The sequence below is a fragment of the Myotis yumanensis genome, unplaced genomic scaffold (assembly GCF_028538775.1).
Source record: "Myotis yumanensis isolate MYYU_CA2020_CCGP unplaced genomic scaffold, mMyoYum1.0.hap1 SCAF_16, whole genome shotgun sequence".
Lineage (NCBI taxonomy): Eukaryota > Metazoa > Chordata > Mammalia > Chiroptera > Vespertilionidae > Myotis > Myotis yumanensis.
In genome coordinates, this window is record NW_027223767.1 from 2824566 (window position 1) to 2946461 (window position 121896).

The 121896-nt window shown below is 45.4% G+C and overlaps 1 protein-coding gene, 1 long non-coding RNA gene and 1 pseudogene across 5 annotated transcripts in view; 1 reads left to right on the forward strand and 2 right to left on the reverse strand.

The window, feature by feature from the left end:
* Positions 1 to 2477, forward strand: part of LOC138994323 (uncharacterized) — a 2929-nt gene extending 452 nt beyond the window's left edge. The window contains exons 2-4 of the long non-coding RNA XR_011468418.1: positions 1145 to 1230; positions 1904 to 2028; positions 2220 to 2477. This is a non-coding gene — a long non-coding RNA (uncharacterized lncRNA). The remainder of the gene's footprint in view (positions 1 to 1144; positions 1231 to 1903; positions 2029 to 2219) is intronic.
* Positions 2478 to 16303: 13826 nt separating this feature from the next.
* Positions 16304 to 121521, reverse strand: ULK2 (unc-51 like autophagy activating kinase 2). 4 transcript variants are annotated; one of them, XM_070393758.1, is made up of 27 exons: positions 120934 to 121518; positions 119715 to 119807; positions 117653 to 117694; positions 96903 to 96935; positions 96573 to 96609; positions 90883 to 91056; positions 89985 to 90058; positions 87830 to 87931; positions 86727 to 86785; positions 84636 to 84718; positions 81808 to 81855; positions 81383 to 81471; positions 74771 to 74942; positions 59918 to 59978; positions 47488 to 47625; positions 37143 to 37288; positions 35064 to 35144; positions 32707 to 32993; positions 31722 to 31909; positions 31061 to 31164; positions 27223 to 27363; positions 25746 to 25954; positions 23582 to 23760; positions 23024 to 23142; positions 22562 to 22719; positions 19249 to 19384; positions 16304 to 18441 (listed from the first exon to the last, which is right to left on the reverse strand). In XM_070393758.1, exons 1-27 carry the CDS (start codon positions 121021 to 121023, stop codon positions 18383 to 18385), a joined length of 3102 nt encoding a protein of 1033 aa, XP_070249859.1. In that variant the 5' UTR covers positions 121024 to 121518; the 3' UTR covers positions 16304 to 18382. The 4 variants fall into 4 exon arrangements, with proteins under 4 accessions (XP_070249859.1, XP_070249862.1, XP_070249860.1 ...); XM_070393761.1 differs by lacking the exon at positions 74771 to 74942 and having other exon boundaries at positions 59902 to 59978; positions 120934 to 121521; XM_070393759.1 differs by lacking the exon at positions 35064 to 35144.
* LOC138995272 (U1 spliceosomal RNA) lies at positions 49893 to 50040 on the reverse strand (annotated as a pseudogene).
* Positions 121522 to 121896: the final 375 nt, after the last annotated feature.

Consider the following 121896-nt stretch of genomic DNA (forward strand, 5'->3'; position numbering starts at 1 on the left):
AATGAATTCCATCGGCTCTCCTGGCTCTTTAACATGAATATTAATGATGTTTACATGCACGTGGCCATAGTGCTCCCCATTTATGGGACGTCTCTTTGCTTCCACTTTTAGACCACTGCTCCATAAGCTTCCTTGACCTTCCAGGTGACTTTATTTCTATGGAATAGAGTCCTGGGAAGATTTGCAGTTTCCGTTTCATAGGTGTTGCCAGATGGCTTTCCACAGGCCCTTGGGGTCTGGGGTCTGCACCCCAGGCTCTGGGGGTCCTCGGGTCTGCACCCCAGGCTCTGGGGGTCCTCGGGTCTGCACCCCAGGCTCTCAGGGCTGTCGGGTCTGCACCCCAGGCCCTCGGGGCTGGAGCGCTTTTCCCAATCCTGAGTTTGCACTCCTGTCTGGGAAGGCGCAGCGCCTGGTGCTGCCTCCCTCCTGTTTGTGTTTCCGAGTCCGAGTTTCTGTGAGACTCTGAGCTACAGCATCTAGTTATCGGGGTTTCCCTCCATCTTCCGCTTGTGCATGGAGTTTATTCATGGTGTCTCTTGCATACAGGGGATTATCAGGCTGAATAGGACGCCTCTGTTTTAGTTCGATGCGGAGTCCTCTCTGATCCTGGGGTCATTTAATTCCCTGGATGTTCTTGTAAGATTTTTATTGTTTTTTGTTCACTCTGAGTACGTAAAGAAATTATTTTACATATGAGGTAAGAGGGAAGCCCATGTTTACTGTCTTTTTGATGGACAGCCTGTTGTGCCAACACCATTTAATAAAATACCAACAACAGTAACGCCAGCCCTGACTGAGTATCCACTGTGTACACGTTCCTGTATTAACTCAGCGAATCCTCACGACGCCCCAGAGGAAGGAACCCCCTTCTCTCCATTTGACCGGAGCACAGAGAGGCTCGCAACGGCCTATGGTCAGCCAGCTGGGGCAGGACCGCCAGGTTTCGCCCAGGCTCCCGACTCCGCATTCTGCTTCTGGAATTAGCCGCCTGCCGCACCCCTTTCTTTCCGGTTTCAAACTTATTGTCCTAACATTGAATATAATTTCCTAAAGATGCTCTTAATCGCTCCTGAACCTGAAGTGACGGCTCCTTTCTCATTCCTGGTCTTGTCTATTTCTGCTCTCTCATTTGTCCTGCTCCAAGGAAAGTGCAAGTCATGATGAGTCGGGCTTTCCTGTTCACTGGTGTCTGCAAAGACCAGTTCACCGCCCTTGCTCACAGGAATGAGGGTGAGTGTAGGCTCGGTTCTCCATCATTCATGTCTGCTATCGATTCCTTCTTCCTACTTCCTTTTGGTACTCAAACTGAGTGTGTAGGTCTTTTTGTCTTTCTATTTCAGTAATGGAGACATTTAATTTTCCACTGAATTCAGTTTTGCTATATCCCAGAGGTTTGGGAATGAGCACTCTTATTTCCACTGCTCTCCCAATAGAATTTAATTTCCCTCTTGGTATCCTCTTTAATCTAAGTGTTGTCTAGGTTGTGTTGGTCACACCTTTATTATTTACTACCAATTTTATCAGATTATGATACAAATATGAACTTTTCTCTACTTTTCTGTATTGGATCAGGTTTCGTTTTTTGTGGTCAAATATATTATTAATTTTTGTAGCATTTCCAGAGACACATGAATAAGGAATGTATGTTTCAATGTCACCCCCAATAAAGTCAATAAAAACTTTTTAAAAAGAGAAAACAATTGAGGAAAGAAAAGATGTGCTTTCTGTTCATGGATTTAAGAATCTCCCCCTACTAAATCAAATTTACTGATGATTCCTCCATATCATTCTTTTTTATTTGGTCTGTCTAATCCTGAGAGATGTGTCTTGAAATCTCTCCTTACAATCCTAGTACTTTTGCCTTGTGAATTTAACCATCATTTTGCTTTGTTCATACGTACAGGTTTATGACTGATCTTCTTTACAATTTTTGCTTTTCTTCTTCACATCATTTTGAGAGAGCGAGAAACATTGATCTGTTGCCTCCCATGTGCGCCCTGTCAGGAGGAGTTCAAACCCACAACCTAGGTAAGTGCCCTGACCGGGAAGCGAACCGGCAACCTTTTGTGGACAGAACAACCTCCCATCCGCTGAGCCGCCAGTCAGGGCTCAGGCCACGCGTTCTAACGTTAAAGTCCGCCCCACCGGTGTCCACACTGCGGTCCTGCTTGTTTACGTCTGACGGGTACCCACTCGGCGTTGTACTTATCGCCTGACAGTCTCTTGCGCAGGTTAGTGACGGAAATACTTGATCTCCTGCGGTCCATCCTTGATGTTACTGTTCGCCTGTCTTCCGCTCAGATGGGCCTGATTCTGCTCCCCGCCCTCAGCGCCCCAGGCCGTGGTGTGACAGCAGGTGGATCACTCCCCACCCCCCCCCACCCCCGAGCATCTGTACCCGGTGGTTTCCTCTCCCCATGGAGAGGTTTGTACTTTTAATTCTAGACTAGTGTTTGGACCAAGTAAACATGAATACAAACGGGCTTTTCACATTTGTTTTCAATCACTGCTTCCAGCTGCGCCTCATCACCTCTTCCCCGCCCCTCCCTTCGGGAGTTCCCGGAGGCGCCCACGCTCCCCGTTCAGTTTCCCGCTCAGCCGCTCAGTCCGGGAGCATTTAACACTTTGAGTCCAGTGTGGGGTACAAGCCCGAGGAAGGGATAGGGTCTCGCTCCCCCCTCCCCTGGCTGGAGTCCTCCCCTGGTTAGGGACCCTCCCCTGGTTAGGGACCCTCCCCTGGTTAGGGACCCTCCCCTGGCTGGAACCCCTCCCCTGGCTGGAGCCCCTCCCCTGGTTAGGGTCCCTCCCCTGGTTAGGGTCCCTCCCCTGGCCGGAGCCCCTCCCCTGGCCGGAGCCCCTCCCCTGGCTGGAGCCCCTCCCCTGGCCGGAGCCCCACTCCTGGCTGGAACCCCTCCCCTGGCCGGAGCCCCTCCCCTGGCCGGAGCCCCTCCCCTGGCCGGAGCCCCACTCCTGGCTGGAACCCCTCCCCTGGCCGGAGCGGCGTGCGGGGGGAGCGGCGTGCGGTGAGCGGTGTGCGGTGAGCGGTGTTCGGTGAGCAGTGAGCGGCGTGCGGGGGGAGCGGCGTGCGGTGAGCGGCGTGCGGTGAGCGGTGTGCGGTGAGCTGTGTGCGGGGTGAGCGGCGTGCGGTGAGCGGTGTGCGGTGAGCTGTGTGCGGGGTGAGCGGCGTGCGGTGAGCGGTGTGCGGTGAGCGGTGAGCGGCGTGCGGGGGGAGCGGCGTGCGGTGAGCGGTGTGCGGTGAGCGGTGTGCGGTGAGCCGTGTGCGGGGTGAGCGGTGTGTGGTGAGCCGTGTGCGGGGTGAGCGGTGTGCGGGGTGAGCGGTGAGCGGCGTGCGGTGAGCAGCCGCGGGGCCTGCGGTGGCCTGTGCGTTGTTGACGGTCACCTGGTCAGCGCACAGGTAAAGTTGCAGTAACACACGTAGAGACTTTCCTGTGAAATCCAGCTTTTCATACGCACCTAATTTACAGACATGTCCACATACGTAAAAGCAGGTAACCTGATTTTCCCACTTTTTAACCTACGCATTGAGAAAGCCGACTTCATTATATAACGGACTTTGGGCTGTAACCGGCACCCGGCCGAACTGGTCCCTTAGGCGGCGTCTCACTGGCGGCAGCGGCTCCGGCCCCCGAGGCACCTGCCCGCCTGGCCGCACCTGGAGGGAGGCGTCCGGCTAAGGGGGCGGATTCTGAGCAGCCTCCGGGCATGAGCCTCGAGGACACGCTGCCGCGGGAAATGCCGCATCACAGAAGGACAAACACTGCGATTCGCTTGCTGAGGCCTGGAATGGTCGGAGTCGTGGAGACAGAGCAGAGTGGCGGCTGCCTGCGGGGGGCCGGGGGCCGGGGGAGACGGGGAGCTGGTGTGTAGGGGCTGCGTTTCAGTTTGGGAAGAGGAAGCGTTCTGTGGGCGGCGGAGGTGACGGAGCACAGCCGTGTCCGTGTTCAGTGCCTTTGGGTTGTACACGTTTAAGTGGTTAATTTAAGGTGGTAAATTGCATGTTTTGTGTATTTTACCACAATAAATTTTTTCCCTTTAAATCCCATCCATGTGGACCCAGGAATGCAGCAAATCCATCAATGCATTTACCAACAAGCTCCCCCGAGCGCCAGGGGCTGAGCTTTCGGGGTTAGGGGAGCTGGCAGAGGTGGCCGGAGTCCCACCAGCAGGAGAGCAGTGCAGAGGCCCCGGAGCTGGAGGAGCAGGAGCCGCAGGCAGTTCCTCGGGTTTGTGTAGAACCCAGGCCTGGAGAGATGCTGCAGGGTCCGACGAAGCAGCCCCAGCGCACCCGGGGCAGCCCCCCACCCCCACCCCCACCCCCACAGCCGGCCCCAGCGCGCCCGGGGCAGCCCTCCACCCCCACCCCTACCCCCCACCCCCACCCCCACCCCCACAGCCGGCCCCGGCGCGCCCGGGGCCGCCCCCCCACCCCCATCCCCACCCCCCACCCCCGCAGCCGGCCCCAGCGCCCCGGCAGCCGGCTCCGCTGGAAGTGCGCAAGGGGGCGCTTTGCTGGAGGACAGGCAGCGAGAGCACAGGGGCGGGTGCACGGAGGGCTCCCAGCGGTTCAGTTTCTAAAGTGGGTGGCAGGAACTCAGGGGGTTGTTAAATATTTTTTGTACATTTCTATATGCCCGAAACATTTAATTTTTAAAAAATGAAGCCTATTTTTAGAGCAGTTTTAGGCCCAGTGACATGGAGGGGAAGGCCTTGAGATGTCCTGCGCGCCCCGGCCCCACGTGTGCACAGCCTGCCCCTCACCAGCACCCCCAGGGATGGGGAGCGCGGACACGGCCTCAGCGCCCCAAGTCCGTGTCCACATGAGGGCTCCCTCCCGGTGCTGTACATTCTGGGGTTGGGCCAGTGTATGATGCCATGTGTCCAGTGTAGAATGTTGCCTGGAATAGGTTAACCCCTAAAGCAGAGAGCTGTGGATTCCGAGGGTCTGCGGACACCCAGGTCTAAATGTTCGAGGTGGTTGGTCATCAGAATGTGTGCTTGGCCGGAGTCCTGCTGAGGTGGAGACCGTCCACGCTGCAGCCTGGAGCTGCGGCCCGGCGGCCCGGCCTGGGAGCCAGAGGGGAAACAGAACCGACCACGGGGGCCACCAGAGAAGGTCATCTGGGGCGGAGGGACCAACAGGCTGCTGGAGCGTGAAGCCAAGGCCGAGAGCAGTGCGATGGGCGTGGGGCGATGGGGTGGGCGTGTGGTGTGGCGGTGGGTGTGCAGCGGTGGGTGGGGGCGTGGCAGTGGGTGGGGCATGGGGTGGGGAGCTGCGGTGGGTGGGGCGTGGTGGTGGGTGGGGAGCTGCGGTGGGTGGGGCGTGGTGGTGGGTGGGGAGCTGCGGTGGGTGGGCATGGCGGTGGGTGGGGCAATGGGGTGGGGAGCTGCGGTGGGTGGGCGTGGTGGCTGTAGGCAGAGCAGCATGGGCAGGGCAGTGATCAGAGGAAACCAGAGAGGTGAGCGCAGACCTACTAGGTACCAGCTAGAACGGCAGAGCCCTCAGGGCTGGCGGAGCCGGGTGGTAAGCACTTGGAGGTGCAGCATTCAAAGCAAAGCATCAGGTCCTCAAACAGGGCAGATGCCCATAATATACGGATGCATTAGAAAAGCAGTTTTTAAAGAGTGTGTGTTCTATGATCCCATTTTGTAAACGGTTTTGTATGCACAGGAAAAATAATCTGGGCAAGATGAACTAAAATGTTAATATGATCGCTCTGGCTGGTTGCTCAGTGGTTAGAGCAGGGGGTCCTCAAACTATGGCCCGCGGGTCACATGCAAACACAAATATTGTATTTGTTTCTGTTTTGTTTTTTTACTTCAAAATAAGATGTGCAGTGTGCATAGGAATTTGTTCATAGTTTTTTTTTTAAACTATAGTCCGGCCCTCCAATGGTCTGAGGGACAGTGAACTGGCCCCCTGCTTAAAAAGTTTGAGGACCCCTGGGTTAGAGTGTCAGCCCTCGGTCTGTCCTCTAGGGGCACATGCAGGAGGCAACCAATCAATGTGCCTCTCACACATCAATGTTTCTCTCTCTCTCCCCCTGCCTCCCTCCCTCCCATCTCTCCCCCCTCCTCCCTCCCTTTCACTCTTTCTAGAAATCAATGGAAAAAATAGCCCAGCTGATGTGGCTCAGTGTTTGAGCATCGGTCCATGAACCAGGAGATCACAGTTTGATTCCCAGTCAGGGCACAAGCCTGGGTTTGGGGTTCAATCCCCAGTGGGGGGCATGCAGGAGGCAGCCTCTCCATGTTTCTCATTGATGTTTCTATTTCTCTATCCCTCTCCCTTTCTCTCTAAAATCAATAAAAATATATTTTGGGAAAAAAAATATTCTTGGGTGAGGATTAAAAAAAGGTTAATATGATCACTGGGATCATGGGAGGTTTGCTCTCTTTTTGCTTATTTGTCCCTTGAAGAGTTTCTGCAGGGAACACAAAGCACTTCTATCTGTCCTATATAATAATAGACAAACATGGTAATTGACCTTACCTTCGCTATGCCTCCCATTAGCTAATAGCACGATATGCAAATTAACTGCCAACAAAGATGGCGGCTAATCTGCATACTGCAGGCAGGGCGGGACAGCGCCATCCTGCCTGCCCTGCTGCCATCGGGGCCTGCTATCTGCGACCCGGGGCGGCGAGCATCCGTGTGTGACCCGACCCGGAGCGGCCAGGCGGGGCAGCAGTGATCAGCCAGCCCGCCCAGCCTCCATCTGGGCGTCCCATGTGCAACCCGACCCTGGGCGGCTGGGCAGGGCAGCAGCGATCGGCCGGCCCGCCCAGGCGTCCCGTGTGCGACCCAACCCGGGGCAGCGCCCCAACCCCCGGATCGGCCCTACCGTGTGTGCGACCCGGGGAGGCGGGGCAGGCACCCAGGGATCGGGCCTGCCATCTGCCACCCGGGGAGCGGGCCTAAGCCAGCAGGTGGTTATCTCCCGAGGGGTCCCAGACTGTGAGAGGGCACAAGTGGGGTTGAGGGACACCCCCACCCCCCTCCCCCGCCAGTGCACAAATTTTTGTGCACCAGGCCTCTAGTATATATATAAAAGCCTGAGCGACCGTCCGACCATTCAACCATTCTCCCAGTAGCTATGACGCGCAATGACCACCAGGGAGCAGACGCTCCAACCAGTAGAGGAGGGAGCCCGATTCCTTGCAGAATCGGCTGTGGGTTAGGTACTGCTGGAGCACTGTCAGCCCCGAATCTGCTTCACCCACACCTTGGACCCCTAGGAGATGTCAGAGAGCCAGTTTCGGCCCTATCCCCACAGGCCAGGCTGAGGGACCCCACCAGTGCACGAATCCGTTCACTGGGCCTCTAGTTCTATATAATAAAAGGGTAATATGCAAATTGTCCGAACAGTGGAAGGACTCGTCGCTATGATGCGCACTGACCACTAGGGGGCAGACACTCAACGCAGGAGCTGCCCCCTGGTGGTCAGTGCACTCCCACAGGGGGAGTGCTGCTCAGCCACAAGCCGGGCTGATGGCGAGCGTAGTGGCGGTGGCGGGAGCCTCTCCCACGTCCACAGCAATGCTAAGGATGTCTGACGACTTAGGCCCACTCCCCACAGGCCTAAGCCATCAGTCAGACATCCCCTGAGGGCTCCTGGACTGCTAAAGGGCACAGGCTGGGCTGAGACCCCCCCCCCCCCACCCCCGTGCACGAATGTTGTGCACCGAGCCTCTAGTCCTATATAAAGATGTAATATGCAAATGGTTGTTACACAGTGAAGCATAATGACCTACCGCATAACGACCAGATCACGGATCAGCAAGAGGGTGGGGCAGCGAGCTACAAGCGGGCAGTGGAGAGCTACAGGAGGGGGTAGGGCAGCAAACAAGTGGGAGGTGGAGAGCTACAAGAGCGGGCAGGGCAGCAAGTTGGGGGGGGGGGCGCCGCGGAGGGAACTACAGGAGGGCGGCAGCGAGCTACGGGCGCAGGGATTCATGCGCAGGGCTATTAGTATAAGTATAAAAAGGGGAGGAAGGGGTGGGGGAAGGAGGGTCTGCCATGGAGAAGCAAGCTCCTTTGGGTTCCCTGTCAGTTCTTGGTGCCCTGAGAGAAAAGTGGTCCCGGCAGTAGAAGGACACTGTGTCCCCCCACAAGGCAGGGGACTGTGTCCCACATGCCGGGAGATCAATCCAGAGTCAGATCTCAACGCCGTCCCAGCCGCGTGCGGGGCCCCTGGGGGAGTACTGGTCCTGCTCTGGGCAAGAGAGCCTGGCTCCCGGGGCGGAGGAGCGGGGGCTGAAGGGGCTCGGCAAGCTGGGTAGCCGGGAAGTCAGCTTGGATAAGTCAAATCAAAAACATCCTTCTCATTGTTTCCCTAATTTGTTGAATGTTGTTTTCTATCAACTGAGAATTGTCAGAAAGATTAGAGAGCACATTCCTCTAAATTCCTCACAGCTGCGTTTTGCCGCAACAGCAGAGCACTGCTGCCCGATGTCTAGAACGGCCTCCCTGGCCTGGCTCAGCTCCTGACTTGTCCCGTGTGCGGCCCTGCAGGTGGCACTCAGGGCTTTTACCCTCCACCTGCCAGCCGGGCCACTTCTGCATTCAGGGGCCTGCCATTGCCACCACAGCAAAATGGCTAAAGCAAGACACTGGGCAGGGCTCCCAGGGGAGATGGGCGTTGCAGGCCGGTGCTGGGCCGGGAGAAGGTCTCTTCTCGTTGGGACCCTATAGTGTCTCTGGGGGATGAAGACGGTCAGCGTCCTAAGGAACACGCCCCCGGTGCTGTTGGCAGCAATATGAGTAAACAGTCACCCCACATGCCGGCAGCGCGGTGTGTCCATTGCTATAAGGGCGGGCAACATCAGAAGAGTCTATATTGTAGTCACTGATACTGAAAGGCAATACTCGGACAGGGAGCCAGGGCAGCCACCTTCAGAGAAACATCCTGCATCCTCTCCCGGACAGTGGGCCCCAGAGACTTTCTTCCCAAAACCAATAGAATGAGAACAACTCTGTATCGGCAATAGGTGCCCACTCCCGCTCGGCCAGACGCAGAGTCCGCCCCGCGCTCCTGAAAGGCGAGAGTCAGAGGTATTAAGAGCAAGTTTGCTAAATGTTCCCAAATATTTCATCTCGATTTTTTTGAGAAATCGCCAGACTGCTTTCCATCACTGCTGTACCATCTACATTCCCATCAGCAAGGGATAAGGGGCCCCTTTCCCCACAGCCTCTCTCTCCGACACTTGTTATTGCCTGTCTTGTTGATAATAAGGTATGCGATTTGGAACCACAGGATATCTGGGAATAACCAGCTTGTTTATAGCTCTGAGATTTTGTATAAATCTCCATTTTTTCCCATTTGGCGTCTTTCCTGGAATGATAGGAGAATTACAGGGGCTCATACATGAAATTACAAGCCACCTTTTTTTATGGTAATTTTAATTTCTCCTAAACTTTTCATAAGAAGGGGAAATGCCTTCTTGTGTAGTCCTCGGAGCAGCCTGATGCTTATTTCTAGTTTTTTTTTTTTTTTACTAAATCCTACTTCAGTTTCCTGTAATCCTTAAAGTGGACAGATGTCTCTCTAGGAGTTATCCTGCCAACATTTTTTAGTAATTCTGTTGCTTTTGCTCCCAGGAACCAGTAGGCATATTGGAATAGGTTAGAACAGCCAGGATTACATTGTTAACTTTCTTTGTGAACCGATCAGGGTCCCGGAGAAAAATCGGGAACAGCTCCTGGTTCCTCTCTGGCTGAGACCAGCTTTTCTCCAAAGGGGGCTGTTAGAATTCCTATCCTCATTTTCCTTGAAGTCAATAGGGAGCAGTAGCGGAGGAGCTAAAAGGGGAAGGAAGAAGGGAGGGCAGTCTGGATAAGGGAGCTCAGATAGCAAAGGATATAGTGGAGGAGCTATGGTGAAGGGGCGGGAATGGGATGTGACGTTTCTTTGTCTCTGCATTTTGGCTGCTTCCCTGTGTTTGTTTCTATGTATTAGGTAGAGCTGCTGTGTCTCCTGGAATTGGCAGAGTGGCCTTGTGTAGTAGGTACCCTGCAGGCCCAGTGGCTCAGCCTCCCCAGTCACCTGAGCTGGGCACTCTAGGTGTGCCCCTGTGTGGGCTGTGTGCACAGTCTTGTTGTAGTTGAGCCTTGATTGCTGTTGGCCTCACTGCGAGGAATTGACCTCCAGGCAAATTGGCTGTGAGAACCAGTTGTGACTACAGTGGGAGAGCTGCTACGCAGGAGACACGCTTATGGGGCAGGACTTGCTTCAGTGGGGCTTTGGTGCTCACTGAGTCTGCTTCTTGAGAGTGTCCTTCATGGATTTGTAGAGTTGTATGGTACGGTCTGAAGCTGTCCAGATGCAAGAGGTGCAAAGTCAGCCACTGCCTGGGGCCACCCAGCAGGAGCTACAGAGAAAACTGCAGATGGCTGCTACTTGTTTTGGGCTTGGAAGTGCCCAGGAGAGGCCAAGCTGTGAAGCAAGGCAGGCTGGTGCTAGTGCCAGGATTGGGCTTCTTAGTGATGGATATGGCACACTGATGCCAGCTGCTGCTTGTTTGAGAGATTTTAGGAAAGTTTGAAGCCTGAGCCAGGACAGGCCATTCATATGGAAAAGCTGCTGCAAAAAGCTTGGGTGAGACTGCAAATTGAGTGGAGTGGGGTTGGGTGGGGTCTCAGGGAATCACCAAGGCAGAGTGAACAGTGTAAGCCAGGTTGGTGGAGCCTCAGATATGATGCCTGTAAGTCAGCTCTGTGACAGAGGAGGTCTTAGCATAAAAACAATGAACCCTGTGAACACACCTGTCTGGATTCCACCAAGCCGCTGCCCCAGCGCTGGAGCTCAGATGGAGTGAGTCTGAGTAAGTTTGTGTGCTGGCCCTTTAAGAGAAACTGTCTGGGTCTCCAGCAGCCTGCGTGTGCCACTCCATCCCTGCTGGTTTTTACAGCCCAAGGTTATGGGGACTTCTCTTCCCAGCTCTGGGACCCTGGGCTGACAGGTTCCTTGCTCCTTGTGGGCGCCCTCCACCCAGAGTTGTCCCTCCTGATTAAAAGAACAGCACACATGGGTGTCGGACCAGCCCATTCTGGGCCTCCGCCCCTCCTACAGTCTCAGTGTGCCTTCTTCTTTGCTTCTCTAGTTGTGGGACTTCCATCCAGGCAGCTTTCAGGCAGTTCTGAATGATGGTTGCTCTGTATTTTAGTTGTAATTTTGATGTGGTTGTAGGAGGTGGCAAGTACCAGCGTTTACCTACACCGCCATCTTAGTTCTCGCACCTCCACTTTTCTTTTTTTTTTTTTCTTTTTAGTATATCTTTTTATTGATATCAGAGAGGAAGGGAAAGGGAGAGAGAAACATCATAATGAGAGAGAATCATTGACCCAGCCTCCTGCACGCCCCCTACTGGGGATGGAGCCAGGAACCTGGGCATGTGCCCTGACCAGGAATAGAACCCTGACCTTTGATTCATTGGTCGATGTGCAAGCACTGAGCCATGCCAGCTGCGCCCTCCATTTTGCTTTTTATCCAACACTAGAGATTTCCCCACTGTGTTTTCCCCCATCCCCTTAATGGGTTGCATGTGACCCTCCTACACCTTCTCTCTTGATTCTAATGTATAAAATGAGCTTCAAAACTGCCATTCTCCAGAGCATTTTCTCAATCTGTTGATATTTTGCTTCCAGCATGTTCTCAAAGTTTTTGCTCAAATAAACTCTTATCAAACTTTTCTATAGGCTGGACATTCTTTCGTGGACAAAACCATTCATCTCTCTCATTTGAATAGGTTTCAGCTGGTGTCCCTGTATCACTCTTTTCTCCAACCTCCAGTTCAGTCAGGCCACAGCCTTTGCTAAAAGCCTGTAATGGCTGCCAGGTGACCTGCCTCATCGGCCACCCCCTCTCACTTTGCACCCAGACCCTCCAACGTGCAGGCCCAGTGCTGGGAGCCCATGTTCCATCCCGGCACAGCGGGTCCTCGCTCACACAGGCACAGGCATGCTTACAACAGTGTATGGACATAAGCAGATTCACTAGCTTCCTGTGAATTTTGGGATGGTGTGTAAGGCCAGAGTCTCCAGAGCAGTGGTTCTCAACCTTCCTAATGCCATGAACTTTAATACAGTTCCTCATATTGTGGTGACCTCCAACCATAAAATTATTTTCGTTGCTACTTCATAACTGTAATGTTGCTACTGTTATGAATCGTCATGTAAATATCTGATATGCAGGATGTATTTAGGCGACCCCTGTGAAAAGGTCATTCAAACCCCAAAGGGGTCAAGACCCACAGGTTGAGAACCGCTGTTCTAGAGGAAGCTGCCTGAGGCCAACTCAGGGCTGAGCCCGTGTAGATAAGATTCTTAGAAGCGTGGCTGGCACAGAGAATGCATACATTGTATGTCAGCCACCGTCGTCCACAGATGTTCACTGGGCCCTAGTGTAAGCCTGAGTGTAGGTTCTTTCTTTCTCTTTTGTGATGCCAGTGCCTGATTTAGGCTTTGCTCGCAGAGGCAACCACTTCAATACACACTGTGGCCACGACAGGAGCCAGGCCACCTCCCCGCACTGAGGCTCCTTTGTTCTCGAAATTTAGGTTGATTTCAATAACTGACCATTTGGGCCAATTATCTCTTTCACTTCCCGTGCTTTTTTTTTTTTTTTTTTTTTAAATCCTCAACCGAGGATACTCTTTCCATTGATTTCTAGAGAGAGTGGAAGGGAGGTAGGAGGGGGAGAGAGAAACATCAATGTGAGCCTACTGGGGCTGAGGAATCTACAACAGACGTACATGACCTTGACCAGGAATCGAACCGGAAACTCTTTGGTCCAAGGGCTGATGCTGTAATTACTGAGCCAAACCAGCCAGAGCACTTCCTGTGCTTTAAATTCCTGTTCTTATGTTTAAACTAGAGGCCCAGTGCACGAATTCATGTACCAGTGGGGTCCCTTGGCCTGTCCTGCGGGATCGGGCCGAAACCAGCTCTCCGACATCCCCTGAGGGGTTCTGGATTGGGAGAGGGTGCAGGCCAGGCCGAGGGACCCCACCTGTGCACGATCAGGGTGGGGAGGGACTGTGGGAGGGCTCCAGGGCATGACTGGCCTGTCTCACTCAGTCCTGATTGGCTGGAACCCAGCAGCAAGCTAAACTGCTGGTCAGAGTATCTGCCCCCTGGTGGTCAGTGCACATCATACCAAGCAGCTGAGTGACCTTAGCATATCATTAGCATATTATGCTTTCATTGGTTGAATGGATGACCGAATGACCAGACACTTAGCATATTAGGCTTTTATTATATAGGATACACCAATAAAGAGTGAGACCTAAACCCTACCCCCTGCAACCCCCATAAGTCCAGAACCCCAGGCGTTGGTGCTCGTGCTGCCCCCCACCACCTTGCCGTGGGCTCCAGTTGTGGATTTCCAGGTTCTGTAGGTAACAAACCTTTGTCTTCGCTAAGTTCCTGATGATTATTGCTGAAGAGCATCTTGCAAACATAGTAAGAACCAAAAAGAGGTCCAACCACAACACTGGTTGTTGGCAGGGAGACCAGCACAAAACAAGCACCTACTATTTGCCTGGCACTGTTCTCCGTGTTAGGGACACAAGTAACAAGACAGTGAGGTTCCCGGCTACAGAAAGCTGACCATTTAGTGAGGTGAGTAGATAATAAACAAGTACAAATATAAGCCAGATCATTTTAGACACTGATCACTGCACTGCAGAAATCAAAACTGCTGGGATAGACTGGCTCTGTATATCTTTATCACCTTAATTGCTGCATGTCCCCCACCACAGGCCTTGGCACATGCTAGTCCCTCTCTTGGAACACTCTCCTCTCCTTTCTTAACCTGGTTAATGACCGCTTCTCCTTTCCTGACTTTCTTGACTGGTCCCATTCCCCCACCACAGTTCCCGAAACAATAACGTCACCCATCTCTCTTTGGCATTAATCCAACCGCCATGTTGTGGTTACCCAGGTCTTCTCTAAAGCCATGTCCCAGGAGGTCAGGGCCATGCCTCCTGCTCACGGCGGTCCCCCGGGGGTTAGCGGAGTTGGTGCTGAACAGTTTGAATGTATGAGTGAAGCAGACTTAAGGCCGACATCACAGTACCTTGAGATTTCCCATCAGCCTCTGGCGTAGGAAGCGTCTCCAGGGGAGGGTGTGCTGCCCTAGACCTTGCCTCACACCAACCCCCTTCCCTCAATTCCAGGCCTTCACTCCCAAATCCAATTATGTTGCAACCCGGGATTGTTTCTTCTATAGCCTTTCTCATCGCCCAGGGCTGTCCTCCACACAAACGCATCCCCTGCGGGCTGAGGACGAGGGCCCCTGGGAGGCAGAGTGGGAGGCGCTGTAGGGCACCCTGGGGACCGGCCTCCTGCTCCTTTGAGCTAGTCCCCCTCCCTCCCCCTCAGGGAGCGGCTGATCGGCCCAGCCCAGGGGGCGCCGTTTCCGAGGGGAAGAGGCACTGAGGACCCAGCTCACTGCCCTCAGGAAGGGCGAGGCTTCTGGGGCCAGGTGGGCACTAAGGGAGCTGGGATCTGTGGCAGGCTGCGTGCCTTCCCTGGGGTTTTTTGTTTTGTTTTATTTTGTTTTAATATATTTTTATTGATTTCAGAGATGAAGGGAGAAGGGGAGAGAGAATCATCAATTGGTTGCCTCTTGCACCCCCGCCCACTGGGGACCAAGCCCGAAACCCAGACATGTGCCCTTGACCAGAATCGAACCTGGGACCCTTCAGTTCACAGGTTGACACTCTATCCACTGAGCAACTGGCCAGGGCTTCCCTGAGGTTTTAAGGTCATTCCTGGGGGGTGGGCGCCCTCTGTCGGCGGGTGGCGGGACTTGCCCGGTGGGACCTGGGTGCCGCTCTCATTGGGCCAGGGTGACCTGATCCAGCTCGGGGGGCCTTCTCCCCGGCCCTGCGGAGCGGCCTGCTGCTGACACGGTGGCTGTGGGGATCCAGAGACTTACAACCTCAGGAAATGATTGGTCTCAATTGACACACACACAGGGTTAAAATACCCATTAATTTCCTACTTCAAATAGAAAAAAGAGAGAACTAAAATGTTTATGGAGAATCAGCCCAGCAAGGCACTGGGACTTGGTGCTACAAAGTCCACAAGCGTCAGTGCCGGGAGATGGCGAGGGCGCGGGCAAGGCAGACGGAGGAGCGTCCGGGAAGGGTCTGAGTCTCCCGCCAGCGCCAGCGGGGAGAGCTGGTCAGGCAGCAGGGCCTGGGAGTCCCCGCGCACTGGTCCGGGCTCCCCGCCTGGGGTTGGACCCACCCCCTGCTATTCAACTTCCCTGGAACCGGGAAGTGGGCCAATCAAATCCTCGAGTTTATTACCAGCCCCAGAGGCCCGTGCAGGGTGCAGCGTGGTTTCTGACTTCACCTGCGTCTCTGAATGCCTGCTTCTGCGAGGCGGAGGGCGGAGGCTCCAGCAGGGCATGGACCAAACGGGTGACCGCCTTCCCCGCCACTCCCCGCCTGGTGCGCCTCAGGGAGGGGTCGGGGCGCGGGGGTGGACCTGGGCGCTGTGCAGAGCCTGCCATCACCTGGTCATGGGAAAACTACTCCCCAAGGCCGTTTTCCCTTTTGTAAAGGGAACTAAGGGTTAGTATGAGAATCCAGTAAAGTAATAAACATTAGATACAAACATTTCTTTAAAACTGCCGGGTTGACCTAAGGGTCATTAAAGGACACCTTAAAAGCAGGGTGCCCGGTGGGATCGCTGGGGAAGATGCTGTGTCCTGTTTCTTTCAAATCCTCACCTAAGGAGGTGTTTATTGATATGAGAGAGAAGGGCTAGGAGGGAGGGAGAAACATCGTTCCATTGCCTTGTTTGCACCCCAACCCATTGACCAATCGGGGGTCAAACCTACAACCAAGGTATGCTCCCTGATCGGGAATCGAACTGGCAACCTTTTGGTGCAGGGACAACGGCCTGAGTAACTGAGCCACCTGCCAGGGCAAAAAGCTGAGTCCTTTCAGAAACTGTGTAGAGTACTGTGTTCCAGGAGCCCCAACCCAGGCCTGGCCTCACCCACACAAAAAACAGATCGTTCTCCGACTGGCTGCTCTGCTGATCCCTCTTGGTGGGGAGAAGGGAGCATGTGACTGTGGGAACCATCGGGTCCAGCCCAGGGCATAAAGGCAAGTTCTCACAGAAGGAAGAGCCCATTAGCAACTCTCTGATTTACACGTGTGTGGTCAATAGCTTTCCAGTTAATGGCCCGAATATACGTGTCGACCATGAATGTACGCGCTGTCAATTTCTACGTCATGAAATAGATGATATGAAATTAAAGAATACTCATGGAAACAAAGTCTTTGTTTATTATTGCTATAATCAAGGCAAAAATCTCTTAAAACAATTAGCCTTGATAATGGAAATATAATCAGAACCGTTATTCATGAATTTACAGTTTGATCTTCTCTGCTGCTCAGACTTCAGTTTCACAAATACTACCTCCCATAAACCTTCATTACACAAGACGATGAGAGAACATGGAAGCCCCTTCTTAGTGATCCAACCTAAGACCAACCATTTGCTCGCTGTGAACCTGTTTCATCCTGTGTTCAAAAAACGCTGGAGAGGAAGGCGGAGAGTGACCCGCTCCTCGGAGGGTCCGCTGGGACAGCGCGGTGAGACCACCCTGTAACTTCCAAACCCCACAAAAGGAACATTGCTCACACTGGTGCCTCGAGCCCTGGGAGGGGCAGCGTCCTTCTCCAGTCTGTGTTCGTTGGAGCCATGTGACAGACCCCGAGCTTGAAATCCTGGGGCAGGGCACAGGGTACCCATGACCGAGCCTCCGCGCTCACTGAGCGAGGACCTGGCTTGAACAGCCACGTAAAATGGACCCAGCTTTACTCTAGAAAGACTTTGTCCGGTTTATTTTACCTTAATTTACATCTGTACAGGCAATAATAAAAAGGCTATTTATTATACAACAATTCAGTGATTTTTACCTAGTTTCAAGAATAATGCATGCAATTACAAATGAGAGGTAGAAACACTGTATTAAAGACCTAAGAATACAAACATCATATAAATAAGTGTTCAAATTAACTGCTGGAATTTCATACAGATAAATAAGGTAAATTACATTACTTTGTCAAAGTAAAGGGAAGCCTTGTTTATGTTTTTATCATGTCACTGAATTAGATTAATGCCAAAGAGCTTCTGTGCAATTTGTCAGTTCAAATTTATTATCTAAAAGGATTAAAATAAAAGGATTAAAACTGGAGAGTGGTTTATTCAAGTATTCAAGCAGGTAAATAAAAGAAACCAAATAATGTACAAGGTAGGAACCATTTCTGGAGTGATGTTAACTGCCCACCTTCCCCATAACCAGCTATTTGGTAACCTGTCAGGATTCACATGAAAAACACGTATTAGGCTACAGAGCTGCCGCTTTCCTAGAGAAAACAAACCTCACTTCTCACTAATTTCATGTAGGCACTCCCCATCATTAAGAAGCCTTTAGATCCCAACATAACTTGGCCCTATTAGAATTCTAGCGGGTATCCCTTGATTGACATTTTTTTCTAATACTGCCCAAATAAACCAGCTGTTAAGAAGCCAAGAAGTCCCAGCCATCAATGCACATCCACATGCACAATAAAGAATGCAACCAAGGCCAACAGTTGCAGCTCAAAAACATCGCTGAGAAAACCTGGGGGTGCAGATGAAGAGGTTAGACAAACGCAAAGGGTCACCTGAACACAGGCTCTTACCACTGAAAAGCCTACTAGCGACTACATGTGATTCTGGAAAGGGTGTGTGTATACAATCAAGTAAAGTATTTTCAAACAAGTCCATTGTGCCTCAGTTAGTTTTAAATTGCAAAATCCAATACAGAGTTGTTTTAATAAATTAGTGCAATATATGAAAGATTTGGGAAGATTAACAATAACAAGAGTCCATATTAGATCAAATTGAAGATTTCACAATTCCTTTTAACTGCCATCTTTCCCGTCTCCTTAAGCTGTTTCTTCCTGAGCTGTTTAAGGGTCATGCTCAGACTTAGACAACATACCCCCAGGACCAAGCTGCCTGGACGAGATGTCGCTGTTTACTTTACACTCAGCAGACACGTGGAATTCCACACACTGCTCTGGTGAGCTAGCGAAGAGCGACTCATTTTGTTTCCTTAATTGTCCTTAACACTAAATGAACTAGTGATTCTAGCTCAAAGGTACATTTATTTACCAAGTTCATACAGAGCCAAGCGACACACTCTTGCTTCTGCTTCTACAAAGAAAAAGGAAAGGGGTGACTTTCCAATAAGGCAGGTTTCCTACAAACATGTAGTTTTTGTTTTGAAATCACTGCTCGTTCTTTGGTAGTGACCAGGCAGCAGACCAGGCCCGGGGCACCTGCTGCTCCTCAGGGCGTGGGAGAGCTGCCGCAGAGCGCGGACAACCTTCTTTCAATACTAGATTTATCTAGAAACAAAACAAAGGAAGTCACAATGAAGATCATTTATATTTTCAAAACCAAGGAAAGAAAAACTAATAAAAAATCACTAACACTCTACCCACATCCTCATCTCTGTTCTGTTTTAGCGCAAGGTTAGCAATTCTGAATACTTTTTCTTCTTTCTGCCGGCTAACTGTTCGGATATGATTTGTAGTTTAGTACTGCATATTGGTAAAGTTTAGATTAGCATGTTAAATAAAGAACATTTAGATTTTAACAGTGGGCTTGCTCCCAACTGCAAATAATTTTTAGAACTTCCATCCCTTGTAGCTCCTCAAAATGTGGTTTGACCACATGCACCCCCAGTGGGCCCACCTCCGCTGCTTCAGAACCCAGGTCACTGCGCTGGTATTTGACAAGTGACACATGCTGGCATCCTGGCATCCTACCAGCCTCCACTCTGCTATCTACACCAAATATGCAGTACATAGGGTCTTAGGATTCTTCAGTCACTAAGCCCACGAGGCTTGAAATAATTGCATGTGTTATTATTTAATAATGAAAACAGTGTTCTGCACACACAGACACACGCCCACCAGCTCAGCAATACGGAGGGGAGACCCAGGGTAACGGCAGAGGCATCAGCTCTTCACAAGCATCGTCTCTGAGTCTCACAACTCTGCTCCTTTATCTTCCAGGAGGAACTGAGGCCACAGAAAGGCAGTGATTTGCCCACGAGTGGAAAACCGCCACTCAAACCCAGGCAGCATGACTCCAAACTCTAAGCCCTTCCTAATGGGCCCGGGAGGCACACCCCTGCCTAAGGCACTTACACTTCTGCACATTTTCCACGTCCGCAGGGTCCTGGAGAATCTTGGTCAGGCCTTCGAGGAGGAGGGCCGCCTTGTGGTAGCGGTACGCAATGTCCTCCGTCTGCTGGAACATCTCGTCCAGGGCCGCAGACTGCACCTGCGCAGCAACAAGACTGGGAGAGTCAGCTTTCCCCAGACAATGTACCCCCGTCTGGGCATGTGGCTCCAAGGGGCTATCTAAAATTAGTACCATCTACCGAACCACAGAAAGCTTCAAAGACTCATCAGATGAGCAATATCAAAAAGGAGCTTCCTGCTCGAGCTGGTTTGGCTCAGTGGACAGAGCATCGGCCTACGGACTGAAGGGCCCGGGTCTGACTCCAGTCAAGGGCATGCACCTTGGTCGCAGGCTCCTCCTTGGCCCGGGCCCTGGTTGGGGCTGGTGTAGGAGACAACCGATGGACGTGTTTCTCTCACATCGATGCTTCTCCCTGACTTTCCCTCTCTCTTCCACTCTCTAAAAACAAAAGGAGCTTCCTGACGAGTTATTCTGCAAACACAGCCTCCTTGTCCTCAGACATTCGTGACTCACAGGAATTTGCACTTCCAAACTGGTCCTTCTTCGACGTCACTGCAGAGTTTATTTTAAATATACACGTTCACACTAGGACAACCTGGCATTTCATTAAAGTAGATTGTTATAATAAAATAAATCATGTTGAAAGTCATTTCTCAGCCTTCTCTTTTAGTTAAACGATTATCTGGTAGAGTCACTCATTTCTTCAGAGAGACTATTTGAGCACCCATGCTGAGGCTAAGTCCAGCGGGTCATAATAAAGGCAGAAGTCCTCAAAAGGTTGAATGGACTCTCTCAGCAGGGCTGAAAATCTGCCTGTTATTACCTGCTGCTGGAGCAGCCGAAGGCAGTCCCCCAACCTGATGGTCCTTTATTGTTTACTAGGCCTTAACTGTGATATGTATATCTGCTTTGTTAGACTGCAAAATGTGTGAATAAAAAGCCCTGGGTCTGGAGTTTCAGGGAGCCCACGTCACTAGAAAGTGGAGCCTCCCCTAGCTCCCCCATGCCTTCCAAATTTATATTTTGTGTCTAGTTTCTATTCATTTATATCGCAGCCCCTTCCAGATCCCTGAACCCTCACGGCTGCGAAAGGACCCTAGCACACCCACTAAGTGCCAGGCACTAGGCACGCGGGGAGGACAGGCTCCTGCTCTGGGACAGAGGCCTGCAGGACATGCCATTCCGGTTCCCAGGACACGTGGTGTTCTCGGAGGAAGCCCCAGGTGGCACAGGACACGTATGAAGTGCACCCCACATGACTACAGGAGGAAGAGGTCAGGGCAAGCTGCCATGATGTGATGCTCAGGCCAAGTCACAGCGAAGCAGGAGTCAGCCAGGTGACGGGGACGGGGAGTAGGGCCTTGCCATAAATAGGGGACAGCAGAATTATTCACCGGGTTGTGCGTTTTCTCTCTCATTATTAAACGCCTGGACTGTCAGTAACCCAGTACCCTCATTTACTTGTCAATATGCACTGTCCCCATCAAAACAACTGAAAGCCACTCACAGTAAGATAAATACAACGCATACAGAAAATCAGAGCCCGGAAAAGGGAGAAGAAATACATGGTAATAGCTCTAAGCTTGCTAAGCAGCCAGGGCAAAGGGAGGGGCTTGTTGAAGTCACATGGCTCTTATTATCAGAAGAGAAGGAGCACAATTCCCTCTGAGAGGGCCCTTCCCTGGAACAACTTCTATAAGAAACCATCATGTGAACCTTAATTCAGCAGAGAGTGATGCAATGCATGTTATTCGTGTCAACAGTTTATATTCAAAAGTTATTTTCGTAGGACTTTTTATTATAATGGCTTTCAAAATTAAGTCCAAGGGTGTACTATAACAGTGCAATGCAAAGTAAACAAATTTGAGGGGAAGAATGGAGGTCTATTATGTTAATGTGGTAAAAATAAGCTCAGTCAACAATCAATTTTTCCCCACTGAAACTATATTTTTATTGATTTCGGAGAGGAAGGGAGAGAAAGAGAGAGAGAGAGAAACATCAATGATGAGAGAATCATTGACTGGCTTCCTCCTGCACACCCGCTATTGAGGATGGAGCCTGCAACCCAGGCATATGCCCTAATCAGGAATCGAACCGTCACCTCCTGGTTCATAGGTCAATGCTCAACCACTGAGCCACAGCAGCCAGGTTTACCACTATCCTTTCACAGTCCCTAATTTCATCTGCACTTTAGAGCAATTTGCCCCATGAGTCTGAAGACAAATTCTTCCCAACTGCAAAGCAGATTTTACTTTGTGTCTACACTTAAGGAATCTGAGCACATGAATTTCTGTGGATTAACAGCAGTATTTTTTCTAATCTTTATCAAGCCACAGTTTCTTATACTGAGGAAAATGCAGACACAGATCCACTAAAGCCTCAGGATGCAAACTGTGGGTGACCAGATCCTGCTATTAGCAATTTTAAAGAGGAATCGTGGAATGTCACCAAATGTGGTAACCAACGTGACTGAATGTGTTACTCCAACGGTAAGCCCCAGGTTACTGAGAGGTGAACACAGTACTTGGGACTTGGCAGTGTGGGGCAGCAACCCTTTTTAAAGGGCTAGGCCAGTGGTCGTCAAACTCATTAGTCAACAGAGCCAAATACAACAGTACAACGACTGAAATTTCTTCTGAGAGCCAAATTTTTTAAACTTAAACTATACAGAGAGGTACATTGTCATTAACTTAATTAGGGTACTCCTAAGCTGGCCTTTGCTAAAAACGTCCTCAATCTGATTGAGGTACGTTCGCGGAGTCGACCCCTTCCAACTCTCCCATCCACACTTGTCTTGTGTACTTGTTTCGTCTATCTCCTTTCCGAAAACCGGCTTCTGCACATGGGCCACGAAGTTTCAATCGAACTGTACAGTGCATGCCCGCATGTGGTATTTTGTGCAAGAGCCACACTCAAGGGGCCAAAGAGCTGCATGTGGCTCCAGAGCCGCGGTTTGCCGACCACTGGGCAATGTCAAGCAGGTATTTGATTCAGAAGATCCTTTTCCAGCCCTGGCCTATTTGGCTCAGTGGATAGAGTGTTGGCCTGCGGACTCAAGGGTCCCGGGTCCGATTCCGATCAAGGGCACATGCCCGGATTGCAAGGCTCAGTGCAGGAGGCAGCCAATCAATGATTCCCTCTCATCACTGATGTTTCTCTCTCGCTCTTCCTTTCCCTTCCTCTCTGAAATCAATAAAAATATATTTAAAACAAAAGAGATCCTCTTCCAGACGAGAGCGAGCGTGCGAGGCTTACCATCTCTACAGCGCAGCTATAGATGAGCTTCTCTGCAGTGACACTGTTCACTTCATCGATAAACCTCTGTTTGTCGGAGAAGAAGCGATTCAGCTTCTCTGTAAGTTTCTTGCACATGGTGATGCACAATTTGTATCGTTCATTCATATTTTTGACAACTGAAAAAGAGAATGAATTTTAATTTTCCTCCAGAGATAAAATCGCAGTGACATGCACCTGTCCTGCTGATTTGAGGAAAGTAACACTAAACAATCATTTAAAAAATGACTGAAAGGTTTATATGCTCTTTCTGTGAGAGGACTGAGATAAAGTGCTTCTAACTGCTCTCCGTATCAGTTAAGTGGCAAAAACAAAACAGAAAAGCTGGCACCTTCTGCCATGTAAGAATATTTAATAACTGGTTCCTCACCCAAAACCTGGCTGGAGTCATGGGGAGGGGCAGCCCCGGCACGCCACCCATACCTTGTTTCACTGCCGAGGACGGACTCAACTTCCCGGCCTTGATCTGGGCTTTAGCAAGATGCAGTGACGCCGCCAGCAGCTGGGCCGCTTTCATGTACAACACCAGCTGCTCCACCCGCCTGCACAGAAGGCAGCAAGTGAGCGTTAGCCTGCGAGCCACCGCCAGACGCGGCTCTGCACGTCCCAGCACCATGACAACAGCCCTCCACGGGAAGGGCACGCGCCGGGATATTTTTAATGCACAAATGACTCGGAAGGGCCAAGTTTCGGCATGGAGAAAGATGTGTGTACTTTGAACACAACGATGCACTCGGATAAAAATCAGTGCGATCGCTGTATCATCAGTACCTTCACCGATGTAATCTACAGGGAGAAGGGACACGAAGGGTGCAGAGCCTCCAGCCTGGGCTCATGCAGTGGAATCCAGCAGGAGGAAGTAACTCAGGGCCTTCCTGAAGCCTGAGCAGCGAGACGGGACCTTCAGCGACGACAGGCCTCCCTCTCAGACAGGACTACAGAAGCATCAAGAACATGGAAATGAATGCAAAGGGCACCTACCCCCAGTCCTTGCTCAGCTGGCTGATCTGGTCCACAAGCACGCTCTCCTGGACCTGGTACAAGGAGACGGCGGACGAGCACAGCTCCGGGAGGCCGCCGCGCGCCGCTGTCAGGTCCAGCACACACTCCGTGAACATCAGCATCATGTTCAGGTGGCGCAGGGTGTCTGTGTGTTCCCGCTGCAGCAAAGCCAGCTTGTCTTAGAAACTCTCAGGTTAAGGAGAGGTGATGCTCACCTCTGTGCATAGACCACAGCACTGCTGACACTGTCTACATTTATCAATATCAGAGTGAGCAAAGGAGATGGACATTTTTAAATTCCAGGAAACCAGTGAGAATATAAGCACAAATAAAAACAAATGTGGATGTGAGCACGTTTGTGTGTATATATGAGCACCCACAGAATTTAGCTTCAAAGATACGAAGTCACCATGCTTTTACCAGAAAAAAATGAAACACCAAATGATTCTATCACTATACACGAGATAAAACCATGACAAAATAGATACCAAGATTGCAAGGATATTCTGCACAGTAAACCATTCTTCTTGATGGTTTAGTGCAGGGGTCCTCAAACTTTTTAAACAGGGGGCCAGTTCACTGTCCCTCAGACCGTTGGAGGGCCGGACTATAGTTTAAAAAAAAAACTATGAACAAATTCCTATGCACACTGCACATATCTTATTTTGAAGTAAAAAAACAAAACGAGAACAAATACAATATCTGTATTTGCATGTGGCCCGCGGGCCGTAGTTTAAGGACCCTGGTTTAGTGAATGCTACTGACTTATAACTTAACTTCAGGTGGTTCTTCAGTTAACAGCGATTCCTAACACCAAAGCTCTAAACTTCTGTGATCTTTTCAGTTAGAGAGGGAAGCATAGACAGACACAATAGCATGCAGTGAAAATGTATTTTAAAGTTAATGTTGTTTGGAGATCATTTTTTACCTATATTTTCATATCTGAAATAAGAGACTAAGTTTCTTCCTCTCCCAGAGAATCATTTTCCTAGAGACAAGAGCATGAACCAATCAACTCCTGAAAGTCCGCTCCAGGCCAGCACCTGGGCCGTGTGCTCCAACACAGACACTCCCATGACGTCCCACACACAGTGGACACAATTTACATCAAAGTTGATGGAGATGGAAAAACCTCTGAAGATTGCTTTCCCAGTCTCAGATTGTATTACACATTTTCAAAACCACCACTAACCCTGCCACAAGATCACTACTAAAGCTTTGTATGCAGTCTGTTATGTGAAATATGTAACTCTCATTCACACAAGATATAAATGTTAGAGGCCCAGCATGGAGAGAAAGTTTCTTTTTCAGTTGGTCCAGAGAAGTAACCATTTTAGATTGGAATGCAGACTACATTGGCATTGAACTCAGGGACAGGACCAGCACAGCCCACGGAATGCTGCCCGAGGCCAGTGGAGGAGGTAGTCTTTGGAGCAGCCGTGGGCAAACTACGGCCCGCGGGCCGGATCTGGCCCATTTGAAATGAATAAAACTAAAAAAAAAAAAAAAGACCGTACCCTTTTATGTAATGATGTTTACTGTGAATTTATATTAGTTCACACAAACACTCCATCCATGCTTTTGTTCCGGCCCTCCGGTCCAGTTTAAGAACCCATTGTGGCCCTCGAGTCAAAAAGTTTGCCCACCCCTGCTTTGGAATGACAAAACACACCTCTCTTTTCTGGACTGCTGCTCAGCAAGCTTGCGATCATGACGTACTTTTCCCTGCAGAGCTGGGTCCATGGAGACACGCTGCTGCTCTACAAACCTAAGTGAGCGCCCGTCCGCCTGGCAGGTTTACTTTCCAATGTTAGTAACTAACCTGGCATCATGGTTTATTTTTTTAAAACCCAACTTTAAGTGTATTACTTCTATCTTAGGAAGAATAAGCAGCTTTAAGAATAAGAAGTTATGGTTTCAGGAGAAAGATTATACTTCAGAAGTCCTATAAGTAGTAAATAAACTTCAGATTAAAAAACTAAGAACACAAAATCTATGTGTGTCACTTCCCATCAACCAAAGCTTGCCATGCATGAGTGCCACGGTTAACATTATTCTGAAAATACGCCAGCAATGTTTTTCAAACAGAAAAGGTCAGTTAAAGAGAAGAAAAAAACTTCAGCGTTCTGATTCTCTTCCCTACCTCCATCAGCGTCTCCTCCGGCAGCTCAGGCGCTTCAAAGGTGATGAGCCCCTCCAGGCTGGGGGGCGAAGCCCCATAAGGCGTGTATCTCAGGCTGGGGGCCGCCTCTGCTCCCGGAGGGGATGGCCCCCAGCATGGACCGGGTGGGGAGCCCACACACACGCGGCTGCTTGCGGAGCACAGGGAGCCCCCCGAGCTGCTGGAGCCCACTGCAAGGAGATAGGACACGGCGGCTCAGTGCCAGCAAGGTGCACAGTCCCTCATGCTGCTCCCACTACCAGAGAAACACAGGAAACACGCAACGAGAAGCACCGATCCTACTGGAACATACGAATAGCTTTTATTTTGCCTGTCAAGCTTTACACCTTGTCATTACGTATATCTTATAGAGGTCATCGTAGCTACTTTTTAAATATTGCTTTAAACCAATTTATAGCTTATACATTTCTTCCTGTTTCTCCACATTTTCATAATTATAAAACTCAGTGGATGCAATAGTCGTTAATTAAATTTATATACATAATGTTCATCTGAAAGCATTTATACTATTTCTGATCTTTTAATATCACAAATAACACTAATAAAATCTAAATTTCCCCTTCTTTGCAGTAATTCACTTGAGATTAATGCTCCAAAGAGGTATGATAAACAGGAATGGGATTACCACAGAGCAAGTATCATAAACTTTTAACAGCTTTGTAAGAACCGCCACCACTCTCTGCAGCAGCTATGAGCCAGCACGAGCCCGCTAACCACACAGCCTGGGAACCTCTGCTCTAAACGCTGGCTTAGTTAACAGGCGTCAAATGTTCCTTTCTTAGAATGAAAGCTTCTTCTTAATACTTTTTCAACCTTAAAAACAAGATTATTAGCTCTATTTGCTCTCTTGTGGTCTATTTATATTCTTTGCTTACTAATCTATTGAATCTTGATTAGTAACTTATTTAGCATTAGAGAACTTAAAGGACACAATGTGTAATCTATAAAGTAATGTAAATGATAGCTCATTTCAAGTCCAATCTAAATATTCTCTCAAGTTTTGGTATTAATAACCTATTTATAGAGTATAAATGATAAAACCAATCTACTATCCTGTCTAAATGTAAGATTAAGTACCAAGATTGGGACCCAAAGTACAAAGAAAAAAAAAGGTAAATTAGGTTTTAAAATACACAAAACAAAGATAAACCACCTGTCATTTTCAAAACCTTTCCTGGATGCACTAAAACCAGCCTTCAGTATAACACAAGTATATAAGTATATAACATAGTACTTTTACTTCATAAAGGTTTTTTTTAAAATAAATATTGCCTCACTTATTTCTTATAACCCTTTAAGAAAATAGTTATTTCCGTGTCATTGGAAAAAGAAACCGAACTCCAGAGCGGCTCAGTGACTCAGCCATCTGAGCCACACCACGCCATTCTCAGAACACCGCCCTCCACGCGTGAGACAGACTACAGAGGCGAGTCTTCACCTGAGGTTGTCCTTGGTCGAAGGACCGTGTGGGTCCGAGTGGGGGCCGTGGCGCTGTGTGGAGGGGACCCCACAGTGAACAGGACGGCCCTGGAGCTGGCTGCTGCTCCCCCAGGAGGCACCAGGGCCACACCACAGGCTCCTGCAGGGGCGGCCACAGAAAGGCACATTACTTTATAGTGTTTATATTGGGGGTGGGATTATAGGGAGACCTTCACTTTTATATTGTTTGTGTTGTTGTTTTTTTACAATAAGCATTAAATACAGATATCCATTAAAACTATTTTATAGTAATCTTTTCATGGCTATGAATCTTTTTCACACCCAAGCCCAGTATTCAGTTACTTCTGTGTACTTTTAAAATACACGAACTGGCCCTGGCTGGGTGGCTCAGTTGATTGGAGCATTGTCCCATACATTAAAAGGTTGCAGGTTCGATCCCCAATTGGGGCATGTGCAGGAGGCAACCGATTAATGTTTCTCTCTCACATCAATGTTTCTCTCTTTCTCTCAAAAAAAAAAAAATCAATAAAAACATACTTTCAGGTGAAGATAAAAAACAAAACACATCAACTGCAGTCAATTATCCTGTTGAGGATAATTTGAAAAAGTGGAAACAAAGAATAGGGGATAAAAATTTGAGGTAAAGCTGAAGGTAGATCAGGAGTCTCCATAGCAACAGAGCTACAGAAGGATGTTGAAAATTGGGTGAAAGTATATTTATGCCTTAGAATCGCACCCTTACAACTGCAGGAAGACAGGGAGCCGCAACAGGTGTCGAAGGGGCTTAATGGGCTGAACGAAGAGAAGGTGAAAAATCTCCCATCCACCAAACTAAGCAGAATCAAGAAAAGTTGTCCAAAGCGTTTCCACACTCAAGCATCTGAAACACATTACATTTCTGAGACCACAGAATGGAGACAGGAGTTAACTACATACATCATGAATTTAAAGGAGAGACTGAACCAGATACAGAAAAAAATTGCCTCTCAATGTCCATCTTCCCTGCAACAGAGCATAGCACATTGAAAGCATTGACTTAACAGCAAAAATGTGGGTTCATAAAACCTTCCAGGGAGCAAGGAATAAGTGGGAAGTAATTAACAGTACCTACTGTTTCACAAAATGTACAAAATGACATAGGTACTCTTGTCACTTAATGTAATATCTTTATGATTTTATTCTATTAAGTATAAAAGTATTTAAAGATGGTCATGGGTATATTTTCAGAGCCAATGACCCTATTTTTTTTCACTAAGGCTTAAGTTTTTCCTGTTTCCTACTATCAATAATTTTTATTTCCAGAAACTGAAATTTCATGATTAGAAAAAAATTATTATTTCAAATGATAATAAAGTTCATGTGGAAGAGAGAAAAAAGAATAAAAGTTATCAAAAATGCATTTTATGGCTAAAAAATTTTTAAGTATGTTTTTATTATTGATTTTAGAGAGAGTGGGAGAACAAGAGGGAGAGAGAGAGAGAGAGAGAAATATCAATCGCCTTCTGCATTGCACTCTGATTCAGGATTAAACCCACAACCTGGGCATGTGCCTTGACTGGGAATCAAACCGGCGACCTTTTGGTGCAATGATTCTCTCTCATCTCTGCTCAACCAACTGAGCCACACTGGCCAGGGCATGCCTAAAAATTAAGAAAAAAAGATCTGGTTTCACATGCACAAACTTGGACTTAACACCTATTCATGTAGAACTCAAAAGCTCTATGAAATTTAAATTTCTTTCTAAAAGAGAATTAGAAAAAGTCATTCTACATAATATAATCATTCAGGCAAGCTGTTTTCAAAAAATTGTCCCAGTTTCTAGAGACTTTTGGTAAAAAGCACATAGAACGGAGAATTCTGAGACTCTTCCAAGGAAACTGAATTTATTTGAAACAGAACATGGGGAAGTTCATGCCTAAGGGCACTGTCCCCCCCAAAATGAAGACTGTGATGGTAAGGAAATTGAGCTAAGGGCTCTATTGGAGAAAGTAAACAACATGTAAGAACGGATGGGTAACCTAAGTAGAGAGAGGGACACTTGAGAAAAGGAAATGTTACAAGTAAAAATCACTGAAACACCGATGAATAACACATTTGATGAGCTCATCGAAGCCTGGACATGGCTGAGGGGAGAATCAGCTTGGAGATATGTCAATAGGAACTTCCAAAACTGAAAAGCAAAGAGGAAGAAGAAAGAAAGGAAAGAAACAAAAACCACAGAATACCCAAGAACTGTGGACGACTATAACGGAGTACCATATGCACAATGAGAATATCAGAAGGCAAAGAAAGAGAAAAGGAACAGCAGAAATATCTGAAGTATTAATGACCGAGAATTTTTCAAAATTAATGACAAAACCCAACCACAGCTCCAGGAAGCTTAGAACACCAAGCATGATGAATACCAAAAAGTCCACACCTAGGCATATTCCCTTTGGATTAGAGATCATGTTCAATCAGTTATCTGCTAGTCCAGACATTCCCTCCTTTGGATGCTCATGGGAAAATCAATTAAGAAATTATAGTGTGTCACAAGAGACCTCTGCCTGTAGGTCCCCAAGTCACAGCTCCTAGGTCACACAACACCTTGGCCCCAGAGGAAACCAATTCTCAGAAATTCTTTGTGGTTTCTTCAAATTCCTACACTAGCTCTATGCATTTGGCATGCATAAAGGTGTGTAAAATAGTAAAAACTCTGAGATATTAAAGAGACTATATATTTACCCATTTCTTACTCCTGTGCAAACATCTTGACAAATATGACTTTTAAAAAATTATAGCCCTAGCCAGTTTGCCTCAGTGTCAGCCTGTGGCAACAAAGGGTGCCAGGTTCAATTCCGGTCAAGGGCATGTACCTCGGTTGCAGGTTCCTCCCCAGCCTGGGCCCTGGTCGGGGCTCATGCAGGAGGCAACCAATCCATGTGTTTCTCTCACATTGGTGTTTCTCTCTTCCACTCTCTCTAAAAGATCAATGGAAAAATATCCTCAGGTGAAGATTAAAAAAAAAATAATAGAGAAAACAAGACTAAAGAGGCTACAATAGTGATTCTGAAATTTAGGTACAGATTCCTAAAATCCAAGTCTGGGTTAGGTCTGGAATCTAAATGTGGGTCTACAGACGTAACAGCCCTTGGAAGAGCTATGCAAGGGCCAGGGATCTCAGTGACCTGTGGGTCTTTACAGGAACTCCTTCCTGTATAAGAAATAGTTAAGAATACATGAGTGTTTAGCCTAACTTTAGCCAGTATTATCCTATTGATAAAAAATGATCTTGGTCAGAATTCCTTCTAACTCATAGGCCATTGGTCATCAAGATATGGAACAAGTCCCTGTCTTGATAGGCTAGTGAGAAAGACAAAAGGACAAGGACAGGATAAAGAAATCTGGGCCAGTAAGCGCATGCTCAATCAGTAGAAGCAGGTACATAGAATAATTACCCCCAGCCCAGCCTAAGAGGCCATGTCCTAAGCCCTGGAACCTTTGCATAGACTATCTTACATGCCAAAAGGAAATTAAAGTTGCAGGTGGAACTAGAATTGCTAATCAACTGACCTGAACATAAAGAGATAACCCAGTGGGTCCCATGTAATCACAAGGGTCCTTTCAGTGCAGAATAGGGAGGCAGGTCAGAATCTAGGCTGGCCACTGCTGACTTCCAGACGGAAGGGGCTGAGCAGGAATGAGAGCAGTGTCCAGAAGCTGGAGAAGGCAAGGAAGCACGCCCTTCCCAGAGCCCGCAGGAGCCTGCTGGCACCTGGACTTTGCCCAGAAAGACCGATTTCACACTTCTAATTACCTGCTCCCATCCCCCTCAAAAACAAATAGTTTTCTCTTACCTATATCCATTGGTCGTTCTGTATTTAAACTGTCTGTGCTGCCCTGATGTCCACCTAAAAGTGTCTTGACTTGTTGATCGGACAGTTTCCCAGTACTGACAGATCTAAAAAGAAGAGTGATTTTAATAATGAAAAATCCACACGTAAATAATAAGGATTTCAGCCAAGCCATAAAAGGGTTAATGCGAAGCCAAAGAACAAGGAGACAAAAATAGATAACAATTCAAGGTAGAGATAAACTTCATTAACCAATATAAACAAGAGGCAGAAATAGGCTATTCAGGAAATTCAGCAAGAGCTCTGTATTTCCAGCTACAGGAAGCATCTACAGTTTTCGGACTCTAAATGTATACAGTTCATATCCAGCTAATTTGGTCTGGTTGTTTTGTAACAGAAATATATGTACTATGGTAGTTTTCATGTTTATTTTTTAATTTGTAAATACATTTTTATTGATTTTAGAGAGAGGAAGGAAGAGGGATAGAGATAGATAGAAACATCGATTGACTCCTTCACGCCCCCTACTAGCATCAAGCCAGGCATGTGCCCTGACCGGGAATTGAACCGTGACCTCCTGGTTAATGGGCCAATGCTCAACCACTGAGCCACACCAGCAGGGCAGTTTTCGTGTTTAAAGCTGGAAGGAAACGGTGTTTTTTACCTGCCAAACACTGCCTTGCTTTGCTGCTCAGACGTCTGCCTCTCCCTTCCTGGTAGTAAGAGACAATGAGAGCATTCTCGTGGGTCATCCCCATCTTTAGATTGCCCTTCAGAAGGCCCATGGCGAGGAACCAACGCTAGCAGGTTGGAAGACGCTTGTGTTTTGGGGATTTTGAAAGGAGCTGTGGTCTAAAGAAACATGTAAGCTGGTTATTACGATGTGCAAAGCATTCAGTACTGGCAGGCTGCATAGCCCAGCAGCCAGGAGCACTGACTCTGGAGTCGGTCAGAACTGGATTAAAATACTGGCCCTTCCACTTACAGCGTCTAACTGTGGGCACCTCAGTGGGATAATGTACATAAAGCATTCAAGTCAAGGGCCTACACTGCACCTGGCACATAGCAAGTGCTCATTAAATTGTAGCTCTTCTCATCATAAGGCCTTTCCATACCAGTTCATGACCTATCGTAGAGAGCTCAGTTCAGCTATTCCATGGTATCGCTGCCTCTGCATCCATTCTGTTTGGCCAAGTGGACTGCAGGGACCTTAAACTGACACTTGCCTGTAAGTGCACGACCCAGCTAGCAGCCAGCACGTCACGAGCAAATGTCAGCTCCTGAGGTGACGCCCCACCTCCCAGGATCTTCCTCATGTACCCCTTAGGTAAGACCCCATATGGAGCTTACCAGAACTCTGCTTTTTGGTTTGAATTGAGCAATCTAGCCTTAGCCAGGAACCCGAAACACTCTACCCATGAACCCCAATAAAGGCATGCACCCAGATCCTGCCTCTCCCTAGCTGCACGCCGTCTGGGCACCCCCCCGGTTACCCCCCCATCCCCAGGATGTCTCTTTCAGGAGCTGTGAGTAAAAGACCTCCATTTCAATTTCTCTTGTGGTCTGTTGTTGAACTGGCTCTCCATCCGTCCACTTCACAATGTTAACCTAACAAAGCCGTAACCCCTACAAAGGTTTAATAAACACACCTTGGTAGGAGAGCCAATTATTGTTGGTAAAGGGGTTTTAAAGAACCAGTCAGAACTCCGTGGAGAGGACCCCAGGTGTTTGGTGGGAGAAGTCCCCAGGCTGCCCGGCCGACTGGGCTGAGGGGAGTGACTGCACCCAGCCCCCATGTGGGACGGGCACACGGGGTCGGAGTGCTGCTTTCTGAGCTTCTGCTTGTGCTGATAGATGTCAGTGAGGCTGGGGGCGCTCTGCAGTCTAGCACCCAAGAAGAAAGACTGTGGTGACTGAGCCTGTGGCACTGAAGAACCTACCAAGAAAACAGATGCAGTGTTAACCCAGTGGGAAGAAGCACATGGCACAAACATAAGGATTAAGAGAACAGTTCTTTCTTTCTTTATTTGATTTCAAAGAGGGAGAGAGAGAGAAACATCAATGATGAGAGAGAATCACGAGCAAATGTCAGCTCCTGCATGCCCCCTACTGGGGATCGAGCCCACAACCCAGGCATGTGCCCTTGACCGGAATCGAACCTGGGACCCTTTGGTCTGCAGGCCGACGCTCTATCCACTGAGCCAAACCGGCCAGGGCAAGAAGACAATTCTTAAAATGAGAATTTCAATAAAAGCCTTTACTTGGCGGGAGACTATTTTTTTGGCATCCTTTACAAACCAGTGACAAGAACATTGTCACTGATATTCTCAGAAGACAGAAGTGGATAACGGGTATATTAGCTGCTTTATCAGCAGCTAGCAAATAACTCAGATTAATGCGAGGTCTAATTAGGACCAAAACAACAAACACTTAGAATGAACAAGATCATTTCCACCCTTTACATAAACACATACTTGGGTTTAACAATGTGATTATTCCCTTTTCTCACACCTCAACTAAAATAAACTTTTCAAACGAACCCAGAATAACCCTTTTTTCCTTTCTTTAAAAAAAAAGATATGTAAAGAGAATTAGGTAATACACTGTTCCTGAATTTGATTTTATTTGTTTAAAATTAACAAGCTTATGGCACTGGCCGATGTGCCTCAATTGGTTGGACATCCCATGCACCAAAAGGTTGCTAATTCGATTCCCGGTCAGGGCACACACCCAGGTTATATGCCCAATCCCCAGGAGGGGGTGTGCAGGAGGTAGCCACGCGATGTGTCATTCTCACATCAATGTTTGTCTTGCTCTCTCCCTTCCTCTCTTTTTAAGAATCAATAAAAAATCTTCAGATATTCTTGACTCTAAGGGGATACCTACCAGGGGCCTGGGAGATAGTCTTGATATGCTGAGCAGTTGGCAACAATAAGGGACTTCACCCACACAAACGTGGCTGCTGCCAACTTAAGGTCCACTAAGCCTTGAGCTCCACTTACAAATTCTTTGGCACTTCTAAGCCAAACTACCACCGATAACATTAAGAACATACAAATCTTCTCAGTGATCAATAACCATCATCTTTCTAAAAACGGACATCAATAGGAGCTTTTGCTACTGACCACTCCTGGCTAACTTCATACTGAATTTGATATTTAACTTTTCATAACAGGGTTCTGCCAAACACACACAGGCACAGGTATATATACGCATGTGTGTACATGCGCATATGCACAAAAGTAAAATTAGTGGCAAAATGTTATGGTCTGGAAAGCTAATTTGTATACTTTCCCAAGGATCAGAGTTCCTTTAACTGGCCAACTCGTCAAATGCACGTACAGTAAGATTTGACTTTAAAAAGCACGATTTACACACATCTTTGGAGGCATATATGGTACATAATAAAGCAAATAAACATCTATATTTGTTTTTTATTTGATGCTAACTAGTAGTTCTTATCAAGAATAGTATTACTTGGGGACGGGGTGAGCTAAAAGGGGTCAGCTACATCTGCATCTATGTAATACTTTCAACAATAAGGATTAAAAAAAGAATAGTATTAAAGCAACAAAATTTCATTACCTAGGTTTTCATTATCTGTGTGACAATGACCAAAATTTAGCTAAGTTACTTAATTCCTAAGACTTATTTTCATAAAAGAATCATATACCCAAAAAGAGAGGGCCACACCAACTGGGCACCGATTCTGTTTTTTTGATAAGACTAGAAAAACATAACTCAAATCCATCCTATATAATAAAAGGCTAATATGCAAATTGTCCCCTCAACTGGGAGTTCGACCAGGGGGCTGGGCCGGCCAACCGCCCCCACCCCCGCCCTCGATTGCCCCCCCAATTGGGGGCGGGGCCAGCCCATCGACTACCCGTGACCCGTCCACCCTCCCACACCCTGCAGCCAGACCCCACCTGTGCACTAATTCGTGCACCGGACCTCTAGTTCATAACAGGATTACAGTTATTAATATGCCAACTCCATCTCCTACCTGAAGAATTCCTCCTCCCGGATTCCTGGCCCTGTGGGCGCCCACAGCAGCACTGACTCCATGGCTCTGGAATGGCACCAACTGCAAAGAGGGAACAGGGGCAGGGCAGAGGAATGCTTCAAAACCGGCTAAGAATGGAGACAAGGCAATACATGCAGATTGCACAGTACATTGTAGTTTACAAAATTTACTCAGCAAACATTTAGCTCAGCTAAACAACCAACGTGCTGGGTACTGGGCATACTAGGATCAAAAGTACCTATACTCTTTTTTTAAAAAATATATTTTATTGATTTTTTTACAGAGAGGAAGGGAGAGGGATACAGAGTTAGAAACATCAATGAGAGAGAAACATCGATTCAGCTGCCTCTTGCATGCCCCCTACTGGGGATGTGCCCGCAACCCAGGTACATGCCCTTGACCAGAATCGAACCTGGGAACCTTCAGTCCACAGGCCGACGCTCTATCCGCTGAGCCAAACCGGTTAGGGCAAAAGTACCTATACTTTTAAAACAAGATCAATAGGAAAGAAAGCCATGTACAATCAATCAGTGTCTGCAACAAGTATGTCCTTAAAACAGCGAAGTACAAAGAGTTTGTCCACAGAGTTGGGGGCTTGTGGAGCTGAATGACAGCCCAGCTACTGTCCCTCTGAATCCACCCTATTCCTGCTCCCCAGGGCTCCCAGCCACTGACTGCGTATGTTCGAGGCATTCATTCAGGCCTGTTCAAGCAGGTCAGGAAATGTGGACAACTCAGTGCATGGGGACACTCTTTCAGCTGGGCTAACTTCTCTGAGCCCTCACTACAGCCAGGACTCCTCCTTCCTTCCTTTCCCTCAGATGGTCGCATCTGCATGGCAGTCTCAGGGGGCTCCCTGTGAACTCCTGCTTCCTCCCCTTTATCTAGCACAGGTGTCCCCCAATCTCTCTTGCACATCTCTGCATCTACCTTCTTTGCATGTACCTCTCAGGACCCAAACCAATAAAAAGGAGAGCTGGTGAAGACTTCAGGCGATTTAAGTAGGCAAGAGACCCACGTCTACAAAAAGTAAGAGGCACCGACCAAGGGGTTAGGTCGGCAGGCAAAGGGTTAGCAAACCCCGAGGAAGAGCCTTTTCCTTGAGTTCAAGGATAAATTTTGGAACATTTCTCTGGAAACCTTGGAGTCCCTTAGGAGCTGCTGAAGGATGAGGCAGAGCCAAGATTTTGTTTGGAAAAAAAAAATCAGCTAAAAACAGCTTCAAAACCATTGCAACAGGTGGGGTGGCGATACACGTTTTTGTGGGTTTTAAGCATTATCACTGTGGTTCTGGAATCAGGGCTTCTGGGCACCGTCCTTGCTCTGCCTCCTCCCAGCCTTCCCACTCCCTCTGAATCCTACTCCGGCAGCCTTGGCTGAGGGCGGCGCCCTCTCCCTTTAGAAATGTGTGCGTGTGTATAAAAAAGTTTTGGGTTGTTTTTTTGTTTTTTCAATTTTGAGATCTGCCCCTACTGGGCCCTCTCTGTACCACCTTTTCTTCCCCACCACACAGATGCTGTTTTACATAAATTCTGCAATCCCAGTTGCTCCGGTCTCTCTCTCTTACTTTCACTAAACGTATGCTTTAAGGCTTGTTTTTATGTTTGGTTGGGTTTTGTTGTTGCTGTTGTGTTTCTGCTCTGTTTTAGCTGTTCCTCTGCTGTACATAGTTCCCAGGAGGTGGCAGACTGTAACGAGGCTACGGCCACATCCCTCCCTGTTATGTACACGACTGTCTTTTAATCCTCAGAAATCTGAGTGGTATGTAGGGAAGGGGTTTTATGTACTTTAACCTAGATTTTCTGACTTTGTGTTTAGAGCCCAAGCCCAAAGGAGATACTTTTTATGCAAAAGATCCATTTGTATTATATTTCCAATGGACGTCCTAACAGATTTACCCAGAGGTTCTCGAGCGGGACTAAGGGGCAGGGCGTACCCAGGGGGTGGGATATGGTCCCAGCTGAGACTCTTTGCCACCGTGAGCCAATGGTCCCATAGAGAGTGCCAGGTCAGATCTGGCAGTAAAAAAGGTTGAAGACAACTGCTTTAAACTCGTACCCAAAGGGGAAGGTGAGTAAGGCCTGGAAGACCCAGTGGAGAGTCTTCGTCCGACTGTCTGTGCTGTGTCTGCGGGCGCTGGGGAGCCGGCTCCCACCCGGAGGAAGCCCATAGGGCTGGTGTTGGACCTTCGCACCACTGCAGACCTGGGAAGAAAAAGAAAATGACTCCCTCTGACAGGTTCTAGGACTCTCTTTATTGTCTTTTTTTCCTAAAACTTCCTAGAAATATGCCATGGAGTAGATTCTTAAAAAATATGTAACAGTCACATGGCACAAATATAAAGTGCATAACATTATACAGTGAACTCTCCCTCTCCCCCTACCCCTTCTCCTAATTCCCAGCACTCCTTCCACCTTATGCACAAGGCTCCCCGTTTTAGCCTCTGATCCTTCCAGAGCTCCTAATGCACTGCAGGCACACCCGGCACTGCACACACTGCTGGCCCCTGGACAACACAGGTTTGAACTGCACGGGTCCACCTATATACATTTTTTTCAACAAATACTGTAAATGTATTTTCTCTTATGATTTTAATATTTTCTTCTCTCTAGCTTACTTTATTATAAGAATACAGCATATAATATATATATAACACACAATGTTAATAAACTATTTATGTTAACATATATTAATTGACTATTTATATGGTAAGGCTTCTGGTCAACAGTAGGCTATTAGTAGTTAAGTTTTGGGGGAGTCGAATTTTCAATCGCACAGGGAATTGGTGCCCTAACCTCTGTGTTGTTCAAAAGCCCACTGTATAATCATACTTTCATCTTTAGAAAAGATAATGTTATATATACCAGCCATTTTCTCTCTCATTTTTAAAATGAACTAGCAGTCAATAGTTCTTTTCTTTAATGCTCAAACTGGTTTCTAGTGGATTTTTTAAATGTTTTTATTGATTTTAGAGTGAGAGGAAGGGAGAGGGAGAGATAGAAACACTGATGTATAGAGAAGCATCAACATCAATCGATCACCTCCTGCATGCCTCCTCCTGGGGATTGAGCCCACAACCCGGGCTTGTGCCAAACCAAACCAAACCAAACCAAACCAAACCAAACCAAACCAAACCAGTGACCTCCTGGTTCATGGGTTGATGCTCAACCACCGAGTAGCTGGGCTGTACCAACCATTTTCAAATTTGGAGGTGTTAGTACCCCATTATACTCTTAAAATTACTGACGATCCCAGAGAGATTTTGTTCATGCAACATACAAGCTGATACTTACTGTAGTAGAAGTTAAACAGAAATTTTTGCAATTATCAATTCATTAAAAATAACTTATACAGGTAACATAATTATGAAAAATAATTATATCTTCCAAAACAAAGTAAGTTAGCGAGAAGTGTGACATTATTTTACATTTTTGCGAATCTTAATATCTGATTGAATAGATGACAAGTGGATTCTCATAACTATTTCTACATTCAACCTGTATAACATTGGGTGTAGTATATGAAGGAAACCCAGACTTACACAGATATGTAACTGGAAAGGGGAGAAATATTTTGGTAGCCTTTTCAGATACTTCTCTTTGAAGCTGCATAAAAACTCAGCAAGTCATCATTTCTGAAAGACTATTCACAGCATGGAATTAGAAACCACATCAGTGAGATTATGAATTCTGTTACATTTGATCACTTGGAAAATATTGGTTGAGCCTGGCTGGTGTCGCTCAGTGGTTGAACATCGAACCTCTGAACCAGAAGGTCACGGTTCAATTTCCAGTTAGAGCACATGCCTGGATTTCGGGCTCAATCCCCAGCAGAGTCATGCAGGAGGCAGCTGATCAATGATTCTCTCTCATCATTGATGTCTCTCTCTTCTCCCACTCCCTTCCTCCCTGAAATCAATAAAAATATATTTTAAAAAAAAATTGGTTGACTGAGTTATGCAGATATTCCAAATGTTGACACATTATACAATATTAAAAAATCACATTCACATCAAAAGACCACCATCAATCTTAGAAATGGCTGTCAAGATGTAACAGGAGCTGTCAAGATCACAATGATGAATACAAATTTTCCAAAATACTAATTTTTGTTCAGGAGCTCAAATCTTATGTCATTTGTTTTCTATAAAGTTACAGACTTAGTTCATTTTTACAAAATGGCTGCCAAATATCCATAATCATAGTTTTGTTCTTTAAGAATGGTGTTCATGAAAAAGTGGCTAGTTCAGCTTGCAACTAAAACAATCATACAAGTGCTTTTCCTTAAGACAACTACTCCAATGTGCAGCAAAAGTACTTTATGCCTACATTCCACTCAAGGCTAAGATTTTCAAAGAAAAATAATAATTTTTACTGCTTTATTAAAGACATTCTTTGGTACTGCAAGTGTGTGATAGCAAAGAACACAAAGACTAACAGTATAGATGGGGGCCACTAGTTTGAGGCGTTTTAAGGCACCAGCAATTTTTCCATCATTGGTTTTGCACTATCAGTATATGTACCAATGCAGTGAAAAAGCAAACAATATCCTAGTATTATTATGAAAATAGTTTTTTCCTCATGGACCCTATAAAAAGGGAGCCACAAACTACACCTGAGAACCACTGCTAATAACACTCTTCATCACTCTTTTCACTTTATAATAAACTAAACAATCTTCTACCTCAGGACATAGAGAGCTGCCTTACTCTTTTTTGGAAGATGCTCCATTGTCAGAGATAATCTATAATAAATCAGTCCCTTACTGGTGGGCATTTGGCTTATTTCTCATCCTCTGCTATTATAACAATAACTTTGTATACAATTTCATACACAGGCAAGGACTGATTATCTATACAATAAATTACCAGAAGTTGAAGTGCTGCTTTAAAGATATATGCATTAATAATTTTCATACGTATTGCAAAATGCCCTTTGTAAAAGTTTTTTCAATGGTGAGGATCATTTTCCATTCATTGAGCTATGTATTTGGTGGGCGCTTTTAACCTAAAATCTTGTATCCACCAATGCTGAAAAAATTTTTTTTGATTTCCCAGAAATTTTCTTCCTCATCATTTTCTTTTTCTTTCTGGAATACCTATACTAACTAACCCTTGAAGAGTATTTTTCATTTATATTTTCCAACTTTATCTGGTTCACCTATTCCAGATACTTCGTTGCTCAACTCTGTCTCCCAGCATTTATTTTAATTATTATAATTTGTAATGTCCAAGAAGAGGGCTTTTTAATTTTGATTTTTTCAATAGTATTTCGTCCTTATTTATGGATGCAGTTTCTAACCTTTCTCTAAAGGTACTAATTTTTAAAATAAGTTTATTTTCTTTGCATTCTTGCTATTTCTTTCAGATTCAGTTTTCCTACTTTTAGCCATATGCCTCACTTTCACCTCTCCACTGAGTGCTCTGAGATTTCTGTTTCTGAGGGCACTGTGGGGCACAGCTGTTCTCACTGCCAGCAGGCATTCATCATCCATTCTCTTTGCTTCCCAGAAATTTATTGAAATCTTCCACCCACTGAATATTTTTTCTTATTTTCCTTTTCTTTGTGGACTTATACCATTATCAGTCCTTTGCTACCTCAGTGGGGTTTTAGAATGTAGAAAAAATAAGTAATATGTAAATAATCTGCTACTACTGGTGGGATTCCATTTTATAACACACTTTTCCTCAATTCTTAAAAATAATTATATTTGTGGACAAATATATACATACCATATCAACCTGCCAAGCTTAAATATTATCTAAATAGATCCATTACAAAAAATTTTTTAGTCAATTTTTTTGTACCATTTTGTACACCTCCATTTTACAGGGTGGGGAAAAGTAAGTTTACAGCTGTGAGTACATGAAACATAGAGCTTATTCTTTTTTTTTTTTTTTAATTAAATCTTTATTGTTCAGATTATTACATTAGTTACTCTTTTTTCCCACCATAACTCCCCTCCACCCAGTTCCAACCCCACCCTCTGCCCTCACTCCCCACCCACTGTCCTCATCCCATAGAGCTTATTCTTGTATTATTTTTATTAATCACTGTCCATATGAACAGCTTTTGACCCACCCTATACACATACATAAGGGACAAAGTTGGCTATGGAAAGTAACAGATCTTTCAACAAAAACAAAACTCTTTTTTTAATTAAAAATTTTTTTTTCAATTACAGTTTAATATTCAATATTATTTTGTATTAGTATGGGGATATAGCATAATGGTTAGACAATCATCTACTTTACAAAGTGTTCCTCCTGACATTTGCAGTACTCAAGTGACACCATACATAGTTATCAAACTACTAGAGGCCCGGTGCACAAATTTGTGCATGGGTGATGCCCAGCTGGCCCGCCCCAACCGGGGCCAATCTGGCTGGGCCAGCTGGGGGGAGGTGACGCAGGAGGTTGGCTGGCTGGCCCCACCCCCTAATCAAAGTCCCTGTAGAGGGGACAATTTGCATATTAGCCTTTTATTATATACTAGAGGCCCGGTGCACAAAAATTTGTGCACTCGGGGGGAAAGGAGGTTCCTCAGCCCATCCTGTGCCCTCTCCCCGTCTGGGACCCCTCGGGAGATAATGACCTGCTGGCTTAGGCCTGCTCCCAGGTGGCAGAGGGCAGGCCCAATCCCTGGATGCAGCCCTGGTCGGGCTCAGAGCAGGGCCGATTGGGGAGTTGGGGCGCCTCCCCCTGACACACACAGAGCAGGGCCCATCAGGGGGGTTGGGGCTCCATACCTTGTCACACACAGGGCAGGGCCCAACAGGGGGTTGAGGAGGTCCCCCCTCTCACTCACAGAGTAGGGCCAATAGGGGAGTTGGGGCACCGCCACCTGTCACACACAGAGCAGGGCTGATCAGAGGGTTGGGGCGCTGCCCCCTGTCATGCACAGAGCAGGGCCCATCAGGGGGTTTGGGGCTCCGTACCCTATCACCCACAGAGCAGGGCCCATAAGGGGGTTGGGGCGCTTTCCCATGTCACCCACAGAGCAGGGCCCATCAGTGGGTTGGGGAGCTCCCCCGTCACACACAGAGCAGGGACCATCAGGGGCTTGAGGAGCTCCCCTCTGTCACTCACAGAGTAGGGCTGATAGGGGAGTTGGGGCACCGCCCCCTGTCACACACAGAGCAGGGCGGATCAGGGGGTTGGGACGCCGCCCTCTATCACCCACAGAGCAGGGCCGATCAGGGGGTTGGGGCACAGCCACTGTCACACTCAGGGCAGGGCCAATGGGGAGGTTATGGCTCTACCCTGTCACACACAGAGCAGGGCCCGTGGCGGGGGAGGGGGTTGGGGCGCCGCCCCCTGTCACACACAGAGCAGGGCCAATGGGGAGGTTATGGCTCTACCCTGTCACACACAGAGCAGGGCCGATCAGGGGGTTTGGGCGCTGCCCCGTCACGCTGATCCGGTGCCAGGAGGCCTCTCGGCTCCGCTGATCCTGGTGCTGGGAGGCATATTACCCTTTTACTATATAGGATAGAGGCCTGGGGGCCGGCTGGTTTGCCCTGAAGGGTGTCCTGGATCAGGGTGGGGGTCCCCACTGGGGTGCCTGGCCAGCCTGGGTGAGGGGATGATGGCTGTTTGCAGCTGGTCACACACCCTTCAGGGTGGGGGTCCCCACTGGGGTGCCTGGCCAGTCTGGGTGAGGGGCTGAGGGCTGCTTTCAGGCTGGCGGTTGTTGATTGAAGCTCCCAACGGCTCCTTTTTTTTTTTTATTCTGGGCCAGCTTTAGCTCTGGCTCTAGCTCTGAGAGCAGGTATCTGGTTTGTTTCGATTCTATAATCGAAACAATGTATAACTTCAGCTCTGAGATCCGGTCTATATTTGTTAGAATGTTTCAAACTGCCAGCTCAGAGGCCGGCAGCAGCAGGCGGGGAACATTGGAGTCTGCAGTCACGGGAGCAAGCAAGCCTCATGTTCCCTTCCAGCTTCCTGGCTGCCGGCCTCCATCTTGGCTGACAGTTAATTTGCATAAGGATATGCTGATTAGCCAATGGGAAGGGTAGCGGTCGTACGCCAATTACCATGTTTCTCTTTTATTAGTGTAGACTAGAGGCCCGGTGCACAAAAATTTGTGCACTTGGGGGGGCGGTCCCTCAGCCCGGCCTGTGCCCTCTCACAGTCTGGGACCCCTCAGGGGATGACCACCTGCTGGCTTAGGCCTGCTCCCCAGGGGATCGGGCCCAAGCTGGCAATCAGACATCCCTCTGGCAGCCCGGCAGCCCTCAGGGAATGTCCACTTGCCAGCGGGGAGCAGACCTAAGCTGCAGACAGACATCCTTAGTGCTGCTGAGGAAGGAGAGGCTCCCACCACCACCATCAGCCTGGCTTGTGGCTGAGCAGAGCTCCCCCATGTGGGAGCGACTGACCACCAGAGGCAGCTCCTGCATTGAGCACCTACCCCCTGGTGGTCAGTGTGTATCATAGTGACCAGTCATTCCCAGTCTTTCTGCTGTTAAGGGTCAGTTTGCATATTACCCTTTTACTATATAGGATAGAGGCCTGGTGCACAGGTGGGGGCCGGCTGGTTTGCCTTGAAGGGTGTCCCGGATCAGGGTGGGGGTCCCGCTGGGGTGCCTGGCCAGCCTGGATGAAGGGCTGATGGCTGTTTGCAGCTGGTCACACCCCCTTCAGGGTAGGGTCCCCACTGGGGTGCCTGGCCAGCCTGGATGAGGGGCTGATGGCTGTTTTCAGGCAGCCTGCACCCCCTTTAGGGTGGGGGTCCCCGGCCAGCCTGGATGAGGGATTGATGGCTGTTTTCAGGCTGCCCGCACCCCCTTTAGGGTGGGGGTCCCTACTGGGGTGCCTGGCCGGTCTGGGTGAGGGGCTGAGGGCAGTTTTCAGGCTGGCCGGGACTGAAGCGCCCAGCCTCTCCTTTTTTTCTTTTCTTTTTTTTTCTGGGATTTATTTACCTTCTATAATTGAAACATTGTTGCTGTCACTGGCGCTCCCAGCTCTGAGGCCACGGCCGGCTGAAAGCAGGTATCTGGGGTTTGTTTAGCTTCTATAATTGAAACATTGTTGCTTTCGGGCTCAGAGCCGGGCCGCGGCAAGCAGGGAACCTTGGCTTTCTCCATCACTGGAGCAAGCAAGCCTCCTGCTCGCTTCAGCTGCGTGGCTGCCGGTCGCCATCTTGGTTGGCAGTTAATTTGCATATCGCCCTGATTAGCCAATGGGAAGCGTAGAGGAGGCACGGTTAATTATCCTTTTTGTCTTTTATTAGATAGGAAGATTATTGGCTATATTTCCTATGCTGTACTTTACACCCAGATGACTATATTGTAATTACTAACCTGTACTTCTCAATCCCTTTACCATTTTCACCCACACCCCCAACTCCCTTCTACCAACCATCAGTCTGTTCTCTATATCTATGAGTCTGTTTCTGTTTTGTTTATATTGTTCTTTAGATTCTACATATGAATGAACTCATATGGTATTTGTCTTTCTTCGACTGATTTATTTCACTTAGCATATACCCTCTGGGTCCATTCACAGTCACAAATGGTAAGATTTCATAATTTTTTAAGGCTGCTTATTATCTGTATTTTTTTTATCCTTTTCTTCTTTTTAAAAATTGACTTCAGAGAGGAAGGGAGAGGGAGAAGGATATAGAAACATCAATGATGAGAGAGAATCACTGATTAGCTGCCTCCTGCATGCCCCCTACTGGGGATCAAGCCTGCAACCTAGGTATGTGCCCTGAGAGACCCTTTAACATTTCTTGTAATCCTGGTTTGATGGTGATGAACCTTAACTTCTTGTCTGGGAAGTTCTTTATTTGTCCTTTGATTCTAAATGATAGCTTTGCTGGATAAAGTAATCTTGGTTGTAGGTCCTAGCTTTTCATCACTTTGAGTATTTCTTGCCAATCCCTTCTGTCCTGCAAGGTTTCTGTTGAGAAATCAGCTGCGAGTCTTATGGGAGCTCCCTTGAAGATAACTGCTTTTCTCTTGCTTCTTTTTTTTTTATATATATATATATTTTATTGATTTTTTACAGAGAGGAAGGGAGAGAGAGAGTTAGAAATATCGATGAGAGAGAAACATCGATTAGCTGCCTCCTACACATCTACTGGGGATGTGCCCACAACTCAGGTACATGCCCTTGACCGGAATCGAACCCGGGACCTTTCAGGCCGCAGGCCGACGCTCTAACCACTGAGCCAAACCGGTTTCGGCTCTCTTGCTTCTTTTAAGATTCTCTTTCTGTCTTTAACCTCTGCCACTTTAATTAGGATGTGTCTTGGTGTGAGCCTCCTTAGGTTCACCTTGTTTGGGACTCTGTGCTTCCAGGACTTGTATGTTTATTTCCTTCACCAGGTTAGGGAAGTTTTCCGTCATTTTTTCAAACAGGTTTTCAATTTCTTGTTTTTACTCTTCTCCTTCTGGCACCCAATGATGTGAATGTTTTTATGCTTAAAGTTGCCCCAGGGGCTCCTTACACTATCCTTTTTTAACATTCTTTTTGCTGTTCTAATTGTGTATTTTTTGCTTCCCTGTATTCCAAATTGCTGATTTGAATCTACTACTGATTCCTGTAATTTATTCTTCATTTCAGTTAGTGTATCTGTCATTTCTAATTGGTGCTTTTTTATGGTTTCCATGTCCTTTTTTATGCTGTGAAGTTCTCACTAAGTTCCTTGAGCATCCTTATAACCATTGCTTTGAACACTGTATCTGGTAGTCTGCTTGCCTCCATTTAATTATTTTTTTCTGGAGATTCCTCCTGTTCTTTCATTTGGTACTTGTTTCTTTGTCTCTGCATTTTGGCGACTTCCCTAGTTTGTTCCCATGTATTAAGTAGAGTTGTTACATCTGCTGGACTTGGTAGAGTGGCCTTGTGTAGTAGGTGTCCTGCAGGGCCCTGTGTACAGCCTCTCCAGTGACCCAAGCTGAGCACTGCAGGTATACTTCTGTGTGGGCTGTGTGCACTGTCCAGTTGTTGTTGAGCCTTGATTGCTGTTGGCGTCACTGGAAGGAATTGACCCTCAGGCTGATCAGCTGCGAGGACTGGCTGTGACTACAGTGAAGGAGATGCTGTACAGGGGCCAACCCTACAGAACAGGACTTGCTTCAGTGGGTCTTGGGTGCTTGTCAAGTCTGCCTCTTGGGTGTGTTGCTTGTGGAGGTGGTAGGGTCATAATCTGGCATGGTCTGAAACTGTCCATTGAATGCACTGGCTCTGGGGCCTCCTGAGAGGTACAAGGTTAGCCTGGGACAGTATGGCACAAGCTACAAAGCAATCTGCAGATGGCTACCACTTGTGCTAGGCTTGGAGGTGCCCAGGAGAGGCCAAGCTGCACACCAAGATCAGCTGCCATTAGTGCTGGGCCTGGGGCCACTTAGTGAGAGGTATGAGGCATGCAGAGTCCAGATGCTGCTTGTTTGAGAGATCTTAGGAAAGTCCAAAGCATGAGGCAAGAGATACCATTTGTATAGAAAAGCCACTGAAAATGGCTTGGGTGTGCCCACTAGTTAGGTAAGGCAAGTCTCCGGGAATCACCAGGGTGGGGCAAACAGTATGAGCCAGGTTGATGGAGACTTAGATATGCATCCACTTGCCAGCTCTGTGTGGGAAGGGCTCAGAAAAGAAACAATGGCCTCTGCCATCACTTTTGTCTGGGAGCTGCCCCTCCAGCTCTCACTCTGATGCCAGTCAACTCAGTTCCTCCCCATATGTCCCTGCTGCCTTCAACCTTCTTCCCCAGCCCTGGAGCTTAGAGCAAGCGCATCTGAGTAAGTCTGTGCACAGGCTCCTTAAGATGAACTGCATAGAACTCCAGCCGCCTCTGTCTCATTCAGCCACAATCCCCTTAGTTTTTATAGCCAGAAGTTATGGGCACTCTTCTTCCTGGCATTGGAACCCTTGGCTATGAGGCCTGGTGTGGAGGCTGGGATCCCTGAACAGCCAAGATATCCCTCCTGATCTTTACCTGCCACACATGTTATGGGACCAGACATTCCATGTCTCTGCCCCTCCTACTAGTCTCGATGTGGTTTCTTCTTTATATCCTTAGTTATAGGACTTCTGTACAGCTTGATTTCAGGTGGTTCTAAAGTACAGTTGTTCTGTAGTTTAGTAGTAATTTTGATGAGGTTATGAGTACCACATTTACCTATGCTGCTGTCTTGTCTGGAACCCCCAATATGTTTAAAAGAAAAGCCTGTGGACAAAAGGGTCCCAGGTTCAATTCCAGTCAAGGGCATGTACCTTGGTTGGCAGGCTCCTTCCCAGCCCAGGTGCATGCAAGAGGCAACCAACTTGATGTGTTTCTCTCACATTGATGTTTCTCTGTCTTTCCTTCTCTCTTCCACTCTCTCTAAAAGATCAATGGAAAAATATCCTTGGGTGAAAATTAACAAAAAAAGATTAAGAATCCCAGCTTACCTTGGAGAACCATGTAGATTTGTGCCAGAGCTGGCAGTAGATGTAAGATTCTGCTCCATGCGCTGATAATTCCTTATCTGAGTAGGAACTGGAATTGGTGCTGTTTCACTGTGAGGTGACACAGTAGGCGGACACTGTCTGTAACCATAAGTTATTAAAAAAGAAAGAAATCCAAGTAAGACCCATTGGTAATATTTAGAGAAAAATTCTAGAAGAAGCAAAATGATCAGTTCTGCATGTAAATAAGAAATGATGATCTTATAAAAATATATAAAGCAAAAAAAATTTCATTTGTCATTTAAAGAACTCTCCTGGCATTCATATGCATATTTAAGACTAAGATTTATAACAAGAACTGGAAAAACATTCCTCTACAATAAGAAAATTAGGTTGGCAAAACTTAGTTTCATCTGCTCACATTCTGCTATTCATTACTTATGAGAGAAAAATATAATTCAAGGAAAATACGTTGGGAAACGAACAGGAAGTTCAAGATCAAAGATGACTGGAATGTTTACAAAAGTTATGAATGCAGTAAGCATTCCCAAGGAACTCTAACTTTTATGAAGACTAAAAATACACTGTGCAATTCTCAAAGCATAGAACTGATCTGAAGTCCATTTTAAATGTTAGAATTTGATTTCTTAATAGCCTCTTTCATTGATTTTCATAAATTCAGAAATAGTATGTCCTTAGATGACTTTCAATTCAATTTACAACATAATATAGGGCCTTAAGATAGATGACTTACTTCATTCTTTGCCCTTCTATAATTCTAAAAAATACACAAAAATCTCCCACTTTTCCCCAATTATAACATTACAGATGTAAGAGATTGTATAGTTATCTAAGCAAAACAAAGACTATCGTCTAGCTTCATGTTAGAACTTTTTAAACCATTAAGAGTATTTCCTATTTAAATCAAAAGAAAATCTCATCAGTAGAAGAGATGTTAGTTGCTTTCCCAATATCCATTTACCTACTGTTTCTTACTATCAGAACTCAAATATTATGGAAGGTATGATGTGCCCAGTTAAATTATGACATATCCCAGACTTCTTTGCAGCCATGAGTAGTCAATATGTCTTCCTTGGCGGAAGTCTTTTATCTATTCTTCCTCCTACCTGGAATGTGGGTAGGCTTACTGAAGTTTCAGCAGCTAGCCTGGAACCATGAAGGAAAGGCCAGAAGAACTGCAGAAAATGTCCTTGAGCCACAGAAACGAAGGCAACAACTATTTACTTTGACTTCTCTTCATGCAAGAAAACAAAACCTTTAGTGTTCAACTACACTACAGTCAGGACCCTGTTGTTTACAATCAAGTGGAATTCCTTATTGATACACCATCCAGTGTGTTTCTATAAGCTCTCCCTATTTTTCACTTACCTAATTCTATTAAGTATCTTTCAAATACAATTACTTAGTCGTCAGGTATGAGAATGTGATGTGAATGAACAAATGCCATCTTTCTACGGTCCCAATTTAATAAGAACCAGTACTCAAAGAGTTGGTGAAGCAAGTACATCTAGGTTTTTTTTTTTTTAATATTGTTTGTTGATGTTACAGTGGTTCATAAATTACAGTTTCAGGTGGACAATTCTATAATACATTATCTGTATATTGTATTGTGCTTACCACCTCAAGTCAAGTCTCTGTCCATCATCATTTATTCCCTCTCTCCTACCCGTCCCTACACCCCTTCTCCCTCTGGTAATCACCATAACTGTTGTCTCCATCTATGAGGTGTGGGGTTTTTTTTTCTTGCTTAATCCCTTCGCTATTTTCACCAATCGTCCAACCCCCTTCCCTCTGACAGCTGCCATCTACGGATTTCTGTATCTATGAGTCTGTTTCTATTTTGTTTATTGTGTTCATTAGATTCCACATGTAAGTGAAATCACATGGTATTTTGTCTTTCCCTGACTGATTTATTTCACTGAGCATAATACTCTCCAGGTCCATCCATGCTGTCACAGATGGTAGTACTTCCTTATCCCCCCCCCCCCTTTTTTTTAGACCCAAGTAGTATTCCATTTCATACATGCACCACAGGTTCTTAATCCAATCATCTATTGATCGGCACTTAGGTTGCTTTCAAATCTTGGCAACTGTAAACAGTGCTGCAAAAAGTATAGGGGTGCATATACTCTTTCAAATCAGTGTTTCAGGTTTCTTCTGATATATTTTCAGAAGTGGAACTGCTGGATCATAAAGAAGTTCCATTTTTGATTTTCTGAGATAACTCCATACTATTTCCACAGTGACTGCACCAGTCTGTGTTCTCACTAACAGGGTTCCATTTTTCTGCATCCTTGCCAACATTTGTTATTTGTTGACTCGATGACAGCCATTCTGACAGGTATGAGTTGACACCTCACTGTGGTTTTAATTTGCATTTCTCTGATGATGAGTGATACAGGCATCTTTTCATTGGATATTTTTTTTTGGGGGGGGGGGGGTCGCAGGGGTCAGCACATCCGGAGTGCAATGGATAAGCCTCGCCCTGGGAAAACCACCTTCATGATCATGGTATCTCTCCTGCCAGGTAAGTATCATTGGATATTTTTTAACCTATACATTGTCAGGTTCTAATATCTTCCTGCTAATCACCAAAGGGTAATTAAAAACACGGATAAAGATGCCCTAAGAAGTAAACTTAGCAACCTTATAATTCAAGGCACTCCTCTCGGGGAATCACAAGCAACCAGCTAGCTGCTCTTATACCTCTGGTGCCTCCCCTGCCCAGAACATCAGGAGATGAACAGCCACAGCAGGTGTTCTGTAAATGGTGTCCCAGTTACTGAACAGGAGCTTCAAGCAGGCTACCCAAGGATCTTCATGAGAGGGTCAAGGGACTTAGTGAGACTTTCAAGGATCTCAGTGAGAATGTCAAAGACATGAAAAAGGACCAGTCAGAAATTAAGCATACACTGACTGAAAGAATAATTTACAGGGATTCAACAGTAGAGTAGAGGATTCCTGGAATCAAATCAATGATTTGGAATATGAGGAAGCAAAAAACACCCAATCAGAAGAGCAAAAAGAAAAAAGAATATAAAAATATGAGGATAGTGTAAGGAGCCTCTGGGACAATTTCAAGCATACCAACATTAGCATTATGGGGGTGCCAGAAGAAGAGAGAGAGCAAGATATTGAAACCTATTTAAAGAAATAATGATAGCCCTGGCCGGTTTTGCTCAGTATATAGAGCATTGGCAAGCAGACAGAAGGGTCCCAGGTTCGATTCCAGTCAAGGGCACATGCCTGGGTTGCAGGCTCAAACCCCAGTGGGGGGGGGGGGGCATGCAGGAGGCAGCCGATCAATGATTCTCTCTCATCATTTATGTTTCTATCTTTCTCTCCCTCTCCCTTCCTCTCTGAAATCAATAAAAATATATTTAAAAAAGGAAAAGAAATTTTCTTCCCCTACCTGGAGAGAGAAATACACTTACAAGTCCAGGAAACACAGAGTCCCAAACAAGAGGAACACACAGAGGCCCACACCAAGACACATCATATTTAAAATGCCAACGGTGAAAGGCCAAGAGAGAATGTTAAAAGCAGCAAGAGAAAAAGCAGTTAGTTACCTATAAGGGAGCGCCCATACGGCTGTCAGAAACTTTGCAGGCCAGAAAGGAGTGGCAAGAAATATTCAAAGTGATGAAAAGCAAGAACCTACAACCAGTATTACTCTACCCAGTAAAGCTATCATTTAGAATTGAAGGTCAGTTACAGAGCTTCCCGGACAAGGAAAAGTTAAAGAAGTTCATCACCACCAAACCAGTATTACATGAAATGTTGAAGGGTCTTCTTTAAGAGGAAGAAAAGGAAGAAGAAAAAGATAAAAAATATGAATAAAATGGCAATAAATATGTATCTATCAACAAATAAATCTAAAAATCTATAAAATAAACGAACAAGGAATCAAATGAACAAAATAAACTGATGAATAAAACAGAATCAGAGGCAAGGAAGGGTGGGGGGAGAGATTAACCAAAGAACTTATATGCATACTAGCAGCCCACCCGCCGCTTCCGCCGGAGCTGGCCGGAACCGCACTGCTTCCACGGGAGGCGGTAGCGAGCCGCCAGCGCTCACAGGAGCCTGGAGGGAGCCGAACCGCTTCCGTGGGAGCCATGAGGGACCCACGCCGATTCCCTGGGAGGCAGGAGGGACCCGCACCAATTCCCTGGGAGGCAGGAGGGAGCCACGCGCTGCTTCCGTGGGAGGCGGGCCGCCGTCTCCTCTCCAGGCCTGCGCTCGGCTGGCCGCGGAGGCTGCGGGCTGGCCCCCTGTCCCTGTCCCTGTCCGCTCCGGCTACAGGGGACAAGCCCAAGCCAGGGCACGGTGGCTCGCTGGCCCCGGTGGCTCGCTGGCCCCGTCTCTGTTCCGGTCTCCGCTCCAGGCCTCGCCTGTGCGCGCAACCTCCTCCTGTCTGGTCCTGACCCGGCATCCTGGCCTAATTTGCAAATTATATATATACTAGAGGCCCAGTGCACAAAAATTTGTGCACTCGGGGGGGGGAACGGGGGGCCCTCAGCCCGGCCTGTGCCCTCTCGCAGTCTGGGACCCCTCAGGAGATAATGACCTACTGGCTTAGGCCTGCTCCCGGGTGGCAGAGGGCAGGCCCAATCCCTAGGTGCAGCCCCTGGTTGGGCTCAGAGCAGGGCGGATTGGGAGGTTGCGATGCCACCCTCAGTCATGCTCAGGGTATGGCTGATTGGGGGGTTGGGGCACCGCCCCCTATCACACTCAAGGCAGGGTCGATGGGGAGGTTGCGGCGCCACCCCGTGTGACGCACAGAGCAGGGCTGATCAGGGGGTTGGGGCGCGACCCCCTGTCACGCACAGAGCAGGGCCAATCAGGGGGTTGGGGAGCTCCCCCCTGTCACGCACAGAGCAGGGCCTATGGGGAGGTTATGGCTCTACCCCGTCACACACAGAGCAGGGCCCGTAGGGGAGGGGGGGTTGGGGCGCCACCCTCTATCACCCACAGAGCCACAGGGCAATCAGGGGGTTTGGGCGCTGCCCCCGTCACGCTGATCTGGTGCCAGGAGGCCTCGCAGCTCCGCTGATCCCAGTGCTGGGAGGCATATTACCCTTTTACTATATAGGATAGAGGCCTGGGGGCCGGCTGGTTTGCCCTGAAGGGTGTCCTGGATCAGGGTGGGGGTCCCCACTGGGGTGCCTGGCCAGTCTGGGTGAGGGGCTGAGGGCTGCTTTCAGGCTGGCGGTCGTTGATTGAAGCTCCCAACCGCTCCTTTTTTTATTTTATTCTGGGCCAGCTTTAGCTCTGGCTCTAGCTCTGAGAGCAGGTATCTGGTTTGTTTCGGTTCTATAATCGAAACAATGTATAACTCCAGCTCTGAGATCCCGGCCTATATTTGTTAGAATGTTTCCAACTGCCAGCTCAGAGGCCGGCAAGTGAGGCGGGGAACATTGGAGTCTGCAGTCACGGGAGCAAGCAAGCCTCATGTTCGCTTCCAGCTGCCTGGCTGCCGGCCTCCATCTTGGCTGACAGTTAATTTGCATAAGGATATGCTGATTAGCCAATGGGAAGGGTAGCGGTCGTACGCTAATTACCATGTTTCTCTTTTATTAGTGTAGATATATATACACACATACATATACATATACATATATTTATATTTATATATATATATATATATTTATTTATTTATATATAGAATAGATATGCATTACCAATTGACACAGAGAGTAGGATGGGAACCATGTGGAGGGGGGAAAAGAAGGACATCTGTAATACTCTCAATAAAAAAGACTTAAAATAAATTTAAAAAACATTAACTCAAAATGGATTAAAAATCAAAACATAAGATCCAAAAGTATTAATACCTAGAAGAAAACAGGGAAAAATTTTCAAGCCTAATCATTGTATTAGGCAATGATTCTTGGATATGGATAACAAAAAATAAACGAATGGGACTACATTAAATTTTAAAACTTCTGTGCTCAAAGGACACATCAATGGTATGAAAAGTCAACCTATGGAATGCGATAAAATATTTGTACATTGAATATCTGATAAAGAGTTAATATCTAAAATATATAAAGAATTCCTACAGAGAACCAAGATGGCGGCGTAGGGAGCGGACCTGTGTGTGCTGCTCTCTCACAGCATCATTGAAACTATCAACTATGAAGTAAACAACCGCCACTCAGAACCATGGGGAAGTTGGCCCAGTGGGAGATCTACAACTGGAGGAAAAGAAAGAAGCGCAGTGAGACTGAGTGGGAGCTACGGAGGCACCAAAACCAGAGGTACGCAGTCACACGCCACGCGGGCTGCAAATGGATTCTCGGTTTTTTACGAACCCTCGAATCCTCTGGGCTTGCTCGGGGCGGGTCTCTGAGGCCCCAGATCCCACAGGGAGAGGCGGCCACGGCCTTGCAGTGGTCGGAGAGCGAGGGAAGCTCTGATACGCGGCTGCTCGCCGGCACCGAGGGACAAGAAGTCCTGGTGTCCCGGAGAGGCGAGGGGCGCGGAGACGCCGCCATCGCTATTTCCTCCACGCTGGTGACTCCCTGTGACCCCGCCCTACCCTCAGGGCTGTGCCAGAGGCACAAGAGGGAATGACTGTGCTTTTACAAACTCTCAAATCCACTGAGCTGGTTCGGGCGGGTCTCTGAGGCCCCAGGCTCCAAGGCGAGAGACGGCACGGCCTTCCAGCGGTCAGGAAGCGAGGGAGGCTCTGGCGCTCGGCTGCTCGCCGGCACTGGGGGACGCAAAGCCCTGGTGTCCTGGATAGGCAAGGGGCCGCTGAGTCTCCGCCCCGGCGACTCCCTGTGACCCCGCCCTACGCAATTTACATTCCCATCTGGGGTGTGCCAGACCCACAAGTAGAAGCGCCTTCTTCTGCAAACTTTCAAATCCACTGAGCTGGTTCAGGCGGGATCATGAAGCACCAGACCCTACGGGGAGAGGCAGCACGGCCTTGCAGCCATCAGAAAGCGAGGGAGACTCTGTTGCACAGCTGCTCACCGGCACTGGGGGACACAAAGCCCTGGCAGAGAGTCAAGGGGCCGCGGAGACTCAGCCAGTGCTATTTGCTCCGCCATGGCGACTCCCTGAGACTCAGCCCTAATCAATTTACATCCCCATCCAAGCTGTGCCAGGTGCACAAAAAGACCCACCTGCGCTTTTGCAGCCTATCCCAACAAATTGCAGACTTCAACTGCTCGCAGCCATGAGAGACACACTCAAGAAGCAGACCCAGGAGAACCAGGATGGCGGCATAAGGAAGAGACCTGTGCGTGCTACCTCACACAACAACATCGAAACTACCAAATATCAGACAAACACCTATCATACAGAACCATGGGAAACTTGGCCCAGTGGAAGCTCTACAACTGGAAGGAGAGAAAGAACATTGAGACTGAGTAGGATGTGACACCAAGTACAGAGCCCAACCCAACAAACTGCAGATTTCAACTCCTCGCATAGAAAGAAGCGCATAGAGACTGAGTAGGATGTGCTGAAGCACCAAGTACAGAGCCCATCCCAGCAGGCTGCAGATTTCAGCTCCTTGCATCTGGGAGGGACGCAATCGGGGGGCAGAGTCGGGTCCGGGGCCGGCCAGGGCTGGGCTTGACTCGGCCGGCACTGTGGAACTGCTGTACCAGCAAGCGCACAAACATGCCCACTGGTCCCAGTCTCTGGTGGGGCGCTGCGGGACAGCAGACAAGCAGTCTGTGCACTTGGTGGAGGGCAGGAGCGCTGGATGTGCAACCACCAGGAACGCCTGGAGATTTTGTCTAGTGGGGAGCCGCCGGCAGGGGACAGAAGGCCAAACTTCCTGTTTCCCCGGTAAGGCTGGGATGGCCCCGGTGAGGTTGAAACAGCCCCCGTGAGGTAGGGACGACCCCAGTCAGGTCGAAACAGCCCCGGTGTGGTAGGGACAACCCCGGTGAGGTTGAAACGGCCCCCGTGAGGTAGGGACGACCCCAGTCAGGTCGAAACGGCCCCGGCGTGGTAGGGACAACCCCAGTCAGGTTGAAACGGCCCCCGTGAGGTAGGGACGACCCCGGTGAGGTTGAAACAGCCCCCGTGAGGTAGGGACGACCCCAGTCAGGTCGAAACGGCCCCGGCGTGGTAGGGACAACCCCGGTGAGGTTGAAACGGCCCCGGTGTGGTAGGGACAACCCCGGTGAGGTTGAAACAGCCCCCGTGAGGTAGGGACGACCCCAGTCAGGTCGAAACGGCCCCGGTGTGGTAGGGACGACCCCGGTGAGGTTGAAACAGCCCCCGTGAGGTAGGGACGACCCCAGTCAGGTTGAAACGGCCCCCGTGAGGTAGGGACGACCCCAGTCAGGTCGAAACGGCCCCGGCGTGGTAGGGACAACCCCAGTCAGGTTGAAACGGCCCCCGTGAGGTAGGGACGACCCCGGTGAGGTTGAAACAGCCCCCGTGAGGTAGGGACGACCCCAGTCAGGTCGGAACGGCCCCGGCGTGGTAGGGACAACCCCGGTCAGGTTGAAACGGCCCCGGTGTGGTAGGGAAAACCCCGGTGAGGTTGAAACAGCCCCCGTGAGGTAGGGACGACCCCAGTCAGGTCGAAACGGCCCCGGTGTGGTAGGGACGACCCCGGTGAGGTTGAAACAGCCCCCGTGAGGTAGGGACGACCCCAGTCAGGTCGAAACGGCCCCGGTGTGGTAGGGACGACCCCGGTGAGGTTGAAACAGCCCCCGTGAGGTAGGGACGACCCCAGTCAGGTCGAAACGGCCCCGGTGTGGTAGGGACGACCCCGGTGAGGTTGAAACAGCCCCCGTGAGGTAGGGACGACCCCAGTCAGGTCGAAACGGCCCCGGTGTGGTAGGGACAACCCCAGTCAGGTTGAAACGGCCCCCGTGAGGTAGGGACGACCCCGGTGAGGTTGAAACAGCCCCCGTGAGGTAGGGACGACCCCAGTCAGGTCGAAACGGCCCCGGCGTGGTAGGGACAACCCCGGTCAGGTTGAAACAGCCCCGGTGTGGTAGGGACAACCCCGGTGAGGTTGAAACAGCCCCCGTGAGGTAGGGACGACCCCAGTCAGGTCGAAACGGCCCCGGCGTGGTAGGGACAACCCCAGTCAGGTTGAAACGGCCCCCGTGAGGTAGGGACGACCCCGGTGAGGTTGAAACAGCCCCCGTGAGGTAGGGACGACCCCAGTCAGGTCGAAACGGCCCCGGCGTGGTAGGGACAACCCCGGTCAGGTTGAAACAGCCCCGGTGTGGTAGGGACAACCCCGGTGAGGTTGAAACAGCCCCCGTGAGGTAGGGACGACCCCAGTCAGGTCGAAACGGCCCCGGTGTGGTAGGGACGACCCCGGTGAGGTTGAAACAGCCCCCGTGAGGTAGGGACGACCCCAGTCAGGTCGAAACGGCCCCGGTGTGGTAGGGACGACCCCGGTGAGGTTGAAACAGCCCCCGTGAGGTAGGGACGACCCCAGTCAGGTCGAAACGGCCCCGGTGTGGTAGGGACGACCCCGGTGAGGTTGAAACAGCCCCCGTGAGGTAGGGACGACCCCAGTCAGGTCGAAACGGCCCCGGCGTGGTAGGGACAACCCCGGTGAGGTTGAAACGGCCCCCGTGAGGTAGGGACGACCCCAGTCAGGTCGAAACGGCCCCGGTGTGGTAGGGACGACCCCGGTGAGGTTGAAACAGCCCCCGTGAGGTAGGGACGACCCCAGTCAGGTCGAAACGGCCCCGGCGTGGTAGGGACAACCCCAGTCAGGTTGAAACGGCCCCCGTGAGGTAGGGACAACCCCAGTCAGGTTGAAATGGCCCCGGTGTGGTAGGGACAACTCCGGTCAGGTTGAAACAGCCCCGGTGTGGTAGGGACAACCCCGGTGAGGTTGAAACGGCCCCCGTGAGGTAGGGACGACCCCAGTCAGGTCGAAACGGCCCCGGCGTGGTAGGGACAACCCCGGTCAGGATGAAACGGCCCCCGTGAGGTAGGGACGACCCCAGTCAGGTCGAAACGGCCCCGGTGTGGTAGGGACGACCCCGGTGAGGTTGAAACAGCCCCCGTGAGGTAGGGACGACCCCAGTCAGGTCGAAACGGCCCCGGCGTGGTAGGGACAACCCCAGTCAGGTTGAAACGGCCCCCGTGAGGTAGGGACGACCCCGGTGAGGTTGAAACAGCCCCCGTGAGGTAGGGACGACCCCAGTCAGGTCGAAACGGCCCCGGCGTGGTAGGGACAACCCCGGTCAGGTTGAAACGGCCCCGGTGTGGTAGGGACAACCCCGGTGAGGTTGAAACAGCCCCCGTGAGGTAGGGACGACCCCAGTCAGGTCGAAACGGCCCCGGCGTGGTAGGGACGACCCCGGTGAGGTTGAAACAGCCCCCGTGAGGTAGGGACGACCCCAGTCAGGTCGAAACGGCCCCGGCGTGGTAGGGACGACCCCGGTGAGGTTGAAACGGCCCCCGTGAGGTAGGGACGACCCCAGTCAGGTCGAAACGGCCCCGGTGTGGTAGGGACGACCCCGGTGAGGTTGAAACGGCCCCCGTGAGGTAGGGACGACCCCAGTCAGGTCGAAACGGCCCCGGCGTGGTAGGGACAACCCCAGTCAGGTTGAAACGGCCCCCGTGAGGTAGGGACGACCCCGGTCAGGTTGAAACGGCCCCGGTGTGGTAGGGACAACTCCAGTCAGGTTGTAACAGCCCCGGTGTGGTAGGGACAACCCCGGTGAGGTTGAAACGGCCCCCGTGAGGTAGGGACGACCCCAGTCAGGTCGAAACGGCCCCGGCGTGGTAGGGACAACCCCGGTCAGGTTGAAACGGCCCCCGTGAGGTAGGGACGACCCCGGTGAGGTTGAAACGGCCCTGGTGAGGCTCAGACGGCCCTGGTGAGGTTGAGACTGCTCCAGTGAGGCTGGGACAAATAAAGGGGACCAGTATGGACTGATGAACAGGTGTAGATACAGAAGCAGAGCAACATTGAACAGAATGTTAAACTACAATGGGGAGCCTGGGGAGGGTTGGGGGGGGATTAAGAGACCAACTGAAGGACCTATATGCATGCATATAAGATTAACCAATGGACACAAGACACGGGACGGGGGGGGGCGGGGGGTAGGGGCCGAGGGAATGTCATGGGGGGGAAAAAGGAGACATATGTAACACTCTTTGTAATACTTTAAGAAATAAAAATTATTATAAAAAAAAAAAAAAAAAAAAAAAAAAAAAAAAAAAAGAATTCCTACAACCTGACAACAAAAAACAACCTAATTATAAAATGGGCAAAGGACGTGAACAGACAATTTCACCAAAGATGACTTACAAATAGCAAACAATGAAAAGATGCTCAAAACCACAGTGAGGTATCAGTGCACACCCATTAAGGAGATGACTAGGAAAAAAAAGGTGGCTATTATCAAGGGGAAAAAACAACAAATGTTTGCAAGGATATAAAGAAATCAGAACCCTTGTACACTGTTGTAGGAATGTAAAATGGTGCATCCATTATAGAAAACAGTATGGCGTATCCTAAAAAATTAAAAATAGAATTATCATATGATCCAACAACCCCACTTTTCGGTATATATCCAAAAGAATTAAAGCAGGGTCTTTTGCCCGGCCGGCATGGCTCAGTGGTTGAATGCTAACTTATGTACCAGGAGATCATGGTATGATTCCCTGTCAGGGCACATGTCTGGGTTGTGGGCTTGATCCCCAGTGGGAGCATGCAGGAGGCAGATGATCAGTGATTCTCTCTCATCATTGAGGTTTCTGTTTCTTTCTTTCTCTCTCTCTCTCTCTCTCTCTCTCTCTCCCTCTCCCTCTCCCCCTTCATCTCTAAAATCAATAAAAATGTGTTTTTTAAAAAGCAATGTCTTTTAATTAACAGAAATTTGCATATTCACATTCATAACAGCATTATTCACAAGAGCCAAGAGGCAGAAGCACTCCAAGTGTCCACAGACAGATGAACTTTAAGCAAATGTGCTACAGACCCACAATGGAATATTACTCAGCATTAAAAAAGGAATTCTGAGACATGCTACAACATGGATGACCCTGAGGACACTGTACTGACTGAACTAAACCAGTCACATAAAGACGTATTGTAGTATTCTACTTATATGAGGTTATAGAAAGTAGTCAGAGTAACAGAAACAGACATCGAATGGTCGTTACCAGTGCAGGGTAGGGGAGATGGGGAGTGCTGATACACACTGAGTTCTGGGTTTCAGTTCTGCAGGATGAAAGAGTTCTGCACAACACTAAATATCCTTTACTGAACTGTAAACTTTAAAATGCTTAAGATGGCAGATTTTGTGTGTTTTATTCCACAATTATATATATTTTTAAAATGATAAATTGAAAAACAAAATAAATTTTAGACTCAAGAACACACAAAGTTCTGTAACTGTACTTATAAGAAAACCAAAATATAAAAAATATTTTAATTACTTATGTGTAAGCATACCCTCCAAACACCAAGAACTCATTTGAAGCTCGTCTGCCGGCAGTTCCCATTGGCATATCATCTAAAGGAGAAAGAGAAGAAAAATGTAGTCAGTTCTGCTGTACTGGCTACTTAAACGTAAACTGTTCTACGTGATTATTAGCATGGACGAAAAGGGGCCACATCTAAACCTGACAAGCTCAGGGGAGGCCTGCATGGCAGGACTTGCAAACTCAGATCTAAAGGAACCACACAGAATGGTCTGAAATCAAAACTTCCTGACTACCAGTGAGTCATGGCCGGTAGCCCTGTAGTCAGCCGGCATCCTCCCTGACAAAGGTCAAGCTTTACCTTACCTGAGCCTGTCTACTGCCTTTTTGCATCTAGGATAACATCCCTTTGGAATGTCAGGGTAACCCATTTTCCAGGGCACAACCTCCCACCAGAGCAGGAGCCCACAGAGCCCTCACTGTTACCCTGCTCCCCACACACCATCTCCATGTGTGTAAATGTTACTTTCCTATGCCCACCAACGGAAGGAAGCATGTGTCTCTAGGGCTTACTAGTACTTTTTATCCAATCCCAGAGATCTCCCCATTTTGCTTTCTCCCGCCTCCCTAACCCATCCCCAGTGGATCTCATATAATTCCCTGACACCTTCTATTTGGTTCTAATGTGTAAAATAAGGAGCAAAGCTGCCGTTCTCTGGAGCATTTTCTCAATCCACTGAGGTTTTGCTTCCTCGGTGGATTTGACAACAGTTTGGCTCAAATAAACTCATAAAAATTCTCTACAGGTTTGGATGTTTCTTATGTCGACATTAGGAAACAATTTGAGCACAATCATTTGCCTACATGCAATTTCGTCCATGAGTAACAACAGGTGAACACACAACATTGTACGCAACTGAATTCACAGGTTGCAAGCCTTTCAATTCCCACTTCTAAAAGCAAATATCAGGTCTTATTAAGGTAAAGTGTCACATTTATTGCAGTATTTATGTATTTCTTCACCATTTAACATGTGAAAAAAGTGTGCTTTTTTTTTTAAACTGTGCTGTTTTATTGTGCTTTTTATGTCACTGACAAAAGTTTTGAGTATTGTATCCCCTAATCTCAATTTGCCCATAAACTCTGCTGTTTTTACTGAACTCTGCAGGTTATGGTGATTTTTAGGAACATACATCACATTCTAGCACAACTGATGGTAAACAAAGTCTAGTTCACTCTAACACTGGAGCACCTCCGTCCTCCTGCATAATAAATACTCTCTTGGGTCTTGCATGGGTTGTTGAACAAGCTGTCATGGAAACTGGGGCCTCTCAGAGTCAGAAGCCTAGCCTCGAGGCTTGGCTTCTCCACTGTGGCCGGACCAAAGGCCTGGGTCCCAGGTGCCAGAGGAAAACCAGGGCCGGCAGCCAGGGGAAGGAAGGCCTATTGCGCGAATCTTTGTGCAACGGGCCTCTAGTCTATATAATAAAAGCCTAAGTGACCATTACGGCGGAAAGACCAGAACAACTGGTCACTATGATGCACACTGACCACCAGGGGACAGACGCTCAATGTAGGAGCTGCCCCCTAGTGGTCAGTGTGCTCCCACAGTGGGAGCGCTGCTCAGCCAGAAGCCAGGCTCACAACTGGCGAGTGCAGCAACTGAGCGCTAAGGAGTCAGCGGGCAGGCGGTAAGGAGCGAGGGGTCCCAGACTGTGAGAAGGATGTCCGAGTGGTCATGGACTGTGAGAGGGCGCAGGCCAGGCTGAGGGGCCTCCTTCTTCACCCCCGCCCCCCCCCCCCCCAGTGCATGAATTTCGTGCACCAGGCCTCTAGTAGTTAATATGTATTCATGTGAAATCAATGTTGACCAAATAATATACATTTTTAAGAAAGTAAACTTTTCTGCTAACTGGTACTCAAAAAGGTGGAGGGGTCACAAAAACCCCTTTGACTCGTCCTGAAGGGGAACTGAGAAATGCATTTATTTGGTACATCTCAGGTCCCTGCTCTAAGGAAGATTCTATTCTAGTAGTAAAAGAGGGTGATCATGTCAGAAGTGGTAAGAGTTTAAGGAAAATAAATTAGAATAAGAGAATAAAGACCAGTGGGCAAGGAAGCAGTTCTATTTTAAAGACAACAGTTGCCTATAGGGTAACAGAGGAAAAGGGTAGATGGGGCAGGGATAGAAGCTAGATTTCACTAAGTGTCCTTCATTTTGTAGCTTTGAGTTTGAAACCATACATAATTATGAAACAAAATTAAATTTAAAAAAAAGAACAATCCCTAGAAATCAAAAGTAGAATGTAGCAAAGGAACCTAACCATATATTAATTTGATAGCATAATCACCAAAATAGAGACAGGCTAACAAGCCAGGACAAGCAGAATAGGGAAACTGAGACAAATAATTAAATAGCAGTTTTCAGTCACCTAGAAAATCTAGATGCCAAGCAGTTGGCCGCCATCTAGTAAATCCTATCTTCCCTAAACCAAGGACACTTGAGAGGCATAAATGGCTCACACTTCTCCTCCCCAACCAGAGGGTAATAGCTTAAATCACCCTACTCAGGGAGACACAGCAGAAATCCACTGAGTGCCATTTTCCAGCCACACCCAAGGACAAATGAAGAGACTAAATCTCATTTTGATACATCAGCATAAAGCTGATGACTATTCTATCAATCCTCCCCTAAAACCTCCCAGTCTTTAAAACCCTCAAAACACAGGCCCTAGTATGCACTCTCCTTCCCAGGAGCACTCCTGCTCCCCTCTTGTTCCCCCACCAGCATGCACTTCCTAAACTCTAAGGGACCCCATGAGGCTTGCGGCCAGGGCAGCAATGGGCAGTGGCAGTTGGTCTCAGGCTACCCCCTCCGAACCTGTCCCCAAAGCCCCCTTTTCTCTTACTTCTTAGTGAGCCAAAGCAGCCCCGCCGAGGCTCCTTCCCTGCCCTTCCTTGTGTGAGGTTCCCAGCGCTAGCAAACGTCCTCTAACAGTCACTGGACCCATGATGTGACATCTTCCCTGCACCGAGCCAAGAACACACTCACGGGCAGCCGGCTCTAGGCAGACCCCTCAGGGTCAGGTCCCCTTTCCAGTAACAAAATGAATTTTTGTTAAACTTGGTGATTTAATTAGACATTCCTAATGGTATTATCCTAAGGACAAAAATACCCACAAAAAGTTTTTTAAATGTTTTTTAGTAATCAGATTATTTTGATACCATGTTGTTATTTTGAAACTATAGGGGGGAAAGGGAAGGAGAGATTAGAGCCTAAACTTACAAGGGCAAAAGAACAGAAAAGTCAACAGCCACAAAAATTTGGAAGCTAAAAGTTGATGTAAGCAGTGTTTGACCTAGCAAGCCGAAAAAGCCCACAAGTACCATCTTATCAGATTCACAACAGGCTGGTCAGTAGTAGTGCCGGATCCCCATATAGGAAAAGACGGGGACAGAGGGAAGCACAGGTCTCTGAGCCGCAGAACACCAGGCAGAGGTGAAGGCAGCACGATACAGCGAGAAAGGGGGTTAGTGCCATCTCACACACTGACTACTGAGACCTCCAGCCTCTCCCCTTGTTGGACTCCCCCACATGGCATCAGGTACAGACTCTTCAGGCAGAAGACTGGCCGAGTCTTCTCTGGGGACCCGAGAAGCCCCTCAAAAAGGAAGCACTCCAAGGCAGTGACTCAGCCTTATCACCCAGAGAGAGGCTTACTATTCATAAGACCCACTACCTGCAGAGCTTTCAAACTTCGTTTTAATTTTCCATTCTTAATTATGAGCATACTACAATCACCAAATATCCCAGGAAAGAATCTAATATGAAGCCCAGACTCCAAAACAAAGTAGGTAGGGAAAAAAAAGAACTACAATATTTTTCAAGGAAAAGTTAAAAAAATATATATAATGAATGACTTCAGAGATAAAACAAAATATTTCACCCCAAAGTAAGAACAATACTACTCAAAGGGGGGAAAAAGAGCTTCGGAAAATTCAAAATATGAGAGCATAAATGAAAAATGCAATAGAAGTGTTAGAAAAAACATTAAGGAAATTTCCCTAAAAAGTAAGACCAAAAGATGGAAAATCAGACCCCCCCCCAAAAAAAAAGAAAGAAAGAAAATCAGAGAAGGGTATTCAGGTATCTGTTATCACTTTAAATTGTACAGATGTTTTAAATACCTTTTATGGGCTCTTCCCATATCTATTTTCCCATGTAAGGGGCTTAAAAGTCGTCATTCCAACCTAACAAGTAAAAAGCTGAACAGACTGAAAAGTCAACAATTCTTGGAACCGAAAGAGAGGGGAGCACACAGGGCAAACGGATGCCCCAAGATGAGACAGACAAGCCTAGGGAGCTCGGGCTTACCTGAGGAGACAGACTCGCCAGCAGAAACCTCCCTGGAAATCAGAGCCAGGACAGGGAAGCTTGCAACTAATTGACAATTTGCTGGACACGCAGTGCAGACAACTCCAAGAGTTACAAACCCCAGCGGACCCAGTCAGAGGGCATCAAAGTATTGTCAGATTTAAGTCTAGGAGCTCAATCAGACTCCCACAGTGAGTATCTGAGAAAGATCTCTTCTTGCTTCCAGGAGGGAAAGGGGAAAAGAAACGTTTTTAAGTCAGAGCATTCTGAGATTATTAACAAGGCCTGCCCTTGGGGGAAACTATTAATCTGCTCAGGTTAAACTCAGAGCCAACTGCCCTGGGGGAAGGGAAATACTCAATGCCAGCCCCTCTGGCCATCCTGTCCCACCTACAGCAGGAGACTAGAAGACTGAGCCTAATCACAGGCCCACGGAAGGCTCCCCTCCGCTCAAACCCTGCCACCACATCACTAAGGCCTCTTTACAGCAGTTCCTTTCACCTATACATTAAGTGCAGCTATCAAGAAAAAATTACAAGGCATACCAAAAAGCAAAAAATAGTCTGAAGAAACAGACATGGCAGGGATGTTAAAGTTACCAGGCCAGGAATTTGAAACAACTATAATTAATATGCTAAGGATGTTACCAGGGAGATGAGACCTCGGTTGTTGTCTTCTTGAGGGAAAGATCTCAATCGAGACAATGTGTAGAAAAGCAAGCAAGAATTTACTGGCCGCAGCAAAAATAACACTGAGGAGAGTGAAACAAGGAAGAGCATAGAAGCAGCAGCAGGGCCCAGGCTAGGCTGCCAGGGCTCACTGAGAAGTCAGAGAAAAGGGGTCTTGGAGACAAGCTCAGGGGGTAAGTCCGGGATGAGCTGCCACTGCCGCTGCCCTTTGCTCCCCTGGGGTCCCTTAGAGGTTAGGGACACGTGCCTGTGGGGGAAGGAGAGAGGGAAGGGAACGGCAGGGCATGCCCAAGGGAGAGCACCCTGGGAATGAGCTGCAGCTGCCCATTACTCCCTTGTTGTAAGTCTCATGGGGTCCCTTAGATGTTAGGGGATGGGGGGCCGGGGGGGGAGGACAGCATGGGTGTGCTTCCTAGAGGGAGAGTGAGCTGGGACCTTCATTTTCAGGGGTTTAAAGGCTGGGCATTTAGGGGAGGTCTTAGGGGCGGATCAATAGAGTATTTATCAGCTTTATGCTGATATACCAAAATGAGATTTATTCTCTTAATTTGTCTGTCCTTGGGTGTGGCTGGCAAATACACTAACTGGATTTCTGCTGTCTCCCTGAGTAGGGTGATTTAAACTATTTGCCCTCTAGTAGGGAAGGAAAAGTGCAAACTCTTAAGTGTCCTTGGTTTAGAATAGACAGAATTTACTAGGTGGCTGCAAACTGCTATTTATCTGTCTCAGTTTCCCTATTCCGCTTGTCCTGGAGTTTTCCTAGCTTCTTACTGTTCTATAACAATGGGTCTAATGGGAAAAAGTAGATAGCATGCAAGAACAGAGGGGCAATATAAGCAGAGATGGAAATCCTAAGAAAGAACTAAAAAGGCAAGAGATTAAAAACAAAACAAAATTCTGTAACAGAAATGAAGAATGCCTTTGATGAGCTTATTAGGAGACTGGAAACAGCTGATGAAGAATCTCTGGGCTAGAGAATATATCCACAGAATCCTCATAAACCGAAAAACAAAGAGACCAAGACTTAGAAAACAAGAACAGCATCCACATATCCACGATCTGTGGAACAACTAGTATAAAACATGCTTAATGAGATTACCAAAAGGAGAAGGAATGAAGCAAATATTTAAAACCATAAGTAATGTCAGACACCAAAGCACAGATCCTGAAAGCTCAGAGAAGACCAAGCGAGATAAATACTTAAAGCAAGTACAGTCATGCATTACTTGATGACCCTGAGGATGCATTGTCAGGCGACTTCATCATCGTGGGAACGTAAGAGTGCCTTACAAACTCTAGATGGGGTAGCCCCTAACACCTCGACTATACGGCATGTCCTACTGCCAGTAAAAGACAAAAAAACAACTTTCCCTCCAGCCCTCTGGGTTCTTGGGTGAGACATCCTGTAGTAAAAGACAGATTAACAGAGAAAAAAGCTTAATAACATGGGAGAGACCCAGGAAAACTGAGTAACTCACCAAAATGGCTGAAGCCACCACCTTAAATACCATCTTCAAGTGAAGACAAAAGAAAATTCTCGGGGAGGAGAGTCAGCTATGGGAGGTTACCAGGAAAGGCACAGGTTAACAAGAGTGCGGTTGTTGTGCAAATTTCAGTCCTTGTCTTCTGAGCTGATAGAATATCTAGAGATAAGGTCATCCTCCCTCTTCCTGACAACCTTACAATGAACACCTCCCTTACAAATGTCTTTTATAAATGGTAACTTTTACCATGTCTACTATTTCTTAAAATTAACCAGCCAGCCGAAACCGGTTTGGCTCAATGGATAGAGCATCAGCCTGCGGACTGAAGGGTCCCAGGTTCGATTCCGGTCAAGGGCATGTACCTTGGTTGCGGGCACATCCCCAGTGGGAGATGTGCAGGAGGCAGCTGGTCGATGTTTCTCTCTCATCGATGTTTCTAACTCTCTATCTCTCTCCCTTCCTCTCTGTAAAAAATCAATAAAATATATTTAAAAAACAAAACAAAACAAAACAAAACAAAAATTAACCAGCCAAAAAGAATCCTTATGCCAAAGAGATATATTTTGGGGCAACAAATTCTGTTTTCCTACAGCTCCTAGACTACAAATATTTACAGCATGTTACTGTATTGAATACTACAGGCAACTGTAACACAATGGTAAGTATTTGTTAAATATGTTGCTCTGAGATGTTACAAGGCTAAGACATTGCTAGGCAACAGGAATTTTCCAGGTCCATTATAATCTTAGTAGTGGCCCGGTGCACGAATGTGTGCACAATGGAAGGAAATTAATTAGAAGAAATATTTTAATATTGCTATTCGCCCTTTCTCTCTAATAGAAGTGTCAACAAAATTCAAGATCGACAATGACAGATTGAAACACATGCACGCGATTGCTGCCAGTGAGAGCTTTATATGTATCACGCATGCACGAGTCAACTTAGCCTTTCATAGATATAGAATAAACTTGTTTAATTAGACCTGCTTTCTGATTTAGCTACTTTTTCCAGCCCAGTGAAGCACCCCAACTTCTCTTTCAGGTAACTATCAGCAACACAGCAGTAAATATCAACACAAAGCAGATTATTATTGTAGATCACGAAGGGAGAACAAAGGGTAAAATATTTAGCTGCAGCAGTGTTTGACTATATTCTGCACAGTGAGAAAACCTGAAGTCATTTTCAAGGTCTACCATTTCTTTCTTCTTTTCAGCCAGGTCAAGTTTCTAAGCTTTCTAAATCTCTATTTTCTGGCTAATGTTAAGAAAATAGGATTTCACCAAGTCTCCTATCTACCCACTCCAGGACTTCTGTGAGGATCAAATGAGATGAGGCACAAGAAAACACTTCACAGGCATTTGGTGAAAGTGTAAAATGTTTCCACCTGGCTATAAAGCAAGTTGTGTCCCTGAGCTAAAGAAACCGCAAGGAGGCTAGTCGCTAGGGAGAAGAAGCTGGGCATTGCTACGTGACATCATTACCCGGCACCCACAGCCACCGTTTCTGGGCAGGGCTGGGCTGTGGGCCGCATTTTGTATCATGGGGTCTCAGCGGCATTGGCTGTAATTTGGTGGGGTGTCACTCCGGGGTGGTGGCAGGGCCTGTGTTGGGGGAAGCCAAGTGTTGCTTTGTGGGCACGAGGTCCATGGTACTGTCTCTCTGTAAATGGCCAGTACGTGTCATGGGAGCTCCTGCATTGAGCGCCTGCCTCCTGGTGGTCAGTGCATGTCATAGTCACCGTTTGGACAGCCGGACACTTAGCATATTAGCCTTTTACATATATAGATGGGCCCACCTTTGTATATGTCAGCGGTTCTCAACCTGTGGGTCAAGACCCCTTTTGCGGTCGAATGACCCTTTCATAGGGTTCGCCTAAGACCATCCTGCATATCAGATAATTACATTACGATTCATAACAGTAGCAAAATTACAGTTATGAAGTAGCAGCGAAAATAATTTTATGGTTGGGTCACAACATGAGGAACTGTAGTTAAAGGGCCAGAAGGTTGAGAACCACTGGTATATGTGGTCCGTCACTGACCTAAACATCATAATGCGGTACATGACTGTACCTCTAGGCATATCATTTTCAAAGAACAGAAAATCAAAAATAAAGAAAAAATCCTGAAAGATGCCAGAGGAAAAGAACACTAAACCTATAGAGGGACAAAGATAAAACCTTCATCTACGTCTCTTCAGAAACCATTCAAGCAAGAAAAGAGTAAAATGAAATATTTAAAGTGTTGAGAGAAATAAGCCACCAACTTAGAGTTTTGTATCCTGCAAAATTATCCTTCAAAAGTGAAGAAAAAGACTTTCTCAGACAAATAAAAATTGAGGAATTTCTTGCCACTGGATCTGCCTTGCAAAAAATGTTAAAAATTCTTTAGAGAGAAGGAAAATAATATAACAGAAAAATGGATCTACAAAAAAAAAAAAAGGAAGATCATCAAAGAAGGAATAAGTGAAGGTAAAATAAAAACTTTCATTTTTCTTATTCTTAAATGATCTAACAGTTTGCTCAAAATAATAATAGCAACAATGTATTAAGTTATACCTTATGTGTAACACTTATGAATGCTTATACTAGTGAAATGAATGATTGCAATAATAAAAGAGATAGGAGAAACGAATAAGAATTATTTTGTTATTAATAAGGTGAACTCACACTACCTGTGAAGTGATATAGTGTTATTTGAAAGTGAACTTTGATTATTTATAAATGTATATAAAACTTTAGGGCAACCACAAAAAAAGTTTTTAAAAAATATATGACTTTTTTTTTATAGATTTCAGAGAGAAAAGAAGAGGGAGAGAGAGGTAGAAACATCCATGATGAGAGAGATCACTGATTGGCTGGCTCCTGCACACCCCTTACTGGGGATCCAGCCCAAAACCCGGGCATGTGCCTTAATCAGGAATCAAACCCTGACCTCCTGATTCATAGGTCGATGCTCAACCACTGAGCCACAAAACTATAGACTTTAAAGTTTTAAAAAGTATAATTGATATGCTAAATACAGAAAGAAAATGAAATCATAGTTGGAAAAACAAAAGAGTGAAAGACAATAATTGAAACAAAGAACAATGACAATAGAAAAAAGTGACAAATATGGTAGATATTAACCCAACTCTATCGATAATCACTTTTAACATTAATGGTCTAAATGCACCAATTAAGAGAAATTTCAGAGTGGATGAAAACATACAACCCAACTATTCGTTGCCTACAAGAAACTCACGTTAAAACATAGAAACACATAGAGATTAAAAGTAAATGGATGGCTCTGGCAGGTGTGGCTATGTTGGTTGGATGTCATCCCATGCACTGAAAGGTTGCTGGTTCAATTCCCAGTCAGGGCACATGCCCAGGGTGTGGGCTCAATCCTCCAGTAGGGGGTGTGCAGGAGGCAGCTTATCAATGATTCTCTCTCATCACTGATATTTCTATCTCTTACTCCCTTCTCCTTTCCTCTCTGAAATCAATAAAAATATATTTTTAAAAGGAAAAGAGCTTATTTGCTCTTTATTAAAAAAAAAAAAGAAGAAGAAGAAGAAGAAGAAGAAGAAGAAGAAAATATACCTGGTCAGTGTGGTTCAGTGGTTGAGCATTGACCCATGAACCAGGAGGTCACCAGATGGATTCCCAGTCAGGGCACATGCCCAGGTTGCAGAACTGATCCCCAGTAGGGGGCATGCAGGAGGCAACTGATCGATATTTCCCTGTCTCACTGATCTCCCTTCTCCCTCTCCCTTCCTCTCTCTCTAAAAATCAATAAAAATATATTGTTTTAAAAAAAAGTAAATGGATAGGAATAAAAACCCATGCTAATACTAATAGAAAGCAGGGGTACTATATTAATTTCAGACAAAGCAGACGTCAAAGTAAGAAAAGTAATCAGAGATGAAGAAGGGCATTACATATTGATAAAATTATATTTATGTAAATATAAATTCTTCAAGACATAACAATTCTTAACATGTATGCCCCTAACAACAGAATCAAACCATTAAGGCAAAAACTGATACAAGTGCAAGGAAAAATAGATGAATCCACTATTATAGTTGGAGACCTCAATAATCCTCCCTCGGAAATAGATCCAGCGGACAAAAAAAATCAGTAAGCACATAGTTAAACTCAACAACACCATCAATCAACTGGATATAATAGACATCTATATATAGGCTACTTCATCCAACAACAGAATACACATTTTTCTCAAGCTCACCAAAATAGATTAGACCAGGGGTGGGCAAACTTTTTCACTCGAGGGCCACAGTGGGTTCTTAAACTGGACCGGAGGGCCGGAACAAAAGCATGGATGGAGTGTTTGTGTGAACTAATATAAATTCAAAGCAAACATCATTACATAAAAGGGTACGGTCTCTTTTTTTTTTAGTTTTATTCATTTCAAACGGGCCGGATCCGGCCCACGGGCCGTAGTTTGCCCACGGCTGGACTAGACCATAAAACATACCTTAACAAATTTAAAAGAATAAAAATCACATGTCTCTTCTCTCAGATAATGATGGAATAAAACTAGAAATCAATAATAGGCCCTAGCCAGTTGCTCAGTGGTTAGAGCATCAACCCACGGACTGACGGGTTGTGGGTTCGATTCCAGTCAAGGGCACCTACCTCATATCTTGGTTGCAGGCTCAATCCCTGGCCCTGGTTGGGGAGCGTGTGGAGGCAACCAATCAATATGTCTCTCTCACACTAATATTTCTCTCTGTTCCTCCCTCTCCCTTCCACTCTCTCTAAAAATCAATGGAAAAATATCCTCAATGAGGTGCCGGGGACCAACTCCAGCATGTCGTAATTTCAAGAGTTCCATCAAAAGGCTGATGAAACTTGGGGACTCAACAGGGTTGAGTCACACATGTAGTCACCTGTTGCGAATGGCTAAAGGCATTTCCCCAAACCTGAATAGGAAACTGATTGTGGCTGCCAGATAATTAAAGAGCATCTTAATCTGCATGTTATTGCCTCCTACTGACCAAACACCTAAACAGCCGTAGGCTAATTCCCCCAAACTGACAATGCTTCTGTACCCTTTGAAACCTTACCCTTTGACTTGTATTATCTCTACCTTGCCTTAGGACAAATTGTGTTAATAAAAGCAAGGGTCCTAGACAAGGAGGGAGTCTTCAGTTCCTTTAGCTGACCCCCAATGCCTTTCAAAATTATATCTCGTCTCCGGACTCTCTATTAGTCCCTGGATTCTTTAATCTACGCATCAGCCTTTTCCAGATTCCTGAACCCTTCTTGATGCTGGGACAAGAACCCCGGCAATGAGAATTAATTAAAAAAAGAAAAAGATATCAGTAACAAAAAGATAACTGGAAAATCCCAAAATATGTCGAAATTGAACAACAAACACACTTCTAAATAACTCATGAGACAAAGAACATAGTACTTCAAGAGAAATTTTAAAGTATTTTGAGGGAGAAACCAAGATGGCGGCATAGGTTAACGCCGGAGTTTGCTGCCTCAAACAACCACTTCAAAAAAACAACTAAAAGATGGAACGAACATCACCCAGAACCACAGGAAGGCTGGCTGAGTGGAAATCCTACAACTAGAAGGAAAGAGAAATCCCTACCGAGACTCAGAAGAGGCGCAGTGCGAAGTGAAATACTAAGGTGCGGAGTGCATGTGGAGCAGGCCGGCGGCGGGGGCGCGATTGTTGTTTTCAATCGGGAGGGAGTTTCAGACTCTGAGCTCCAGATCCGGGCAAGTCTCTAGGGACCCAGACTCAAATGGGAGAAGCAGGACTGTCTGGCTTTGGTTGGAACTCGAATGCAGCTTTCTCTCTGTGGTTTGCAGCGGTTGCCGGGACTCTGAAAGGCAGAGCACCTGGGGACGGAACTGAGAGCAGCCATAACTGCTCGCTCCGCCCGCCCTCTAGATCCTGCCCTGCCCAAGCCCTGCATAGAGGCATTTGCCGGATAGCCTTAGGCAAACGCTAGATTAGCACCGCCCTAGAGATCCAGCACAGAAGCTCTCCCACTGCAGACACAGCTGATTCTCATAGCCAGTTAGCCTGGAGGTCAATTCACCCCCAGTATTGCAGACAACAATTAAGGCTTAACTACAACAACACTGCACACAAAGACCACAAGGGGGTGCACCAAGAAAGCTTAAAAAATGCGGAGACAAAGAAACAGGACAGAAATGGAGGATATAGAGCTAAAAAACGCACTTTTAAGGTCTTTCAATAATTTTCTAGAAACTGCCGATAAACTTGATGAAATCTACAAGAAATCTAATGAGACCCTAGATGTTGTGATAAAGAACCAACTAGAAATTAAGCATACACTGACTGAAATAAAGAATATTATACAGACACCCAACAGCAGACCAGAGGAGCGCAAGAATCAAGTCAAAGATTTGAGATGCGAAGAAGCAAAAAACACTCAACCAGAAAAGCAAAATGAAAAAAGAATCCGAAAATACGAAGATAGTGTAAGGAGCCTCTGGGACAGCTTCAAGCGTACCAACATAGAATTATAGGGGTGCCAGAAGATGAGAGACAGCAAGATATTGAAAACCTATTTGAAGAAATAATGACAGAAAACTTCTCCCACCTGGTGAAAGAAATGGACTTACAGGTCCAAGAAGCGCAGAGAACCCCAAACAAAAGGAATCCAAAGAGGACCACACCAAGACACATCATCATTAAAATGCCAAGAGCAAAAGACAAAGAGAGAATCTTAAAAGCAGCAAGAGAAAGAAAGTCAATTACCTACAAGGGAATACCCATACGACTGTCAGCTGATTTTTCAACAGAAACTTTGCAGGCCAGAAGGGAGTGGCAAGAAATATTCAAAGTGATGAATAGCAAGAACCTACAACCAAGATTACTTTATCCAGCAAAGCTATCATTCAGAATTGAAGGTCAGATAAAGAGCTTCACAGATAAGGAAAAGCTAAAGTAGTTCATCAGCATCAAACCAGTATTATATGAAATGCTGAAAGGTATCCTTTAAGAAGAAGAGGAAGAAGAAGAAAAAGGTAAAGATACAAATTATGAACAACAAACATGCATCTATCAACAAGTGAATCTAAGAATCAAGTGAATAAATAATCTGATGTACAAAATGAACTGGTGATTATAATAGAATCAGGGTCATAGAAAGGGAATGGACTGACTATTCTTGGGGGGGAAAGGGGTGTGGGAGATGCGGGAAGAGACTGGACAAAAATCGTGCACCTATGGATGAGGACAGTGGGTGGGGAGTGAGGGTGGAGGGTGGGGCGGGAACTGGGAGGAGGGGAGTTATGGGGGGAAAAAGAGGAACAAATGTAATAATCTGAACGATAAAGATTTTAATTTAAAAAAAAAGTATTTTGAAGTAAATGAAAATGAAAACACAACTTATCAAAACTTGTGGGAAGCAGTGAAAGCAGTGCTTGAAAAGAAATGTATAGCATTGAATGCAAATATTAGAAAACAAAAAAGATCTGAATTCAATCTAAATTTCCACCTTAGGAAACTAGAAAAAGAAGAGCAAATTAAATTCAAAGAAAGCATAAAAGGAATAATAAAAATTAGAGCAGAAATTAATGAAACTGAAAACATAAATCAACAAAACCAAAAGTTGGTTATTTGAAAAGACTGAGAAAATCGGTAAGCTTCCAAGGTAACTAAGAAAAAAAGAGAAAGGACACAAATTGTAATTTTGGAAATGAAATAAGTGACATGCCTAAAGGTCCCACTGATATTGAAAAGATAGATAATGGGGGGGGGGGGGGGGGAGAAGAAGAGGAAATAGATAATAAAGTGCTACTATGAATAACTCTATGTCCCACGAATTTGATAACCTAGATGAAACGGACCAATTCTGTAAAACACCCAATCTGCCAAAACTCACACATGAAGACACAGACAATATAAACAGGCCTATAGTATTTAGTATAGAAACTTGGATTCATCTTTCTTTATAAAAGTTCTTCCTATCTATCTATGATGTTCATTCTGCCATTATCTCTGAAGGCATCCAGATTGTTTTGACTCCTCTGACGCTTAGGTTTTTTCCAAAAGAGGTCTTCCCTTAATTCCTCTCCTTAAATTTAACTTAATTTCTCTTATTATTTTGGCTTCTCTATTTCTTTAGACACAAACAGAATTTGAGATCATTTCCTATAGTTTTCATGTACCTTCAGAATCCAAAGTTACTGTTGTATGGAAGATGGCCAAGCAGATTTTAGAAAGGTAGGCATGTAATACTGGGAATTCAAACAACTAAATAAGAGAGCATATATAAAGGTTAAAAAATGCTAGTCTAGTAAATTAAAAAATACAATGTGTACAAGTAGAAAAGATTCTCACATGAGTGGTCTGACGAGATGTTGTGTGGAACCAAAACAAAGTCATCCGTGTCACAAGAAGAGTTCTTGCTACTAGTACTGGCAGAATCTTTGGACACTTGTAGATAGTTGGGAGGACCCAATGGTGGGGAGGATAGGTTTTCTTCCTGAATATGCTGCATATCTGCAAGGGACTAAAATTAACAACGTAAAGTTAACACTGGCCTAATAATAAAGTGCAAGTCAGAACAGGCATTACAATAAAGAGTTGGTGTTTTGTTTTTTTTCATTCAATTAGGCATAAAGTTCAATTCCATCTAAAATTTCAATAAATCTCTTTGGAAATCTTTCCCTTCAAAAAGCACAGTTTTTAATCTCTTTGCATAAAGACTTGTTAAATATTTTCCAAAAGTGATACTTAAAAATATATCATGCTGCCCTAGCCGGTTTGGCTCAGTGATAGAGCGTCAGCCTGGGGACTGAAGAGTCCCGGGTTCGATTCCTGTCAAGGGCACATGCCCGGGTTACGGGCTCGACCCCCAGTAGGGGTGTGCAAAAGGCAGCCAATCAATGATTCCCTCTCATCACTGATGTTTCTATCTCTCTATCCCTCTCCCTTCCTCTTTGAAATATATATATATACACACACACACACACACACACACACACACACACACACATATATATATATTATGCCATTTAGCACATGTACCTGTATGCCTCACCTACAAGTTTTATGATGAGTCTGTACCATCCCAACATCCCGTTTCAGCTCATTGCCTAGCAAAGCAGATACTCAATAACTGTTTACTTAACAACTGCAATAAACTGTCCAGGGACTTTGATGGCATCTTGCAAGCACACACAGTTTTAAATCTCCAAATGCAAAAAACACCGTAAACGGGAAAGCAGACCATATTATGTAAAAATGTAAACAAACCAATAAGGATAACTGCATTTCAGCCGAGAGATGTATTTACACTCACAAAAAGAAAGATTTGGAAAACCTTCAAGGTATGGGTGCACTTCTTTTGCTTTCCTTTGTTAGGGGGAGGAGTTGGTCTGTGGGAGATGGGACAGCAAGGGAAGAAAACATATGAATATATATAAACAAATACTCAGGTGTAAGTAGCTCTTTGCACCTTTTGGCACTTGCCTAGTTCAAGGTCTCTAGTGACAACTCTAATTGAATGTCTTGATTATGCAATGGTTTTCTAAAACATCGAAATGCATGAGTTATTATGTGTTTAGTCCCTATTACAGTTAGCCTTTGTTTCTATTTAAGAAGGGAAAAAATACTTTGTAATGCTCTTTAAATTCGTTGCTGGTGTTTCTTTGAAAGTTACTGTGCAATGAAATCTGTCTCAAATCTCCTTATCTCTTCTTTTTGTGTGTGATGCACACTTGATATAAAACCTCATTACTTTTTTAAAAATATGTTTTTATTGATTTCAAAGAGAGGAAGGAAGAGGGACGGAGAGATTGAAACATCAATGATGAGATACAAACATTGATCGGCTACCTCCTGCAAGCCCCCTACTGGGGATTGAGCCACAACCGGGGCATGTGTCCTGACCAGGAATCGAACTGTGACCTTCTGGTTCATGGGTCAACGCTCAACCACTGAGCCTCTCTGTCCAGGCCTCCTTATTACTTTTTGAAGATAATTTATATCTCAAGGAAGGTAAGACGGAAGGACTAACTATTCTGAACATCAACCATAGGCTGGACACTGTGAAGAGCTTTCCTTAACTTCAGTCCCATTATGGAATCCATTCCATCTTTAAATAAACAGAACTCAGGTCAGGATTTGCCCAAAATCACACAACTAGAAGCAATTGAGTTGAGATGTTATTCCAAGTATATCCACGTCTTTCTAGCGGTTTAGGCAGAAACTTTCTGAATTTCTTCCTCTGCTATTTATTTTTTTCTAAATATATTTTATTGATATTTTACAGAGAGGAAGGGAGAGGAATAGAGAGTTAGAAACATCGATGAGAGAGAAACATTGATCAGCTGCCTCCTGCACACCCCCTACTGGGGATGTGCCCGCAACCAAGGTACATGCCCTTGACCGGAATCGAACCTGGGACCCTTCAGTCCGCAGGCTGTCGCTCTATCCACTGAGCCAAACCGGTTAGGGCTTCCTCTGCTATTTATAAAATTATTTGCATCCACAGCTGTCTTGGTGAAAGAGATGCTTCTCCTTGTTCAAAGCTAATCTCTCCACCATCTGTGTTCCAATTTCATTCTCCCCACCTCTTCAAGCAACTTCCCTTTCTCTGACACTTCTACCCTCTGCACATAAACATGTTTCATTTTCTCAGATCTCAAATCCCTGCAACCCTTTCAATTACCATCTTCTCTTAACATTTCTTGAAATTATCAATCTTTACTGACTCAAATTCCTCACTTCCCGTGTACCCCTAAACCAACCATAATCCACTTTCTGTCTTCAATGCTCGAATAAAATTTCCTTTATTAAGTTTACCAGTAACAACCACTGCCTACTCCTTAAGTTCCTTGAATTCTCTGCTGCAACTGAACTGCAGACCGTTCCTTTCTTGACACTCTACCCCCTCATTCAGTAACCCTGCTCTCTCTTGCTTTTCCTACTCCTCTCTTGTGAGTGCCTGCTTCTCACTTGCCCCTTAGGAGAGAGGAGTACAGAATTCCCCCAGGTGCCACCCTGCTCCTCTACTCCTCAGGTGCTTTATACTTACCCCGTCACCATGCTACCCTACCTTCAAGCACCACTTACATAATGAGGGCTCCGCAGCGCAGGTTCTCTCCAATGAGCTTTAACCCCTCTGCTACTTGCCTGTACAATGCGAATTCATCGCTTTTGTACTCCCAAGCATTCCTCCCCAGGCTCCCTTACCGAGTACCTTCACCATCATCCCTTTATCCACTGCCTTTAAGGTCCCCCTCTTCCTTAAATCCCAAGTTCAAGCATCTCCAAGCATCTGCAAACTCATTACCTTTCTCCCACCTGCTTTCCATCCCCTTCTCCTTTTCTTACTGCTGCCTTAGTTCAGGTCCTTATTCTTTTTTTTTTCTTTTAATACATTTTTATTGATTTCAGAGAGGAAGGGAGAGGGAAGGAAAGAAACATCAATGATGAGAGAGAATCATGGATCAGCTGTCTCCTGCACGCCCCCTACTGGGAATAGAGCCTGAAACCCAGGCATGTGCCCTGTCTGGGAATCAGAGCGTGAACTCCTGGTTCACAGGTCGATGCTCAACCACTGAGCAATGCCAAAAAAAACAAAAACAAAAAAGCTGCAATAGTCTTGGGTTGTTCTTTTTCCTCCAGTGGAGAGACCTCTCTACTTGTCTCTAGGCTGGTCCTCCACCTGCTTTTAGAAGCATCTAGCTTAAAAAAGAAGAAGAATCTAGCTAAAACACACAATGGATCCTATCATACCTCCATATAAAATCATCCAAATACCTTAAATAGCTTTAAGGGTAAACTTGAACTCCTTAGCAATGCCTAAATTCTTTCAAGGTACAGCTTCTCCCTGTCCCTTTAACTTGATTTTCCCTTCACCAATGCTCTTTATACCCACCAGACTGGACTGCTTAGAAGACTTGTCCAAGAGTACTTCCTGCAACGATGGAAAAGTTCCATATCTAAGCTGTCCAGTATGGCAGCAACTAGCTATATATGACTACTTAGCACTTGAAATGTGGCTAGTGTGACTAAGAAACTCATTTTTAAATTTTACTTAGTTCAAACCAATCCTATATAATAAAAGGGTAATATGCAAATTGACCCTAACAGCAGAAAGACTGGGAATGACTGGTCACTATGACACACACTGACCACCAGGGGGCAGACGCTCAATGCAGGAGCTGTCCCCTGGTGGTCAGTACACTCCCACAGGGGCTGCTCAGCCACAAGCCAGGCTGACAGCTGCCAGTACAGCGGTGGTGGTGGGAGCCTCTCCTGCCTCCTCAGCAGCGCTAAGGATGTCCGACTGCAGCTTAGGCCTGCTCCCCGCTGACAAGTGGACATCCCCTGAGGGCTCCTGTGCTGCCAGAGGGATGTCTGACTGCCAGCTTAGGCCCAATCCCCCCAGGGAGCAGGCCTAAGCCACCAGGTGGTCATCCCCCAAGGGGCCCCAGACTGCGAGAGGACACAGGCCAGGCTGAAGGACCCTCCCGAGTGCACAAGTTTTTGTGCACTGGGCCTCTAGTTTGAATATAAGTGGCCATGGAGGGCAACAGAGTTCCTTCAGTGGGCTGTGCTTCCGTGACTTCGTGAATGAAGATTTCTCTGCCTACAATACTATTCTTTTACTAATTCACCTTGCTAACTCTTCCTTCAAATCTCAGCTCAATGCCCTCTTCTGAGCAGCCTTCCTTAGTTCTTGGTCTGATCTCATGCCCCTCATCCACATTCCCACAGGCAATAAAGACATAGACAGGCCTGCTTTTAATAGTGATTGGTCAGCCTGCCTCTTCTCCGCACAATTAAAACTCCTTACTGTCATATCATTCATCAGTATCAATCAGGACCTCACACAAAGCAGGCTTTTAGTAAATGAATAAAACTAAATAATACATATTAAAGAGATATCATCTAAAGAACATTTAATCTATAGCCATGTGAAAGTAAAAAAAAAAAAAAAAAAGAATGTGCACACTTGTGTGCATTAACCCTGAGTAAGAATCTACTCCAGTCATAGGAAGGGAGAGAACGCATGTATGAAATCATCTTACTTTTGGCAGATTATGTTAAAAACCAATCAAACCTGCCATTTTCTAATCTCACCAACTGGAAATTATAGACATTCCTTCATTCCTTTTATTCTCCAGCTTCCCTTTTTATTGTCACTTTAAACGTGAGCTTTCCATAAAGGCCTTCTAAAAATGGGTTTCCTCTCAATATGCTTCCTCTCTCCTTTGCCTCTTCACTCTCGTCAGCGCTGTCCTCTCTTCCCCAGCAGCCCAAAGCCTCACTCCTGTGTTGCTCTGCTTTTCAATGCTACCTACCCAGCAGAAACACCACCATGCTCTCGCCAGGCAAAGCCATTTCCAGCTCAACATCCTTCCCACTGGCCTCTTCCTCAACCCTTGGTTATCCTACCACCCACAGGCTCCGTTACTCCTGCTCCCACAGATGCGTCCTGTTTCCTTTTTCTAGCATAAACTTTGCTTTCTGTATTATGTGTCATGCGTATCACATCTATTACTTCATAATAATAGCTACAGCTTATCAAGTACTCACTATGCCAGGCACCCTGCACATATCACCCACGTTGCCTTTATGCAAAGGTTAATTAGGCCTATCTTACAGATACAGAAGCCAGGCTCAGCTCTGGACCTGACTGGCCCAAAGTCACGAATGAGCAGGCGGCCACAGCATAGGCCAATTATGACGACTCCAAACAAAGCCTACGGTCTTTCCACGGCAATACCCTCCCTCCCCACTTATCCCGTCACTCCAAATCCAGGGCTTGTCATTCTTTAACTCGTGGGAATATGACGAAGTCTTGTTCGCCCACCTGCTTGTTCTATTCCGCTTGAGTCTGCAGGGCTTTGAGAAGGATGTTTGCCATATGCTGACTAGCATCCCGTTAGCTAAGGGTTGTTAGGTTTCCCAGGAAAATAACAATAGCAGTTGCCCTTCCTAAGTATTTATTGTGTGTCAAGCACTGCAGCAAGTGCTTTTGCTCATTTCTCCTTTTAAAACCCCATGAAGGAGGAAAATTTTACTCACTTTACATATGAGAAACCAGTTTAGAGAGATTACATCCTTTGTCCTAGTTAGTATGGCAAGCAAGGGTTATGAAGCTCCCGAGCCCCATACTGTTAGACCTCTGAGTGGCCTCAACCAGCTAATCATACCAGCACCTCCTTTTATGGCTCCCCACCCTCCTGCCAGCAGAGCTGAAGAAATTCATGGGACCAGGCTAACCTGGAACATACAATAGCTGACACAAGAGCCCTTGGACCTTCTGTTTGCAGAAAATCCTCAAGGTCACCACCCTCCCAGGCTGCAACAGAGATCTGGGGAAGGGCCGGTCTGGGAAAATACCGAAGAGGGTAAGGGAAGGCCTTGGGAGTGGAGAGGAAGCAGCAGTGACCAGAGTGAGCAGTTCTCAGGGTCAGGAAGGAGCACAGAGGGGAGGGAAGAAAGCCCTGAAGAAATGGCTTGGGAACCTCAGCAGAAAGAAGAGGCTGGAGTGGACCAACCCTGCAGGGCCAGTGACCACAACTAAGGGAGCCCAAGTCAGTGACGGACTCCAGGGTGGCTCCTCCACACGGGCATTCCATGCATAGTAACTATCCAAACTGTTCACGACATTCAGATAAAACAAGTCTTATTAATTCCTATCCGCCAGGATTTAAGTAAGAAGCTCTCTCGGTTTGCAAGTATCATCCTTCCCAACCCCAAGGGCATGCAGAGAACAGAGTAACACTCAATATTCAGAGGAAAACAGCCAGAAGATAAAACTTCTTGCTGAGGTTAAAAAAGGGTGGAGATCAAAAGCTAGATCCATTGGACCTAAGCCTCGGCTGCAGGCAAACACTACATATAAGAAGCATACCTACAGTGTAGTCACAGGCTCCATCAGTGAACAGACAGCAGCACAACTGCAAGTATTTTAATAAAACCAGAACTCACTGGTGGAGAGGCAAAGCGACAAGGCGGAGAGCTGCCGCAGGCGCTTCCCAAGGCAGAGCCAGCACACAGGGGCACGGGGACGGGGCAGGCTGTCAGAAAAACACAGGAGAGGAGGAACACCACTTTGTAGTTCAACCACATGACTCGACTAACAGAAAAACCTGTCAAAACTGCTACAGGTTTGTGTTGACCAAAAATTCACATTAACCTACTTGTTAAATGCAGCGACAACTAAAACTATTTCAATTTGGCTTTAGAAGTAAAAAACAGAACTATTATGAAATAAACACAACTACAGGTATTTAAAAAAAGTCAATGAAATCTTGAAAAACACAAGAAAAAATTAATTTTGTAATACAAAATACTAATGTTTTCCTTAAGCTTGCATTCTCTCCTTAGTAAAAATGCAAAAAGTGGGTACTCACATTTTTTTACTGGAACTTGCTCAAGAAAAGGATGGCTAAAAAACGCTTCTGTAATGAGAAATGAGAACGCAACCTTACTCAGCCGTTGACTAGCAAATAGGTTAATCTTGTCGATGTAGTAAACATAGAGATCATAAACAATTATTAACTCATTTATGTTGCCTCCATTTCCTTTAAATGTAAAAGCATATTATTTTTATAAATCAAACTTATCAAATTATACAAAATTCTTAATCAATGAAAATTTAAAAATAATTGTGAATTTTCAAAACATCCATTACCAACACAGCACACCCTGAGGCACTGAGGCAGCCGCTTTCCGGTGTGTGTTCTCAGCAGACCAGCCAGGAGCACTGGGCTGCGACCAGCCCTTCCTCGCATCTTTTGAACTATGGCTGTTCACTGTCCTAAGAGAAAATCTAGGTAGCTGATTTGTACACTAAATTCTATCCTTCTATCCCAGAAGTAGTCCTGCAGCTGGTTTCAAAAAAATATTTTTTTAACTATTTAAAAAATATATTAATTTGATTTAATTTCTTCACTATCCACCAAGAATAAAAGCTACACAATAAGCCTGATAATAAAAGATAGTAAGTAGTTCAGCCAGTGGTTAAGGATCAAACTATGAACCAGGAGGTCAGGGTTCGATTCCCACGCTTAAGCCGGCAGTCAGACATCCCTCTGGCAGTCCAGGGATCTCACAGTCGGGGGACCCCTCGCTCATTACTGCCCGCCTACAATGGAGGCAGGAGAGGCTCCCGCCACCGCTGCTGCACTCACTAGCCATGAGTCTGGCTTCTGGCTGAGCGGCGCTCCCCTTGTGGGAGCATGCTGACCACCAGGGGGCAGTTCCTGCGTTGAGCATCTGCCCCCTGGTGGTCAGTGTGCATAATAGCAACCGGTAGTTCTGCAGTTCAGTCAATTTGCATATTAAGGTTTTATTATATAGGATAGGATTACTACAGAAAAAACAGCAAACACATTTTTTTCTAAAAAATTTATAAAGATTAGAGTTAATTTGATAAGCATCTTCATTAAACATGTTTTATGGGTTTTTTGGTCTGTCATTTTGGAGTCCTGCTATTTTACATAAGATTGATAAGAACAAGTTAACAAACTATCCCCCAAACAGTTTCAAGGGTAAATGTTCTCTCAAAAGCTTTAAAAACTACATAATCCCTATAATATTAAGCACTCTAAGTTCTTTCATTAGGTGGTAAAATAGTATATGAAGATACACTGTGATATATTAAAGTACTGAGGGGGAAATTTTTAGCTTTAATGCTTATATTATAAAAGAAGAAAGGTTCAAAATCAATGATAGTAGCTTCCACCTTAAGCATCTAAAATTCTGAGATAGCCCAGCCAACGTGGCTCAATGGTTCAGTGTCGACCTATGAACCAGGAGGTCACAGTTCGATTCCTGATCAAGGCACATGCATGGGTTGTGGGCTTCATCCCCAGTGTGGGGCATGCAGGAGGCAGCTGATCAATGATACTCTCTCATCATTGGTGTTTCTATCTCTCTCCCCTTCACCCTTCCTCTCTGAAATCAATAAAAATATTTTTTAAAAAATAAAATAAAATCCTGAGACAGGCAGTGGCCTCTAAGGCCCCACAGCCCACTCCCACAATGCACGCTGGAGCTCAGCTGCTGCGGAGCACAAGCACCAGGGCCGCCATGAGGAGGTGCCGCCCTGGGCCCTAAACCCCATTCTTTGAAGTTAGGAACTTTTCTGCCAGGATTCTGGGGTGTTTCTCCTCCATTCCTTCTTCCAGATCTTTTCCCAAATAGTTCACCAGCCTCAACCACTCCCCTCTGATATCCAGGTGCCTGTGACATCTGTACTTAGATACCAAATGGCCATCTTAAATTTAACATGTCCCACCTAAACCCTAATCTTGCCCCCACACCTGCTCTAGCCACACACTTTTCCCCAACCTTGTAACTGACAGCTCCATCCTTCCAGCTGCTCACGCCACAAACCTGGGAGTCATCTTTAAGTCTTCTCTTTCTCTCATACCCCACATCCAATCCATCCAGAAATGCAGTGCCTCTACCTCCAAAAAGATCCAGAATGCACCACTTTCTTCCCACCTCCCTTGCTTTTGCCAAAGTGTAAGCTGCTCCATCTCTCACATGGTGGCTCTCTGTCTCCTTGAGTCTGCCAGCCTCCTCCTGCCTCCTCACCCCCAGCCCCCACCACAGGCTGTTCTCACCAAGCACCAAACCGGTCCTTTTCACATTAGTCAGATCCAATTCCAATCGTTCCTCTGCTCAAAACCCTCCAATGGCTCCCCATTACACTTTAAGCAGAAGCCCAAGTCTTTATACGACCTTCCCAGCTCAGGGCAGTGGTATGGCTACTCACTCTGCCTGAAAAGCTCTCCCAGAGACACCCACATGGCACACACACGTCAATCCAGTCTTTATTCCAATGTCACTTTCTCAGAAAGGTCTTCACTGACTACCTTAAAATTTTAATCCCCACCCACCCTCATTTCTCTTCCTTCTTTTAGTTTTTTTCACAGTACTCATCACTTCCTAATAAAGCAAGGAATTAGAGTTATAATTTGTTTGTGTCTCTCCCCCACTAGAACATATGAATCATGAGGGCAGGGATTTTGTTTATTACTCTATCCCCCATACTAAAACATAGCAGGCACTCAATAAATATTTACAAAGTAAGTGAAAGAAAGAGAAATAAAAAGAAAAGTGAAACTGACTTTAATTTTCTTCTGAAACCTCTATAGTGTCTTTCAAAAAAATCTTTTCAGAATATACAAATAAAATCAGAAAGCATGAGAAAATTGAAAATATTACTTACCAAAGTCCATTCTATCTTTTTGGTTTTTCTGAAGCAAACCCAAAAGAAGATTAGCCAAATAAGGGGATGTTTCTCTGGGGATGCTGAGGGAAAGGGGAAAAAAACACACAACCTAAGTGGTGAGTTTATATACTACATTAACTATGCGACTTTTGCCTTAAATGTGATAAACAAAACTGTATATGCGATTTCACAAACACTACATCTCATACCAATACCATAGTAAAGCCTCAATCCTCAAAGGAAAAAAAACATACAATAAGGAACTGCCTTTGAGAATGATGCCTGTTATGTGCTCACTCCTGTGGAATGCTGGAATATCTACATGAAGAAAGCACTTCACAAGCAAAGGCAATCTTGAGTTTTAACACAACTGCAACCTGAGACTAACAGTTACTATAGAGTTCTCTATTAAAAAAAGAGCTACCTCCAATTCCTTCTGGAAAAGGCAGAGCTTAATAAACACAAGTGAGAAATAATATAGCTTCCTGAAATTCAACAAGAAAAAGACAAGGCAACTGAAAAAGGAATAGTAGGAATATGCAATTCACAGAATAAAACTACGAAAAGGACAGTAAACAAATAAAAAAGAGTCAACCTCACTAAGACAGAGAATAATGCCAAGTAAGCTCTAACGCTCCGCCCTTCCCATTGGTGAGGCAGCGGTCTGACGGCACCCCCCTGGGTAAGTGTCGGGGAGGCGCCCTCTGTGCTCTATAAGCAAGGAGCAGCCAATCAGGAGAGCTACCTTCAGTCCAGCAGGTCCACTCTAGGGCTCCATCGGAAAGAAACGCACAAATGTGTGTACACTCTCCCTCCTTGTGCCCCCCACCAATGCCTATTTGTAGTAACCAGAAAATAAAAACAAGCATCTGATCAAACAAAACCTGATATTATATATAAGTATGAGACTCTGTGTAGCCATTTTAAAGAATGCAGTAGTTGCTGAACAATGTCTATGTTACACTGTAGAGTAGAAAAAGTTGCAGGACAATTTGCAAAATATGATGTAATTTGTATTGAACTATACATGTGTATATAAATATATATATACATAAACAAGCATTCAAACGTGCAAAAGGAACTTGCACAAGAAAGATTTAGAAGGATACACAGCAAACTCTCATTATCCCTAGCAGGGGAAGGCCTAACGGGAATTTATTTTCCACTTTATGTACATCTATTCTGATTGCATCTCCTTCCTCTCACAGAACAAATATAACTTCCATAGTTTTTCTTTTCTTTTTAAAATATGTTGTATTATTTTTTATATATATTTTTAAATTTTTTATTTCAGAGAGGAAGGGAGAGGAAGAGATAAAAACATCAATGATGAGAGAGAGAACCATTGATCAGCTGCCTCCTGCACGCTCCCTATTGGGGATCGAGCCCGCAACCCAGGCATGTGCCCTTGACCAGAATCAAACGCAGGAACCAGCTAGTACTAAATATATTCTTATTGATTTCAGAAAAGGGAAAGGGAGAGAGAGAGAAACATCAATGATGAGAGAGAGATCCCATTGATCAGCAGCCTCCTGCATGCCCCCTTCTGGGGATTGAGCCCGCAACCTGGGCATGTGCCCTGACCAGGAATTAAACCAACTGACTGGTTCATAGGTCAATGCTCAACCACTGAGCCACACCAGCTGAGCAAAATATGTTTTATTGATTTCAGAGAGGAAGGGAGAGGCGGGGAGAGATAGAAACATCAATGATGACAGAGAAACATAGATCTGTTGCCTCCTGCATGCCCCACATGGGGGATCGAGCCTGCAACCAGGGCACATGCCCTGATCAGAATCAAACCGGAGACCTCTAGGTGCATGAGACAATGCTCAACCAACTGAGCCACAGAGGCCAGGCCCATAGTTTTTCTTTTAAATATATTTTTAAATATATATAAAAAAGAAAAATGATACAGCACTGCACAGGCACCTATGATGCACTAGTAATTTTCTAATTTCCTGTTATAACAAATGTTCTCATTGTCATTGACAAAAAAGGCTCAATAATGGCAATACATAAAACAGAAAGAGTTCAAATAAATAACTGTATTAACAAAGGGTAAAGCTCAGTGTAATGAAAACATACCTAGGCATTAAGCTTCTGTGTTTTTCATAAAACATCCTTAAGTCTTGAGGACTATTGGCCTGTTAAAAAAAAAAAGGTTTAATTTACTAAATAACAGGGGCAAAAATTCTAAAGCATTATGATTGATGTTTACATTCTTGCTATAGAACATAGATTCTGAACTTGGAAGCCATAGACTGCTGAACAAGCCATAGAGGCCACCAGGAACTTAATAAAAACTGTGAAATGATATGCAAATTCTACATATCTGGGCACTGAGGTCAAACACTCAAGAGGCCTGAAACTTAGAAAAGATTAAGAACCACTGTTCTAGAGGTTAAGAACTAATGTTCATGGCCTATCCAACAGGTACACTTTTACTGTGTAAAATCAGGGTGTATTTTAATCTTAAGACCTTCAAGGGATTCCAGGAAGAGAACTAAGAATCCCGCTATTCTTCCGTCTCTCCACAGGAGCAAGCAGCACCCTCCCAGAAGAGCTGCCGAATGAGTGAAGCTGCTTGTGCAGACAAACTGACTCTAAAAATTAACTGCCTGACCTGGCTGTGTCACTGAGTTTTAAATACCATCTTAGGCTAATAAATTCACTTTGATCCAGCATTCATATTCAAAAAACCTCTACGCAATTATGCAATACGAACTCAAGAGGAATCACCACGATTACATTCTAGAGGGCCTCTTTTTGACAGGATGTTAGGGCAAAGGAGGAAAGGGAGACAGACTCAAAATAATTTCCATAAAACCTAAGCAACTATCTGGAGACAGTTTCCAGTGATATTCCCAGGCTAGCCGTAGCCCTACTTGGATTCCAAGACCCCAAAACCAGGCTAAGCCGGAAACGCTGACATCACAATTCATACCCACTAGTTTTCAATACCCTGGAAAACCTGTAACAAGCTCAGTCCAACTACAAAGGAAAGGCAGATAAAACATTTTTAAAAACTGTTTTGGCTCACTACAGCAGTTTTTGCCTGTAACTAAATCAAAATAAGTCACAAAGGAATCAAAAACACTGCTTTCAAAGTATTCTCCATTTTATAAGTCAAAGGCAAATGCAAAATGAGAAGATCCCAAAACTGAGCACATAAGAAAAAGTCAGGATACCTGAAAAGGTGGTTTTCCAACGAGGCATTGGTATATCACTGTTCCTATGCTCCACAAGTCTGCCTTAGCATCATAATGTTGAGACATAATAACCTCAGGAGCCTGGGGTAAGAAAGTTCAAGAGAGAGCATTATGTTATTTACATAATTAATATGCACATATTAATTAACTGGAAAACAAAACTAAAATAAACACAAAACATTGTAATATTTTCCTAATTAAAATGAAACTGTAATGAATACAGAACTACTTTCTTACACTGACATTTACTGATAAGTCTCAAAAACAATGTTGCATGAAAAGAAGTTGTAGAAACAAGCATTTTTATATATTATGAAATACAGTAAGAGTACTAAAATAATAATAAAAAAATACACACAGCAATTACAGGATAGAGGTTACTTCTGGGGGAGGAGAGGAGAAAAGTTGGAAATGGGAAAAGGGAGAGGTACAATAGAAACTTGGACCATCTCTGAAATAATCTTTCTAAAAAAGAAATCAAGGCAAACATGGCAAAATGTTAACTTTGCTAAATATAGATGGTAGGAACTCGTGTTTGCTATACTATTCCTTTTTTTTCTGTCACTTGAAAGCTTTTAAAATAACAGAAAAACTGTACTATAAAACACAATAAAAATTATCTTAAAAACAAAGGCATTTATTTATCTGCTGCTTTGCTATAGCCATTTTCTCACCTCTCATTAGATGCTGCTTTTTAAAAATACCATCAATCAGGACAAGCATTAAACAGAAATGTGAAATATATTAAAGATAGTGAAATTTTATTTTCCAGGCATAACATTTTTATTGTCCCTTGTAAATTTCTTATTGAGTCAATTTCCTTTAAAAATCAGTTCAAGCACTATCTCTACCTTTAAAGCTATTAGCCCAAGGCCGGACTAATTTCATACTCAAGAAGTACAAAATAATTTCTAAATTATATTAAGTTAAAAATTTTGTATGTAAGCAGTAAAATTATGATCAAGAAAGTAAATCTAATGTAAATTTTTTTTCAACTTTGATTACTAGTTGATTTCAAAGTTGATTTTAGATGAGACAAAATCCTAATTAAAAATAAATCCATTTTAAACTTAAAATTGAAACAGGTACATTTATTTACTATGCAGGATATTTCTAGGCGTAATACTTCACATTAGTTTAGAAGTTTCATAGCCTAACCCAGTGATGGCGAACCTATGACATGCGTGTCAGAGGTGACACGCAAACTCATTTTTTTGGTTGATTTTTCTTTGTTAAATGGCATTTAAATATATAAAATAAATATCAAAAATATAAAGCTTTGTTTTACTATGGTTGCAAATATCAAAAAATTTCTATATGTGACACGACACCAGAGTTAAGTTAGGGTTTTTCAAAATGCTGACACGCCGAGCTCAAAAGGTTCGCCATCACTGGCCTAATCCCATCAGACCTGGCAATACGCATATGAAAGAATAAAGAGGAAAGCTAAGATTGTTCGGCTTTAAATGTGACACTGAGTAAAAAATCTTCTACAATATAGGGATCTCATCAAGAGAGACAATACGCAAAAAATTAATATATCCTACAGCTGAAGAGATGCCCCAAAAGGTGTTTTGTAAGTATTCCTAATATTACACATCAAGTATAGCATGACCATACTTCATCAATTTTTATTTTCAATTTAATCTAGGAGGAAATTTCTACAATAATTAATTTTTAATTTATTTTAAAATATTTTTTGATTGATTGATTTTAGAGAGAAGGGAAGTGAGAGAAAGGAGGAGAGAAACATAAATGAAAGGTACAGTGATGGGTTGCCTGCTGCATACCCCCTACTGGGAATCAAGCCTGAAACCCGGCATGTGCCCTGACAGGAAAGGAACCTGGGACTTTTTGGTGCATAGGACTGCGTTCAACCAACTGAGCCACACTGGCCAGGGCAATAACTAATTAAAAAACAAAATTAAAACCAATGGGCAAAGATGACTAACTTTTACAGTCCACTGTGCTAAAGCAAAAGGTGTCTGTATTATAGCATTATCAGTAACATAATTAATGTTAGTGGCATAAATAACAATTCAGACTCTATAAAAACTGACATCCTACTTGGGAACAAACGTTATACTTACCATGCTATAGCTGTAAACACACAAGAACGCGGACACTCACTCACCATGTACATTGGGGATCCGCACAGTGTTGCAGCCATCATGTTACTATGTAGGTAACGAGCAAAACCAAAATCCGCTATTTCACAAAATAAAAAGAAGAAAAACAAATGATACTTTTGCTCACACTTAACACAGATCATGTAATTCTTCAGGAGATAAGAGGGCACAAAAGAAATTAACAGCCATTGAATAAGACTGTTTACCAAAGAAAAAAGTAGCTACTTCAATTTTGACAAGCTAAGAAATAGTAGTAGTCAGCAATTGTACAAGTCAGTGCTCTGACAGTTTTGTAACCAAGGAGAAAGCACCAAGCTTTGCAAGGGAAAACGCTAATTAAAATACATAACTCATTAATATAGCTCTCATTAAATATCAATACCAGGTGTAGAATTTGAACTGTTTCTGTCCAGCAGATATCAGATAACATTAGAAAATTTAAAAATATTGCTAAGAAATTATTTTTCTAAAAATCATAAAAAAAGTTTTTTAAAAAATCTAGCATTACAAACTGCTTCAAATAATTTTGAGATACAAGAGCACTAAAAAACCTGCCAAATAAGAAGGCTGAACTAAACGGTCTCTTAGATTTCTTATGTTAAAATCCCCTGAGTTGTAGAACTGGATTGTGACTTTGCCACCAACAACTGCAGTACTTCAGCTTCCCTCGGACGAGAAGGAGCAGGATTTCCTGTTGGAATTCCTAACCTGAGCCCCCTGTCCAAAATTTAGCATATGCTGCCAATAATGTAAAGTGTTCGCTATCTCATACCTCACTGAGCTCAATAAAAACTTTCAAAGTGCATCACAAAATCACTCATTCTCACAAAGCTGAACTATAATTATTTAAAAACACTGAGTCTCAAAAACGTTCTTTGCATGAAACACTGCACAGCCATTTACCTATTTTGATGCGAATACCACTGACACCGGACTTCCTGCGATTGGCGTACGACAGCAAGATGTTCTGTGGTTTGAGATCCCTGTGAATGATGCCTTTGCCGTGCAGAATCCGCATGGCAGCTGCAATCTGGTGCAGGAACACTCTGATGGTGTCTTCACTAAGAGTTCCTTTAGCTGGTAGGAAAGGAGTCGCATAAATATTTAACCACGAAAAATCAAATACCATCTGTACATGCTAGCAATAGACGTGATTTGCTAAGGAGACCATGGAAGAAACTGGATTCAAATTTTCTCCCCTTTTTTTACTTTAGTAATTTAAGTCTCTGAAGAGATATCAAAAGTTTTAATAAGTTTGTTGTAAAGGGAACTGATTTACATTTGCATCTTGTTTTCACTGGTGTTTATGTTTGTTTTTCCTTTCTCATTTCCCTCAATATAACAGGTGCTCAACAAATGTGAGTCCCCTCTACAAGCCAAAAAATAAGTTCTCCTTCATTTTAGTTAAATATCTGGGTCAATGTCCACATTTAATTCCAACCACTTTATGAGCACAAACTTAAAACAGGTGAAATCCTTGAATGGCGAGACTTGGCCATTACTGCCACTTAGACCTGTCAGGAGACTGTGTTCCCACATCTGCCTCCTTTAACCTCCCTCCTGACTCACACTCCTGTCCCACCACAGGACCCTTCGTAACTAAAGACACCTTTAAGAAGAAATGTTTTGACCTGTTTTCACTACTATAAAAAGGTAGCAGGAATGTTATTTTTGAGGGTAGTCGTTATCCAGTAAGTAAACACTGCAGTGTTTCTGTATGTGCGCCGGACTGTGCAATGCTGAATGGACAGCTTGGTTTGGAGTCAGGGTGCCTCTGCTAAATCCTAGCTCCTCACCTGCTTTCTGTGTGACCCTGGAGATTATCCCGCTGTGCCCACCCCGCATCCATAAAAAGCTGAAAATAGACCAGCCACGTTGGATTTCTGTGACAATCAAACAGGATAGCACATTTAATAATGAAGACTTTAGATAAGTACATACTCAAATATAGTCAGTACACAAATATAAACTTCTTATTGCAACGAATCTAAAAGTCACAAGTAGCCCTGGCCAGGTAGCTCAGTTGGTTAGGCAGTGGTTCTCAACCTTCTGGCCCTTTAAATACACTTCCTTATGTTGTGACCCAACCATACAATTATTTTCGTTGCTACTTCATAACTGTAATGTTGCTACTGTTATGAATCGTAATGTAAATATCTGATATGCAGGATGGTCTTAGGCGACCCCTGTGAAAGGGTCGTTCGACCGCCAAAGGGGTCGCGACCCACAGGTTGAGAACCGCTGCTCTAAATCATCCATATAACTCTAGAATATGTTCTATATAAACTTTCCATATGCAATTAAGATAAAGAAGCTAAAAATAACATTAACACTTGGAACAAATGAAATATTATGGTTTTAAAATCATCTTAAAGGCATGTTAAATGACACTTTGTATCTTTCTAACATCTTGAAATAAAATAAATCCCTTTGGTTTAAAAATTATGGAATATTGCCTGGCTCGGGTGGGTCTGTGGATAAGTGTCAACCCAGGAACCAAGAAGTTGCTGGTTCGATTCACGGTCAGGGCACACACCTGGGTTGTGGGCTTGATCTCCAGTCGGGGGCGTACAGGAGCAGCCAATCAATTATGTTCCTTTCTCATCAATATTTCTATCTCTCTATCCCTCTCCCTTCCCCTCTCTCTCTAAAAATCAATAAAACATATTTGAAAAGTAAACCCCAATACACTTGTCTCTCAGTATCACTGGGGTGACCCCCTGCCAATAACAAAATCCATAGACCTTCAGGGCCTTTTATAACAATGTACACTGTTGGCACCCTGCATCTGTGGATTCCCAACCTCAGATCAAAAATACTATTTCCAGGGATCTGGTCAAGATGACAAAGTAGGTAAGCAGTGTGCTCACCTCTTCCCATGACCACATCAAAATTACACCTAGAGCCCTAGCCAATTTGGCTCAGTGGATGGAGTATCGGCCTGCGGACTGAAGGGTCCTGGGTTTGGTTCCGGTCAAGGGCACATGCCTGGTTGGGGGCTTGATCCCCAATGGGGAAAGTTTGGGTTTTTTTGTTGTTGTTACTGTTAGGTTTCATTGCTCTACTGATGAAGTTCTCGCTGTTACTCCCATTCTCGTATTATATATAAATCACAGCCAGCCCTCATAATGACCTACACAGTACCAAGTAGATGTGGCGGGGTCTTAAAATTGTTAGCATTTCTTTCAGATGATGATGATTTGCCCCAACAGTTTCTTATTTTAAAATACAGTACATTGGGAGACAGAGGGTGTGGGCCTTCTTTGGGGGAATATGGTTGAGCCCACGTTTCCCACAGAATAAAGGCAAGTGCTTAGTTACAATCCATAAAATAAAATCAGTTATTTACACAGTATTGCCATGAATATACACACATTTTAAATGCATATAATTATTTCATATTTCACAATAGGATTTTTTATTTTGTTACTCATTTTTTCATGTTTCATTATAACCTTTTAAAGATGCCTTTTATTTGTCACTAAAGGCCCGGCGCACGAAATTCATGTGCGGGTACGGTCTCTTGGCCTGGCCTGCAATCAGGGCCATCTTCCCCAGCTGCCCGCAGCCGGCCCCACCCTCCACCCGCCACCCACCCCTGGTTCCCCATTCGCCATCAGGTGATCGAAGCCTGCCGGCCAGGGAAAGGGACCAAGAGGTGGTCAGTGTGCCTCATAGTGACTGGTCCAGTGGTCGTTCTGCCATTAGGGTCAATTTGTATATTACCCTTTTATTATATAGAATGATTTTACCTTTTTCATTGCAAAATTGCCTACAGGCAATTGTTTATTTGGCAAAAATGTTTGGGGGGGAAAAATGCTCGCAGCAAAGATGTCTATGGAAAAGCTGATTATGGCAGAAGTGCCTAGAACCAGCGCAAACAGGGAGCAGGGAGGTTAAATAACTTGACCAAGACCAGACACAATGAGTAATGTGAACAGTGAGAGTGCTGCAAACCTGCTGGCCTGTCTGACTCCCATGACCAAGTAAGCTCTTCACGCTTCGGTCTCCTTCCTAACGCTATTGCTCTGCAACATCAAACACAGAGTTCATATCACAGACACAGTGCTGCCAAGCTAACTTAAACATGCTACACCAATACTAGCGCCTATATGAGTGAATTAAACTTTTGTTAATGAAGGAAACTCATGTTCTAATGAGGGCTCTGCACTGACAAGCTGCCACTCATTCTGACCCCAGAGAAAGGTGCTTTTATCTACATCACTAAGAATGTCAAGGAACTCAAGACTGAGACTGAGTCTTCCAGCCTCCACTCCTTCCCAAGAGTAGTGAGTAAAAGTTCCTGTCTCACTGCTTTCTACCGGAGAATGACATTTAAAAAATTTTTTAACCAAATTTACTTATTTTTAAAAAAGAGAATCTGAGTTGGGAACAATACTAAAACACATGTGTAATAAACTACCAAATTCAGAGTAATGGTTGTCTCTAAAGGGGTAGGCAGGAATGAGCTACAGAAAGACTTTCAGAGCATCTGTATTTATAATTTCTTTTCTTTAATTGTGGGAGTGGAGGATACCAGTGTTTTTTTGTTTTTAAATATTTTTATTGATTTCAGAGAGGAAGGGAGAGGGAAAGAGAGAGAAACATCAATGATGAGAGAGAATCATTGATCGGCTGCCTCCTGTATGCCCCCCACAGGGGATTGAGCCCAAAACCCAGGCATGTGCCCTTGACTGGAGTCAAACCCAGGACCCTTAAGTCCGCAGGCTGACACTCTATCCACCGAGCCAAACTGGCTAGGGCACCAGTGTTCTTTATATTATTTTCTACACAGCTTTTGAATTTCACCAGTATTTTAAGTTTTGTTGTTGTTGTTATTCCTCACCTAAGGATATTTTTTCCATCAATTTTTAGAGAAAATGGAAGGGATGGAGGAAAGAAGGCGGTGTAGAGAGAGGGAGAAGAGGAAGGGGAGAGAGGAGAGAGAAAGAAAGAGAAACATTGATGTGAGAGACAAATCAATTGGTTGCCTCCCACACACTCCCCAAACCTGCAACTAAGGTACATGCCATTGACTGGGAATCGAACCCATGACCCTTCGGTGCACAGGATGACACTCTGTAACAACTGAGATACCAGCCAGAACCAATCTCACTTTAAACTGCATTCCCTGTTTACTAGGTGAAACTGAACATCTTTAATATGCTGCTTCTCTTTGGTATACTGTCCATACTTTTTGTGGGTATATTTATCAATGTCTTCGTGTTTTTACCATCAGTTCCCATGATCTATTTATAGGTTGAATTATAAGCCTTTCACGATATTTTTGCATATTTCTCTTGCATCTTTAAGGGGTAATCAAGTAGATGCTTACCTCCTCTAACATCATTAAAAAAAAAATACTGTTGTCCAGCCAGTGTGGCTCAGTGGTTGAGCATTGACCTATGAACCAGGAGGTTACAGTTCTATTTGTGGTCAGGGTGGGTGTGGGCTTGATCCCCAGTGGGGGGCGTGCAGGAGGCAGCCAATCAGTGATTCTCTCTCATCACTGATGTTTCTCTCTCTCCCTTTCCCTTTCTCTCTGAAATCAATAAAAATATATTTTTTAAAAATACTTGTGAGAAAGACAATTTTTTTTTAAATATATTTTATTGATTTTTTACAGAGAGGAAGGGAGAGGGACAGAGAGTTAGAAACATCGATGAGAGAGAAACATCGACCAGCTGCCTCCTGCACATCTCCCACTGGGGATGTGCCCGCAACCCAGGTATATGCCCTTGACCGGAATCGAACCTGGGACCTTTCAGTCCGCAGGCCGACGCTCTATCCACTGAGCCAAACCGGTTTTGGCGAGAAAGACAATTTGACCTGAATGCTTATCCTATATGTACACATTTTGGACACAGAATTTCAAAAACGATCTAATACTAAAATCTTATCTCTGTGCCACAAAATATTGTCCATGTCACTTTTAATCCCTTATAACATTTTTTAATTTACATAAAACATTCACATTAATCAACATATTCTTGGATTCATTCTCCCATTACAGTTTTATTTTCATTATGAAAGAAACGCCAGGGGCTGAAGGTTCACTGATGGCAACCCCTGAAGAAGAGAAATCTATTTGATTTCTTTCTCTCTGGGGAAGGGGACCCACCTCTCCAACACAGCAAAGGGAGGCATACATAAAGTAAGTAGCGATACACAGTGTAGTATGAGAACAGACTATAGTTAATCAGCAAAGTGACTATAATTAACCATTGTGGGCCAGTAGTTTTATTGCTAGCTTTACCCATTGGCCAGGTAAGTTTCTACTGAACGAGTACAAAACAACGTTTTACATAAATGTTAAAGGCACACTTTAAAATTAAATACCCATTGCCTTTTGAAGTTATTACATGTTCTTACAAGCTAATATCTTTTTAAAGTATGATACTTTGTAAAACACTGTGTAATATGAAGCGAGAATTCTCGTGATCCGTCCGCAATGTGTTAAGCAAATACACAAATGTTTATTGAATATTTCTATATATAAGTGCAGAAAACAGAGATAGCATTTCAGAAGTAACTCTCAGAATTAAACAGATTAGAGTACATCTCTATTGAACACTTACACACACAAAAATTACCTTGCAAATAATCTGCCAGGTCTCCACCATTGCAATACTGATATATAAAAGAAAGAGTAATTAAAATAAGGACACCAGTTCAAGATCAATCCAATCCACTACCAGTTAATTTTAATTAAAAATTCATTTGTATGTAATGTAAGTCTAGTCTGAAAAACATAAGTATAGAATCAAAAAATTTTAAGACTATTTTCCTTATAAATAGAATCTAAATCACTGAATCAACTTTATTAATTCAAAATTTCAAATAATTATATACTCTCAATTTTAAAGTGCATATTAATCAAAAGGAATTGAAATAAATTAAGCAGAAACTTATATACTACCTACCTCCATCACCAGGAAGACAGAGTTGGGTAATTCCTGAAAAGTAAACAACATAAAACATCATTTAGATTAGAAAAAAAATTAAGCACAAATTTAAAAAGTAACTTTAACAAAAATACTATACTTGTTCATTATTAAACAAATAAAAATAAATCACAATATCCACTAGCAAGTGAAATTTTAAATCCCCACCACAGTGATTTAAGCATCTCAGCTTCAAAGCCAAATCAAATTTTGCTGACACTAATGTAGTCATCAAGAAGTTCAATTCTGGTCGTGGAAAGAACGAAAGAAAAACTCATCTTTTGGTCATGGTTATGGTTACGGTTATGATAAGTTTACCATAACCATAACCATAACCAGAGTCCTCAGGGAAGCACTTCTACTTTGAAGGTTCATGGTCTGGAACAATGACTTGGTAATCCTCCCTCTAACACTAAATGCACAGCTTCTGGAATACATCATCCAGGATACTTCATTTTTGTTTTTCTGGTTTTTATGTTTATTTGGAAGCAATCCCATTATCTGGGAATTTTTGGGAATTCTCTTGAAAACATTTCTTCACATCTTGGTAACAAACTGATTTGAGAAATTTTACCCAGTCTCTCAAATTAATATAGCTCCAGTTCTGTTGTTTGGTTAAGCAATTCAATGACTGGTTAGCTGATTCTTCAAAAACAATTTTTATAATGTTAATTAAATTTTAAATTGGGCTTCCGTTTCCGTATGGCTTAACTTGAGCCACTGTTCAAATGTGACTCAAGAGACAGCCCTTCCAAGTAGCACTTGGCTTCACCAAGATCCTAAATTCAAGAGTAAGGTATTCTATGGGACTCTCCCCCTCCTCATATGCGAGTCCATTCTGTGGGACTCTTCCCTCTCCCGACATGGGAGTCTGTGCAGTGAGATTCTTCCCCTCCCCACGTGGGAGTCTGTACTTGTTCTTCAATAAAGCTCCATTTCTGCTATACAAAAAAAAGAGAGTAAGGTATTCTATGGAAAAAGGAGCAATAGGGCAACAAGAGGCAGGTGTAGGGCAGTATTCCTGAGCGTGAGGCCCACGGCGAATTATGTGGTACTGGCTCACAACGAAATAACTACAGAAATTAAGAGTAAGAATTGTTTACAGTTTAAAGTAATTTAACAAAATAATTTTATGTCTGTTACACCTAATAATAAAAACTATGGACCATTTGTAGGGCCTTTTACATTTCATTCTCAAAGTTCATTTTTATTGGATTTTATAAAAGTACTAGAGTCCCAGTGCACAAAAATTTGTGCATTTGGGGGGGGGGGGCCCTCAGCCCGGCCTGTGCCCTCTTGCAGTCTGGGACCCCTCGGGGGATGTCCACCTGCTGGCTTAGGCCCGCTCCCCGGGGGATCGGGCCTAAGCTGGCAGTCAGACATCCCTCTGGCAGCCCGGGAGCCCTCGAGGGATGTCCTCTTGCCAGCAGAGAGCAGGCCTAAGCTGCAGTCAGACATTGTTAGTGCTGCTGAGGCGGGAGAGGCTCCCACCACCACCACTGTACTGGCAGCCGTCAGCCTGGCTTGTGGCTGAGCAGAGCTCCCCCTGTGGGAGCGCACTGACCACCAGAGGGCAGCTCCTGCATTGAGCATCTGCCCCCTGGTGGTCAGTGTGTGTCATAGTGACCAGTCATTCCCAGTCTTTCTGCTGTTAGGGTCAGTTTGCATATTACCCTTTTACTATATAGGATAGAGGCCTGGTGCACAGGTGAGGGCCGGCTGGTTTGCCCTGAAGAGTGTCCTGGATCAGGGTGGGGGTCCCACTGGGGTGCCTGGCCAGCCTGGGTGAGGGGCTGATGGCCATTTTCAGGCTGGCCATGCCCCACAGCAACCCAAGCTCCCAGCCTTTCCTTTTTTTCTTTTTTTTTCAACGCCTCCTTGAGCAGAAGCCAGGGCAGGCTGAAAGCAGGTATCTTGGGATTTATTTATCTTCTACAATTGAAACTTTGTAGCCTTGAGGGGCAGGAAGCTTGGCTTCCTCAATGGCTGGGGGCAACCCAAGCCTCCTGCTGGCTCCAGCTCTGTGGCCACCGCCATCTTAGTTGAGTTAATTTGCATACTCGCTCCTGATTGGCTGGTGGGTGTGGATTGTGGGCGTGGCAGAGTGACATTTATTTGCATCTTTCTCTTTTGTTAGTGTAGATCAGTTCACACAGATTAGAAATAAAAACTGGTTTCTCACAACAGCTACTTCAGGGTGACCAGGCCGGCAGGGGGGTTAGTGAGGGACGACCAAATGACTGAACAGCAGGCTGTGTGAGGCGACAAGGCTGGTAGAGGGGCCGTGAGGGGCAACCAAATGACTGAATAGCAGGCTGCGTGGGGCAACCAGGCCGGCAGGGGGTCATGAGGGGCGACCAGGCCGGTGGGGGGTGGGGGGGAGTTGCGGGCGACCAGGCCGGCAGGGGGGGCAGTTGGCGGTGATTAGGCTGGCAGAGAGGGGCAGTTAGGAGCGACCAGGCCGGCAGGGAGGGGGCTACTGGGGGCAATCATGCCAGCAGGGGGGGGCAGTTGGGGGCAACCAGGAAGGCAGGCAATTAGGAGCCAGCAGTCCAGGATTGTGAGAGGGATGTCCAACTGCCACGGGATCGTGCCTAAACCGGCAGTCGGACATCCCCCAAGGGGTCCTGGATTGGAGAGGGTGCAGGATGGGCTGAGGGGACCCCCCCCATGCACGAATTTCATGCACCAAGGCCTCTAGTTTGATAAATAGGATGAAAAAAGCATCCATCTTTAATGAAACCAAGAAGTCATCAATAAACAAACTGAAGTTCAAATGACACTGGAGCACCAGGGAACAACTTGAAGAGAGACTTGTTGGGTCAGAAAAGCTGAGAAATGGGGCCAGTATAACCTGTGAGCCAAACCACAGAGGGTTTTCCAAAGCTGCACACGTTTATCCTCCTTTCCTAATATCAGGGAAACTTCACTCCCAACTACCCCTCCACATTGCCATCAACAAAATTAAACATCATGAATTTCATTTAATTATTTCCCTACTCAAATGCCTTAATAAAAAAAATTAGGATACTATTATGAACGTTATGCCAGTATTCCAAAATTTAGATGAAACATTAACAAACAATTTAAAGAAAAACACAACTTACTAAAATTGACAATAAACAGAAAATTTGAAAAGGCCCATATTCATTAAAGAAATTAAATAATAATTTACAACCTTTCCATATAAAACTTCCCCTTGTAATCCCAATCAAAATCCAAGGTTTTGTGCATGTGTGGAAATTGACAAGCTAATTCTAAAATTTATATGGAAATACAAAATGTCAAAGAATAACTAAATATAATCTAAAAAAAGAAAAGTTGGAGGACTTATACTACTAGATAGCAAGACTTACTATAAAACTACAGTAAGGGCCCTAACCGGTTTGGCTCAGTGGATAGAGCGACAGCCTGCGGACTGAAGGGTCCCAGGTTCAATTCCAGTCAAGGGCATGTACCTTGGTTGCAGGCACATCCCCAGCAGGGTGTGTGCAGGAGGCAGCTGATCGATGTTTCTCTTTCATTGATGTTTCTCACTCTCTATCCCTCTCCCTTCCTCTCTATAAAAATCAATAAAATATATCCAAAAAACAAACAAACTGCAGAGAGAAACCAAGATGGTGGCATAGGTAATCACCTATACTTGCTGCCTCTCACAACCACATCAAAATTACAACTAAACGGCAGAACAACTACCACCCAGAACTGCAGGAAAGCTGTATGAGTGGAAATTCTACTAGAAAGGTGAAGAAAGCGCATTGAGACTGGTAAGAGGTGCGGAGGCGTGGAAAGTACTGGCACCTGGATGTGCTGTTATTTAAACCGGGAGGGAGATACAAGCTCCCACTTGCTCTGAATTCCAGTTACGGGCGAGACGCTGGGGGACCCAGACACATATGGGGAGAAACTGGACTGTCTGGAATTGGGACAGGAACGTGAGGGCAGCTTACTCTTAGAAGTACTTGCAGCAATCACTGTTCCTGCACGGGTGCGCGGGGTGGGGAGAACCAGGGACTTCTCTGGTTCAGGGAAGCCACTGCTGTTTGCTCCACCCTGGTGATTCCCAGAGACCCCGCCCCACCCAATTTACAACCCCACCCAAGCTGTGTGCATCGGCTTTTGCATATGAATGGCCTGTCCTTTCACCTAAAACAAACTGCAGCTGGGTCAGAGAGCCACAGAGATTCCAAAAGAAGGCCCACTACCTAGCAGTAGTAGCAGCCTTGCTTCACAGCTGGGCCTCATCTGGGCACTTCCAAACCCCATACAAAGACGAGGAATCTGTAGATGTCTCTGTAGCTCCTAATGGGCGGCCCCAGACAGTGGCTGACGTTGCACCTCCTTGGGAGATGATAACGGATTACAACTCTTCATATCCTTAAGAGACACACTCAAGGGGCAGACTCAGTGAGCACCAAAGCCCCACTGAAGCAAGTCCTGCCCCATAAGCGTGTCTCCTGTGCAACAAATCTTCCAGTGTAGACACAGCTGGTCACCACAGCCAATTGGCCTGGAGGTCAATTCCTCCCAGTGATACCAACAGCAATCAAGGGTTAACTACAACAAGACTGTGCAAACATCCCACAAAGGGGTACACCAAGAGTGTCCACCTCAGGTGATTGGGGAGGCTGAGCCACTGGGCCCTATAGGACACCAACCACACAAGGCCACTCTATCAACTCAAGGAAACTTAGCAGGTACCCAGTACATAGAAACAAACACAAGGAAGCAGCCAAAATGCAGAGACAAAGAAACAGGTCACAAATGAATGAAATGGATGAAAGCAAAATACTGGATATAGAGTTCAAAACCTTGGTTATAAGGTTACTCAAGAATCTTCTAGAAACCTCCGAGAAATTTAGTGAGACCCTCAAGGATATGAAAAAGGACCAAGCAGAAATTAAGCATACACTGACTGAAATAAAGAATAATATACAGAGATCCAACAGCAGAGAGGATCCCAAGAATCAAGTCAAAGATTTGAATTACGAAGAAGCAAAAAACACTCAACCAGAAAAGCAAAAAGAAAAAAGAATCCAAAAATATGAAGATAGTGTAAAGAGCCTCTGGGACAACTTCAAGCATACCAACATCCGAATTATGGGGGTGCCACAAGAAGAGAGAGAGCAAGATATTGAAAACATGTTTGAAGGAATATTGACAGAAAACTTCCCCTACTTGGTGAAAGAAACAGACTTACAAGTCCAGGAAGTACCCCAAACAAGAGGAATCTAAAGAGGACCACACCAAGACACATCATAATTAAAATGCCAAGAGCAAAAGACAAAGAGAGAATCTTAAAAGCAGCAAGAGAAAAACAGTTCTCCCCCAAGGGAGTACCCATACAACTGTCAGCTGATTTCTCAACAGAAACTATGCAGGCCAGAAGGGAGTGGCAAGAAATATACAAAGTGATGAATAGCAAGAACCTACGACCAAGATTACTTTACCCAGCAAAGCTATCATTCAGAATTGAAGGTCAGATTAAGAGCTTCACAGACAAGAAAAAGCTAAAGGAGTTCATCACCGCCAAACCAGTATTATATGAAATGCTGAAGGGTATTCTCTCAGAGGAGGAAGAAAAAGGTAAAGATAAAAATTATAAACAACAAAGTGACAACAAATACATATCTATCGACAAGTGAATCTAAAAATCAAGTAAATAAGAAATCTGAAGAACAGAATAAACTGGTGAATATAATAGAATCAGGGGCATAGATAGGGAGTAGACTGACAATTCTCGAGGGGTAAGGGTGTGTGTGGGGGTACAGGAAGAGATTGGACAAAAATCTTACACCTATGGACAAGGACAATGGGGGGGGGGGGTAAGGGCATGGGGTGGGGTGGGAACCGGGTGAAGGGGAGCTATTGGGGGGAAAAGAGGAACAACCATAATAATCTGAACAATAAAGATTTATTAAAAAAAAAAACTACAGTAAGGAAAACTGTGAGGTAAAGGCAAGGGGACAGAAAACAGTCTAGAAACAGGCCCAAACATATGTGGTCACTAACTTGTGACAAAACAGACATTACAGTACAGAAGAAAAAGGAATGTTGTTTAGTAAATGGATCAACTGACTACCCATTTGTAAGAGTAAATGAATCTTGACCCCTAAACCTCATGCCACATACAAAAATCATTTCCAGGTAATTTATAGCACTAAATGTGAAAGATAAAACAATAAGAACTCTGGGGGGTGGGGGGGGGGGGGGAGAGATAAAATATCTTCATGACCCTGGTGTAGGCAAAGTTTTCTTAAGTTATGACACAAAGCCATTAAATAGAAAAGAAACAACAGCCCTGGCTGGTGCGGTTTATGGTTAAAAGGGTCTCAGGTTTGATTCCCGGCCAAGGGCATGTATCTACCTACCTGGATTGCAGGTTTGATTCCCCAGCCCTGTTCAGGGCAACCAATTGATGTGTCTCTCTCACACTGGTGTTTCTCTCTCCCTCTCTTTCTCTCTCCCCACCCCCTCCCTTCCACTCTCTCTAAAAATCAATGGAAGAAATATCCTTGGATGAGGATGAACAAAACAAAAACAAAACAACAAAGAAACAAAACACTGGACTATATTAAATTTAAGAATTTCTAGTCATCAAAATAAACCATTAAGATAGTAAGAGGCATGTCACAACGTGGATAAGTCATTTATAACATACTAAAGGCTCGATGCATGAAATTTGTGCAAGAGTAGGCCTTCCTTCCCCCCGCTGCCAGCACCGGCTTCCCTCTGGCACCCGGGACCCGGGCTTCCCTCCTACCACTGGCAGGCACTCGGGACCCGGGCAGCCCTGGCTTCGTCCCGAAGGTCGTCCAGAAGGATGTCCGGAAGGATGTCTGGTCTAATGAGCATATTACACTTTTAGTATTATAGATATATCTGGCAAAGGATTTATATCCACAATACATAAAGAACTCTAACAGTTAATAACAAAAAGACAACCCAATAGAAAAACAGGCAAGAGACTTACATAGGAATTTCAAAAGGAAGATATTTAAATGATTCATAAACTTACAAGAGGTGTTCAAACCAGCAGTCATCAGGAAAACCCTAATTAAAGTCATAATAAGCTACCTCACCAGAATGGTTAAAATTGTCAAGTGTGGCAAGGATGTGCAACACCTGGTGTCTGACACTTGGGAGTGTAAACCAATACACTGACAGGATCTACTAAAGCTGGGCCTGCACACACCCCATGAGCCAGAAACTCCCAGCAGGTGAGATCCATTTCAACAAGGAGGAATGGTGAGAGGGATGAACCAAAGGAGAAACCATAGCAATAAGCCATTTTTATTGCTTCTTTTAGCTTCTTAACTCAAGGAGGCACTGGGGTGGGTGGAACACAACAGGGTTTCTTCTAAAAAAGAAGAAAGAGGCATCAGAAGAGGTACTTTATATACTGCTAGACCACTTGAATTGTTTTTCCACTTAGGGCCTATTAGTTTTCTAGTTTAAAAAATAATAAAGTGAATTTCAAAAGTAAGGTAGCTCGAGTAGATGGTTATCTCCAGTAGAATTCAAACATGTGGAAGTGGGGAACTACAAGGTAACAAAAGAATTAAGTAAATAGCAAGAGAACTATTCAAAGAAAAATTCCTGGCTCTGAAAACCCATACTGCACATTTCTCTGCTACTTTTCCTAATTCCTTCTCTAATCCTTAGTGAACTCCTATGAGGTTATCTCATAGGAAAAGAGGAATGAAACACCATTACAGCAGACCTCAAACTTACTCCCCTCAAGGTTACTGAGTACTGGACAGCCTCATAGCATCCTAAGGGTAAATAAGATTGGATTATCATTCCCATTATACTAGTACTTAGGGGGTGATGTTAAAAAAGAAAAATAAGTGTTTTATAAGAACAGTACTCTATACTCAGGTTCCCTTATTTCCATCCAGGACTCTTCCTCTCAGATTATACTCTAAAAAACTTAGAGATACAAAATGTAATAGAGAAAGCCAGCTGGTTAGAGCCTTATCCCGAGACATCAAGGTTGCAGGTTCGATCCCCAGTGAGGACAACATACAAGAATCAACCGATGAATGCATCATAAGTAACTGGAGCAACAAACTGATGTTTCTTTCTCTCTCTCTCTCCCTCTCTCTCAAAATCAATAAATAAATGTTTTTTAAAAAAGAAAGCTAGGCCCTAGCCAGTTTTCTCAGTGGTTAGAGCGTTGGCCCACAAACTAAAGGGTCCTGGGTTTAATTCTGGTCAAGGGCACACACCTGGGTTGTAGGCTCAATCCCCGCAGGGCCACATGTGGGAGGGAACCATCGATGTGTCTCACATCGATGTTTCTCTCTCTCTCTCTCTCCCTCCCCTCCCCCCTTCCTTCCACTCTCTCTAAAAATCAATGGAAAAATATTCTCAGGTGAGGATTAACAACAAAAAAAAAGGAAAGCCAGTTCTAGCTTACTTGACCTGACACAAACCAACATAGGTTTGTAGAAAAGCCTTTGCCTTAAACTGTCTCTCAATAATACTAATTACACTAAGATTTCAAAATATCCAGAATACATTTATGGTTATGATTTATAATAAGACTAGAGGCCCGGTGCACAAAAATTTGTGCACTCGGGGGGGAAGGGGGGTCCCCCAGCCCGGCCTGTGCCCTCTCGCAGTCTGGGACCCCTCAGGAGATAATGACCTGCTGGCTTAGGCCTGCTCCTGGGTGGCAGAGGGCAGGCCCAATCCCTAGGTGCAGCCCCTGGTTGGGCTCAGAGCAGGGCTGATTGGGGAGTTGGGGCTCCGCCCCCTGTAATGCACAGAGCAGGGCGGATTGGGAGGTTGCGATGCCACCCTCAGTCACGCTCAGGATAGGGCTGATTGGGGGGTTGGGGCACCACCCCCTATCACACTCAAGGCAGGGTCAATGGGGAGGTTGCGGCGCCACCCCCTGTGAGGCACAGAGCAGGGCCAATCAGGGGGTTGGGGCGCTGCCCCCTGTCACTTACAGAGTAGGGCCGATAGGGGAGTTAGGGCACCGCCCCCTGTCACACACACAGCAGGGAGGATCAGGGGGTTGGGGTGCCACCCTTTATCACCCACAGAGCAGGGCCGATTAGGGGGTTGGGGCGCCGCCACTGTCACACTCAGGGCAGGGCCGATGGGGAGGTTATGGCTCTACCCCGTCACACACAGAGCAGGGCCCGTGGGGGGGGGGGGGTTAGGGCGCCACCCCCTGTCACACACAGAGCAGGGCCCATCAGGGGGTTGGGGAGCTCCCCCCTGTCACTCACAGAGTAGGGCCGATAGGGGAGTTAGGGCACCGTCCCCTGTCACACACACAGCAGGGAGGATCAGGGGGTTGGGGCGCCACCCTTTATCACCCACAGAGCAGGGCCGATTAGGGGGTTGGGGCGCCGCCACTGTCACACTCAGGGCAGGGCCGATGGGGAGGTTATGGCTCTACCCCGTCACACACAGAGCAGGGCCTGTGGGGGGGTGGGGGAGTTGGGGCGCCAACCCCTGTCACACACAGAGCAGGGCTGATCAGGGGGTTGGGACGCCACACCCTGTCATACACAGAGCCGCAGGGCGATCAGGGGGTTTGGGCGCTGCACCCTGTCATGCTGATCTGGTGCCAGGAGGCCTCACGGCTCCGCTGATCCCGGTGCTGGGAGGCATATTACCCTTTTACTATATAGGATAGAGGCCTGGGGGCCGACTGGTTTGCCCTGAAGGGTGTCCTGGATCAGGGTGGGGGTCCCCACTGGGGTGCCTGGCCAGTCTGGGTGAGGGGCTGAGGGCTGCTTTCAGGCTGGCGGTTTTGACTGCTTTCAGGCTGGCGGGAAGCTCCCAACCGCTCCTTTTTTTCTTTTTTTTTTTTCTTCTGGGCCAGCTTTAGCTCTGGCTCTAGCTCTGAGGCTTCCGCTGCTGGTTTGTTTGCCGTTCTATAATCGAAACAATGTATAACTTCAGCTCTGAGATCCCAGCCGGCTATATTTGTTAGAATGTTTCAAACTGCCAGCTCAGAGGCCTGCAAGGCAGGCGGGGAACGTTGCAGTCTGCAGTCCCAGGAGTAAGCAAGCCTCATGTTCGCTTCCAACTGCCTGGCTGCCGGCCAACATCTTGGCTGACAGTTAATTTGCATAAGGATACGCTGATTAGCCAATGGGAAGGGTAGCGGTCGTACGCCAATTACCATTTTTCTCTTTTATCAGTGTAGATATATATTTGGTCTATGTTCCTGTTCCTGGCGCAGAGCTCCTAAAACCTTTGGAATTTCTTTTATTGTGATGTCTTTTATTATGATTATGATAATGATGTGACTTTAAGAAAGATTGGAGGCTGGTTTCCTAGCCCACTGGTCGGCAAACTGCGGCTGGAGAGCCACATGCGGCTCTTTGGCCCCTTGAGTGTGGCCACGAAGTTTCAATCGCACTGTACGTGCGCGCCCACACGTGGTATTTTGTGGAAGAGCCACACTCAAGGGGCCGCAGTTTGCAGACCACTGTCCTAGACCAACCATGTGATTAGAGGTTTGGAACTTTCAGTCCCACTCCCTGACCTTCAGAGAGCAGACAGGGCTGGAGGCTGAGTCCAGTCACCAATGGCCAATGAGTTCATCAATCGTACCTGTATAACAGACTCCATAATTACCCAAAGGAGAGCTTCCTAGAGCTTCCAGGCTAGTGAACACACGAAGGTTCGATGAGAGTGCCTACCCAGAGAGCATACCTTGTTTATGCATCGCTCCCATCGGGCAGTTCCCGGTACAGAGGAACCTCGGTTCTCAAACTCAATTCATTCTGGAAGGCTGTTTGAGAAGTGATTTGTTCAAAAACCAAATAGTTTGTTCCCTTATAAATCAGGTACATGGAATTAATCCATTCCAGACACCCAAATGATTCCCTGTTTTAACCTTTGTTATATACAGTACATGCCTAATGCAGTTTAAAATATATATTTTATTAATTTTTTACAGAGAGGAAGGGAGAGAGATAGAGAGTTAGAAACATCGATCAGCTGCCTCCTGCACATCTCCCACTGGGGATGTGTGCGCAACCAAGGTACATGCCCTTGACCGGAATCGAACCTGGGACCCTTCAGTCCGCAGGCCGACGCTCTATCCACTGAGCCAAACCAGTTTCGGCATGCCTAATGTAGTTTAATCTATAAACAAACACTCCTTAAATTTATCGAACCACCCCAACTTGCCTTAAACAAATCACTTTAGCACTTGGTCCAGGGATGTCTTTCTGGTCAGCATGCAGCATCTTTGCTGGTTCATATAGCACTGCCTCCAAGAAATGGCTGTCTCTGGCTCGCTGCTTTTCGTTTATCCCAATCGACAACAGTTTTTCTACTTCTTCAATAGTCTGTAATCATTGTTTCTTTCACACTCTTAGCAACATTAGCACTCTAGATGGCCTCTTTCTGCTTTAAAATTGTGCGAATAGTTGATTTTGCCAGCAAAAAAAGCATTCCCTCCTGTTTGTTGCCTGAGAGATGCTTTTTGTCATGCTGAGGTATCAGCTTGAAAGGGTTGTCAGGTAGAAAACCTAAGTTTCATTCGACAACTGAGACATTTTTTCTGTGAACAACTTGGTCAAGAACCAAATTGTTTGAGATGGGAGACGTTCGAGAAACGAGTTTTTATAATAAACTGATGATCTGGTAAATAACATGTTTCGTTGAGTTCTGTAAGCTGCTCTACCAAATTAACTGAACCCAAGGAGAGGTTCCTCAGAAGCTCTGGCAACAACCTGAACTTGGCCATTAGTGTCTAAAAGGGTGGAGGGGCAGTCTGTGGTACTGCACCTTGAACTTGTGTGATCTGATGCTATCTCTGGGTAGATAGTGTCAGAATTAGGTTAACTGGTTGGTGGTGCTGGAAAAAAAAAACCTCATTCGACCATCACTGACCTCAAATGAATTTGTAAGTTGATATGAAGTACCCACCTACTCTGAACCTGATTTGCCCGTAATTCTTCAAATGTCTGAAGTCCTACCTTTTTAACAGTCAAACAGAAGACATCAGCCTCTTCCACAGTTACAGTCAAAAACAGTTTCTCAGTAGTTAGAGAAGGGTCCCAGGTTCAATTCCAGTCAAGGGCATGTACCTCAGTTGCAGGCTCGATCCAAGGCCCGGGTTGGGTCCCATTCAGGATGCAACCAATGGATGTGTCTCTCTCACATCCACGTTTCTCTCCCTCTCTCTCTCTTCCCCTCCCTCCCACTCTCTCTAAAAATCAATGGAAATACATCCTCAGGTAAGGATTAACAACAACAACAAAACAGGTAAAAGTTTGGGATAACTTTCTGGAAAATAAGTGAATCACCATATCACTCTTTTGCATATAAATACATTCCAGAGATCAAAGATGTAAATGTGAAAAAAAACTGAAACCATAAGTACTACAAGAAAACAGAGGGGGTCATTTTTCCAATCTCAAGGTAGAAGTCCTTAACATGATATGAACCCTAGAGATCATTAAAGAACAGACAGGTATGTTGAACTATGTTAAGAACTTCTATATACCAAAAAGAGGCTAAAAAAAGACCAAAAAGAGAGAAACTGGGGAAAACATTTTAATACATACAACAAAGAGCTACCAACTCTGATTCCCTCTTTCTTCCTAACCTCCCACAGCCCAAGTACCAGAGTCCTAAAAATGGTATCTTCTAAACATCTCCCCAACCTCTCCAGGCCTCTCCATTTCCACTGTACCATCACACGCCCTAAATCCATTCTTGCCAATTCTCCAGAGTAGCCAGTGTTTTATGTACTTTAATAAACTCGTATGCCAGTTACTTTATAATAGACAATACTCTTCTCAACCACATAGTTAAGTCTAATACTCAGACATGCATGTACTCCCATACTAGCATAAAAGTACCTGGAATACTGATTTGTCATCAGAAAATTACCCAATGATTACAGAAAGAAAGCAAAGTGGATACTCCCCACACCCAAGAAAAGAAAAACTGCTTTTTTTCCCCTTGACTATAAAAAAGTGCTTGCTCTGGCCAATGTACTCAGTGATTAGGTCATCAGCCCGCACACCAAGGGGTCACAGGTTTGATTCTTGGTCAAGGGCATGTGCCTGGGTTGCAGGTTCAATCTCTGGCCCTGGTTGGGGCATGTTCGGGAGGCAAACTATTGATGTGTCTCATGTGTCTCTCTCACATCGATATTTCTCTCTCTCTCTTTCTCCTCCACAACCCTCCCACGCCCCCCTCCCTGCACCCTCTCTTCACTCTCTCTAAAAAGCAATGGGAAAAATACCCTCAGGTGAGGAATAACCAAAAAAAAATTTTAAGTGCTTATTGCAAAATCTTAAGATACATAAAATTTGAAAGAAGAAAGCTTTAAAAATCACACTTATCTCACCATCTGAAAGAAGCCCCATTAACATGTTAGAGAGCATGCTCCCATGCATCTATTTATAGACACCCCTCCCCCAAAGGAAGCATGTACTTGCTGGGGGGTTTTAATTTTAATATAATCCATTTCCACCTTTTTGCTTATCTTCACCTCTCTAAGCAGCCAGTTTACATCTGGCATGTATCTTACATACCTATTTTCTGCTCATACAATCTTAAGTTAAACACACACACACATTTTATTTTGAAAAAGCGATCATAAATAAATGTCTGAATCTTGCTTTCCTCACTCAATAATACACTACAGAAATCCCTCCAAGTCAACTGTATATATACAACTCTTTAAGAACTGCATAATATTTCATAGTGTGACTATTTCACTATTTATTGAGCAGTTCCCTTACTTAGGACCACTCACTTGTTTCCAGTTTTGGCCATTTTAAGGAATGCTACATTGATTCTTGGGCATATATCCCATTTCTCAGGCTCTTATGGTATAAGATAGATGCCAGGAATCCAGGTTGCTTAGTAAAAGGTTCTCTCTAATGGTAACAGGTATATGTCTTCATTCCAATATTTTTACCTACCTACTATATACAAGGCACTAAACTAGGCACTGAGGACACAGCAGTAAGCCAACAAGAGTTAAATGCCCAGAGTTAAGCTTACATCCTAAGAGGGTAGGTTTAGAAGAGAGACCACATCAAAAGAAACACATATTTACAGTATGCTAGAGAGTGGTAAGTGCTTTGGAAAATAAGTATGGAAGCAAGGGTAAACAGGGTGAGGGAGGGACTGCCACCTTATTTAGGGTGGCTTAAGAAAGCTTCATTGAAAACAGCATTAGAGTAAAAACCGAAAAAAGGGTGGGAATGTATCTGCATATAAATCTCTCTGGAGGAGGAAGGTCTAGGCAAAAGGAAAAAAGAGCAATGGGCCAGTATAGAAAGCTTCAGGAGCCATGAGGAGGCCGGTGTGGATGGAGCAGGAGCAGCGAGGTGCAGAGAAGACGGAGTTGGAGAGAGCAGGGTTGGCCTCTACTCACAGACATGGGAGCACTGCAAGCCTGCGCAGAGATAGCAGGCCCTGACTTGCATCACCAGGATTACTCTAATTTCCATACAATACAGAATATTCTTCAGGATATAAAAGCAAAATATCACCAGACAGCATTCCAACAATCTATTTATAATAATAAAAGCATAATATGCTAATTAGACTGGACGGCCTTCTGGATGAAGCCAGGGCTGCGAGGGAAGCCGGGTCCCGGGTGCCAGAGGGAAGCCGGTGCCAGCAGCCGGGGTAAGGAAGGCCTACTCTTGCACGAATTTCGTGCATCGGGCCTCTAGTATAATATAAAAGCCTAAGCGGCCCTAGCCTGTTTGGCTCAGTGGATAGAGCGTCAGCCTGAGAACTGAAGGGTCCCTGGTTTGATTCTGGTCAAAGGCACATGCCCAGGTTGCAGGCTCGATCCCCAGTAGGGGGCATGCAGGAGGCAGCCAATCAATGATTCTGTCTCATCATCGATGTTTCTATCTCTCTCTCTCTCCCTTCCTCTCTGAAATAAAAAATATGTAAAAAATAAAAAATTAAAATAAACAAAAAATTAAAAATAAATAAAAATAAAAGCCTAAGCGACTGGCCTATCAGCCAGTAGTTATGATGCGCACTGACCACCAGGGGGCAGACACTCAGTGCAGGAGTGGAAACCACAGGCATGGAAACATGGAACAGACTGATGAATCTCAGAGGGAAGGGGGGGGGGGGGCGGGAAGAGATTAACCAAAGATCTTACATGCATACTAGAGGCCCGGTGCACAGATTCGTGCACCGGTAGGGTCCCTTGGCCTGGCCTGCGGGGATGGGGCCGAAACCGGCTTTTCAACAGCCCCAGAGGGGCCCCGAATCTGGTTTACTGCACACTTGCATTTGTGTTCCACACCCTGTACAACAGCAACTTTGCAGAGTGCCCTCTCATACTTCGGAGACCCCTCGGGGGATGTTGGCGAGCCGGTTTCAGTCCAATCCCTGCAGGCCAGGCTGAGGGACCCCACCTGCCAGAGGGATCCCACTCACTTCGCAGACGCCCTCCGAGCCATGACACCACCCCAGGTGCTGCTGGCCGGGGAGAGACCAGGGGAGGTTGGCTCCAGGGCATGTCCAGCCCATCTCGCCCAGTCCCTCCCCTCCAGCCACCTTCTAATTAATTTCCTTTCAATGTGCACCGGGTCACTAATATTCTAATAATTCACATTTCCACAAGTGATACATGAGAATATTTTACATCTCCTCCCTAATTCCACCACTAAGAACTCCTGCACTTTTTAATTTTGCTAATTGAAGGGTAGGAAGTGACATCTCACTGTTACTTTAATTTACAATTCCCTGATTACTTGTTCATGAATATTATTTCATATATTTATTAGTCATTTTTATCCCTTATGATAACCAATAACTTATATACTTTGCTTACTTTCTCTTCGGGTAACCTTTTCCTTATCAATTTGAGAGAGGATCTGTATATTTTAGATATTAGCCTACCTGTTGTGTTAACAATGCACAACAATATTTTCTCAAACTATTATCTGCCAATTGCATTTTATTATGGTGTAATTTACATATACTAAACACACAGATTCAAGTGTACAATGAGTTGTAACAAATGTATACAACCATGTATAACTACCCTTTCAATCAAAATAGATAACATTTCCATCACCCCAAAGAGTTCCACCCTGGCCAGTGTGGCTCAGTCGTTTGAGTGTAATCCCATGCACCAAAAGGTCATAGGTTCGATTCCCAGTCAGGGCTCATGCCCAGGTTTCAGACTCCAGTAGGAAGTGTGCACGAGGCAGCCCATCAATGTTTCTCTCTCTCCCCCTCTCCCTAAAATCAATAAAAACATATTTTAAAAAAAGAGAGTTCCCCATGCCCCTTTGCCCTAATCTCAGCTACCAAGAGGCAACCTATATTTTGCTTTCCCTGATTTCTGTCACCCTAGCTGAGTTTTGTTGAAACTCACAAAAATAGAATCATACAGTAGCTGTATATAGCTGACTTCCTTTTCTCAACATGTTTGAGATTCGTGTTATTATTTGCCATAAAATATGGTTTTTAAATTTTTATATGTCCCTACCTTTATAGCTTCTGAATGTCTTCCCTTCGTTTAAAATATCTTTCTATCTCTTAGACTATACATAGCTAAATATTATTCTAAGATTGTTATTAGTTATTTTATATATTTAAGAATTTAATTCATTTGGAAATTATTTTAGAAAATGAGAATAGGGATCCAACTTTATTTTTTCTCAGATGTCTGTTTGCCAGCATCATCTATTAAATGAGCCATCTTTTCTTCCCTATGCTAAAGATTACCAAGAGATGGACATTTACCCAGATCACTGACCTTCATGTAGGTATTCCTAATGACAATACTTATCTCGTGCCCAGAATGCTCAAAGATTTGTAGCAGACATGAAACCACTCTTCTGCCTTTGAAACTGGCCCATGGCTCTGCACTGCCCTTAGAATGAAGATCACATGTGGCCCTGTGACCCTCTCCAGCATCATCTAACACTGCTCTCCCCCACCTGCACTCCTACCACAGTGATCCTTCAGTTCCTCAAACCCTGGCCTTTCCTGTCTGCTCTTCACAGACGCTTCATCTGCTGGGGAAGCTTAGCTTCCTTACTTGCTCTTCCCCCACCTACCCAATCCCAGCCTTCTCTGCCTCTTACAGCAAGTCTTCTGTTTAAACATCCTTTCTGCAGGGAGTCTTCCCCAGCTGCACAGAGTGGATTGCCCTACTCCCTAACCCCTGTATGTTCTTCCAAGTATCTCCTACAGGTCTCCTCACAGCACTGTGCACACTTAGAATCAGTAACTATTTGCTTCATGCATCTTCCCCAGTGTACTGCTCTAAGTCCCACGAGGGCAAGGCCCATCTCTATTTTGTTCACCACCATCCTCCTCTACACCTCCTTTCCTGGCTCAAGAAACACTGATCACAAAAATCAGTAAGAAAAATGAATACAACTGAAGGATCACAGCACAGCAACAAGAAAAAGTCACAGAAGAAACAGGAAAAGGCAAATAAAACATGAAGATGGTCAGTGCACTAATAACTTACAATATAAAAAGAAAACCTAAGGTATTTTTCTCCTATGAGAATGTCAAAAAAGAAAACTAAAACATGGGCCATTATTGGTCAAATAAATTGGTACAACCTTTTGGAAGGCAGTATCTACATATATAAAAGCCCAGCAACCGGAACAACCAGAACGACCGGTGGCTACAATGCACACTGTGTCAGCCAACCAGCCCGATCTGAGCCCTGATCGGCCCCCTCCCCGGCCGGCCCGGCCCCTGATCGGCCCCCAACACCCCGATTGGGGGCAGGGCCAGCCAGCCAACTGCCCACAGCCCCTCCCCCCCACCGCTGGCCCGGCCCAATGGGTCTCCATGCACGAATTTGTGCACCAGGCCTCTAGTAGTAATGTCTTTGACCAAGTAATCCCACATCAAGGAATTTATTCTATAGGAACACATATGAATAAGCAAAGATGTATGTACATAGCTTTCTCTACAGCACTGTCTCTAATAGGAAAATGGTAAGAAACAATGCAAATAGCCACAAAATGGTTTTAAGTAAATAGATAATAATTTAGCCCTGTATATATACTGATATAAAAAGATAGCCAAGATACATTAAGTTTAATAAAAAGTTGCATTTCTGTAAAAAAATACAATTAATTTCCTCACAATGAAAAGCTTAAAACCTAAGTATAAATTATTATAGATTCATTTATGTATTTAGAAAACTCTAAAAGAAATATAACAAACAGTGGCTATCTCTGAGAATTGCCGTTTCTTTTCTAATCTCATTTTGACAATGTTTAATTACTTTCACTATGGGAATAAATTATTTTTGTAATTAGGAAAAATGTGTTTATTTTTAAGTGTCATCTAAACTAAAACCTAATTTTGATAAACAATGTCAAAAGTTCTCAGTTTTACAAAGGGTGTACAAAAAACTTTAGATTAATCTCCAAAACTGATGGCCAATAAAAATGATGCTCAAGTTGATAAAATTATTGTCCCAGTCCTTACAAACACACTGTACCCCTTGATAAATAGTTAAAATCAAGGCAGCAAATTTAAAATATTAGATCAAGAATGTTTACTCGGCCCTGACCAGTTTGGCTCAGTGGATAGAGCGTCAGCCTGCGGACTGAAGGGTCCCAGGTTCGATTCCGGTCAAGGGCATGTACCTTGGTTGCGGGCACATCCCCAGTAGGGGGTGTGCAAGAGGCAGTTGATTGATGTTTCTAACTCTCTATCCCTCTCCCTTCCTCTCTGTAAAAAATCAATAAAATATATTTTTTAAAAAAAGAATGTTTACTCGATAGCCAAATGCTCAAGACTATATTCATTTGACTATTTCTTAAATGTATAAACTAGTTCCAAAATAATAAACATTTTAATGGAGTTGCCTTGAAATTCCTATTTGATAATTCAGGTTTTTAAATACATATTCTCCCTAATGAAATGATATTTCATTCTGCAACAAAGGAGGATAATACTTAAAAATATTTTTCATCCTGATACACTAATCTAAGTACACTCTTTACTCAGAAAGCAAAACCTACTCTGCAATTAAATTTTCTGTGCATCTCAGAAATGGAAAAGTAAGAGTGAATACTTAATTTTTATTCTAGGCAAGGACTTGTATCACTTGATGCCCGCTACCAACAGAAACTAAGACCAATTACACAAACAGCTCTGAGGAGAACTGACATTTCCACTATGAATTGTGAGATCAACTTAGTTTTGACTTTAAACTTTTTCCACTTTGTTTTTATGCTGCTTTGAATTTCTGAAATGAAGGAATGAGTTATACCAATTTAAACAGGTAACAAAACTTTCCCCACAGCACTCACATATTCTGTGCATGGAGTTTAAATTGCAATTTTTGGAGAGCAATCACACCCTACAATCAAAGAACTTTAAAACTGTGCCTGCTATTTGCCCTGGTAATTCCAGTTCTAGAAACTGAATTCAAAAGAAATTCAGATATGTTCAGTAGGTATATACAGGGTGGGGCAAAAGTAGGTTTACAGTTGTGAGTACCCAAAGCAGAGTTTATTCTTGTATTATTATTAATTATTGTATTATTTTCCATATAAACAATTGTAAACCTACTTTGCCCCACCTTGTATTATCCTCACTGCACTTTTCTATAATAGGAAAAACCTAAACATCTCACAACATGGGTTAAATATTTTGTGATGTTGTATGACTTCATGAAAAATGACTATCTGGAGAAAAATGTACATCTAGTGCTGTCCATTTTTTTCTCACCCCCATTAACATTAAATACACACAGAGCAAGGACTCTGTTTTACTCACTGCTTTATTCCTAGTTTAGAACAATGTCTAGCTTATAGTAGCCACTCAAAACCGTACAAAGTGAATGAATTTGAGTAATCCAAGTACATACAGAAAAGATTCTAGCTAGAAATATAGTATAACAGCAGAATAGTATAACAGCAGAATCACATAACCCATCCATTTACTGAGATTCAACTGTCCAGCAAAACAAAAGAATGACATCATGTCAGTGATGCACTGGCGGCTCTGGAGTGAGAATGGATCTCAGATCCCGCGGCTCTCACAGGGTGAATGCCACACTAGCCAAGTGTGATTCTCGTATTTAAAGAAGGGTTTTTAAAATGCAATATCCCCTCTAAATATAAGCCAACTACTGGCTCTGGGGCTCCACCCCAGAAATAGTAAGTTGCTCCAAAGATGGGCTTTTTAAAAGGATTCCCAAGGGTAATTTTGACAACGCAGAAGCTCTGCCTTAGAAGATAACTTCAGAAACCAGACTTTCCACCTCTAAATAAAATGCAAACCTACATTATGCCACAGAGATAATCACAGATATATCTGGGATATGAATACGCAGTTCCCTTTTTATTTAATTTATTTCCTAATACCTCTACAATTAGCAAATGTTGCTGCTGCAATAAAAAAAAAAGCTCTATACAATTTTTATTAGCCCACAATAGTCCTTTCTACATTTATCACAGAAATGCTAGATCTGGTTTCAATGCTCCTCTACTTGACCTATAAAACAACACTACTCCTTTAGTATATTATCACTTGCTAAAATGTTTACCCCTGCAGCACATTGTTTATTTTATCCTATTGCCCTATGCTATTTTAAAAAATTTCTTAATTAATAAGTATATGACTCAAGTTATATATATTTTCAACAAGAATAAGGCAATTTTCTATTTCTATTAAGATTCACTTAAATGTCTATGAAATAGAAAATGTAAGTTCCTTATTAATATGAAAGTTTTTAAAAAAAAACCAACAAAATAAGGTACCTGAACATCATAGAGTGCTACGATATTTTCATGCTGAAGTTCCTGTAAAGAAAATTAAGAATTCAAATATTTGTATTTATTCTAATAATGTTAATATATTTCAATATGCAAATAAAAATTAATTTAAGTATACACACACATACACATGCATATATGCTATTTCTAGTATACTACAGTTCTTATACAACATTCAATCTACTAGACAGTATGAAATGCGCCTCATCAAAATTTACTTGGGGCCCAAATATTTTTTCACCACTATTGTTTTTTAGACTCTTAACAAGGTATTTCATTTACAAAATAAATGTCATAGTAAGTATGACTAAAGACTTTCTGCCAGTCTTTTAAATTTAATATACAATTTCTAACAGCAATAGAGGCATGAAATTCCAAAATGCTTCTTAAAAGCACATTATGCCTTGGTCCGGTGGCTCAGTTGGTTGGAGCATCGTCCTTGCACAAAAAGGGTTGCAGATTCAATTCCCGGCCAGGGCACATACCTAGGCTGAGGGTTTGATCCCGGGTTGGGGGCATACAGGAGGAAACTGATCAAGGTTTCTCTCTCAAATTGATGTTTCTGTTTCTTTCACTTTCTTTCCCTCCTTCCTCTCTAATTGATTTTTCTTTTTTTTTAGAGGGGGAAAGAGAGACGTCAATGTGCTCTGACCCAGGAATGGAACCGGCAACCTTTCAGTGCACGGGACAAGCCCAACCAACCGAGCCACACTGGCCAGGTCTTCCTCTCTCTAAATCAATCAACATATCCTCAGGTGAGGATTAAAAAAAGAAAAAGGCCGTGGCCTGTTTTCTCAGTGGTTAGAGCATCGGCCCGCAGACCTAAGGGTCTCAGGCTCAATTCCCAGTCAAGGGCACCTCGGTTGCAGGTTCAATCCCCAGCCCCGGTCAGGGTGTGAGTGGGAGGCAAACAAAGTGTCTCTAACACATCAAAGTTTCTCCTTCTTCTCTCTCTCTCTCTCTCTCTTCTCCCCCCTCCTTCTGTCTTGTTCACTCTCTCTAAAAATTAATAGGAAAAATATCCTCACTCCTTGGGTGAAGATTTACAAGAAAAAAAAAACCCTAGCCAGTTTGGCTCAGTGGATAGAGCGTCAGCCTGTGGACCGAAGGGTCCCGGGTTTGATTCCGGTCAAGGACACATACCTCGGTTGCAGGCTCCTCTCCAGCCTGGGGTCTGGTCAGGCTCGTGCAGGAGGCAACCAATCAATGTGTTTCTCTCACATGGATATTTCTCTCTCTCTTTCCCTCTCTCTTCCACTCTCTCTAAAAATCAATGGAGGAATATCCTCGGGTGAGGACTATAAATAAGTAAATAGAAAAATTAAAAAAAGAAGCATATTATTTGCCGGGAAGAAAATGAAGTGTAACTCTTTGCTCAGTGAGCTGTCCAAAGACGAGCAGTGCTGATGAAACTGGTATAGATTGAGGGTTCCATGTGCACAGTAGTCTGGGAAACACTGGGTTAAATACACCTACACCAGTTTCTTCATTGCATCACTTTCAGGCTTTCTTTAATGAGCCAAGTGCTCTGAAACTCTCCAAGAAGTATTTAGTAAGAAGGACTTATCAGACCATAGGACTCTTTTTGTCCTTAAAGCATCTCACTTGGATAACACTGCTTGTGAGTGATCTAAAAAGACTACTTCTAAGGAAAATAACTTACTTCAATTTACAAGGAAAATAAGATTTCAAGTGCACCCAGTTCTCCAACTGTACCATGAAAGGGATCAGGAGAAGAGGTAAGTGATGTGTAAGGGGGGCTGGCCTCTTCCCAAACAGTAACACAACAAATAGGGGAAAGAAGAAATAAATTATGAGTTTTCACAAAATCACTCTAAGCATTGGACAAGAACCGCAAACACCTATTTTTTAAAAATAGCTTCCCAGTTCAATGTTTCAAAAAACTGAACATGCAAAAATAAGAGCAACAGGTGAAAATTCTCAAACTTGGGTCCAACTACCAAAATTACAAAGTATGTCATTATGTATTCATTTAATTTAAAATAAGTTTTAACCCAGTATGAAATATCACATAAAGGAACCTTACCTTTAAGATTTTAATTTCCTTCCCAAGCAGTATTTGTGATTTTGACAAGTTCTTTTTATTAATACTTTTAATAGCTACCTCCCAATCAGTTTTCTGAAAAGAAAAAAATAGTGTTACTTCTGGAAATTACTTCATGGAAATAATTCAACAGGAAAAAAATCTATAAGCTTAAAGATTTTTTTTTTTTTAGAAAATTCATGTACAGCACTGAGGGAAAAAATGGAAAAGAAACTGAATCTCCAACAACTGGAAAGTGATTTCATAAATTACAGTGTAGCAGCTAATGTCCTACAAGACAGCCGCTAAAAAATAAATACCCAGATCACACAGCAGCCAGCATTAGGTGAAAAAAAGAACAGTGTACAACTATGAAAATTATGGGGAATTGTGGATAAGAAACGAAGGTCGTATGTTTAATTGAAAACAGTATTGGATAGCTTGGCAGGAGCAAGCCGTGTTTTAACTATTTTTTCTTGAGTTTTAAGTGATTTTCCTAACAAATGAAAAGCAGTATTTATTACTTGATCAGATAAGCAACAAAGCCAGCCCCTTGGCAGCAATCAGAACTGCCAAACCCTGTAAAATTATTTCCACTCCCGAGGTGACTTTCCAAATTCTCTAGATTCTAAAACCTTGTATGACCCGAATTTTCAAAACAGGAAAAACTTAAAAAAAAAAAAAAAAAAAAGCTGAACCTGCTTCGTGTTTATTTGGGTGGGAAAAAGGAGCGTCCAACCATCTTTCCCACTCGGACCCGCCTAGTCACCCCCAGGCGCTCGTCAGGGTGTCGAGGAACCCGTGCAGGGAGACGGGACACCCCGAGTTTGAGAAAACCTCGGGCTAACGGACCACCGGCCCGTTTTTCGCGGAGGTGCGATCTCCACCCAAAGCGCCCCAGCCGGCCGCCCGGGGAGGGTTGCCATCAAGGGGCGCCCACACCCGCGCCGCGCGGGGCCCCGGCGAGAGCTCCCCCGGCGCCAAGGGGCGCGTCCCCGCGGCACCTGCCCGGGCGCTGGGACCGGGCGCGGACCCGAGGCCGCCGAGCGGCAGGTGGGGCGCAGCCCAGCGCTCGGGCCGCAGAGCCACCCGCGCCGACACACGCGACGCCGACGGGCGCACAATGGCAGCGCTGTCACCGGCAGGGCCCGCCTCGCCCTCTGCGGGGCCCGGTCCGGCGGCGGCCGCGCGGGCGGAGGGAGGCCTCGCCGGCCCGGCTCACCTGGCGGTGCCGCCCCCGGAAGACCACGGCGAAGGCCCCGTGTCCCACGAGGTCCCTCTTGCTGTACTCGAAGTCGCCCACCACCTCCATGGCCGCACCGAGGGCGGCGGGGCGAGCGGCCGGATCAGCACCGCGGGCCCGCCGGCCGGGAGCGCGCCCGCGGGCTGCGGGGCTGGGGCAGCCGCGGCCCCCGGGCCCGGCGGACGCTCATGCCGGGAGGCCGGAGCGAAAACGGGAGAGGCCGCCGCGCGCGCGGGGCCGGGGTCAGCGAGGCCTGGCCCGGCCCCGGCCGCTCCTCATGCCCGGCCGCCGCGGGCCGCCGGCTCCCTGGCGAGCGGCCTGGCGCCACCCGGCCGGACCGTCACTGGCCGCCCGCGGAGCCGCACGCGCGCCCGGGAGAGGTGCGGGGTCCGGGCCTCCCCATCCCCGGCGCGTCCCGCCGTCCCGACCCTCCGCGCCCGGGCGCCGCGCCTGCAGCCGCCGCCCTGGGACTCGGTCACACAGCCGCGCGGCCCTCGCGCCTCCCGGCCTCACGGCGGCGCCCCTCGCGCGCCGCTCCCGCACGCCCGCCGGCCCCGCCGACGTCACGCGCCGGTAGGACGGCTCACGCGGCCGGCGCGCTCCCTCCGCCAGGAAAATGAGTGCGCGCTCCCCGCGGGGCGGCGCCTGGGCGGTGGCTCCCGGCCGCCCGCGGCCTCCAGGAAGGAGGGGACTCGCCACTCCGGCCACCACTGCCCCGCGCAGCCTCCGCGCGCCCGGGAGGTTGGGGCAGCCAGGCGCCGGCCGGCCGCTGGGAGCGGGTTCCTGGAAGCGGCCTTGAACCCCAGCTGTCGGAGGGACTGGGACATGCGGGTGCGTGCGGAGCCCAGAGATCCCCAGGGCACAGGAGCGTGGCTCCAGGTTGCTTGCTGCGCCCCTGAAACTCTTCAGTGTGTCTGGGTCCCAAGGCAGTTCCATTCTTAA

Bases quoted from the DNA above. Each gene is read 5' to 3' on its own strand.
- ULK2 (XM_070393758.1), bottom strand. From the start codon at position 121,023: ATGGAGGTGGTGGGCGACTTCGAGTACAGCAAGAGGGACCTCGTGGGA. The intron at 84,719-86,726 runs GTATGTTTTCAT...CCTTTCCCTCAG, and splicing joins CACAGAAGCTTAATGCCTAG to CATCCCCAGAGAAACATCCC. The intron at 19,385-22,561 runs GTAAGCCTCGCA...GTTGCTGCGCAG, and splicing joins ATAGCTGCGCTGTAGAGATG to GTGCAGTCTGCGGCCCTGGA.